General features: G+C 43.6%; 2 protein-coding genes across 8 annotated transcripts; one reads left to right on the top strand and one right to left on the bottom strand.

The window, feature by feature from the left end:
* The first annotated feature begins 13,752 nt into the window (after nucleotides 1–13,752).
* Nucleotides 13,753–104,902, top strand: ITGB4 (integrin subunit beta 4). 5 transcript variants are annotated; one of them, XM_073587937.1, is made up of 41 exons: nucleotides 13,753–14,194; nucleotides 45,106–45,183; nucleotides 55,323–55,405; nucleotides 56,120–56,221; nucleotides 58,000–58,204; nucleotides 60,814–60,910; nucleotides 61,800–61,971; nucleotides 62,358–62,621; nucleotides 66,080–66,169; nucleotides 74,106–74,228; nucleotides 74,318–74,485; nucleotides 74,662–74,738; nucleotides 74,903–75,114; nucleotides 75,579–75,682; nucleotides 75,811–75,909; nucleotides 76,264–76,393; nucleotides 76,811–76,933; nucleotides 80,057–80,163; nucleotides 80,360–80,393; nucleotides 80,816–81,001; nucleotides 81,110–81,213; nucleotides 82,480–82,538; nucleotides 82,778–82,801; nucleotides 86,539–86,687; nucleotides 86,770–86,949; nucleotides 87,362–87,510; nucleotides 87,625–87,832; nucleotides 87,921–88,072; nucleotides 88,609–88,789; nucleotides 89,335–89,472; nucleotides 90,945–91,127; nucleotides 91,264–91,395; nucleotides 91,653–91,844; nucleotides 93,547–93,705; nucleotides 95,782–95,898; nucleotides 95,991–96,140; nucleotides 96,298–96,486; nucleotides 98,148–98,303; nucleotides 98,390–98,554; nucleotides 101,374–101,490; nucleotides 102,505–104,902. In XM_073587937.1, the coding sequence occupies exons 1-41, from the start codon at nucleotides 14,179–14,181 to the stop codon at nucleotides 102,642–102,644; spliced, it is 5,514 nt and encodes a 1,837-aa protein (XP_073444038.1). In that variant the 5' UTR covers nucleotides 13,753–14,178; the 3' UTR covers nucleotides 102,645–104,902. The 5 variants fall into 5 exon arrangements, with proteins under 5 accessions (XP_073444038.1, XP_073444034.1, XP_073444037.1 ...); XM_073587933.1 differs by lacking the exon at nucleotides 91,653–91,844 and adding an exon at nucleotides 93,937–94,071 and having other exon boundaries at nucleotides 13,754–14,194; XM_073587934.1 differs by lacking the exons at nucleotides 13,753–14,194; nucleotides 91,653–91,844 and adding exons at nucleotides 15,314–15,334; nucleotides 93,937–94,071.
* Nucleotides 103,699–119,159, bottom strand: GALK1 (galactokinase 1). Of its 3 annotated transcripts, none has more exons than XM_073587940.1 (8): nucleotides 118,943–119,159; nucleotides 114,182–114,371; nucleotides 112,289–112,408; nucleotides 111,713–111,848; nucleotides 109,820–110,001; nucleotides 109,593–109,743; nucleotides 104,912–105,133; nucleotides 103,699–103,831 (listed from the first exon to the last, which is right to left on the bottom strand). In XM_073587940.1, the coding sequence occupies exons 1-7, from the start codon at nucleotides 119,084–119,086 to the stop codon at nucleotides 104,950–104,952; spliced, it is 1,107 nt and encodes a 368-aa protein (XP_073444041.1). In that variant the 5' UTR covers nucleotides 119,087–119,159; the 3' UTR covers nucleotides 103,699–103,831; nucleotides 104,912–104,949. The 3 variants fall into 3 exon arrangements, with proteins under 3 accessions (XP_073444041.1, XP_073444040.1, XP_073444042.1); XM_073587939.1 differs by having other exon boundaries at nucleotides 104,971–105,133; nucleotides 118,943–119,157; XM_073587941.1 differs by lacking the exon at nucleotides 118,943–119,159 and adding an exon at nucleotides 118,217–118,803 and having other exon boundaries at nucleotides 104,971–105,133.
* Between the last annotated feature and the right edge of the window lie 2,737 nt (nucleotides 119,160–121,896).

Here is a 121,896-nt window from a genome sequence, read left to right as displayed (position 1 = left end):
TCGATCTAGTGTAAATCTAGATAGGTCCACAAGGGTCTTCTCTGCCATTACCTTGATTGTATCAAGCCATTGCGTTGCTGGTCGTCCTCTTCACCTTGTTTCTTCTATTCTTCTGACCATGCTTTCTTCGTATGATATGTTCAAAATAGACAAGTCTTAGTTTGGTGATCCTTGCTTCGAATGACATGTCTGGCTTGATTTCTTCCAAAAATGATTTGTTTGTTCTTCTTGCCATGGTATTGATAGCATCCTTCTCCAGCACCAAATTTCAAAGGAGTTGATTCTACTTCTGTCTTGTTTCTTTATCATCCAGGTTTTGCATCTATATGTTACTGCAGAAAGGAAAAGACTATCTACGAGTTGTATCTTCACCACCAGTGAAATATTCCTCGATTTGAAGATCTTTCCAGTGACTTCCTTGTTGATTTGCTCATAGCTATTCTTATATTGACTTCCGTTGTCATTGCTGCATCTTGCGTGATCATTGATCTAAGTAGGTTGAAGTCATTTACAATTTCCAGTTCGTCACACTACATCTCAAATGTGTCTCAGCCATACCTGACAGTTGTCAATATCTTTGTCTTCTTTGTTTGAGTAGGAGTCCCATGTTTAAGCTTTCCATCTTGACACTCTGTAGTAAGTCCTTCATTCCATCTACGCTTATTACTATCAATGTTGTATTGTCTGCATATTTAAGACTGTTGATGATTTTTAATCAAGTCAAGCATTCCTGAAAATAGCTTCTGCATATGAATTGAACAGACATGGTGACAGGATGCAGCCTTGTCTGACGTCTCGCTCTACTTTAAACCATGCTGTGTTCTGTTTGGCCTGTTGCTTCTTGGTCGATGAGACTGATCAGATGGTTTGGTACACCCGTATCCTTCATGATATTACAAAGTTACTAGTGATCAATACAGTTGAAAGCATTGCTGCAGTCTATGAAGCAAAAATAGATCTTGTTGTATTCTTTGGCCTTTTCCACAATTGGTAACATCTCCCTTCTTCGGAATAGGAATAAACAACAATTTTGTCCATTCCTTGGGCCATTTACCACTTTTCCATATCTGTTGACACAGGCATATGATGACATCAACTGCTGCTTCAGAAGACTTTATTAGCTCTATTTGAAAATTGTCACATCGAGGTTCTTTGTTTTTTTTGACAGAAACTTTATCACAGCAATGACTTTGATGTTTAGTTTGCTATCATTTCCAGTCTACTTTTTTTCCCATATCACTGAATCGTTCTTATAGAGGTACTCATATGTTCTTTCCATCGTTCCTTGATCTGCTCTGGCTCAGTTAGTTTGTTCCCATTGGTTCTTTCAACATTCCCACTCTTGGTTGAAACTTAAGTTGTATCGCTTTGATCTTTTGGTATGCCTTCCTGGTCTTGCCTTTCACATGTTCGCTTTTTATCTCTGTATATATCTTTTGGTAATAAAGTCCTTTGCTTGAATAACTATCTTTAGTCTTTTACTGATGTTGTCTGCATCTTGCTTGTTATAGTGGTTTGAAAAAAACACTATATTGTAATCCGAACGCTGCTAACTTATTCTTATTATTCAGTTGATTTCCGCAATTAATGCGGCCCGAACCGCTACACGCACAGACTCCGTTGAGGTGTCGTTTCGAAGCCAGCGTCCACGAGTGGTGTGCTAAGTATTTTTCGTGTCGATCGGATTTGTAGTTTTTGCGCAATTTGCATTAGAAAATTTTTTTTCCCGTGTTTGGAATGCATTGTCTCAATGCTTTTCAATGGGGAAATATTGCCACAGACAAATCATGCCCTGAGGCGATTGAAATGGCAGTTAAGCTCATTGATATGCGCAGGCAGACCCAGTTACTATGCCAACGCCTACGAACGTCACATGACCTCTCCAGGACAGAGTTTCTGGCAGATAATATCAGCTCTTAAAGCGAAACCCACAGCACAAATGCAAATCTAGCTTCATCACATGACGCATGCCCCTGAGAGAGAATGTGCGCCAAAGTGGATTTAGAAGCCCAGTGAGCCAAACTAGCTCTTAAACGGCCGATGCGCCTAAGTGGTTCTTAAAGGGCCGGCGCACCAAAATGAGTATTAAAGGGCCGACGCACCAAATTGAAAGCTGAGTGACCCCAGGCTCCAAATCGGAGGCTGAGCCACCCCGCCCACCAAATCAGACCCAGAGTGGCCCCGCCCATCAAATCAGACCCAGAGTGGCCCCGCCCACCAAATCGGACCCAGAGGGGCCCCGCCCACCAGATCAAACCTAGAGGGGCCCCGCCCACCAAATCGGACCCAGAGGGGCCCCACCCACCAAATCGGACCCTGAGGGGCCATACCCACAAAATCGGACCCTGAGGGGCCCCGCCCACCAAATCGGACCCTGAGGGGCCCCGCCCACCAGATCGGACCCTGAGGGGCCCCTCCCACCAGATCGGACCCAGAGTGGCCCCGCCCACCAAATCGTACCCTGAGGGGCCCCACCCCCACAAAATCGGACCCTGAGGGGCCCCACCCCCCCAAATCGGACCCTGAGGGGCCCCACCCCCACAAAATCGGACCCTGAGGGGCCCCAACCACAAAATCAGACCCTGAGGGGCCCCGGCCACAAAATCGGACCCTGAGGGGCCCTACTCACAAAATCGGACCCTGAGGGGCCCGGCCACAAAATCAGACCCTGAGGGGCCCCACCCACAAAATCGGACCCTGAGGGGCCCCGCCAACCAAATCTGACTCTGAGGGGCCCTGCCCACCAATTCAAGCCCTGAGGAGCCCAGGCCACCAAATCAGATCCTGAGGGGCCCCACCCACCAAATCAGACCCGGGGGGCCCCACAGGCCAAAGTAACCCCTGAGATTCACCCACAGTTGAAACGGATCCTGATTTGAAAGTCTTGCAGGGGCAGCAGTCAAGTCTCTCTTAATGGGGCAGCCCGGGCAGCATTTCAAAGCACTATCTGTACTTCCTTCAGGAAATACACATCTAGTTACATTTTGCTTTTACCATTCTTTTTTCTTTGATGAACTTTAGGGTCTATTCTGTCAACCATGGCTGCGGTGGTCTCTTCTGCCTCTTGTCTTTCTGGCCTCTTCAGTAATAATAGTCTTTATATGTGTCCATAATTATGCAGGCTTTCTTTCATCTGTGTACAGTGATATCAATCTTTTGTGCAGAACGTTCCAAATAACTTCAGGTACATTGGTCAAATGAAAGTTGGAAATGACATGTCTAGTCCGTTCACTCTTGAATCTTTACTGTCAAAAGTTCATGACTAATTACACAGTCAGCTCCTGACCTTTTTGTGGTAATGATCGACGACCTCCATCTTTGGACCATGAAATATATACGGACCATGAATTACACCTGACTGGACCCTGCACGCCGCAGGTGCATAACTATTCTTCAATATGCAGGTTACAAGATAAGCACTTATATTAGCCTGGTTGCATGTAACATCTGTTTTTTTGTGCTAATCTGGATTACATGAGATTGGTAAAGGGGGATTTCAGGGGTTGATGATCTTGATCTCTCCATATAGGAGCCGAGCAGCTTTCCAGCAGAACCACTTTCAGATACAGGCCTCCAAAGCATGTTGGCCTGGACTTGACAGGTCCTTCTTTTTGCCTTACTGTTTCTGACCTAATTATATTAATAATCAGGTTGACTCTGATCTTTTCAATTCTTCTTGTCAACAGGGTATGTTGCTATACAGTCTGACACAGAGTGTTGATTGGACTGTCAGAAGTCCAACTAGAGAATTCCGGTTGCTGTTGCTTCACTGGGACAGTTTTGAACCATGAGGCCCAGTATGTGGCAGCTCTAATCCGGAGAGTATGGCACTGCCTCCTCCATTCAGTGTGGCGGGGAGGAATGCTCGGCTGTGACTCTAAGTAACAAATTGGTGACTCAAGGACTGTGAATAAGTGAACGATTCGGTGACTCATATTAGTCCCACCACTGAGAAATACAAACATCTCCTCTTTCCTGCTTAAAACAATAAATATAGGAATTAACATTGTATTGGTGATTATCAGGAAAGGAAGAAAAGCTGCAGTGCCTCCTGTTCCCACACACTTGTCCAATCCCTGCTCAAAGGTCACTCTGCCTGCTCCACACAATAACTTCAAGGCGCTCAATTATTATTCAAATAAGTATGTCACGTGGGGTTAAATACTGCACCCCCTCCCTCACAGAAGGCCTGTTCTAAGAGTGCAGCCGAATAGTTAACATTTTATAGTAAAGTTAAAGTTATTGTTCACCTGCTAAATATTATTGTAGGTCTGGAAATGTATATTTATTGGGGATTTTTTATATTGTAGAATGGAAATGTGGCATCACATAGATGCTAGTGCTGGATTTAAAGCTAAAGTGTACAACATTTATCTGTCATACCAATACAGGAGTTCAAAAACTAGTTTTTCAAGGCAAAACTACTCCATTCTTTGGAGGAGTTTTTATTTTCCTGAAGCGCTTCATGGAACAGTTTTCAAGAGTTATAAAAGAAGTTTTTTTTCCTAACAATTTTTTTGTTTCTTTTTTTTCTTTATTCATGGCTTAGCTTGGAACGGAGTTCATCAAGATGCTTTTCCGAAAGTGACACCACGCGGTTTCAAAACTTTCAGGAAAAAAAAGATAATATAAACCCCAAAGTGGATTTCCTATAGATATTAATAGGAAGGGTTTCCCAAGCATGTATAAAGAGGATTTTGGAACAGTTCAGTTTCAAAATACTCTGTGTGAACATAGCCTGACAACTTAATTTCAAGAGAATTTTGGAGAAGGTAAGGCTGAAATAGAAATTAGTTCAATAACTAATACTACTTAGAAAGTTCAAACATTGATATTGCCATATAATATTCATTATGACAATCCACACATATAACTGTATTGGAGCAATATACAATAGATCTGAGTTTTATTATTGATTTTCATTGGGCTTAAAAATATTTTTGTCTCTGGGTGTTTGTGCGTATAGATAGATACAGTGTATATAAAATGTATGCATACATTTGTTAAAATGCCAGGTTTTATCATGGAAACAAAATCAAACCAAGAAGAATGATATCAGAGGTTTTTCCACCTTTAATGTCTCCCGTAATCTGTACAATTACACTGAAATCTTTTTGGGTGAAAAAAAGAAAAACAGTTAAAATAATGGGATTGCATAAATATGCACACTCTTAAACTAATGCTTTGTTGAAATACCCTTTCGATTTATGACAGTAGTCTTCTTCTTGGTCTATCAGCATGGTACATCTAGAATTGGCAGTCTTTGTCCCTTCTCTTCCTTGCAGTAGTACTCAAAATCTTTCAAATTGCAAGGACATCTCCTTTGTACAGCGCCCTCTTCAGGTCAACCAAAATGTTTTCAATTTTATTCAGATCTGAACTCTGGCTACTCCATTCCAAAACTTTGATCTTCTTCTGGAGAAGCCATTGTTTTGTTGATTTGCAGGTATGCTTAGGGCTGTTGTCTTGCTGAAAGGTGAAATCCCTCTTTAGCTTCAGTTTTTTTAGCAGAGGCCTGAGGGTTTTGATGAAAAATTGACTGATATTTGGAACGATTCATAATTTCCTCCATCGGTTCATAATTTCCTCCATTTTGACTAAACCTCCAGTTCCAGCTGCTAAAAAACAGTACCAATCATAAAGCTTTACTGTGGGTATGGTATTCTTTTGGTGATGCGCAGAGTTGGCTTTGCTCCAAACATACCCTTTGGAATTATGGCCAAAAAGTTCAACCTTGGTTTCAGCAGACCATAATTCATTTTCCAACATGCTTTTGGCAGACTTGATGTAGGTTTTGCCAAAACATAGCCTTGAGTGTTTTTCTCTTTACACCTGTAATGATACTGTACGCTATGACATAAGGTTCCCTGAGTATTACACTGCAGATGAGATTTTTGCCTGTCAGTAGCTGCGACCCCCCCCTTCTGCCCCCACAGCTCACACACATTGCAGCTCTGTGCCTGCATCTGTAACAGGCCACCAGACACTTCCTGTGCCAACCTTCCCCCTCCCCAGCTAAGGAAGGTTAATTAGCAGTGGAAAGACTTTCCTTTGTCTGAAGAAACATGTGCCCCCGTCGATATATATGGGAGATAGTAAAATGGGCGTAGCTCGGACCCCGTTCGCGACACAGAAATGAAACAGACATATCTGCGACATGCTCTGATATGGCTTCACTATGGTGGTTCTAGCTAAGTTCTAGCCCCAACAGAACCAGAGAAATGGTGTTCTCCTATCCAGAGTGGAATAAACAGCTGGTGTTTGGTGTCATTGCAAAGCTAATTTCAATATAAGATGAATGATGGTTCTGCCGATACTCTGCTAGTTTCTCAAGCCCAGATATGGTGGTAATAAGCTTTCCGGACTCACATCTGCACTTTGAGCAGGAGGCGGACCATTACCAGCCAGCCCCTTTAGTGAGGTCACAAACCCTATGCTATAAGGTATTCCTTCCCTAAAATTCAGTCATTCAAGCTGGAGATTCCATGCCAAAAGGATCTCAGATGAGTGGAGATGTTTGGCTCCGCCTTCTCCCCACATGGTTAGCCTAAGACCATCTAAGCACATATACGTGTTAATTTCTGTTTTTAAACCCGTTTATTTTATATTTGCATTGTACATATCTAATGTCTCAACTTTGTAAAATCTTTTATCTCTGTAAACACTGCCCGTCTCGGGAATAAATTGTAATGTTTTTAGTCTGTCTTCATGCTCTAGAAACAAATTTACGTGCCTTTAAGATAATTACGCTACTGAATTGGGTTGGCTTCGAACCCCTCTATTAAGTTTATAAATTAATAAGAGAAATCTGGAGCTGGTGGCAATGAAGTGTGGTCTGGGTCCCAGGTACTGTTGACTGTGACAGAAAGGGATTTTATAAGCTAATTGGGTGGCTGCGGCCAGAGCATTTTAAAATTGCCTCACTGTAGCGTGCCGGGTGGCCAGACCTCATTGAAGCAGCCGGCCGGCGACCAATTATCCCAGGTGTAGTTCCCTGACTGACCTGAGGGTAAGGGGGGTGCCGGAGTGCTGCGAGTTCCAAAGTGGAACTGAAAAGTTTCGTGAAGTATTGTGGGCAGTGGTGGGACAACAAAAATAACCCCCCTGCGGTAAATTGTTAGGGCAAGACTAGCTTGCTGTTTTTTATCACATGTACCAGCGGTGGGATAACTAAGATAGCCCCCCCTGTGCCTGTGATAGCCGTGTGTTGGCAGTACGTCAAGTCCCTCCGTCCCTGACATACCAGTGTCAACGGCGGGATCGTGACAACACCACAGGTCAGACCTATGAAAAATATGGAAGACTGTCGTACTTTGCAGTACCAAAATGTTGAACCTTGATCCCTTCAGTCCATAATATATTTTCCAACATGCTTTTGGCAGATTTGATGTAGGTTTTGGCAAAATATAGCCAGACTTGAATGTGTTCCTTTGTAAGAAAAGGCTACCATCTTGCTATTCTACCCCACAGACCAGACATATGAAGAATATTGGAGATTTTTGTCACATGCAACCGATACTTGCCAGAAATTCATGCAGCATCTTTAATATTGCTGTAGGCATGTTGACCAGTTTTCTTGTCTTGAAAAGACAATTTTTGAGGTATGTACAGGACTAGGTAATGTCACCATTGTGCCAAATTTGAGCCATTTCTTGATGACCATCTTCAGTGTTTCATGGTATATCTAATGCCTTGGATATTTTGTACCCTTCTCCTGACTAAAAACTTTCAACAATGAGATCCCTTTGCTGTGTTGTAAGCAGTTTACGGACCATGGCTTCTGCAGTAAAATGCATCTAAGAAAATGTCAAGGAATCCTACTAGAACAGCTAAATCTTATATGAGGTTAATGTTTAAAATGAGTGTAAACATGATTGACTAATTGTGAACACAACCACCACCTGAATTATAAGAGGGTATTCACTGTTATGCAACCACATTATTTTAGTTTTGTTATCAAAGTGCAGGCATGAGGAAGTCTGCGTCTATGCCTGTGACAGATTGCTGATCTGTCACAGTGATCTGTGATGTGACAGATCAGCGATCTGTTATAGGACAGTTATGTCCCCCCTGGGACAACCTAATAAAGTTTAAAAAAAAAAAAAAGTGTAAACATAATTTTTAAAAAATCACTAAATAAATTAGAAAAAAAATAATCTATATTCCCAAATAAATTCATTTTTTGGAACTAAAAAACAAACAAACAATAAAAGTACACGTATTTGGTATCGCCACATCCGTAACGACCTGCCCTATAAAACTGTCCCATTAGTTAAACCCTTTAGCGAACCCATTAAAAATAAAAAACGAAGCAAAAAATAATGATTTATCATACCGCCGAACAAAAAGTGCAATAACGCGCGATCAAAAAGATGCATATAAATATCCATGGTACCGCTGAAAACGTCATCTTGTCCCGCAAAAAACGAGCTGCCATAAAGCGTCATCAGCGAAAAAATAAAAAAGTTATAGCTCGCAGAATAAAGCGATGCAAAAATAATTATTTTTTATATAAAATTGTTTTCATTGCATAAAAGCGCCAAAACATAAAAAAAGACATAAATGAGGTATCGCTGTAACCGTACCGACCCGAAGAATAAAACCGCTTTATCAATTTTACCGCATGCGGAATGGTGTAAACGCACCCCCCTAAAGAAATTCATGAAACGCAGGTTTTTGTTCATTCTGCGTCCCAAAAATCGGAATAAAAAGCGATCAAAAAATGTCACGTGCCCGAAAATGGTACCAATAAAAACGTCAACTCGTCCCGCAAAAAATAAGACCTCACATGACTCGGTGGGTCAAAATACGGAAAAATTATAGCTCTCAATATGTGGTGATGCAAAAACTATTTTTACAATAAAAAGCATCTTTTAGCGTGTGACAGCTGCCAAACATAAAAACCCGCCATAAATAGTAAATCAAACCCCCCGTTATCACCCCCTTAGTTAGGGAAAAATAATAAAATTAAAAGAAAATGTATTTATTTCCATTTTCCCATTAGGGTTAGGGTTAGCGCTAGGGTTAGGGCTGAGATTAGGGTTAGGGGTGTGTTGGTGTTAGGGTTGGAGTTAGAATTGGGGGTTTCCACTGTTTGGGCACATCAGGTGCTCTCCAAATGCAACATGGCGTCGGATCTCAATTCCGGCCAATTCTGCATTGAAAAAGTCAAATGGTGCTCCTTCCCTTCCAAGCTCTGCCATGCGCACAGACAGTGTTTTACCCCCACATATAGGGTATCAGCCTACTCAGGACAAATTGCAAAACAACTTTTGGGGTCCAATTTCTCCTGTTACCCTTAGGAAAATAAAAAATTGGGGGCAAAAATATCATTTTTGTGGAAAAAAAATGATTTTTTTATTTTCACGCCCGGGCGTTATAAACTTCTGTGAATCACTTGGGGGTTCAAAGTGCTCACCACACATCTAGATAAGTTCCTTAGGGGATCTAGTTTCCAAAATGGGGTCACTTGTGGGGGGTTTCCACTGTTTAGGTACATCAGGGGCTCTCCAAAAGCAACATGACACCCGCAGACCATTCCATCAAAGTCTGCATTCCAAAACGTCACTACTTCCCTTCTGAGCCCCGACGTGTGCCCATACAGTACTTTTCTCCCACATATGAGGTATCAGCGTACTCAGGACAAATTGGACAACAACTTTTGGGGTCCAATTTCTCCTGGTACATTTGGGAAAATAAAAAAATTGGTGACTAAAAGATCATGTTTGTGGAAAAAATACGATTTTTTTATTTTCACGCCCAGGCATTATAAACTTCTGTGAAGCCCTTGGGGGTTCAAAGTTCTCACCACACATCTTGATAAGTTCCTTGGGGGGTCTAGTTTCCAAAATGGTGTCATTTGTGGGGGGTTTCCACTGTTTTGGTGCATCAGGGGTTTTCCAATCGCGACATGGTGTCCGATCTCAATTCCAGCCAAAAACGTCAAATGGCGCTGCTTCCCTTCCGAGCTCTGCCATGCGCCCAAATAGTGGTTTACCCCCACATGTGGGGTATCAGCGTACTCAGGACAAATTGCACAATAACTTTTAGGGTCCTGTTACCCTTGGGAAAATAAAAATTGGGGGTGAAAAGATCATTTTTGTGGAAAAAATGATTTTTTAATTGTACCGCTGTACGATATAAACTTCTGTGAAGCCCTTGTGGGTTCAAAGTTCTTATCACATATCTAGATAAGTTCCTTGGGGGGGTCTAGTTTCCAAAATGGGGTCACTTGTGGGGGGTTTCCACTGTTTAGGTACATCAGGGGCTCTCCAAACGCGACATGGCGTCCGATCTGAATTCCAGCCAATTTTGCATTGAAAAAGTCAAACAGCGCTCCTTCCCTTCTGAGCTCTGCCATGCGCCGAAACAGTGGTCCCCCCCCCCCACATATCAGGTATCAGCGTACTCAGGACAAATTGCACAATAACTTTTGCAGTCCAATTTCTCCTGTTACCCTTGGTAAAATAAAAAAAATTGAACCTGAAGAATTTTTTGTGTGAAAAAAGTTAAATGTTCATTTTTTTTAAATATTCAAAAAATTCCTGTGACGCATCTAAAGGGTTAATAAACTTCTTGAATGTGGTTTTGAGCACCTTAAGGGGTGCAGTTTTTAGAATGGTGTCACTTTTGGGTATTTTCTATCATATAGACCCCGCAAAGTGGCTTCAAATGTGATGTGGTCCTAAAAATAAAATGGTGTTGCAAAAATGAGAAATCGCTGGTCAATTTTTAACCCTTATAACTTTCTAACAAAAAAAATTTTGGTTACAAAATTGTGCTGATGTAAAGTAAACATGTGGGAAATGTTACTTATCAAGTTTTTTGTGTGCTGTATCTCTGATTTAAGGGCATAAAAATTCAAAGTTGGAAATTGCAAAATTTTAAAAATTTTCGCCAAATTTCCATTTTTTTCACAAATAAACGCAAGTTATTTGAATGAAATTTTACCACTAACATGAAGTACACGAGAAAACAATGTCAGAATCACCGAGATCCATGGAAGCGTTTCAGAGTTACTACCTCATAAAGGGACAGTGGTCAGAATTGTAAAAATTGGCCCGGGAGTTAACGTGCAAACCACCCTTGGTAGTGAAGGGGTTAACGCTAAGTGCACATGTTGCAGAAAATTTCTGTTCAAAAACCTGACTCCCTTCCCAGAAACTGCACCTATTTTTCCGTGGTGGTTTTTGCGCTTTTTTTGCGTTTTTTTCCGCAGCTGTTTCAAAACACATGGAAAAAGCCAAAACCGCGGAAAAATCCGCAAAATTAATTAGCATGCTGCTTTTTATTTTACCGCGATGAGTTTTTTTCACGGTAAAAAATGCATCAATGTGCACAAAAAGTGCAAAATGCATAGAAATGACTGGGTAGCTTATTTTTAGCGGTTTTATAGTGAAAACCTCTAAAAAAACGCTGTGTGTGAACACAGCCTAACTGTTTCAAAACACAAGTCATAAGTAACAACGTTAACAATACAATAATTAAAGCAAAATGAGACGACCCTGCTCGTGAGAGCTTCCAATCTACAATGAGGTGGGGGAGATACAAAGTCCAGGTGTGTATTTACAAGGATGTATTTACAATGATGGTCCAGCCATCTTGAGGGAGTGAGGGATGGATGGAGATAGTGAATGGGCTACACATGCACACTTACACATAGAATGACTTTGATTAGTGAACGTTATAGGCCGCTCTGAACAAATGTGTTTTGAGGGAGCGCCTGAAACTATGCAAATTGTGGATAGTCCTGATGTCTTGGGGTAGAGCATTCCAGAGGATTGGGGCAGCACGGGAGAAGTCTTTGAGTCGGGAGTGGGAGGTACGGATTAGTGCAGAGGTTAGTCGAAAGTCGTTTGCAGAGCGCAGCGGTCGATTAGGCCGATGGACAGAAATGAGGGAGGAGATGTAGGGGGGTGCTGCACTGTGGAGAGCTTTGTGGGTGAGAACAAGTACTTTGAATTGGATCCTTGTGACTTTTGAAATAACAGTATAAAAGTATGCACCATTACGCTCCAGCTTAGAGCGGACATTAGTATGGTGAAACAATCATGCAACTCCTTAGTAAAACATGATGCACACTACCTGATCTCTGGTTGTTCATTTGTATTTCAAATATTATTATTATTATTTTTTTTTTTTTACACGTTACTGAATATGCTCAAATATCTAGAATTGTCATTTCATAATAAATCTATAAAAAAAATGTTTACTTTATTTGCTAATTCTAACTTTGAAATACATTTTGGATAGATGTTTCCTACATTAAAGGTTAAAAGGCCCACATCAGCGGGGCCACTGAGCTCAGTAATTGGCTGCAGTGGTGAGCTGTAGACGTGGTGGTACCACTGCATACAAAACACAAGGACTGGAACAGAAGCAAGCAGCTAAGGTGGGGCAAGGTGATTAATATTCGTTTTGCCGTGTCATCCTCGTTGAGATGCTGCAGCAGCTGGGTTTTGTAAGGGTGCCATTTGTGAGTAGCTAATATCTGCCGAAGGGATGTTTGACTGATGCCAGATCGGCACGCTGAATTTGCAGAATTTGCAGAATGGGCAAAACAAAAATTGGAACAGGACCCTCAGTTTACACAGAACATTATGTTCAGTGATGAGGCAAGCATTTTTGGGTGGGCCATTTATATAGATGCACCTAAATAAAATGGGAATGGAGACAGTTTTCTTGCGTAGGGTGTCTTGCATTGAAATCTGCTGCAATGACCCGGGTACTGCATTCACCAACCATCAACACAATTTCTATCCGCTCCTCACGTGTTAACCTCTGTGACATGTCAATGGCTGTAAATAAAGAGAAACTTGTAAATAACCTATGAAAAAATAAAGTTACATTAAAACCAAGCACGCCATTGTTTTTCTTGTGAAATTCTCACAAGTCTCATAAGTCTCATAAGTTTGATGTGTCACATGACCCTCTTCCCATTGGGAAAAATGAAGTTGCCGACTTCAAAATAGCCGCCATGGTCACCACCCATCTTGAAAAGTTTTCCTCCTTCCATGTACTAATGAGCCACAAACAGGAAGTTGATATCACCAAGCATTCCCATTTTATTTAGGTGTATCCATATACATGGCCCACCCTGTACAACACCAAAACTATACTTATCAAAATGCAAATGAGTAAACCAGGGGAACCTACTTATTAAATTCATGCTGCCCGAACCACGTGTAGCATGAATCAGAGCCTGACTGTTAGATTACAGCCAGGTATGTTTTACTCTGAAACGCAACAGCATCCATTGTGATCCCTGGCTGGATTGATTGACCGGGGTCAACATCGTAGCAGTTACGTCTTTCTCTAAAGTCACCGGACAGCTTTTAAATGTACATTTATTACTGCCCTGGCATTAAATAAGTGTGAAACTCATGATCATCAGTACAAAGTTATGCAAAATATAAAATGTAGCGCATATGTTTTATGACACATTGGTCATTGTGGTCAAATTCCAACAAAATTGCACTTTGTATTAGCTCAGAGTGGTTGTAGGGACCTAAAAGTGTCACTTTTACAGGTCTGCAAAAGCTATCATGTATCGCCCAGCATTCAGTGTCAAGATCAACTCGGCATAGCTGTTCTCTTGATCCAAATACTGCATTCTGGGCAGGGGGAGGATGGTTTCATTCACTGTTTTGCTTTTGTTCTCTCCATGCCCCCCCTTCATGCCTCCACCTCCCCACTAACAATCATTTTTTTTCAGTAACTGTGAACTGAAAGGCTGAGGGCTGAAATCTCTGTCACTTCCAGCATTATCCTACATGGGTGTGCAGAGAAAGTGAGAGGGATCAGATGAGGGGGAGTTCATGGTTAGGGGGAGGAATGATTGTTCCTGCATTGTACCTGCCCTCCAGGTGTGCTCACAAGTCTATGGAATGTCAGGGACAGCAGAGCAAGGTCTGAGTCACGCACAGGCGTCCATAAAACTCCTTTTTCTCTCCCTCTCTCTTGCACTCTCCACAAAAGGGGAGGGAAGGACCTGTCCCTCCTGCAGGAGACTGAACTCCAAATTTTCTCTCTGGACCTTGTTTTGAGTAGGATACCATCAACCGTGAAGGATTACAAAAGGGCAAAGCGGAGAGTTGGCATACCTTTAGTTCTCTTCTGCGCAGGATCACAGTCCCTGGCACATCAAATTCAACCTTTTGGGATTTAATTCTCTACCGGATGAAACTTGTTTCTGGTAAGTCAAATGAAAAAAAATATTTATTGAAACTTTTCATTTTTTTTCAGCCGTAGGATGTAATCTAACTTTATTACGTGTTAAAAATTAACTACTTCTAGGTGGTTGAGAACAAAGTGCTAGCCTCAAATCTATAGATAGGCAGTGCCGCAGGCATACAAAGTCTAGAACAATGCGCAAAAAATGCAGGAAATCTAACAACAAAGGTGTCAAGTTCAAAGAATACAGTCAGTCTGCCCAAGGCTGAATGATCAGGAAGAGTCTGTTATCTCAGATGTTAGGAAAATGAATATTTGCTCCAAAAATTGACTTGTTTTTCATCATTCTCAATTTGCTGTTCTAATATTACTTTTTTTCTCACTCTGATGAGTGACGCCCGTCACTTTTTAGTTTCTTGAAGTGAATGGGTTAACAGAATATATCACCATATTGCTGACTTGCACTGTTAGTGATGCAGCGCTTAGTTGTAAAGTTTACGGTCAGCTATTACACCACTGCAGTGAACACTTAAAGAAAGTTAGACTATATCTTCCATGAACTTATGACAGTGGCAGAGAGTAGGGAGAAAGCAGTCCATCATTATGAATGTTAGGTTCTCCTAATCCAAGACAGGGATGGATACTTTGTATGGACACATTGACTTACGTAGAATAGGTTCTTGCACCTTCTTCAGGACAGAACATACCAGACACCGCTCTATTTTACCTTTTCGCCACAAACCACAGATTTTCCACAAATAAAACTCCTGAGAACTTATCGGAAAAGTCTTCATGGCACTTTTCGTTTTAGCAAACATGGTAAAAACAATGTAAATAGTTGTGTGATGGGACAACTGAAGCACGGGGTGAGTTTTGTGAGATTTTTTCTCCTGTTGTTACTTGAAGCTATGAGGGTGTGATCAGGTACATGTCAGCAGAAAACATACCTGGAAGGGATTGCCTTTGAAAGGCGCGTCTGTAAAGCCTGTGGATTGGAGGGTTGGTTGGCTACACACTGCAATGTTCTGTACAATGGAGAGCAGATCCAGGTGTTTGCTTAGATTGAGGCACCGACCGCTATTAACATTAGTAATGGCTGGACTAAGTGCTTTTTTTTACAACATACTCCATTAATGGGAAAAGAGTGCTTGGCTACACTAAGGTCAGTTTGGAGCAAGCAGGATCCACAGCTACATATAGTCTTACAATCCATTTACACTGCAAGATTAGTGTGAACGAGCGTTGCCAGGAATGTTTGTTTCCGGTAATCTTGCAGTGTAAACAGGCCGCGGATCACCAGATGAACATTGATGTTGATAAGTAAATTGAAGGTGCATAGTCATTTACAATGTAAGATTACAACAAAAGGAAGCTAAAGGTGCGCTTATATTGAAATAACGTTATCGTGAGTGAGCGTTTATAGGAACACTCATGATCATCCTTGAGTGTAAACTGGCTGCCGATCCCCTGAGGGACAAGCTAGCCACTCATTCATTGGATGAAATGATCTTTTGTGTTGGGCAAAAGATCTTCGTTCTTGGCAGCACATCACCCTGTGGAAAGGCGACTCGTGCTGTCGAGAACAATGGCAGTCTGTTCTCGCTGTCTGATCTATCACAGATCTATTACTGATCGGTCAGTGCACATCGTTTCGGCAGTCTGCCTTTGTCAGCTGCCTTTTAAATGACTGCCGATGAGCAAACAAGTTACTGAACAATGGTCATTTAGTGCTCGTGTAAACAAACCTTTAGTCATATATGATAAGAGATTTAATAATACTTCATTATACCTGTAGACCTTCATATGTACATTCAATTTTACCGAGACAGTATATTAGTGGTGACAATCCAATGGAGAAAAAGAAGGTAGAATTTACTTGTTTACATATTAATCTATCTCACTGTTTTAAATGGAGATCCTCCTCCAATTGCCATTGTTACACTGATTCTGGAACAGATTTTTCTTTTTCTCCCATTCCCCTCCATTCCGAAGTTCCAAGTACCTTCCTCGTAAAAGAAGATGCAAATTTCTCCTGGGCGTACACCACAGAACTTCTCTGTGGCTGTTTGCTTTTTCTCTTTTGATATAGACAATCAATGTGCCCACAGAGGAGTTACGCGGTATACGCCCAGTTGGCTGAAGGGAATATTTGTATCTTTGTTTCTGGGGGAGCAGAACTTTGAAGAAGAAAAAGAAAACGGTTTCAGAATCAGTGTTGCAGCATCCTTTTGAGGAGGTACTCGGTTCAAATTAAAAAAATATAATGAAAGGCCCTCCTTAAGGGATCTTCTCTTTAGATGCTAAATCACTTTGCCCCCACAATAATAAGGAAATGTCTGAGAGGCGAGGCCTATAACAAGAGACCTGGGTATAGTCAGCAGTTACAACTGGTAGTATTTTCCATTATACCGGGTGCATTATTCTAGACAGTGACTAAATAATTCACCCCCCTGCAGGTACCACCATGAGAACTGGTTGTTTTGGCTGTAGTATTGATAAGTGTATACTTACTATTATAAACTGAGGTCACTCGCCAATCCAAGGGGTCAGCTGGTCAAATTAACAATGAAAGGTGTATAGAGCAGGGTCTGAATGAGCAATAAGTGAACAAAAACAATAATGTAAAGGAGGAAAACATAATTCTCTACATAGTTTTCATAGACACAGCTAAAAAAATCAAGGGTACATTTACACTGGACGATTAATGGGGATGAGCATTCGTAAGATAATTTCCAATAATGTGCCAGTGTAAACCAGCTGCCTATCGATAGTATTTTTCATTGGGTAAAATTATTTTTAAACTTGCCTAAAAATTATACTTCACAGCAGAACAATGTTAAGTGTAAACTGATGTGCTGCCTTGAATAATGCCTATCCACACAGAATAATCTATTACGGATTGTTCTGTGTGCATTGTAAGTGCGGTCAGCCTACCAAAACTGACTGCCGACAGGCAAACATACATGTAGCCAATGAGCAGTCATTTAACACCACGAGTCAGCCAGTATACACAAGCCCTAGGCAGCTCTGTAATGTTCTTAGGACCCTTCCAGGATGCCTGATAAAAATGAACAAGCAGAATGTGTTTTAACATTAGTAACATTAGCCACTTAGCTATAGTTCCTGATCAGATGGAAGTCTAGAAAACAAGAAGTAGCAAGGGTTTGCGTCATGGGCTTAAGCTGTAGAAGTAGCTTAGGTAGCATAGTTAAACCAATCTTATCAACTGAGAAATGCTAAAGTTTCAATTTGTGAGGCCAAGGTTTGGTCACAGGATGGGCCCAGAGGTAATAGAGTACAGAATTTAAATCAGATAACAGGCAGACAGGCCATCTAAGGTCAGGATGTTGGTTAGAGGCAACAAAAGTGGAACTGAAATGTTAGGAAGAAGAATGGTGAAGGGAAATGGGGTTGAAGGCTGGTCATATAGGTCATAAGTTAAATAGTTTAAAGATTAGTTATACACAACTGATATAATGAACATAGCCATTATCAATAATATCTTGTCCAAAACAGCTATGGTTAGAGCCATAGTTGTAGCAGTTGTGGACAGGATATGTTTTACCTATAAGCTGACAATACACACGAGAGAACCTGTCAGAAGAGAATTTGTCAGCAGATACTATGGGTTCATTTACACTGCACGATTATTGTGAAAGGCTGTTCTTAGGAATATTTGTTTCATGATAATCATGCAGTCTAAGGGTCCCGTTACATTTAGCGATGCACCAGCGATCCCGCCAACGATACGACCCAGTCAGGATCGCTGGTGCATCGCCGAATGGTCGCTAGTGAGCTGCCAAACAGGCAGATCTCACCAGCGATGCAGCGACGCGCAGCGGTCGTTACCTGTCAGACGCTGCGATTATGACGTCCTCCGCCCGCGTCCAAGCGTCGCTCATCGGCGCCAGCAGGAAGCCCAGCAGGAAGTCGCCGACGAGAAATGGCCCAGAACGTTCTTCCGCGATCAGCAATAGCCAGCGGGGGAGCCGGTCGGAGGTAAGTGTCACATGTAGCGCTATCGCTAGCAATATCGCTGCTGCGTCACAAAATCGGTGACCCTTTAGCGATATAGCTATGTGTGAAGCCCCCTTAACTCGGATGCTGATCACTCTACAAACAAGTAAAACAGTTGTTCATCAGCTGAAATGATCTTTTGATCTGCACTAAAGATTATGATTCTCGCCAGCACATCATCCTGTTTAAACAACTTTTAATGTGGTCACTGAGCCCATGAACTGACCGGGTTCCAGTCAAGTGGGCAGCGCTTTATCAGAGAACAGTCAAGTTGATGTGCCTGTAATCATGCCCATCAGGGAATAATTGATGTCATGAAGACTCAAAAGTATAATAGTATGCACTCTTCAGGTTTGGAGCCGTTTAGGGGGTCAAATCACTAAATGAAACGCCGCCCACAGCCCAATCAGAGGGGTGTGTGCGACTAGGTGAATCCAGGAAATCCGGAAGTTGATGTGACATCAGCGGATGTCAGCAGCGGCTCCAGTCAGTGTCATGTGATGCCGACTGAGCGAGCAGCGATAGCGCCGCTCACAGGCACATATGGCAGTAGAAGGTACTTACAAAAAATACTTAGTTAAAAGGTGTAACGTAATAGGGGAATTATGCAATGTAGTGAACCACTTCTTTAAAGGGAGGCTGTGAGCAGAATTGTGCACAGTAACCTACAGACAGTGTCAGGTCAGCGCCATTATACTGATTAAAATGATACAGTACATTGGTTGATGAAATCCGTCTTGTGGTTGTTGTTTAATCTTTATTTTCAGTTTTGACCTAATGATATGCTCGTGCTCGGGGGCGGCATGTGGGGGGGGGTCTTCATGTGGTGCTCTGATTAGTTATTCATACCGAAGTCTGCTGACAGGTCGCTAATCCCTCATTGGTGGCCACCGCGCTGCAGCATAATCGCATGTGTACTGTGTTTATAATTAATGTGGTTGAGGTTATCCTGATATAAAGAAAAAAATCCATTTGAAAAAGGCGCCTGCGCAGTAAGCTCTCCTTGTATGAAGTGATCCAATAGCTGCTAGTCCGCATGCACCAGTGGTGCCATCTTGCTGGAGATAAAAAATTCCTCCTTCAAGATGGCGCTGCTGGCACAACAGCTATCGGATCACTTCTATATACACCATTAGCTGCTACTGCGCACGTGTGGCGGGTGCCATTTTCAAATGGATTTTTTTTAATATCAGGATAGCCTCAACCATATTAATTATATACACAGTACATATGCGATTATGCTGCAGCACAGGCAGCGTCGGACTGGAGTACCTTGGGCCCACCAGAGAAAAATCATTCTTGGGGCCCACCATCATACCTCCCAACTTTTGAAGAAGGGAAAGAGGGACAAAGACTGTGGCGCGCTGCCGCAAATTTTAGGCCACACCCCAACCACACCCATTTTACAACTAGTCACACCCGTGTCCACACCCAAGATGCACCCATTTAGCACTGCTGATCACACTGACTGGTACTGAGGGCACAGTGCCTTGCATTATGGGCACAATGGCTGGCATTGTGGGCACACTGACTGGTACTGAGGAAAAGAAAAAGAGAAGAGAGAAAAAAACAGAGAGAAAGCACAGAGAGCGAAAGAACAGAGAGCAGAGAGAGAAAGAGGGGAAAGAAAGAACAGAGAGAGAAAGAAATAAAGAACAGAGAGGGAGAGAGAGAACAGAGAAAAAGAGGGGAAAGAATGAACAGAGAGAAAAAAAGATTAGAGAGAAAAAAACAGACAAAGAATAGAGGGGGGAAGAAAGAAACAGAGAGAAAAAGAAAGATTAGAGAGGGAAAAAAAGAACAGAGAGAGATAAAGATTAGAGAGGGAAAGAAAGAACAGAGAGAAAGGAAGAGGGGAAAGAAAGAAAACAGAGAGAGAGAGAGAAAGAAAGAACAGAGAGAGAAGAAAACAGAGAAGAAAGAAAGAGGGGAAAGAAAGAACCGAGAGTGAGAGAGAGAAAGAAAGAAAGAACAGAGAGAAAGAAAGATTAGAGAAAGAAAGAGCAGAGAGAGAGAAAGGAAGAACAGAACGCGAAAGAAAGAACAGAGCGAAAGAAAGAGAACAGAAAGAAAGAAAGAGAACAGAGAGAGAGGGAAAGAAAGAACAGAGAGAAAAATGAAAGATTAGAGAGGGAAAGAAAAACAAACAGAGAGAAAGAAAGAAACAGAAAAAAAGAAAAGAGAAAGATTCTATAAACATACTTATAGCAGCCCGGCTCACAATGTAATGCCCACCTGAGCCTCCTGGTGCAGGACATCATGATCAGCTCACATGGCCAGCATCACCGATTCCAAGGCGATCCCGCTGTCTGTGCTGTCAGAGGAGGACACGGTGATGGATCTAAAGCATTCCCTGAAGTGCCTCCATGGTTCCGTCACAATCTCCTCCCAAAATTACCTAATTTCCGGTGAGCTTCCAGCACGTCACTTCCGGTGGAACGTCAGGTGTGAGTTTTAAAGTGCTCCTCTCCGTATACCTCTTCCACACACGGCTCCGCTCCGTACACCTCTTACACACACGGCTCCACTCCGTACACCTCTTACACACACGGCTCCGCTCAGTACACCTCGTACACACATGGCTCCGCTCTGTACACCTCGTTCACGCACGGCTCCGCTCCATACATCTCGTACACACACGGCTCCACTCCACACACCTCATACACACACGGCTCCGCTACATCCACTCTGTAAATCCTTCCTGACCCCACACACAAACTCTCCTTCATCCAGCACCATGACAACCAGCACAGCAGAATCCTGCATACACTGAGGCCCCTGATCATGTGACTCCTGACTCCTCCCCTCCTGTGACCTCATCACAGGTCCTGTGCGCACAGAACAGCCTAGCGACGTCATTGCTGGGATTTATAGGATGATGTGGAAATGGCTGGCACAGTGCTTTCAGCTGGATGAGGGGAGTTTGCGCCTAGTCTAGGAGTTGTGCCCAGCCTGACATCTGCACACAGCACAGCCAGTCAGTTGTAGGCACTACTATATACATGCAGGGCAAGGACTAATGCTGGGGGCGGGGCCCACCGGAGGATGCTTCGGTGTCCCGGTGCCTCAGTCCGACCCTGAGCACAGGTGCCGCAGCTGGCGCCTGCCTGCAGAAGGGACTTTTTTTTTCATTATGTATATATAATATTCATGATGTAAACTAGGGGGCAGGTCACTGAGGCATCACATGAAGACCCCCCCACAGGCCACCCTGGAGCACGAGCATATCATTAACTCAAAACTGAAAATAACGATTAAGAAACAACCACAAGCCGGATTTCATCAACCAAGGTTTCATTTTAATTCGTATAACTTCGCTGACCTGATACTGTCTGTAGGTGACTGTGCACAATCCTACTGACAGGTTCCCTTTAATTATTTTGTGTAAGCTACATGGGAACTTAGAAGCAAGTTTTCAGCTTCCCTACAGCTCAATCACAGGGGCGACCCATTAAAATCTAAGGAAATGCCTGTGAATTTGAAGAATTAGCTGGTGCCTCAGGAGGAGAACGGATGCTCTTTGTAGACTCTCCCGATCTGATTGCTTAGTGAGTATACTGAACCAGGACCAGGTACTCCTGTCCATTAAGAGTATCCTGAGATGAAACTTAGATGAATACTACTACTGTTATTATTATAATATATTTTTTATTTATTTATTTTAAGCATAACATGAGTTCTTGTTATGCCTCCTAATTTATGTGTTCACCTGGACACTAAAAGCCCCCATATGCATTAGACTAAAGTTGGCCAAACCCGCTAATATCAACGGGATCAGGCGAAAGTCAAATATACATGTGAGCCTCCCTAATAATTTTGGAGGAGATAAGAGTCGGGCAGTTTGAATTTTAATGCCCGACCCTTTTGTTTTCCTGGAGAGTTGTCTGGGAGATACTTCTTTCTCTGCAACCCTCTTTGAAAACACGTTAGCATTCAGTAAGGCTGAACATTCATATGTGCGTGGGGGTCAGGAAAAAAGCTGCCAGCTGAACAATCTGCTAACCTCTATGGGGGTTTTAAAGGGGTTCTCCTGTGAATATATATTATCGCCTATGCACAGTATAGATAAGTGAGGGTTCGACTGCAGAGATCTGCACTAAATGACAGAACGGGGCACTTTTAACCCCTTTAGAATGGAGTTAGTGTGCATACCTGACCGCTGCTCCATTCAATCACTATTGGGCTGCTGAAGGCTGCACTCAGCTTTTTCTGGCAACCCCAGAGAAAATGAACAAAGCAGCAGTCGGGATGTGCACTGCTGCTCGATTCTAAGGCTATGTTCACACGATGTGTTTTTGCTGTGTTTATTTTAATGCAAATTTTAAGCTGCATTTTAGAGCACCAGCAAATACTATGAGATTTCCGAAATCTGATGCACACACATTGGGGTTTTTTCCTGTTTTTTTCAGCATTTTTTTTTCACCCATAGAAAGCAATGGGTAAGTGCAAAAACGAGGCAAAAATGCAAATATCAGGGTTTGATGCAGAAATCTCAGGAAGTTGCGTCATGTTTTTTTGGGGGGGGCTCTAAACTTTATCAGCACGCACAATAGGCAAATGTACCTGCTCTGGAAAAATGAAAGCAGAGCTCTGGTTTGCTGCTTGGGGCAATAAAGACTCTTTTACTATAGCATAGATTTTTTAAGTTTAGTTTTTTAAGTGGTTGTCAAGGCTTGACTTACTGATGGCCTATCTACAGGATAGGTCATCAATATAAGATCTATGTGAGTCCGATACCCGTCAGCTGAAAACCACTACAGCAATGGTCGTAACTAAGCGGTGAACAAGCGGAACACAGCAGCCTCCTATATTGCTCAGTGGTTGCTGCTGAATGCTGCTGTTTGTCTTCCATTCACTTCTGTTTTCATTTGAAGGCGATGTAATCAGCAGCATGGCCACCATGTGATGTACAGGACTGTTGTGTTCTGTCATGTGATAAAAGGTTTGTCCGGGACTTCAATATTGATGGCCTATCCTATATAGGAAATCAATGTCTGATCAGTAGGGGTGTGACATTCAGCACCCCCGCTGATCATCTGTTCCTGGGGTTGGCGGGAAACAGAACTGCTCTGTTGTGGAGCTGTACAGCACAGCCGGGCACTGCACATCCGCCTTCTATTCAAATCAATAACGAGTGGTTGTGCACTGTCCCTCCCAGCCACTATTCTATGGCTGTGCTGTGCATCTCCACAACTGAGCAGTTCCCGGCCAACGACACTGAGAACAGCTGATCATTTACATCGATCAGACATTGATGACCTATCCTAAGGATAGGCCATCAATGTTAAAGAGAATCTGTGACCTATTTTTTCAACTATCAGCTGCAGACACCGCCATCAGGGACTTATCTACAGCATTCTGTAATGCTGTAGATAAGCCCCCCATGTAACCTGAAAGAGAAGAAAAACGAGTTAGATTATACTCACCCAGGGGCGGTCCGGGTCCGGTTTTGGTCCGATAGGTATGGCGGTCCGGCGCCTCCCATCTTCTAGCGGTGACGTCCTCCTCTTTGCTTCCCGTCACGGCTCCAGCGCAGGCGCACTGCTCTGCCCTGTTGAAGGCAGAGCAGAGTTCTGCAGTGCACATGCGCCGGGAAAGGTCAGAGAGGTCCGGCACCTGTGCATTGCAGGACTCTGCCCTCAACAGGGCAGATAATGTACGCCTGCACAGGAGCCACGATGGGAAGCAAAGAAGAGGACGTCATTGTTAGAAGATGGAAGGCGCCGGACCGGACCGGACCGCGACGCCCATCGGACCAAAACCGGACCCGGACTGCCCCTGGGTGAGTATAATCTAACTCGTTTTCTCTTTCAGGTTACATCGGGGCTTATCTACAGCATTACAGAATGCTGTAGATAAGCCCCTGATGGCGGTGTCGGCAGCTGATAGTCGAAAAAATAGGTCACAGATTCCCTTTAAAGTCTCAGACAACCTTTTTGATTCCCACCAGAGCAGTTTTCAGCTGATCGGTGAAGATGCTTGGTGTTGGACCCCTCAATCTCATATTGATGACCTATCCTACGGAGAGGACCTCATTATGTCAGTCCTGGGCAACCAAAATTTAAGCTTACAATAAATCATAAACAAAGCCTAGCCTGAGTTTTACACCTACATATATACATAAATATATTATGTTTTACTTGCCAAAACATATTTAGTTTGATGAATGTTTTCATTGTGCAAGAGTAGCTCTCTGTCTCGACTCCCACACTTCTTCAGTCTGTACTAATAACAGAGCAGTAATCTGAACCTCAGCTTTCTTCCAGGGATGAGGTTATGAAATAAGGAGACATCATAAGGTCACAGCTGGACTACAAGGTCTGATACAGGGGCATAGAGTAATGGAGTATCAGATCTAACATCTAATATGCCAGGGGGTAGAAACTGACTCCAACTGTGCTCGTCATATAACAAAGCTTTAGTCACGTAGGGTTTTATGTAAGTGGGACAATACATCTCTCTCGGGTATCACACTCATCAATGACAAATGAATGTGCCTTACAAAGGTACAAAACTCTCACTGGCTACCTAAACACACATGTTTGCGGATTTCTCAGTTTGCAAAATAATAGCGAGAAATTAGTCATTCGGAGGTGTTTGGAGTGTGCATTTCATACATACATTGAACGCCCTACTGGTAGAGCTTTATGCTCATGGCAAATATTAAAGATATCCAATCACCTTAGATATCAGTCGGCCAAAAAGCTCACATGACCCTTCAATACACATTCACGCTCAGCTTGGCGGAACGTGTACGTAATTCAAATGAGAAGAGAGGAGTAAGCTGCTTCCAGTCATTTCTAATGGCAGCTCCTATTATCTTCAAGGACAAAAGGATCGGGCACTGTAATTCAATATGTCCAGTATTTCACTACCTGACATCATCTACAATCTATCTGCTACAAGTGAAAATATCCGCATTTGCCTCTATAAATATACGATGAATTGAACAGACAACATTTTCCTTGTAAATAAGGCTACTTTCACATTAGCTGTTTTTAGCGCTGCGCATCATGCGTTTTGCATGCGTTTGCCTTTTTAGGCGCATGCGTTTTAACCAGTTTCTAGCCATGTTAACTCTTACAACGCATGCGATTTTAAACGCAGGCGTGCGCATGACCAAGCGCACGCCAGCGACCCCATAGACTGTAATGTGTTATTATGTCGCATTCCGTGCACGTGTTTTTTTGACACAGGTTGGACCGACCAAAAATGCAACCGATTGCGTCCGGCACGCCTAAGCGCACACTACAAAAAGCTGCATGCGCACGAAAACGCATACAAACGCGTGCAGACGCTAGAACAGGCGCCCCATGTTAAACATAGGGGCGCATGGATGCGCTGCGCTAAAAAACGCTAATGTGAAACCAGCCTAACATGTTTCTTTACAGAATATGTTAGCACTGTTCATGCAGTTTCAGATGGTATAGGGACACAACCTGTTGGGAAGAGAATAAAGGAAATAATATCACTAAATCATAATTTATTCATAATTTTAAGAAAAAAATATCAGAGGAAAGAAAATTGTGAGTTTTAATACAGACTTTTCTCAAGAAAAAAAAAAGATAAACAAATGCTGTATTTTTATGGGCCATACAAATATTTACTATAATGCACATCAGAAGAGTGGATGTAGTGTTCTCCAAGCCTTTACACCATTGATGGATGCAAAAATTGGCAAGGTACAGTACATACAGTGGGGAAAATAAGTATTTGCTGCATTGCCAATTTTGCAAGTTTTCCCATCTACAGTACAAAGAATGGAGAGGTCGGTAATTTTTATCATAGGTACACTTCAACTGCAAGAGATAGAATCCCCCCCAAAAATCCAGCAAATCACATTGTATGATTTTTGCATAATTAATTTTCATTTTATGACATGAAATAAGTATTTGACACAATAGAAAAACTGAACTTAATATTTGGTACAGAAACCTTTGTTTGCAATTAGAGGTCAGACGTTTCCTGTAGTTCTTGAGCAAGTTTGCACACACCACAGCAGAGATTTTGGCCCACTCCTCCATACAGATCTTCTCCAGATCTTTCAGGTTTCAGGCTGTCACTGGGCAACATTGTATTTCAGCTCCCTTCAAAGATTTTTTATTGGGTTCAGGTGTGGAGACTGAATAGGCCACTCCAGGACTTTGAAATGCTTCTTTTGGAGACACTCCTTAGTTGCCCTGGCTGTGTTTCAGGTCATTGTCCTGCTGGAAACCCAACCATGACCCATATTCAATGCTCTTACTGAGGGAAGGAGGTTGTTGGGCAAAAACTCATAATACATGACCCCATCCATCCTCCCTTCAAAACGGTGAATTTGTCATGTTCCCATTGCAGAAAAGCACCCCCAAAGTGTGATGTTTACCCGTCTATGCTTCAAATTTGGGACAGTGTTCTTGGGGTTTCACTCATCCTTCTTCTTGCTCCAAACAGCGGCGAGTAGAGTTGATACCAAAAAGTTCTATTTTGGTCTCATCTGACCACATGATCTCCCTTGCCTCCTCTGGATCATCCAGATGGGCATTGTTGAACTTCAAACGGGCCTGGACCTGTGTTGGCGTGAGCAGGGGGACCTTGGTGCCCTAAAGAATTTTGATACATGACGGCAAAGTGTGTTACTAACAGTAATGTTTGGGACTGTGGTCCTAGCTCTCTTCAGGTCATTGACTTTATCCTTCAGTGTAGTTCTGAGCTGATTATAGACCTTTCTCAGAATTATCCTTACCCTTCGAGGTGAGATCTTGCAAGGAGCCCCAGACTAAGGCAGTCATCTTGTGTTTCTTCCGTTTTCTAATAATTGTGCCAACAGTTGTTGCCTTCTCACCATGCTGCTTGCTTGTCCTCTAGCCCATCCCAGCCTGCAGGTCTAAAATTTTGTCCCTAGTGTCCTTAGACAGGTCTTTAGCCTTGGCGGAGAGCTGGAGTGTTATTGATTGTGTGGACAGGTTTCTTTTTGATGAGTTCAAACAAGTGCAATTAATACAGGTAATGAGTGCAGAGTAGGAGGGCTTCTAAAGGCCCCGTCTCACATAGCGAGATCGCTAATGCGTCACCGATTTTGTGACGCAACAGCGATCTCGCCTGCGATCTCGCTACATGTGAGACGCAGCAACGACCGGCCCCCCTGCTGGATATCGCTGATCGTGCAGGAATGTCCTGGGCCATTTTTTCGGAGGAGCTGTCAAAACTGATTTGTCTGCAATCACTATGTGTGACTTTTCAATCCCCCAGGGCACGCACTGTGCGCTTAGGTAATTTGCAGGGTTCAGACCGAGGAATGAAGGGTAAGTATGAGTTATAAATACCCTGGTCAGTGGGCGTGGCCTTGCTCCAAACACTTGTATGGAGCAAGGCCACGCCCTCTGGTTGGACACGCCCACTGGCTGTCCATGTCACTGCTCTATGCAAGTGTGTGGAACAAGGCTTCGCCCACAGGTCATGGGTATGTATAACTCATAATTCCCATTTCTCGGTCTGAAACGGACAAATCCCCAAACCACACAGTGCGTGTGCTGGGGGGATTCACAAGTCTGGAGTCACAGAGAATGACTGCAGACTTATCAGTTTTCGCTGGACAACCCCTTTAACGTTGTGGCTCTGTAGCATTCCAGATGCTACTTATAATTTCAAGTACATTTTCTTAATTTATGTGCATTTAAAGGCTGACAGTTTTGGTTGGCCTTGACATATCAGGGAAGGGTTGGTAATGTTACCGGTTGAGCTAATTATCAGAATTTTCCAAATAATGAACAAAATGTAGGAAATTAGGCCACCACTTTCAGCCTCACTACTTACGGCGAGAATTAAAACATTGGAGTTCTGACTACCCTCTAGTAAGAACTTAAGCCCCCGTTACACACTGCGATATCGCTAGCAATATCGCTGTAAAGTCACCGATTTTGTGATGTTGCAGCGATATTGCTAGCGACATCGCTGTGTCTGATACTTACCTCCGACCGGCTCCCCTGGTGGTTATCGCTGATCGCGCGAGAAGCTCCTGGACCATTCCTCGTTGTCCACTTCCTGCGGCGCTTCCTGCTGTGACGATGAGCGACGCGTGGAGCCGGGCGGGAGGACGCAGGATCGCCGCGTCTGACAGGTAAGTAGCGATCCCCGTCCCCAGCGATGTCGCTGGTGAGATCTGCCTGAGTGGCAGCTCACTAGCGACCACCTAGCGATTCACCAGCGATCCTGACCGCGTCATATCGGTGGTCGGGATCGCTGGTGAGTCGCTAGGTGTAACGGTACCCTTACTGTTTGCCCAGCACGAAACATAATGTTCTCTGGACAGGGTAAAATCTGAGCAGATCCCAGCTATCTGCTTATCTTTGATTACATTAAACAAGTAGAACTGGTAAAACCACACAGTAATAGAGCCAGAGAAGCTCTTGAAACAGAATCCTTCACAGCATTGCCAGAAATTGCTTGGTAGACTCTACATAAAATTAAATGGATCATTTCAGAGGAAACACAAGAAATCTTAGATAACACAGTAAACTGCAGTGGTCAAAAGAAATATTATAATAACTTCCAATAAGTTTTAACTGAAGGAATCTCCTGACTTTGTACTTGAGCATATATGGCACTAAAAGGGATATTCTCATATTCTAAAATTACTATTAGCTTGAAAATAATCAAATTTGCAATTGTCGTGCATTTTCTCTCTGCTATAGCTCACCTGCAATAAGAACTTTTGTATTTGGTAATTTACAACTTGTTGGAGATCAGTGGTTACATTCCAGTCTGAGGAGTTAACTCCTGAAATCCCAGTCACCTCTATCCAGACCATTAATTTCTAGACATAAGTTAAAGAGAATCTGTCAACATCTTTTTGCTATGTAATCTGAGGACAGCATGAGGTAGGGGTTAAAACACTGAATTCTATGATGTCACATTTCAGACTGTGTGCTTACACTAAAGGGTTTATCACCTGGTGATTATCCTTGTCCGGTCTTCAGCAGTGCATACATGCTAGTCTGATTCAGCCCCCTCCTGTGATAAGCAGCTCAATGTTTATAGACAGTGTACATACAGAGCCTGGTGTGGGTGGGGTTACCTTTCTCAGCTCTGCAGCATTGCTAAATTAAAAAACTGTGATTGTGTCAGAACCGCTACACAAAGTAAACTATGTGATATGTTGTTGGATTCAGGATCTTTTTGTTTACATTATGCTGCTCTCAGCTGATGTAGCAAAAACCTGTTGGCAGATTCCCTTTAACTGCTCACTTCCCCCTTCTGGTTAAGTCCTAATACAAAATAAAATCATAAGAGTCTCCTGCAAAATCACAAGCCACCAGCCCCAACCTGTGGCTGCTTCCAGAGCAGTTCTAATCACTGCTCACTTTCCTGAGCTGTGTGCTATATTTTCTAAATACAAATGAATTCATAATAATGTAGACTTTAGAACAAGCAACTCACAGACTTGAATGTGTCATAGTAATATGATAAGCTCAGCAGAAGGACAATGCTACTGAACCAGATCTGTAATTCAAGGAGAAGTGCCTGCTCCCCCCCCATACCCACAACCCTACCAGCAATCACGTGAAAAGGCGAGAGAATGTAACGGTGGTGGGAGCTCATGGATTGCTTCCAGACCCCCAATGTTTAAATGTGTTTTATGTACTTGTATGTGGTAAAGCTAGAATACCCCCTGGGGCTGTAGTTAGCTTAGACAGGGTTAACTGAAGTGGCCAGCCCAGATGGGAGGTGGAACTGAGTGTTAAGGGCCTTTTACATTTAGCGATGCACCAGCGTTACGACCCGGTCAGGATCACTGGTGCATCGCTAAATGATTGCTAGTGAGCTTCCACACAGGAAGACCTCACAGCGATGCAGCAGCGACGCAGCGCACGATAATCACCATTCACACACAGCGATCCTGACGTCCTCCCGCCCGCGTCCACACGTCGCTCGTCGGCGCCAGCAGGAAGCCCAGCAGGAAGCTGACGACGTGAAATGGAGCCGGACATTCTCGCGCGATCAGCGATAACCAGCGGGGGAGCCGGTCGGAGGTAAGTGTCACACATAGCGATATCGCTATAACGTCACAAAATCAGTGACTTTTTAGCGATATTGCTAGTAATATCGCTATGTGTAAAACCCACTTTAGAAACAGAGGCAGGAAGTGACAGTCAGTGTGTGCGATGGCAGGAGTGCACATGCAGCAGGAAGGTGGGCTGCTAGGGACAATGTGAATTTAATATTTGGGACTGCAGATTGCCGTAAATACCCTTCATGTGTTTGCGTCTAATGGCCAAGTGCAGCCTCGAGATGGACATCGGGGGCCAGGGGTATACTCAGCTTACAAAGCTACAGGAAAATATGGACTCAGACCACATGGGGTGGAAGGTATTGCAATCCAGATATGCTGCTAGAGATGAAGAAGATCCCCAATGGCTAGGAAAGCCAGAGATAGGGATATGCAGGGGCGTAACTACCACGGTCACAGCAATCTCTACTGCGACAGGGCCCGGGGGGAGTCAGGGGCCCGGCAGGTCAGACGATATCTCCCAACCGCCCCGATTCTCGTGGGACAGTCCCGTTTTTGACCCCCCTCACCCGCGTCCCGCATGGGAGTCTATTTTTCCCACACTGCACTGAGCTGCTACGCCCCCCCATGCACCCCATCCTCACTCTCCCGCAGACAGCCACCGCAGCCCCCCGGAGCCTGCAATGATGTCACTAGGCTGTTCTCTTCTGTGAAACAGGACCTGTGATGAGGTCACAGGAGGGGAGGAGTTAGGGGTCACATGATCAGGGGCCTGGTGTATGCAGGACTCTGCTGTTCTCGTTGTCATGGTGCTGGATAAGGTGAAGTTTGTGTGTGGGGTCAGGAGGGGTTTACAGGGTGGATGTAGCAGTGCCGTGCAGGTACAATTTTGGATGGAGCGGAGCCACGTGTGTACGAGGTGTACGGAGTGGAGCCGCATGTGTACGAGGTGTACGGAGCGGAGCCGCGTGTGTACGAGGTGTACGGAGCGGAGCCGCGTGTGTACGAGGTGTACGGAGCGGAGCCGCGTGTGTACGGAGCGGAGCCGCGTGTGTACGAGGTGTACGGAGCAGAGCCGCGTGTGTACGAGGTGTACGGAGCAGGGCCGCGTGTGTACGGAGCAGAGCCGTGTGTGTACGAGGTGTACGGAGCGGAGCCGCGTGTGTACGAGGTGTACGAAGCGGAGCCGCGTGTGTACGAGGTGTACGGAGCGGAGCCGCGTGTGTACGAGGTGTATGGAGCGGAGCCACGTGTGTAAGTTGTGTACGGAGGGGAGCCGCGTGTGTATGAGGTGGACGGAGCGGAGATGTGCTTTTATTTTGGCATGGGGGGGCCCATTTGAAAGTTCGCATTGGGGCCCATAACTTTGTAGTTACGCCACTGGGGATATGACACCTATCCCGAAAACCAGAGCTAAAGTTGTACTTGTGGCAAAGATGACAACCCGCTGGGCCTTATCCTTTAAATCTGCTTGTAAATACTGTACAGACTGCCACTCTCTAGTAAAAGTTTGTTTTTTATTAACCACGTTTCTCCTGGATTGTTTGCTGCCCTGGTTCCAGAAGAGGGATTCCTGGAGTCAGAAGAGGCCTGCAGGCCAGAAGTAAGTGGGAAGCACCATATACACAGCAGCACACCAGGACTGAGACACGCCTTGTTTGTAGGATACCAGAGCGAGTGGGGACCAAAGCTCACCCACAACTACCTCGCTTGGGCATCTTACAAGAACTGTGTGCTTCTGAAGACATATTGAAAACAACCCTTTAAAGGGAAATTGTGATCTGATTCATGCCACCCAAACAACGAGCAACATGAAACAACCAGGTTGCCTAATTGCAGCGAAGTATATTATTCTCTAAAACACTCTTGTGTTTCAGAGAAAATTAAATTTACTGATCTGACTGGGGACCTTAGCCGAAAATGAGGCTTGTCCAGCGCTGCTCCGGGGCCGTCTCTTCCTAGTGCTGCTGCAGGTGATTCCACAGTTCTGTCCCTCATGTGAACTGTGATGGGGTCACTGGTGCCATACGTGAGGGGAGATGTGTTGCAAAGGTTTCTTTCCTGCGTGATGTAAAAGCCATAAGTGTTTTCTCCAGCATGATATATGTTGAGAACAATCCAGTCGCTATATGGGCATGGCTTTTATGGTGGGTAGGCGTTTCAGAGAATAATATACCCCGCTGCAATTGTGCACCCAGGCTTTGGTTCATGCTGCCTGTGATTTTGGGCAGCATGAATCCGAGAATAGGTTCCCTTTAATATAGATGAGTAACAGATTATTATGTACTAGATGGTGGTCCGATTCTAATGCATTGGGTATTCTAGAATATGGCCAGCGGAAGACCGACGTTCAAAAGATGGTCCAGGACGATCCACCATGATCGGCGATCTCACAGCGGGGGCCTGGTCGCTGCTGCGTGTCACACTGAGGCTAAGTACCCATGTTGCAGAAATGCTGCGGAAATTTCTATAGCATTTCCGCAGCTCTCGCCATGGGAAAAACGCATGCGTTTTCCCGCAGAAAACATGCGTTTTTCGCGTGCGGAATTCAAGCGCATTCCAAGCGTTTTGAAGCATCGCTTGGAATGTGGTTGACAGGTTGGTCCCACTTGTCCAGAATAGTGTTTGACAATTGTGATCAACTTTTTACTATTGGTGCTGCCTATGCAGCATCAATAGTAAAAGATAGAATGTAAAAAATAATAAAAAAAAAAAATTAAAAAAATTGTTATTCTCACCTTCCGACGGCCCCCGATCGCCTCTCCACGCTCCCAGCATATTCCGGTCCCAGTAATGCTTAGCGCGAAGGACCGGAGATGACGTCACTTTGCGAGAGCGCAACGTCATCAGCGGTTTTTCGCGCGAGGCATTACTGGGACCAGAAGATGCCGGGCGCGTAGTGAGAGGAGGGAAAGAGAGGGGCCGTTAGAAGGTGAGTATATCACTATTTTTTATTTTAATTCTATTTTTTACAGGTTAATGGTACCCAGGGTCTGGAGGAGAGTCTCCTCCCCTCCGGACCCTGGGTACAATCCGCACATTCAGCGCTGCGCTGGTCATCTCCCGGCTGCGTCGTCGCTGACCTCAGTGCGGCAGGAGATGACCCGCGGCAACCGCCGGGAGATCAGCGGCTAGCGCCGCAGATCTCCCGACGGTAGCGGTGGCGTGCGTCGTTTGAATTCCACGCCAATTCGCAGCTGGACTGCGCCTGTCGCTGATTGGCCACGCCCGGCCGGCCACGACCAATCAGCGATGTGGGATTTCTGTTACAACAGACAGACACAATTAGACGATTATATAGTAGATATGTCAATACCTACAGTATTTCTGGAAGGAGGTAAATAATAAATGTGTTGGTTTGCTGTTGTGAGAAACATGGAGCAATATTTTGGCCTCTTTTTTTACATCATCATGTACCCAGATGACACGTCTGAGATCAATCACCACATGAAGGAATCATAATAAGGACATGTCCAGATGCTGTGGTCAGTCTGCATATTGCTAAAACTCCATCTACATCAAAGGCAATTTGACACCCGATTTTCTTTCACAATCATGCAGTCATTGGCTTGCCATGGTAACCTTGTCAAGTGCATTCGAAGCATCATTTAGCTGTACCCTAAAAGTAAAAGTGCACTTAGAGTGCTGATTGACTATATACATTGGTCGATACAAACTACACCGTTGTCTCTATATAGCATGCTAGCTTACATATTGTCAGGAGCGCACCCCCTGTTTACATGAGATGACGTGTTGGGAATGAGCATTCTTTTGATCACTGGTCACAAATTTTTGGCCCAGGTAAATGCACTCTTACTTCACAGGTAAGGTACCATACCTGCTAAGTGTGCAGTCACATCTCTCCATAACCAAAAGATGAGATTGGCAGATTAGTGGCAAAACTGACCAGTTTTTAGCATCCAAGCTTCTATTAGCTGAAATCAATTAGGAGACTGGTCAGAGCACTGGCGCGGTGTCAGCCATGTGTGAACATATACCGTACAGGAAATACCCAATAAAATCACATAAGGTTTGTATTATTGCAAGATTAAAGAGAATCTGTCACCAGTTTTTGCTGACCCATCTGAGAGCAGAATAATGTAGGAACAGAGACCCTGATTACAGCAATGTATCACTTACTAGGCTGCTTGCTCCAGTTTTGATCAATAATTGTTTTATCTGCTGCAGATCTAGCTGAGCTCTGTATAATCCTACCCACACCACTGATTGACAACTTTTTGTGCACACTGTGCATAAGCAAAAAACTGCCACTCAGTGGTGGGGTGCGGGGTTTTACAGAGCTCATGAATATGGAGGACTACATGTCAGCAGATTTACTAGTACTCTAGTCCTAATCTTGTACTAATATATGATTGTGAGGTGTATATATACAGTGAGTACGGAAAGTATTCAGACCCCTTTACATTTTTCACTCTGTTTCATTTTTTGTTTCAAAAAAGTTCATTATTTTCTCATTACTGTACACTCTGCACCCCATCTTGACTGAAAAAAAGCAGAAATGTAGAAATTTTTGCAAATTTATTACAAAAGAAAAACTGAAATATCACATGGTCATAAGTATTCAGACCCTTTGCTCAGTATTGAGTAGAAGTACCCTTTTGAGCTAGTACAGCCATGAGTCTTCTTGGGAATGATGCAACAAGTTTTTCACACCTGGATTTGGGGATCCTCTGCCATTCTTCTTTGCAGATTCTCTCCAGGTCCCTGAGGTGCATGGTGAACGTTGGAGGACAGCCATTTTCAGGTCTCTCCAGAGATGCTCAATTGGGTTTAGGTCAGGGTTCTGGCTGCGCCAGTCAAGAATGGTCACAGAGTTGTTCTGAAGCCATTCCTTTGTTATTTTTGCTATGTGCTTAGGGTCAATGTCTAGTTGGAAGATGAACCTTTGGCCAAGTCTTGAGGTCCAGAGCACTCTGGAAGAGGTTTTCATCAGGATATCTCTGTACTTGGCCACATTCATGTTTCCTTAAATTGCAACCAGTCGTCCTGTCCCTGCAGCTGAAAAACACCCCCCTTGGATGATGCTGCCACCACCATGTTTCACTGTTGGGATTGTATTGGGCAGGTGATGAGCAGTGCCTGGTTTTCTTCACACATACCACGTAGAATTATCACCAAAATGTTCTATCTTCATTTAATCAGATCAGAGAATCTTATTTCTCATAGTCTGGGAGTCCTTCATGTGTTTGTTTTTTTTTAGCAAACTCTATGCGGGCTTTTATATGTCTGGCACTGAGGCTTCCATTGGGCCACTCTAACATAAAGGTCCGACTGGTGGAGGGCTGCAGTGATAGTTGACTTTGTGGAATTTTCTCCCATTTCCGTACTGCATCTGTGGAGCTCAGCCACAGTGATCTTGGGGTTGTTCTTTACCTCTCTGACCAAGACTCTTCTCCCATGATTGCTCAGATTGGCTGGACGACCAGGTCAGGGAAGACTTCTGATGGTCCTAAACTTCTTCCATTTAAGGATTATGGAAGCCACTGTGCTCTTAGGAACCTTGAGTACTGCAGAAATTCTTTTGTAACCTTGGCCAGATCTGTGCCTTGCCACAATTCTGTCTCTGAGCTCCTTGGTCAGTTCCTTTGACCTCATCATTCTCATTTGGTCTGTCATGCAGTGTGAGCTGTGAGCCCTTATATAGACAGGTGTGTGCCTTTACAAATCAAGTCCTATCAGTTTAATTAAACACAGCTGGACTCCAATGAAGTAGAACCATCTCAAGGAGAATCACAAGGAAATGGACAGCATGTGACTTAAATACGAGTGTCTGAGCAAAGGGTCTGAATACTTATGATCATGTGATATTTCAGTTTTAATTTTTTAATAAATTTGCAAAAATGTCTACATTTCTGGGGGGGTTTTCAATCAAGATGGGGTGCAGAGTGTACATTAATGAGAAAAAAATGAACTTTTTTGAATTTACCAAATGGCTGCACTGAAACAAAGAGTTAAAAATTTAAAGGGTTCTGAATACTTTCACTGCCCACTGTATGTGATGTGTAGTCATGATTAGTGAAAAAAACATGACTTTTCCAGTGGCAAATTTCCCATTAAAACTATATAGAAACAATGTTAGACTGCTGGTATGCACAAAATTTCAGACGTCGAGGCGGAAGCTAGTCCAGACAAGTAAGAAAATGTCAGTGAGTGCTCATATAGTCAAGTTTCTGCCCACTCTTTCTACATATATTACCTATATTATTTTAGTTGTTACAGTCAGGCCTTCCTTCTATCTAATTATCTACACAGGCATAGATACTAACAATACATATTAGATTCACATAAAGTTCTCAGTGTGAAATAACCACTTTTTTCTTGCATTGATATTCTCTTCCATTTTCCTATTGACACAAATAAAGAATACCAAAATTCACAAGTAGCAAATAACAGTGAGGGTAGGTGCTCACGGTCAGTAAATGCTGCGGGATGGAGGCTGCGAATTTCCACAGCATCCAACCCGCAGCGTCCAGATGTTACAGAATAGTGGATGGGATTTCAAGAAATCCCATGTCCACTATGTGTGCAGGACGCTCGTGGATCTCCTGCGGAGACGGACATGCGGCGCGTCTCTCCAGAACACAGCATGTCAAATTATCTTGTGGAGAAGTCTTCGCAAGATGAATTTACCCGTACAATGCATTGGACTCGGTGATTCCGCACGGTTCAATGAACACATACGGAATCACCTGCGTTCAAAAACCAGTAGCTCTTTGGACGCAGCGGACACGTGCTGCGTCCAAAGCCCTGCCAATTACTGACCGTGTGCACCTACCCTCAACCATTTGTAGCTAATATGACTTATTACAGCACTAGTAGGAACTATTTATGCAATAGAACAATTCATGTCACTTACATTTCCAGGTTAGAAGGGCTATTTAAAGCACCACTCCAGTGGTTTTCTTTTTATTCTATCGCTGGAATGGTGTCACTAATGTAATTTCTGTTATCGGTGCCGCTCAGGTCATCTTCTGCAGATTGTGACATACCGGATCACTCCAGTGTCACAACTCAATGTAAGTCTACAAGAGCCAGAACAAGGCCAGAATGAGGCTCTCATAGACTTACAATGAGAACTTATGACTGTTACCTCTGATTTCTGGTCAGTCAGTTGCGGTCACAAGATGGCAGCGCGGGACCGAAGTGGCGCTGGGAAGAGCTGAAGACAGCAGCTGATAAGTATAACACTAGGGTCAGGGAACTTTGATTAGTTGCACCACTCCAGTGTTGAAATTTAAAAAACACAAAACGCGAGTGGTGCTTTAATTCCTTTGCCACATTTGACGTGAGTTTACGTCATGGTCTGGAAGGGGTTCCCGCAAAATGTAAATTTACGTAATGGCAATCATGCGGACACAGGAGTTTTGCCCGCATTGTCACTGCAGGGAGCTCAGCGTAAGTTGTAGCCAAGCTCTGGCTGTCACTGACAGAAGAGGCACCCTTGACCATTTAGGCCTTTAAATGCCGAGATTGATAGTGACCACAGCATTTAGTAGACTGGGAGACGGAGGGGGGCTCAGTCTTCATTGAAATCGGCATCCCCGAAATGTCATCGCGAGATTGTTGCCATGGCAACACGAGGTCATCATGATGACCTCAAGGTCAGCCAGCTATGGTAAGCCTGTTAGACCATGCCAGAAGCTTGGTCTAAGAGGCTTCTGACAGTTCTGTACTGACAGGTATAATGTTGGTGCATTGCAATGCACTAAGGATCAGACTAATAAAAATTAAAATCTCATAGAGGGATGAAGTAAAAAAGTTTAAAACAAAAAAAAGTTAAAAAAAATGTAAAAATATAAACAAATACACATATTTGATATAGCCACATCGGGAACGATCTGAGCTATAAAACTGTCACACTATTAAACCCCTTTAGTGAACTCCGTAAAAAAAAATAAAGCATGTGGTAAAAAAAATGCTTATTCATCATACTGACAAAAAAGTGGAATAAAATGCAATCAAAAAGTTGCATGGAAATAAAAATGGTATAGCTGAAAATAACATTTTGTCCAACAAAAATCAAGCCACAGAACAGCTCAGTCAGCAGAGAAATCAAATTGTTATAGCTTTCAGAATATACTGATGCAAAACAATAAAATATATAGTTTTCATTATGTAACAGCGGCAAAACATAAAAAAGTGCTATAAATGTGGTGTCACTGGAGTCGTACTGACCCGAAGAATAAAGCTGCTTATCAATTTTACCATATGGTAGGTAAACGGCGTGAAAAAAACCCAAAACAATTCCTGAATTGCTGATTTTTGTTCATTTTGCCCTCCAAAAATTGGAATAGAAAACAATCATAAAATGTTGTGTCCAAAAATTTGTACCAATGGAAAAGTTAACTCTTCCCACAAAAAACGTGCCCTCACGATTCTGTCAGCAGAAATATAGAAAAATTATAGCTCTTAAAATATAGTGATACAAACATTTTATTTTACAAGCAGCCAAACATAAAAACCCAATATAAATCTATCTCTGTAATCGCACTGACTAATCACTTACACCACATGAGGAATGGCGTAAAAAATATTTAAAACTAATTCAATGCTTTTGATTTGTTTATTCTGCCTCTCAACGTTTTCCACTGTGCCTGAAAAGTATTTCCTGATTACATGTAGGGTGTTGAGGCACTCAGGAGAAATTACACAACAAACTGTCAGTTCCATTTATTCCTATTAGCCCTTATAAAACTTAAAAACTTGGGGCTAAAGCAACATTTTAGCGGTAAAAATGTAATTATTCTTTCTTCAACGCCCAATGCTATAAAATTCTGTGAGGCACATGTGGTGTCGGTGTAAGGGAGTGGAATGACACTATTCCCTTGCTCTTTCTCCTTTAATGTTCTTAATGTTTGTATAATAACCTGACATGTAGCAGTACCAGCATCATGTGTTATCACCCAAACCAATGGTATTGCCACACTGTTATATGTGATACCATTTGCTATAAATATGTTGTATTACTTTGTATAATGTTATGTTTTAGATAGGGAAAGCGTAGTGCACCTTTTGGACACTAGAGAGGGGGTGCTTTACTATATAGAGCTATTAGTAGGATAGGGTTAAGTGTAGGAGGGTCTACTGGGAGTTAAGGCTAAGTTAGAAGGAAGTAGGTTCAGATGGGGCCAGGGTGCCCGAAGTTTCTACATGGGCTATATGCTCAAGACGGCTCGGCGGCCACGCAACGTTAAGCAGTGACAGTCCAAGTTATCCACGGCTATTGGACATCAGTATAGTGGGCCAAAGCAGTAGAGATGATGTGGCGACTTGTAGCTTGGGCGGACGCACTTAGGACAGGAGTCGGACGAAGTGAGGTACAGAAGAATGCTGTAGCTTCACAGGGGGCAGTACAGACGGGTTGGATGCTTTTCCAGAGGAATCTAAACCAGGTGGCGGATGATTTCATGTCTGGGGGAAACAGGCAGAATGAATTGTGATCATAGCAAGGTTAGGCTGGGAAGCAGTCTAAGACGGTCCGGTCCACGTACGTGCCGTATAGAAGTGTCAGCAAAGTAGGGAAACCTGAGGAAGCAAGTAAAGACGGATGTGTTATCAGTGATGTGCCAACTGTTAAATATTGTGTGAAGTTGTCAGCAAAGAAACCGTTCAAATTACCATTGACCGTCTCAGTTAGGCCTGTTTCACACATCCGTTTTTTGTGTCCACCAAATGGATCCGTTTCCATTTTTTTCCGCAAACGGATCCGTTTTTTTTAAAAACGGATCTGTTTTTTGATGGATCCGCGGTAACCGCTAATGGAAGTCTATGGGACAAAAAAACGGATCCTCCAAAAAAATGGCGGATCCGTTTTTTGACGGAAACCGATCGATTTTGATGGATTTGAAAAAACGGAAGTGTGATCCAGGCCTTACTGGGAGTCACCTTGGAGAGGGGCCATTGCCGCTTGGGAAATGCCCAGGGGGACCCAAACCTGGAGACGCAGGTACGCAGAACAGTGGATTGCATTTGTCTGAGAGAGAGGGCATGGACACTGATGCTTTAGTGTCTCTGACCATGACTATAGTCCTGGTCGACCGTTACATCAACTTAATCACTGCACCTGTAGATGAATTCATGGGGGGTGTAATTTGTAAAATGGAGTCACTTATGTAGGGATTCTGCTGTTCTGGCACCTCAGGGGCTCTGCCAATGTGACATGGAACCCTCAAACCATTCCAGCAAAATCTGAACTCCAGTATGGAGCTTCTTCCCTTTTGGAGCTTTGCACTATGCCTCAAGATTAGTTTTGAATACATATGGAGTATTGGCATACTTAGGAGAAATTGCATAACAAATTTTACCATTCATTTTCTCCTATTTTTGCTTTTACAAATTAAAAATTTGGGGCCAAAGCAATATTTTAGTGGAAAAAATGGTAACTTTCCATTTACTCAGCCTAATGTTATACCATTGTGTGAATCGCATGAAGGTTAAAAATGCTCACTACAGAATATATTCTACTACTATGCTAGATGATTTCCACAAAGGGTGTAGTTTACAAAATAGGGTAATTTGTGGGGGTTTATGCTGATTTGGCATGTCAGGAAACCTTCAAATCTGACATGGCATTCACTATCTACGCCTGCCAAAATTGAGCTCCAGAATTCAGTTTGTGCTCCGTCCATTCTGAGCTCTTCCATGTGCCCAAATGTATTTTATTTTATTTTCATGGCTTAAAACTATAACATTTTGTGAAGCACCTGTGGGTTCAAGTTCCTTGAGGGGTGTAGTCTCCAAAATGGCGTCACCTGAGGAGGTTTTCCACTATTTAGACACATTAGGGCTCCTCAAACAAATGCACCATGGCATCTGCTATCTATTCCAGCTAATTTTGCAATCCAAAAGTCAGATGATGTTCCTTCCTTTCCAAGCCCTGCCATATGCCCAAATAGTAGTTTTCCAAAACATATGAGGTATTGGTGTACTCAGGATAAATTGCGCAACAAATTTTACACTCTGTTTTCTCCTGTTATCTTTGTGAAAATGAACAATTTGGGGCAAAATCAACATTTTTGTGGGAAAATATATTTTTTCATTTTCACGGCTCAACATTATATAATTCTGTGATGCACCTATGAGTTTAAGGTGTCCACCACACCTCTAGATAAGTTTCTTTAGGGGTGTAGTTTCCAAAATGGAGTCACTTTTGGGAGGTTTCCACTATTTAGGCACATCAGCGGCTCTGAAAACAAAACATTGTGTCCGATAGCTATTCAAGCTAAATTTGTACTCCAAAAGTCAAATGGTGCTTCTTTCCTTCTGAGCTCTGCCCTGCTCCCAATCAATAGTTTTCAACCGCATATTATCGGTGTACTCAGGAGAAATTGTACAACAAATTATATGTTCCATGTTTTCCTGTTACCATTTTCAAAATGAAAAATTTGGGCCAAAACCAACATTTTTGCAGGTAAAATGTATTTTTTCATTTTACTGACTGGACGTTATAAAATTTTGTGAAGCGCTTGTGGGATCAAGGTGCTCACCACACTTCTATATAAGTTCCGTGATTGGTGTAGTTTTCAAAATGGGGTCATTTGTGGGGGGTTTCCACTGTTTAGGCACATCAGGGACTCTTACAACATGACACAGCGTTAGCTATTGATTTTAGCTAATTTTGCTTTCAAAAAGTCAAATGGTGCTCCTTCCTATGCCATGTGCCCAAACAGTAGTTTTCCACCACATATGGGGTATTAGCGTACTCAGGAGAAATTGCACAACAAATATATGGTCCATTTTCTCATGTAGCCCTGAGAGAATGCAAAATTTGTAGCTAAACAAACATTTTTGTGGGAAAAAGTAACATTTTCATTTTTTTCTTTCCACATTGTTTTAATTCTTGTGAAGCACCTGAAGGTTTGATAAGCTTATTGAATGTGGCTTTGAGCACTTTGAGGGGTGCAATTTTTAAACTGTTGTCACTTTTGTGTATTTTCTTTCATATATGTACCTCTATGTCACTTCAAATGTGATGTGGTCCCCAAAAATTGGTTCTGTAAATTTTGTTGGAAAATTGATAAATTGCTGATAAACTTTTAACCCTTCTAAGTGTCTAACAAAAAATGATGTTTTAAAAATTATGATGATGTAAAGTAGACATGTGGTAAATGTACGGTATGTTTTCGTGATATATCTTTCTGATTTAAGGGCAGAAAAATACAAACTTTGAAAACTGCGATAGTCTCACCAAACATTACAATATTTTCACAAATAAATGCAAAAAAAGTTTACCTATATTTATCACTACCACATGAAATGACACAGGTCAGAATTGTAAAACTTTGCCTGGTCATGAAGGAGAACACCGGCTCAGGGGTGATGCGGTTACCATTTATGTGAAGCAGATTCAGTACTAGCCATCTCCTGACTTCAAATTTATCCACACAGCAGTTCATTAGACTTTCATAACATTTTATTTCTCCAAGCACTAGTGGAAATTTCCTAAAATATTGGATTAGACAGATGGGTGCATGTGATTTTATTCACAATAGCAACATTCTTCTGTCGTCAGATGATCATAAATCAGTATTGACTATGCTGGGACTAAACAAATAGACCTATAGCCATTAAAAGCAGAAATAATGCTAATACGTATGGCATCTGATGCGAGAGCATTGGATACGATATGCAAATGATCCTCGGCTCCTGTTCTGCTGCGAGCGGGAGCCGAGAGTCATGCGATTGTGCTCCAAGCCTCTCGCACAGCTGCGGAGGAGGCGGAGAAAGTAATTTCTTCATCTCCTCCATTGCCGGCGTCGACGTACATCACATATCACTCGGATGATATGCGAGTGATGTGTGCGCTGTCACTTGCACCCATAGGCTGATATGAGTGCGAGTGAGCAAGACTCGACTGAAAACGGCCGAGAAAATTAATGTTTATGGGAGCTGTCCCATAGATTAATACTGGTCCGAGTGCTGTGCGATGTCGCATAGCACTTGTCTGTATTCCTCGCAAGTGTGACCCCGGCCTAAGGGGCATCCTGGTTATTGATGGTTAGTTATTCTCCCTTTGAAGCTGAAGGGTATACTGCATAAATAATTCCATAATGATTTCAGTGGTTCCGAACTTTTCTTACCTTGAGAGTCACATTCAGTTCGGAAAAAGCTAGCAATTAGCCATTTGCCACATGTAGCTCCTGAGCTGCAGATTATGGACCCCTGGTGTTATATATAGAATAGAGGGAGAGTACGACAAAGATCAAACTGGGTCTCAATTGTGATGTCAGGCACTGCCGATAAGAATAGAAGAACCTAGTGTTTGTTTCCCCTTAACACCTTGTTTGAACCCTTGAAACAAGCTCGATCTTCTTGTTTGGTAATAATATGGTTCCTCTAAAGAAAGAAGTCTTAAGAGGCATATACACTGCAAGATAATCGTGAAAAACACTCGTTTTACAGTTATCTTGTTGTGTAAATAGGCTGCCTATCACCCAATGAACAAAAACTCTTGTTCATCAGCTGAACTGATCTTTGTGCAGAGCATCGTTTTCTTCAGTGAATCATCCTGTGTAAACAGGACTCACACAGCTAATAACTATGGTAGCCTATATACACTGAGCGATCTAGTATAGATCATTTCAGTGTGTATTGTTTACTTTGGTCTGCTTATGTAAAAAGGCATTCACAAGACCACCGATTGGTAAAAGTTTACCGATCGGTGATTGTATTATGCCACCAATTGGTCCATATAAACAGCAGACTGAAGGGGCCGCAGAGCTCCAATGAGTTCCACGTGTTTTACTTGATATTGCAGCACAATCCCACTACCTAGAATGGGAAACTATAAAACGTGGCACAGGCACTGCCCTGTGTCCGCTGTATTGTTTACCTGGCATAGCTACCTTTGGTAGTGCCTGGCATTTTAGCTACGAGTTGCTTTGAATTTTAATGCTCCACAATCTCCATCAATTTTGTAAGCCTCTTTTATTAGAACCTGTCATTAGATTCGTGCTGCCTGAATCATGGGCAGTATGAATCAGAGAATGGATGGATGATCGTGGGATAACAATGAGATTAACCATCTAGGTACCATTGTCGCTTTTGACAGCAGCATCTAGGTGATTAAAAGGCCACGATTGGTGATTAGACAATTCATGACCAAGGCAGGAGGCCCCGGGAGCCAACTCCAAGCTTCTCTGTGTCATGACTGAGAAGATCAGACCCGAAAGAACAGGTTAAAGCAGGCTGTACTGACAAACCAATCACAGCGATTGCCAAATCTAATGGGCCTCAAGCCGGCAAACTGTGTGCTCCAGTATCCAGAATCGCAATGAGTACTAGACTGTCATTTTTCGTGATTTTGTGTGGTGACAGTATATTGCAACCATGTACATGTACAGTGGGATGCAGTAAACCACCGCATCACCCCAATGTACATATACGCGATTTTGACTTAAGGGGTTAAAGGAGTTTTTCTGTTTCAACGTTTTGTGAGCGAGCCATAGGCTAACAGAGGTATAAAATAATAAACAAAGCTGTTACCGTCACCAGATCCATTTCTGCATCTCCGCCACTTCTCTGGTGATTGTTCATAGGCTAAAATGGTGACATCACATCTGCAGAACAAAACACAGCTGCAGCCAATCACTGAGGTCAGCGGCTCTGCTAATGTAGAGCGTGTGAGACTATGAGATCGGTGATTGGCTGCACTTGTGATATCATTACTATAGGCTATAAGCAATAGCCAGAGCAGCAATGGAGAGGCAGTGCTAGACCTGGAGAGGGTGAGTAACAGATCAATTTGTTATTTAATTATACCTCTGCTTGCCATTGGAAAAACAGACTTGATTTTTAGCAGTTGTTTCATGATATACAGTTTTTCCTTCTACTCATGCTATGCAATGCAATGTATATGTAATTTTTTTTTTTTAATATATGACCTAATCCTTCTTTGTGTCTGGCAGGTGGAGAGATGTTCTTCCCTCACATTCTGGGGGCTCTGCTGCTACTTCGGAGTATCTCCGTTGTTAACTGCAATAGAGGTACGTACATCCTCCGCTACACAGTACATACAGTGTATATAGATATGGTGCTGTGTAAAGGTTTATGTAGCTGTGTAGAAATTTCTGCAAATTAAAAATGCTTTCATAAATAGAGATGTTAATAGTTTATTTTTATAGATGTGCAAGTCGGTGGTGTATTTCACTTGTGCTGCTGATAATACTCAAGGCAGAGGTGAAATCTGAAAAAAAATTATTACAGGTTTTAAAAGTCAACGCGTTTCAAGGTTCTACATGACCTCTTCATCAGGACAAAGAAACAAAAAAAGATAGCGGTCAGGAAAGTTCGTCTTTTAAGCAGTCATTTTTTTTAAAAAACCCGCCAAGCCGGGCATATGACCGACTAGAGTTCAAACAGATAATCCGGAAGCATGCCGGTATTATGCTTATGTAACATATAATTCTTATAATACAGATTATTAGTACATTTATATATATTCTATTATATATTCTATTAAAACTATAAATAAATTCATTAAAACGTTAAGGAAAAAGATTAAGATGAAAGGTTCCTAGACAGCAGCATATTCATTACATAAGCAGCACAAGTCAAACACAGAGATATGTTCTTATCTGCATTCTTCACACAGGCAGCACAAGTTAAACACAGAGACACCTTCTTATCTTTTCCTGTCATCCAAACAGTCTCTAAGTTCTGCATCAGCTTCCCTTTCCCAGCAAGCTAAACTATATCCCTGGACAATCCGTGTCCCAACTGTTTCCTTGGACAATCCCTGTCTCTCTTCTAGACAATCTCGGTCTCACTCGTGCTCCAGGCCCACCAGCTTCCTGCTGTTTCCCTGGTCCGGCTGCGAGTTATAGAGTAACAGGCTCACCGACTCAGCTGCCTCCTAATCACAGCCGTTAGCTTCTGATCTTTCCTTGGAACAGTTCTGTATAAGCTGGTGACCACCTGCATGATTAGCTCGGAACCCCTTACTTGACATGTCAATTCTTTCTGCGGAAACCGCTGCGGGTTCCTATCTCCACCATTGTGGAGATGGTGAATCCGCAGGACCAAACCGCAAGCAAAACCGCAGATAATCCGCAGGTCTTTTGACCTGCGGTTTATCTGCGGTTTTTGCAAAATCCGTGCGGATTAATCCGCAGCGGATACCGCAGCGTCTGCACACACCCAAACAGCTTTATCCCCATTGCCTGTAATACTCTGCTCACACGTCCTGCCCTTGGGCAAGGTGGCCTGGCGTCTGTCTCTAATCAGGAAATGCCTTTCCTATACCTCCCTGCTCTGTGCTGCTCTGCTGTGTGACTCCTCCCATCTGCTTAACCCCTATGCTGACTGTATCTAACTAACACTCTTATCTATCATATTCTCTATCTCTAATGTGCCCCCTCTATTCTAATCCCCTTATGGTCATGCACTACTTCCTAATCTATCCCTAAGCTAAAGCACAATACATCACATTACAGGACAAATACATTATAGTGCACACAATAACAAAACATTAATAAAACATCGGGGTGCCGCATGTGAAACAGGTGACCAGCATCAAGGAGAGAGAAGGTACATGAGGGTCCCCGCCACCTCCTTACAACTATTCACATCCTCATAATTTATTAATATATTTTATACTCTTGTTCCCTTCATATATTCCATTCATATCCTCTTCTCTGGAAAGTTTGTTTTTTCTTAGCACCTATAATTCTTTCCCCTGGTGCAATCAATAAATTAGTGAGACAACACATGCAGCTCTTTTTTTGAACTGGCTTTTTTTTACCTTAGCCCGTTCTTCTTCCCTCTGCTTCCAGTGGGGTTCTTTCACATTTTCTTCACTCCTAAGCTTGCTTTTTGTTTCTTTACTTAGCACCTTATATTCCTTTCCCGGTACAATAAATCAATTAGTAACAAAACAAACTGAAGTTCTTATCTTGTTTTGACCCAGCCTTTTTCCTCAGCACATCCTTCTTCACTCTGCTTCCAGGGAGTATTGCTGTCTCCTCCGCACCCCATTCCTCCTGCATGTGTCACCATATACTCTGCTTGTACCATGTACACTTCATACACCAGGTACTTCATTTAGCCTCTTGATTAATTCAGAGCAAAACACCTCACATTTGCTTCACGGCTAACACCAATATATCCGTATATTTATTTTTCTTTTTTACCGGGTCATTCACCTCCTCCGATTCCTCTTCCTCCAGGTCTCCTTGATATCCACCTTCCACTCACTTTAGAAGTACCGTATATACCTGTATTCCTTCCTTTTTCCCCAACTCCTTATTTTTTAAATAATATAATTTTATACACGCCGAATGGGTGACAATAGACACAATTTCTGCGTTTCCACATTTTCCTTTCTTTTTATGTGTTCAACTAGATGGAGGCCCGATGCTATTGCATCGGGAGGGCAGTAATGTCAAGATGGGGGCAGACTTTGCAGCGTTGAGAATCTCTCCCCCCATGTGCTCACCCACCTATCCACTCTCTCTTTCCCCATGTGCTGACTTCTCCCGTCTGTGCTCTCTTCTTTGACCTGTCTACCCCATGTGCTATCCCCCTTGTCTAATGTCTCTCTCCTTCCTGTGCTGTGTTCTCCCCTTATGTGCTGTCCCGTTTGAACTGTCTCCACCCGGTGCTCTGTCTGCTGTCTCTCTTCCCCATCTGATGTCTTCTCCTCTCATGTCATCTCTTCTTTGACCTGTGTACCCCATGTGCTCTCCCCCTTGTCTGCTGTCTCTCTCTCCACCACTGTGTTGTTGTCTTCTTTGTTAATGTGTTAATTTACTGCGCCTGCGCAGAATTTGCGCAGGCGCATTAAATCAGACCGCCATCTTTGTACAGACAGATAGCGGTGGTCACATTAAAACTGCGCATGCGCTCCTCCTGTACAAACATGGCGGTGGTCAGTGAATCATTCAACTGATCCCGGTGGCTGCGTGTTTGCGACGGTGTTCCGCTGGTGGTACCGTGCAAGAGGCTGCATACGACGTATACAGTGTGTGTGGTGCGTATGCCATATAAGTGTGTGTTTGTGTGTGTGTATGGTGCGTATGGCATATACAATGTGTGTGTGGTGTGACGGTGTTCGGCTGGTGGTACCGCGCAAGAGGCTGGTACCACCAGCAGTTTCAATATTGAGACACCCATCACTTAGGTGTCCCAATATGGTGGTCGGTGAACTTCCGCCGCTTGGAATTGTGGGATCTGGACGGAACAGGAAGTGAAGACATTACAAGGAAAGTATATATTAGATGATGGCCCTAATTTTCTCATTACCTTGGTTGGGATCCACAAATCAGTAACCATGGAGTGGCAGACAGCTCTACTATTGGGTTTTCTATCAGAGAAATCCCTTTGTAAGATCCAGTTCGATCCCCCTTGGGGTTGGCTTTTCTCCTCAAACATTTGAACGCATTTTATATTATTAACATGAGCTTCCCAACCTTTCATTTTAATCTTTTTCCTTAATGTTTAAATGAATTTATTTATAGTTTTAATACAATAAATATAAAAATGTACTAATAATCTGTATTATAATAATTATATGTTACATAAGCATAACATCCACATGCTTCTGGTTAACTGCTTGAACTCTAGTCAGTCATGTGCCTGGTTTGGCGTTTTTCTCTTTTTTTTTTTTTTTGAGGTCTAAGGGGTAAGGTTTCTCCTTGTGGAGAGTAACATGCCAGCTCTGGCTTGTCAAGATAAGGAGGCTTATTCGCCGTGCAATGCTCCTCTGGGAAAATAATATGCAAATTGCCTCTTCAGAGAAAAAGAGGACTTGAACTCTATAGCGCCACCTGTTGGTAGTGGCGATCCTACAAGTCACAATCAACCCTTTAATGAGTCTTGTAATATGACTAAGGCTACTTTCACACATCCGTCTTTTTGAATCCGGCACGATGCGGCGAAAACTGTGAAAACCGGATCCGGTTTTGTCACATAGAAAGTAATGATCGCCGCATCGTGCCGGATGTACATGCGGCGGCACCGGTTATTTCCGGATACGGCAGAAATGCGCCGTCCGGCGTCTGCAAAAAGCGTTCCCTGCAACGTTTTTTTGCTGCGCCGGAACGGCTTTTTAAAGTGCGCATGCCTGGAGATTTAACCCCACAAGTGCCCGGCAAGCGCAAGTTCTCGTTCTCTCTCTCTCGTTCTCTCTCTCCTTCCTCCATACCTTTCTTTGCTTTCTTTGTCTGCCTCGCTCGTCCCCCGCTCTCTCCAGATGGCTCTCATCGCTGCGACTCCACTCTCTACAGCTGGCTCTCATCCCCCGGAGCTGCGGCTCCTTTAAATATTATCCAAGCCGCATCAGGCGACACATCCACATCCGGTGTCACTGCTACCTTACATTAAATGGGTTTCCTTTTGTCGTATATTATATTATATATAGTGAATTAGATATGGTCACTTATGCTGTTGAGGCTAATATGATATTATTGATATAGTGATTTGATATCAGTGGATCCTTCATCATCATGTATAGTTTGAGACTAGGGGAACTTTGGCCTATGTAGTGGACTCACATCCTCATTGTGGTGCACTATGTTTTGGGCCATCTGTGCAGGCGTGGGGTTTGTTGTGGGCACTGCACGTGACTGCGGCCCCTGGGCATTGCTGCGCATGCGTGTTTCCTCTGGCGGGCGTGTCATGTGGCTGCGTTCTACACACGGCGCTGCGCAAGCGCGATGCTGTGTGGTGGGCGAGTCACGTGATTATGCCTGGTCGGGTGAGCGACGCGTCCGCGGTGGCCTATGGAGGCGCGTCATGAGGCTGCGCCTTGTACACGACTCGGCTCCTGCTGATGATGGCGATACATGGAGGGGAGAGGGAAGTCTCCTATTACACAGATATGTGAGTGCGAATTAGCAAAAAAGAAATCTAAATTAAAGCAATATTTGGTGTGACTATATTTTGCTTTCAACACAGCATCAGTTCTTCTAGGTACAGTATCTAGTACACAGTTTTTGAAAAGAAAAAGAAAAAAAACTCAGGAAGAAGGTTATTCCAAATCTTAGAGAGCTAAGGAAACTAAGAAATGGGCAAAGCTGAGGACTATAGAAGTAGTGTTTAGCAAAGAAAACTTAGCGGCACAGATGAAAAAATTTCTTTTGAAAATGGAAGATGTTCAGCAGTAAGATCAGCTCAGAACTGGCAGCAACCAATGGGACCAAACTAAAACTATCTACTGGTAGTAGAAGTTTGCCCAGGGTTCTTCTCATGGAAGAATTGTGGCTATTGTAACGGGCTGGGTGGGTGGTGGAACCACTGTGCCAAAGCCAATGGAAGACCTGGAGGGGCGTGACTAGGAGCCTCACACAATCCGACCACACACAATCCGACCACAGACACGCAGCAGCTAACGACACAGCAGTCCTTGGAGAGACAAGGGAGGTGATCACTCCAGGACTGACCTTGGGTATTTAGCGGCTGACCCCTTAGGAACAGACAGCTGGAATGGCCCAGGGGAACGTCCAAGAGATGCAGGCAGGTAGAGAAGATGACAGGAACCGCAGGTGCAGGCAGGACAGTCTGCCATTGACGTGAGCACTAGAGTCAATCGTTCACCGCACTCTCTTAAGATAAGGTGATAAAAAGTATTTATTTCAGTCCAAAATATTAACAAAATGAGAAAGTAAATCTCACAAAATTGTAGGCATACAAAGTGATAGTACGCAGTGATAATGATTATTCACAGACGTTAGAGGGTAGGATCCGTAGTTGAACTAGCTGAGGGATCCAGAAAGGAAATGCTCTGTAAGGTGGCTTCCAAAAGTGGTGACCTGGGGATTTTGCATGAAAAGCGGCGCTCCCGTGCCTTGCTGTGTTGAGGTGAGCACTGGCGGGTGCAGTTGGCTCTGCTGCCATTGAGGTGAGCACTAGCGGGTGCAGCTGGCTCTGCTGCCGTTGAGGTGAGCACTGGCGGGTTCAGCTGGCTCTGCTGAGGTTGAGGTGAGCACTGGCGGGTGGAGCTGGCTCTGCTGCCGTTGAGGTGAGCACTGGTGGGTGCAGGTGACTGTGCTGCCATGGAGGTGAGCACTGGCAGGTACAGCTGGCTCTGTTGCCTTGGAGGTGAGCACTGGTGGGTGCAGCTGGCTCTGCTGCCATGGAGGTGAGCACTGGCAGGTGCAGCTGGCTCTGCTGCCATGGAGGTGAGCACTGGCTGAGATGCTAGTACAGGGACCTGAGAACTGACAAATGTGTTAGGAACAAACATTGCACAGGTACCTCCATGTTAAAGGAGGCGGTTTAAATAGTAAGAGACCTCCAGCTATTGGATGAGGACACTTTAGAGGAACGCGTGCGGTCCCATTAAGAAAGAGGAAGTGTGCGTGCGTGCGCTCTAAGCACAGTGCCTGGAGAACTTGTAGGAGTGTGTGCACCCCGGGCAGCAGCGGACCCGGAAGGGGCAGGGCGGGATCCTTGGCGGTGATTATGCTGATGTTTCTGCAGGGAGAGTGGGACTGCAGGCAGAGATGTGGGTGCTACAGCTATAAGTCATACCTCGCATGGAAACAAGACCAAGTGCCTCAACTATGTACAAAAACATAGAAACTGGGGTGCAGAAAAATGCCAGCAGGTGCTCTGAAATGATGAGTCAAAACGTGAAATATTTGGCTTTAACAGGGCTGGAGAGCGTTACAGTGATGAACAGTGAAACATGGTGGAGGTACCTTGCACATTTGGGGCTCCATGTCAGCAAATGGAATTATGGTTTGGTCAAGATTAATGATATGTTCAGAGCTGAGAAATACAGGCAGATACTTACTGAGGTGTCTGACTCCAAATTTATTCTACAGCAGGACATAGGCGCCAGACATAAAGTCAATGTCTTAAAAGGGGTGCTCCAGAAATAGAAACAAAAATAACTAAAAGAAATGTTATTATAAATATATTCCTAAATACAGTTATTTAGCAAATCACAATGGATTTGTCTAGAGAGGTAATAACCATAAAATTAACACGCCTGCCGCCTTGTTACACTGATAGAAACCTGTCGTACAATGTTAATAGGACAGGAGCCTGTGCGCATGTACAGTAGGAAGCTTTACTTCTGTGACCCGGGGGAACATATATTGTTACACAGAAGTATGAGTGGCCTCTTTTTACCTCAGCACCTCTGGTATCTCCAGTAATATTAGCGGAGCGTCAGAGCCCATCTTCCTACATATGAAAGAGGGCAGAGCTTCCTACTGCATATGGTTACTGGCATCTGTCCTAACAATATAGGACAGGTTTCTCTCAGTGAAATGAGACGGCGGCCATTTTGATTCTATAGTGATTACTTCCCTAGAGAAAACAATTGTGATTTGCAAATTAAATATATTTAAGAATTTATTTATGACACTTCCTTTAGTTATCTTTTTCTCTATTCCTGGAGAACCCCTTTAATATATTGGCTGTGTTTCTGGGGCCTATTTTGTACTTTTAAATAACTTTGGAGACAATCAGACACCCGCCTGATGGTATTATATGATTAATAAGTATCTCCCTGTAATTCTCAGCAATGAGGACATCATTAATCTTGACGAAACCCCCAACTCCATTTGCTGAAAAGCAACCTCGGTCTGTGCCTCTACATCTGGCTGTCCTCAGACTAGGTGGCAAAAACTGCTGACAGATTTCCTTTAACTGGAGTATTTTCCTTTATAATGTGACATCGTCCAATCTGAGGTAACGCCCAGTTGCCAATGTATTCATTTATTCCAAAGAGGAATGTCTATGATGGGAAAAGCCTTTCGGGGAGTTTGTAAGGATAAGATTACACATTTCCTTTATAGCAATTTCTTCTTGGGGAAACATTTTTAGAAGTTTTTGACATCAATCATTTCTATATATTTATCTGTTGATCCCGCGGCACTAGACAATCTGTGGTGGACTTTGGTATAAATATATGAGGCCCTGATGAGACTAAAGCTGCCTCTCAGTAGCAGTTTTCTATCACTGGCATAATTTGTAGCACACAGTCTTCAAGTGGATTGAAATGTTAAGTACAACAGGGCCTTCTAAATAGATGATGGGGATGGTGAAGCCTCTAGCCAGCTGCATTTATCTCTTTTGTTGGTTGCCCGGGGAGGCGGTCACACATCCTACAACTATGTGTATTACTTTAATGTTAGAGGGGTCTGAAGAAAGACTAGATTTGAATCAAACTATTAGGGATAATAGAAGACCCCAGTTCTGTGTGTATGTAAACTGAAAGAGGTAGCTATAAATGCTACTCTCTGATTCAGATGATGTCGTCTCAACATCACGAATGGTTAAAATTGCAAAAGTAAAAAGTAATTGTAAAACTATGTTTGCACTTTACCTCTTAACAAAAATCCCCTCTGTCTTCATTTCATTAATTACTGCTTGTTGCCTAGGTTACCAGCCACTGCTGCAGTGTATCAGAGGTGTGTCTCCACCAAAGATATTTATACTCTTTTTAAAGAAGATTTGGCATTTTCTAAGCAAAAATATATGTTAAATTGGGAAAATGAGGTGGCAAATTTTCATCAGAAAAATGGCGTAAAGCAGTTTAAAACTCCTATACAAGCTCATCGAATGCCAGATTATACGAATTCTTCTTTAAAACACTGACGAGGTGGTACTTCACTTAATCGTTGAATTGTGGAAAGAAGTTTTTGATTTGCTCAAATTAATCTATAAGTTGGAAGCTCCATCTTCACATCAATTAGCATTATTATCACTGGAATCAAACAATCTGCCAATCAATGATAAATCTGTTGCAATGCATTTCTTTCTAGTCACAAAAATATTAGTCAACTTGAAAAAAGCTCAACCCCCAATTATCTCAGATGCAATAGATAGTGTTTCGGCTAATAATGTTTTTGAATATGCATATACTATTAGAAATAACTCTATTACAAGTTATGATTGAAGATGGTCCCTTTGGAACACTCCATATCCTCTAAATACAAGAGACCTTATAAGAAAGAACATTGACATGTCATCCTGCAAATATTTTCCATAGAAATTGGTGATAAATATCTACTGTACTACCTTTTGTATTGTTAAAAAATGGGTCCATTAGGTTCAGTTGACGTATTATTTTAATTTTATCCTATGTCCCTCCATACCCTTCCCCATTACCCATTCCCTTCCCTGGTATTATTGTTCCTCCCCTATTTTCAGGTGTGTGGTGTATTGTATTGTTTTGTGAAAAATGTCCTTTGTGTGTATTATTTCCCCTCCTTAAAAATCTTAATAAATAGAAATTTGAAGAGTTGTATCTCCTAGGCAAGGAGCGCGCTTACAGGCTCTTTACTATAGAGCTAGCAAGAGCCTCTCTGAAGCTGCCCAGCTTCAATTCCATCATGCTCCTCTGGATGCTGCCTATGCTTGTAGCAACAGAGAGAACACAGTTTGAACTAGATGCACAACCATGACACTTGTCTGAACTGTCAATCATCAGGAACACAACGCCTGTCCTCCTCTCTAGTCTTATAAATATGCCCCTGCTATGTACTGTGAAATGGCCGTTTCTCACCATCCAGGAACATGGTCTGATCATACTACAGCTCCTAGGCAGGGGAGGAAGCAAAAGAGAGTGTACTGACATTACAGCAGGGGATCAGAGCTGATTTCTTCTTTTAGGTAAAACGTTTAAGAAAAGGCAGTGAAATGTTTTACCTCACAGAAAGAACCAGCTGAGATCCAATGCTGTCCTGCCTACATACTCTCTTTTGCTTCCTCCCCTGCCCAGGAGCTGTGGTATGATCAGACCATGTTCCTGTACGGTCAGACACAGCCATTATACAGTACACAGCAGGGGCACATTTATAAGATTATCTCAGCACAGGAACATTTCATTTAATAAATCCAATTGTGGAAATTATTATTATTCCAAGATCTATTAATTAAAATGTAAATAAAGTGAATTAATAATCAAAATGTACAACTCTTTTAATGTAAGCTTTTGCATGTTTGAGCAGACCTCCTGTGTCACTGTGCCTGACTACATTAATTCCATTTTTCATTCTGCTGCACAGCTAATTTTCAACACAATGTATAATGTATAAGTCTGTTATTTTGGATCCAATGTCAACCAATATTCTATCATTACCTTCCCACATGGGTAGTCATCAAGAGTTTCTGTATTTGTATGCAGCATGCATATATAGCATAGCCCTAATCTGTCTCTTTGCATTCACAGCCAATGTTTGTGTGGCCTCAAGAGCTAAAACCTGCACAGAATGTATTCGCGTGCATATGGATTGCTCATATTGCACAGATGAGGTAAGACTGAACTTGGAATTACACACTTTCATACAGTATTTCACATTTGTCTAACCGTTTATTATATTTTTTTTTGTCACTTTGGATATATATATTTTTCTAAGCAGAATTGTTTTGATCGTTTATGTACTGGAAGGGACATTTTTGTTCTATTAATATACTACCATTAATTTACACATTTGCTATATGTATTCATGTAATGAGACATTTTAGCAAAATTTAAAGCTTCAGTTTCAGCTATCTCTGCTACTCTCCACCCTTCATCAATAATCACAACATATAAATGGATCCACTCATTTTATGTTAAAGAGCAGTTCCACCCTAAATCAAAACTTCATGTATAAAACCCATGAGACTTCTTTGTTAACTTGTTAAAAAATCAATTATTAACCAGTATTTCTAAGATTCTACTGGGGAAAACTTCAAATCAACCAATATGATTTCAATTACAGCTCCCATAAGAGTTGTCATCCAGGTTTTCTAGATTCTTAAATGGAAAAAAAAAGCCTTTATTAATATATCTAATAACTAAATATGAAATTACAAAATAGGATGGATCATCCTTTATCAATTGTATAATTTTTCTACAGATAGTGAGGAGGAGAAGAATAACGATTTAGAATGGTGAAAATAAGTTGTGAAGAAAATACCAAAAATGCTCATTCCTGATATGGAGGCAAAGTTCTTTTTTACTATTTATTTATTTTTTCTTAGAATTTCCATAATATTCGCTGTGATTTGATGGATAATCTCAAGGAGTATGGATGCAGCAGTGCTGGAATTGTTTACATGAGAAGCGAGATCAAAACAATCATGGTAAGTTTTCTCTCCTACCTAGACTTTATTCACACTTCACCACTTTACATGCACCACTGATTTCAAAATACAGATGTAAAATGCTAACCGCATCTCCAGTGTGGCCTATTTCTTCCTCCTACCTTAAGTAGCAGTCCAGTGCTTTTTTTCTATTCATCCTGTCACTAGTCCCTTAACATATATAACTCAGCAAGTATTTATAGGTGTTCCATTCCATCTGAAAGTTAATGGATTCTTTTTGCTTAGTTAAGCCATGTGATCTTATAGAGACTAACATGCTTTTATGTTCACCATCTATATCACCAGAACTTGCTGTAAGATTAAATTGTATTGACTATACCACAAAAGTTTCCACAGGTGAAAGGAGGGGTTTGACAGAAACGTCTATCACAGTTACTGCTGATGAGTAAACAGCTCCTGGGACATTGTTCAGTCTCAGTATAATCGCAGAGAGGTGAACTGGAAAAGAAAAAAAAATGCTGGACTGCTTCTTTAAATATGGCATCTCATGCGCTATTTTTCAGTTTGCTGCTGTTATGATAGATGTGCCTTACACCTGCTGGGCCCTGGGTCCATAAATTTACGGACAGTCCTTAAAAACCCTGAACTTTTTTCTGCCGTCCGTAGCGTCCGGTGGAAAAAAAATCACAATTGGTGAAAATGTAAACATTATCCTGAAGTTTGTACTGCGCATGCGCTGCAGAGGATGTCATCCACAGTACAAGCAGCACAGTACAAACAGAAATCCCCTCCACAAACACACCTTTACAATTTTTTTATTGTACATTTGCTTCCTAAATGCAAAAGATCAACAACTTTCTATATAGTCTTCCTTTCAAAAATTTCTACCATTTTGCTGCTGTAGAGTATTTGTAAGTACTTTACCTAGCTGAGCGATCTTCAAAAATGTTACAAATCCATCAGAGCTCATGCTCTCACTTATAATTTCTCTGTTTGCCATCTTCCTTCCATTGGTCAGTGTTTGAGATAGCAGAAGAAGTGGAGATCTACTGTCAGCACAACAGAGAAAACAGTCTATAGAAAATGAAGAAAGTACAAGAGGAGGACTACAGTATTGGAGCTGTGTGCCCGCCAATACTTTCTTCATTTTCTATAGACTGTTTTCTCTGTTGTGCTGACAGTAGATCTCCATACATGAAACAAGTGAAGACTGTGGGATTAACACATAACGCTTATCCTGTCTATATTACAGACTTGTCTTAATAGAATGGACAACCACTTTAAGACGATCTAGTCAGTTTTCACTCTTCCCTGTACTGGTGAGGGGCCAGAACCCTCAAATGTTTGTCTACGGATGGGTATTTCTTGTTTTCTTTTTGAAGGAGAACATGGTTTGGTTGGCATGTTTGCTTTTAGAGAGCTAATTTGAATAATTTTTCTAAAGAACATTATTTAAAAAGAAAGACTCAGACACTTGTTCAGTTTATTAAATAAGATAGATCTAGTTGAGAGCTAGTACGCCTCTCAGCAGAATCTATAAATTCTATTAAATTCCTTTGACCTATAATGGGGTTCAACAAGTTTCTGTGTTTTGATGGCAAAAATAGTTCTGTAGATGAAGCTATCCTTGCCACCAAGAAGACTGGAACTCCAATGGAAGACAGGGACCATGTATTCCCATTTGTCCCAGCAGCCAAACAGCATATGTTGGTGCTCACATTTAAAAAAAAGCTAAAAACCTGCCACTTTCTCAGTTCACATTCAATCAGAACACTATTTTTCATATATGGTTTCTCAGTATGTGTATGTATTCACAGAAAGAAGAGATCGACAGAAGACAAATTAGGACACAAGTTTACCCTCAACAAATGTCCATGCGTCTACGTGCTGGCGAGGAACATACCTTTGAATATCGTGTGTTTGAACCCCTGGATACACCCGTAGACCTATACATCTTGATGGACTTCTCCTACTCAATGTCTGATGATTTGGAAAATCTTAAAAATATGGGGGATAAATTGGGTAAGAACATGGCTGTGATATTTTTTCATGGGACCATATCTACAATGTGTATGTATAACTAATGTGATGGGGACAAAAGTCAAACCTGTTGCATAAAGTTCATGGAAAAGTAAAGCTCTGTGACAAAGGGGAAAGTCTTAAAGCGACCATTCAACCTGTGACTGAAAAGTGATTGTACATTTATCATGTATTTTCACCCAACTAGTGCCCACCATTTGCCTCCTACTGCCAGCTATGCTGAGATTGGCATATCACATCTCCTGCTTCCAATATGTTTGTTACAGTGGAATGGTGACCGCAGTGGTAAATCTAGACTACGTCTCACTTCTCTGTCTTTCTTATCACACAATACAGGGAGGCAAGGTGTGGTGTAGATGCACCATCAAGCTCTCGTAGCACTGCAGTGGCTATCTTAGAAGCAGGAGGAACAGGGTTCCGATCTGAGCAGTGTAGGCAGCGGGAGGAAAACAGAGGGCACTTGTTAGGGTGACTCAGTCACTGCTAGCGCAAACGAAGCATCTGCGCTAGCAGTATAGCATAACGCAATCGCGTTATGCTATAGCGTTAACGCAGCCAGTCAACGCTATGCGTTGAACAGACTTCTTTAACACAGTGTGACCCTAGCCTAATTTTTATCGTAGGTACACTTCAACTGTGAGAGACAGAATCTAAAAATAAAAAAATACAGAAAATCACATTATATGATTTTTATATAATTAAGCTGCATTTTATTGCATGAAATAAGTATTTGATCACATACCAACCAGCAAGAATTCTGGCTCTCACAGACCTGTTAGTTTTTCTTTAAGAAGCCCTCCTACTCTGCACTCATTAACTGTATTAACTGCACCTGTTTGAACTTATTATCTGTGTAAAAGACACCTGTCCAGACACTCAATCAATCACATTCCAACCTCCCCACCATGGCCTAGAGCAAAGAGCAGTCTAAGGACACCAGGGACAAAATTGTAGACCTGCACAAGGCTGAGATGGCCTTCAGAACAATGGGCAAGCAGCATTGTGAGAAGGCAACAGCTGTTGGCACAATTATTAGAAAATGGAAGAAACACAAGAAGACTGTCAATCTTCCTCGTTCTGGGGTTCCATGCAAGCTCTCACTTCATGGGGTAAGGATGATTCTGAGAATGGGTAGGAATCAGCCCTGATTTTGAAGGGCCTGGTCAATGACCTGAAGAGAGCTGGGACCACAGTCTCAAACATTAGTTAGTAACACACTATGACATCATGGACTAACATCCTTCAGGGCACGCAAGGTCCCCCTGCTCACGCCAACACATGTTCAGACCTGTTTGAAGTTCATCAATGACCATCTGGATTATCAAGAGGAGGCATGGAAGGAGTATCAGCTCTACTCGCTGTATTTGGAGGAAGAAGGATAAGTACAACCCCAAGAACACTGTTCCAACCATGAAGCATGGTGGGGGAAACATCATACTTTGGGGGGTGCAAAGAAGACAGGTTGACTGCACCATATTGAAGGTAGGATGGATGGGGTCACGTATCGTGAGATTTTGGCCAACAATTTTCTTCCCTCTGTAAAATGGGTCGTGGCTGGGTCTTCCAGAAGGACAATGACTCGAAACACACCCAGGGCAAGTAATGAGTGGCGCCATAAGAAGTATTTCAAGGTCCTGGAGTGGCTTAGAGCACTCCCCCTTTACTATTTACACTCGCCTCACTTCTGGCTTCCTCCCCTGCCAGCAATAGGTTTACTATCCTGTGGTTTACTTACCTGGAATAGCTGTTGTGTTTCTGGAGAAGCCAAACTGTCCTTGGAGAAGTTGTTTGTGTTCCTTTTGATTCCTGTGGTTATCCTTGTGGTGTATTTCCCCTGTCTGTCCCTTCCCCTGTGTTGTCCTATTGTAGGAATAAAATTTGTCTCTTGCTGCCCAGCTCACTATCTAGGGCTAAGACCCACGGTCAGCCAGGGCTTAGGCACGTGACGGCTCATGGGGGGATGGACCCGTCTAGGGCGATAGGGAGCACAGGTGTCAGCAAAAGTGTTGATGGGTCACCATCTTCCTTCTCTCCCTACCGTCAGGCCTCCCCTTTATCAGTTCCCTCACCTCCTTCCTTTGCGTTGCTTGCCAGGCATCTCCCTGCCCTGGCGTGACATCAATGTTGCACAGTGACAGTCCCGAAACAAGATAGATCTGGAGAAGATCTGTATGAAGAAATGGGCCAAAATCTATGCTGCAGTGTGTGAAAACTTGGTCAAGAACTACAGAAAATGCCTAACCTCTGTAATTGCAAACAAAGGTTTCTGTACCAAATGTTTAGTCTTGTTTTTCTATTGATTCAAATACTTCATGTAATAAAATGCAAATTAATTATGTAAAAACCATAGAACTTGATTTTTTGGATTTTTTTTTTAGGATTTTGTCTCTTACAGTTGAAGTGTGCCTATGATAAAATTACAGACCTCTTCATTCTTTGTAGGTGGGAAACTAGCAAAATCAGCAGTGTATGACATTCTTATTTTCCCCACTCTTTATGTAAAATCTACTGAAGTGTTATCTTAAAGTAAAGGCAGCAGTAAATAAAAAAAAAAAGACTAATCTTATTTATTATGTTTGTTTGCTTAACAGCTAATGTGGTCAGCTCTCTCTCCACTGATTACACTATTGGCTTTGGGAAATTTGTGGATAAAGTGTCTGTTCCTCAGACAGACATGAGGCCAGAGAAGTGAGTATCAAAATGAGTTTGACCATGATGATCGGAATTCTAGAATGGTTTCCATAGAATGTCATTAGATTTATTTATGTATTTTTTTTTACTGGAGTATTTGTATTTCCTGCCCCTAATAGTGTGTGTTTTAGAGGTAAACTACTTCAATGGAATGGAGAAAAAGCAGACCTTTTTTTTCTAAATCCAGATAACCTCTTAAACTGTGGAATATCCTTCCATGAGTTAATGGTGGCAAGATGGTGCTGAGAGTTGTATTTATCTAGGGGGTATATGAGGATTGGTAGGGGTCCGACTGGCTGCATAGCTGAAACTCCCACGATGGGCCAACTTCGTCACAGTTGTGAAACAATATTGTGAGGCTATTGGCTCGCTGTGAGTAGGTTGGGTTTTGGACTGAAGACCAGCAGTTCCGTGTAGCCTCACCCTAAAAGTGTTCAGCTCCAGAGTGTCATTGAATTTTTCAGTGTCCACCAAGTTGACTAAAGACCCCTATACACATTGGATTAAAGTAAGCAACAGTAGATTTTGAAAGGAACTGCCACTCATCTAATATGTATAGGGATATCCTGATTTGTCCTTCACTGTTGATGTTGGGACATAAGAACATGCCTCGTGGCATCTTAATGTCAAACATTTCATTGTTTAGTTCTCCTTTTCTTCTCCTTATTAAAAACACATGAACGTTTGCCTGAACTGAGCGATCATGTGTCCAGGTGAGTCAGAAGAGCTGTCTGTCAGACAAATGAGCAATCCGTTAATAGCAATAGTGGTTTTAATATATTACGTAATGAACACATCAATTAATTTATTAACATAGGAGGTATATGTTTTGCTTTGTGAACAAATGACAAGTACAGTACATATATCTGCTCTGCTTTATTTTTAGACTGAAGCAGCCATGGCCTGACAGTACACCACCTTTCTCTTTTAAGAACGTCATCCGCCTGACAAACGACATTGATAAATTTAGAGATGAGCTCAAGAAAGAGAGAATCTCTGGAAATTTGGATGCACCTGAGGGTGGGTTTGATGCTATTCTCCAGAGCGCTGTGTGCACGGTGAGGAGTTTTTAGTTTTGTAACTGTAATCAATGTGTGCACTAATATACAGCTTTGGTATAACGAAAAGTGGAATTTTTGGGGCTCATTATATCACTGTGTGAAAATGATGGCGTTGTGTACTAGTGGTCATACTCTATAGTCAGTGCGTTAATCTGCACATGCCCCACTCTGTTCCTTACCATGTAACGAATACGCTGTGCCCATTCCACCCTCTCTATTTAGCAAGCGTGCCCACATATGATTAGAGGTGCATTGATGGGAAAACTGACATAAGAACAGTTATAACATTTGTGACGTTAACTATGCATGCCACAGCTCTCCATATGGCAGATTTTCTTATTTATCTATCTTATGCCCCATGTTTGTTTCTTTGTTTTACATAGAACCAAATTGGGTGGAGGCAAGGAAGCACCCACATCCTCGTGTTCTCCACTGAATCAGCATTTCACTATGAGGGTGATGGAGTGAATGTTCTTGATGGGATCCTGGCCAGAAATGATGAGCGTTGCCATTTAGACGAAGCTGGATATTACACATATGACACCTTTCAGGATTACCCATCTGTTCCCACTCTTGTGCGACTTCTGGCTAAGAATAACATCATTCCAATTTTTGCTGTCACCAACCACTCCTATAGCTACTATGATGTGAGTGATGCATGTAAATGGTGGAGGCTCTTGCTTTTGGGTCCAAATGCTATGCTACAATTCAAAACATTTGGCAAATGTGTTCTTCAATGGCAAAAGCATCTGAAAGACATTAGCTTAAACAATTCTTACCACTAGCCCAAAAGTTTTTACTAGTCTCTTTGCTTCCCCAGCAGCTTAAAGTGTATATGCCAATGGCTAATTTTTGATGATTGCTAGAATTAGGGTCCAAGGGAAGACTTACATTTTTTCAAGGAGCAACAGAGCATCTATCTCAGAGAGCTATGATCTCAGAAAATCTGAAGTTTCTCTTATACAAGGATTTGGCTTTGTTATTTTCATTGTGTCCCAATTATCTGTCACAGGGAGAGAGGTCAGAAGATTGCGGTGTCTGGTTACCCAAACTCCTGCACTGGTTAGAAATGCTTCACCATCATACTAAACAGTGCAGGTTTTCTTTCCTCTGGCATTGCTAGGGTTAATCAGTTCAGTTGATCTCCTGAGCTCTCCATCATGGATTGCCTCAGCTGCTCTGTGTTGGACACTTCCCTCTGGTATATATTCTTGCCACTGGCATTTGGGAATTGCCAGAGACAGTTCATTCTGCCTGGTTTGGAGTTGGCGTTTGGAGAGTTGTTCAGGTGATTTCTGCATGGAGTTTGTTCACATGTCCATCCTCATCCTCTCCTAATTGATTTTGCCTACCTTTCCCTCCCCTGTGTTCCACTCTGTTGTTTGGTGAATGTATTTTGCATGATTCCAGTTTTCATTTATCCCTGTTTGTCTTCCCTTGTCTGTCTGGTTAGTGTAATCCTATACACTTTGGCCTCACACCATCCTAGGTGGGGGGAGGGAACAGATAAGGGTAAGTCAGAAGCAGCATAGCAAGGCATGTGACCCCAGACTAGGATGCTCCCTAGTGTGAGGGATAGGGAAGGAGCCTCTTTCCCAAGAAATCCTGCAACAGTACCAAGACAATGTCAGCTGTTTTTACTGGGAAAAGTCACACTCATTTTAAAGGGGTTCTATTAGCAGGAGTTCCAGGAATTCACTATCTACTGTACAAACAAACTATTTATATGTGCATGTAGTTCTTTCAAAGACAATTCCAGAATACCTTTACATGGCCACTCTGTTCCTCCTTTATGATGAAATCTGCATTTAAATCAATATGCAAATTAGGCTGAAGTGCTTTTGTTTGTGGAAGCTCTTCCCTTTGTCAATCCAGCTCTATTCCCTGCCCAGCACCACCACTTGCTTGACTGACAGCTCCTTTGCTTGAAGTGACAGAACAAAGGAGCCGTTAATCAAGCAGGATTTGGCAGCACTGGGCACAAATAGAGCTGGAGTGACAAAGGGAAGAGTTTCCAGGAACTGAAAGAACTTCATCCTCATTTGCATATTGATTCAAATGCAGATTTCGTGATAAAGGAGGAATGCACTGGCTATGTATACATTGAGACCAGTTATTGGCTGCTGCCGCTACATGAAGTATGAAGGACCCGACAGGGAGGACCAGAGATGTGGCTTTGGGACAGCAGTGATTATTTATTAACACTCATTTGTTTTGTTTGTTTTTTTCTCATTTTTTTTTTTAATCAGATAAATTTTTATTAAATGATAACAAGTATATCATATGACATCAAGCAGTTGTTCACATATAATCATAAATTTTTAATAACAAAACTCCCCCCCTTCTCCCCCTATCCCCCCCCCTCCGAGACCCCTTCAGTGTCTTCCTCATTTCTATTCCGATACTCTTTCCCACCTCCATATATACTTGTTTATTATGAACATCATCTATATCATAATACATCCTCCCCACAAATCTAACTCCATTCTACCCATGGCTGCCATATCTTATGAAATACATTGAGTTTATTTCTCTTAGTATAAATACTTTTTTCCAATGAAATTATATGCTCCACTTGCGTAAGAAAGTCTCGTCTAGTCGGAGGCTCTTCTCTGATCCAGAACCGAGCGATCAACTTCCTTGCTATGAACAACAGTCTAGCAATCGCCAGTTTGACCATGGATACTGCTACTAATTCCTCTACATACCCTAATATACAGACCAAAGGGTCTCTGGGGACTGCACAACTATATATCAATTCAATCCGACTCAATATGACTGTCCAGTACGTAGACAATCTAGGGCAATGCCACAGCATGTGCAGCATGTCTGCCCGTTCCTGCGAACATCGTGGACACTCGGAATCGGACCTCAAACCCATCTTGAACAGTCTATCAGGAGTTCTGTAAGCTCTATGAATTACGTATAACTGAGACATCCTCCCAGGTTCGCTCATAGAAATCTTAGGCACATATTCTAAAATAGATTCCCATCTATCGTCATTTATCTCTCCCAATTCAACCTCCCATTTCACTCTAGACTTGATGGGATGTTTGACTAGAAAAGTGAACAATAAATCTCTATACACTTCTGAGATTGCCCCCCTTGTCACGCTGTTCTCCAAAATGGAGGCCAGCGTGATATCAAACTGGATCTCAATAAGTTTTCTCCGACATTGCGACCGATACGCATGCTGAATTCTTTTATAATGAAACAAATTTGAATGCGGTAACTGGAATTCTGTCTGCAGCTCCATAAATGACTTAAGTCTTCCCTGACCCATTAGCTGTCCCATCCTTCTGATTCCTGCCTCTCTCCAGGGCCCAAATCCTTCCATTTGCCCGAATTCTGGCAAATTTATATTATCCCATACAGGAGAGTATTTGGTAAGGCCCGTGACACCCCTTATCTGTTTAACTTTTTCCCATACCTTATGAATTAGGAGAACAGTAGGAAACCGAGAGCCTAATTTTAAAAACTGCCCCCCTTGTAAACTCTCTCCCAGAGGCCATTTTCCAAACAAATATCTCAAACTACTGGGTGATTGTCCCTGTCCCGTCTCCACCCCCCATCCTCCGATATACTGGCATTGTGCTGATAAAAAATATACCCAGGGGTTGGGAAGCGCCAAACCTCCTTCCTCCTTCGGCCTCTGCAAAGTTTGTTTTTTTCTCATTACTGTTGTATGCTACAAGTAAGTTTTAATATAATGTGGAAATCTTCTTTAAATTCAGTTTCTTTTTAATCAATTTTTTATTTACCTTTGGTAATAATTTTTAGTTACTAATGGACATTTCCATATGAAAAAATTGTTGCAGAAATGTCATCATCTGTTGTATGTATCTGAATGGAGTTGTTTGGTGACGTGCAATTCTTCAGACCCATTTAGGCTAATTGAACAGTTGCAGAAATGTCTTCAACAAATCTGCGGCATGTAAATATGTCCATAACATGATATCAAGTGATATACACATGTACGAAAAGCATTATAATAAGGGTTTATAGACTCAGTGTGTCTGTTCTACAGTCCATATATTAGTACAATATGTGCAAGGTGTTCGGTTGAGTATCATGCTCCAATGTGATTAACAATCTGTCTTTACAGAAACTAAGCAAATACTTTAAAGTGTCTGAAATTGGAGAACTGAAGGAGGACTCCTCTAACATTGTGCAACTTCTGGAGGAGGCTTTTAAGGTACTAGAATTTTTCGAGTACATTGCACATGTAATGGTGGACAACATAATTTTTTTGATATGATACTGCAAAATCCATGATAACAGTAAGAGGTTACTTCTGAGTAGTTTGAGAGACAATTATTTCTATAATCCTATGTACAGTCAATTACTTCTGCCACTGTTCAGTCCCGGGTTATATGATGCGCCGGCTGAGGATTGTAGCAAGCCGGCACCATTTGCATACGACGCTGTTAATTCAAAGTGAATGGAAACAACCGAGCTTATGCAAATAACATAACGTACTGGCCTTCAAGTTGGCCACTGTGACATCTGCATGATATTAGACAAATCCACCACGTACATTGTTAAAATCCAGATTCAGCCATTAGATCTGAAAACAGGCTCATAACTGTTTTGATAGTAACCATTAGCTTCACAAAAGATTTATGCCATAACAAGTGGAGGAGTTTCTAGCTAAAAATGTTTTTTATTGGATATACATACATAAAAAATATTTAGTAAACCAAAAAACATAAAGGATGACAACACCCAGAATGCTAGCTAAAAAGCACTGCATGTAATATTGTAAGGATGGTTACAATAAATATGAATGCACAATAGGGTGACCGGATCTCATATGGGGGGGAAAAAATGTCAGAATCTTGTTCGTCTGGACCCCACAAAAAACGATTCCCCTTTCCAGATATTGAGATAGCCAAAATTTGAGCTCGATCAAACGACGTTAACCCGTTCCGCTCGTCGCTCAAAGTTTGAAAAAATCCAAATTGAGGTATTTTAAGATTTAGGTATTTTGCATAGTCTGTTAGACTATAAAGAATGTGACAACAACATTGCAGAAATAGCCCTGACCAAATTTTCGAACCATTTGTAGTATTTGAATGCAGAGTTGGTGGGATTATCGTTTTTTGATCCCACCATTACAGACAATGAAAAGTTGTTAATGGCTAATAAATTGCTCAGTAGCACAGATGAACCATCAGAGCACGCTAACCAGGGCCGGCGTTATGGGCAGGCAGACCAGGCAGCTGCCTAGGGCCCCCGCTCCTCCAGGGGCCCCCAGCCAGCGGCACATCACACAGCCACTATGGGGCCCCTGTGAGGCAGGAGGGCCCGCCTGCCCCCAGCGCCGACTCCCGCCGCCGCACTGAAGGAGGCAGTGATGGGGGAGAGAGCGTCAGCTGACGCTACCTCTCCCATCATTCCCCGCTCTGCCTCTGACACAGCGGGGGCGCAATGACGTCATCGCGCTCTCACTGTGTGCAGGAGGAGACAGGAGCAGCCAGCAGCGCGGTCATGAGGAGAAGGTGAGGAGTGTTGTTTTTTTTTTTTTTTTTAAATCAGTGCGAGTACTAGACTGTGGGGCCACTTTGGGGGGACTATATACCATGCTGGGGGGGCGCTATATACCATGCTGGGGGGCTATATACCATGCTGGGAGGGCCATATACCATGCTCGGCTGTATCATACCATGCTGGGGGGCTATATACCATGCTGGGCTGTATTATACCATGCTGGGGAGGGGGGAGGTATATACCATGCTGGGCTGTATTACACCAGTCTGGGGGGGACTATATACCATGCTCGGCTGTATCATACCATGCTCGGCTGTATTATACCATGCTGGGGGGGGCTATATACCATACTGGGCTGTATTATACCAGGCTGGGGGGGCTATATACAATGCTGGGCTATATTATACCATGCTGGGCTGTATTATACCATTCTGGGGGGCTATATACCATGCAGGGCTGTATTATACCATTCTGGGGGGGGCTATATACCATGCAGGGCTGTATTATACCATGCTGGGCGGTATTATACCGTCCTGGGCTGTATTATACCATTTTGGGGGGGCTATATACCATGCTGGGCTGTATTATACCATTCTGTGGGGGGATATATACCATGCTAGGCTGTATTATACCATGCTGGCCTGTATTACACCATTCTGGGGGGTGCTATATACCGTGCTGGGCTGTATCATACCATGCTGGGGGGCTATATGCCATGCTGGGCTGTATTATACCGTGCTGGGCTGTATCATACCGTGCTGGGGGGCTATATACCATGCTGGCCTGTATTACACCATTCTGGGGGGTGCTATTTACCGTGCTGGGCTGTATCATACCATGCTGGGGGGCTATATGCCATGCCGGGCTGTATTATACCGTGCTGGGCTGTATCATACAGTGCTGAGGGGCTATATACCATGCTGGGCTGTATTATACCATTTTGGGGGGGCTATATACCTTGCTGGGCTGTATTATACCATGCTGGGCTGTATAATACCATTCTGGGGGGGCTATATACCATGCTGGGCTGTATTATACCATTTTGGGGGGGCTATATACCATGCAGGGCTGTATTATACCATACTGGGCTGTATTATTCCATTCTGGGGTGCTATATACCATGCTGGGCTGTATTATACCATTCTGGGGGGGGGCTATATACCATGCTGGGCTGTATTATACCATTCTGGGGGGGCTATATACCATGCTGGGCTGTATTATACCATTCTGGGGGGGCTATATACCACGCTGGGCTGTATTATACCATTCTGGGGGGGGGCTATATACCATGCTGGCCTGTATTACACCATTCTGGGGGGGGCTATATACAGTACCATGCTGGGCTGTATTATACCATACTGGGCTGCATTATTCCATTCTGGGGTGCTATATATCATGCTGGGCTGTATTATACCATGCTGGGGGGATATATACCATGCTGGGCTGTATTATACCATACTGGGCTGTATTATTATTTCATTCTGGGGTGCTATATACCATGCTGGGCTGTATTACACCATTCTGGGGGGGGGCTATATACAGTACCATGCTGGGCTGTATTATACCATACTGGGCTGTATTATTCCATTCTGGGGTGCTATATATCATGCTGGGCTGTATTATACCATGCTGGGGGGATATATACCATGCTGGTCTGTATTATACCATACTGGGCTGTATTATTCCATTCTGGGGTGCTATATACCATGCTGGGCTGTATTATACCATGCTGGGCTGTATTATACCATGCTGGGCTGTATTATACCATGCTGGGCGGGCTATATTATACAATGCTGGGCTGTATTATACAGCCCAGCATGGTATACAGCCTGTATACCATGGTGGGCTGTATACCATGGTGGGCTGGGCTGTATACTATGCGGTGTGTTATATACCATGTAGGGTACATTTTACACTATATTCTATAGGGGGAGGCTGTGTTAAATAATATGAAGGGCTACATTATATTCTATGGGGAGGTGGGCTGTATTATATTCTATGGGGGACGCTGTATTATAGTTATTATATGAGGAGGGCTACATTGTATTCTATGGAGGGGCTACATTATACTATATAAGGGGCTTCATTATATCCCATGAGGGGGTTGCCATATATTCTATGGAGGGGCTGCATTATACTATATGGGGGGTGGGACTGCATTATATACTATGGGGAGTTACATTATATTCTGTGGAGTGGCTGCATTATATTCTATGGGGGTTACATTATATTGTATGGCGGGGCTGCATTATACTCTGTGGGGTGGCTGCATTATACTATATGTGGGCTGCATTATGCTGTATCGAGGACTATGGGGAATACATTATATGAAGAACTATGGGGTGCATTATGCTATGGGAAGTGATTTGTACTACATGGGTGACTATGGCGGTGCATTATACTATATGGAGTGTATTATACGGAGGACTGAGCAGTGTATTTTAATATATGGAGGGCTATGAGGAGTGTAGTATACTATATGGAGGACTGAGCAGTGTATTTTAATATATGGAGAGCTATAAGGAGTGTATTATACTATATGGAGGACTTTGGGGCAGATTATATTATATGGAGGACTATGGGATGTAAACTGTAGATGTCCTGCTGATAACATGATACTGTATGGTGATCTGTTAGGGTGGTTTCACATTAACGTTGCAGGCCGCTAAGCCCCCCGCTCTCTGCCGCACCTCCTTCGGTAGCGCCGCCTACGGGCGCATAACGCTTTAGCACTGGGGACGCACACGGCCGCCGCTAAGCCCCGCCACCTGCCGCGCCTCCTCTGGTAGCTCCGCCTATGTGCGCATGACGCTGCATGTGTCCTGCATCCCCTATCTTTAGCACTGGGGACGCAGGCTGTGCGCAGGTATGTGTTTGGCGGTGCATGCGTCCTTTTGACGGTGCGCCGAGCGCACCAAATTGCAACAGGTTGCGTTTGGCGCTGGTCGGCGCACCATCAAAAGGACGCATGCACCGCCAAACGCATATCTGCGCACGGCCTGCGTCCCCAGTGCTAAAGATAGGGGACGCAGGACGCATGCAGCGTCATGCGCCCGTAGGCGGAGCTACCGGAGGATGCGCGGCAGGTGGCGGGGCTTAGCGGCGGCCGTGTGCAGGCCAATGCTGCGGCCTGAAACGCTAATGTGAAACCACCCTTAGGGTGTGTGCACACGTTGCGGATTAGTCTGCGGCTTTCTCTGCAGAGAATCCATATCTCTTGGCAGAAACTGCAGGGTAAAACACATGCATTTTTTCTGCGGATTCCTAGCATGTGTACAGCAGATTTGATGCAGGTTCTAGTGCGGTTTGGCAGTGTGAATGAGAGAGAGATTGATTTGTATGTCCCGGAACATACACTGCAGCTGCGGTCCCGCAAAAAAGACGTAACATGCTGCGGAAAATAAACCGCAGCAAATCGGCGCAGAATTTTCCGCAGCATGTGCACGGCGGATTTGGTTTTCCATAGGTTTACATTGTACTGTAAACTGCATGGAAACTGCGGCGTAACCGCAGCAAAAACCGCAACGTGTGCACACACCCTTAGTGATCGTTCTGTTCCCATCATTCTTTCTCAGAAGGTGGAAAGAGGTCGGGAAACAAGCATTGAACAACTTCAATTTTGACGATCATTTAGCGGCCCGAACTCAGTGCATGTAAATACAATCGAAATGTTTCTGTGTGATGTGCAATATGTTAGCATTTGGGGCCCCATTTTAAACTTTGCCTAGGGCCCCACTTTGCCTAAAACCGGCCCTGACGCTAACCTACATGAGTTGATAATTTTACATAGTTATCTAATCTATTCTAGAGCTTTTGTTAAAGTAGTTTTTGAAACGTCAGAATATAATGCTCGGCATTTGCTTACAACTTGCAGGACATATTGCTTTTGTTCTTCATCTTTTGTCAGAAGGTCGTTAAAGTCGGTTACTTCCTACCTCTTTTAATTTTTCTTTCCTAACTTTTGGATTTACAACCCTAGCGTGCTCTGATGGTTCATCTGTGCTACTGAGCAATTTATTAGCCATTAACAACTTTTCATTGTCTGTAATGGTGGGATCAAAAAACGATAATCCCACCAACTCTGCATTCAAATACCACAAATGGTTCGAAAATTTGGTCAGGGCTATTTCTGCAATGTTGTTGTCACATTCTTTATAGTCTAACAGACTATGCAAAATACCTAAATCTTAAAATACCTCAATTTGGATTTTTTCAAACTTTGAGCGACGAGCGGCACGGGTTAACGTCGTTTGATTGAGCTCAAATTTTGGCTATCTCAATATCTGGAAAGGGGAATCGTTTTGTGGGGTCCAGAAGGACAAAATTCCGACAAAGATTTTTTGCGGTCACCCTAATGCACAATGCCTCAAATAGTAGACATAGTTGTCAAAATGTATATTATACAGTTATGGCCGAAAGTGTTGGCACACTTGAAATTGTTCCAGAAAAGGAAGTGTTTCTCCTCAATTATTTTTTTCAATTACGCGTGTTTTATTTTACACGTGTTTATTTCCTTTGTGTGTATTGGAAAAACAGAAAAAAAAAGAGAAAAAAAAAGCAAATTGGACATCATTTTGCACCCAACCCTCAAAATGGGCTGGACAAAATTGTTGGCACCCTCAACTTAATATTTGGTTGCAATCTCTTTGGAATAAATAACTGCAATCAATCGCTTCCTATAACCATCAACAAGCTTCTTACATTGCTCAACAGGAATTTTGGGCCACTCTTCTTTTGCAAACTGCTTCAGGTCTCTCACATTTAAAGAATGCCTTCTCCCAACAGCAATTGTAACATCTCTCCATCTCTCCTCAGATGTTCAATAAGATTTAGATACGAACTTATTGCTGGCCACTTCAGAACTCTCTAGCGCTTTGTTTCCATCCATTTCTGGGGGCTTCTTGAAGTATGTTTGGGGTCATTGTCCTGCTGGAAGACCCATGACCTAGGATGCAAACCCAGTTTTCTGACACTGGATACGGCATTGTGACCCAAAATCCTTTTGTAATCTTCAGATTTCATGATACCTTGCACATAGTCAAGTCATCCAGTTGCACAGGCAGCAAAATAACCCCAATACGTCTTTGAACGTCCACCATATTTGACTACAGGTTACTGTGTTCTTTTCTTTGTATGCCTCATTCTGTTTTCAGTAAGCAGTAGAATGATGTGCTTTACCAAAAAGCTCTATCTTGATCTCATCTGTCCACGAGACACTTTCCAAGAAGGATTTTGGGGGTTTTGTGTGAAATCATGTCCAATTTGCCTTTTTTATCAGTTTTTTTGTGTTGTCCAAATACACACAAAGGAAATAAACATGTGTAACAAAACGTGTAATTGCAATAATTTTCTGGGAGACATACTTAATTTTCTGAAACAATTTCAAGGATGCCAAAACTTTCAGCCATGACTGTATATACAAACATACATGTTCCAATTCATAGGTGTATGGGAAAAGCGTGCCTGCCCATATTGTAATGAAATCTGCAAAGTTACTAGAACAACATAGTCCCCAATGCGCCTTTTGCATGTTTAGATACACTTTCTCAGGGGGTATTAGAAAAGAATTTGGTTTCTGCTCTCAGAAACAGTGAATTGGCAATAGGCTAAAAAACGTAATTATTCATTGATTTTTTTTTTGCCTTTGTGATATATTTTGGCTTTCAATGTATATACAGAATTAAACCACATCTGTCATGAAAAACATAGCAATATTAATAGCTACCATGTTTGAAAGATGGCAAAATTTGGCCTGGTCATTAATGGACTTTATAGAAGTTTTCTTTCTCAGTATGTTATGAGTAAGGGCCCAACGTACAGGACACCTATCAGTAAGCAAAATGAAGGGACAGAAGACACTCCAGACCTTGAATTGTGCTTAGCTCCACATGTATGGTAGAACCAATGTGCTTAGATGCAGCACTGCAACGCCTTCAGTCTGTTCCTCTGGATTAACCTTTTTTTTCAATATGATGTAATATAATTTATTAAAGGTAACCCTTTGCTATGAACATGCAGTCCATGGGCAGCAGGTTGTAAAGCAGGAGAAGCAGACAAAATTATTGTACAATTTAGTGAGAAAAGATTCTGTATAATGTCAAATGATTTAACACTAGAACTACTGAGGTAGTCATTTTGACTACTTCGCACTATGTATTTCTATTAGGTGTCACGAGTCCAGTAGTTCTAGTGTTAATTCAATTCCTCCTCAATCTGGGCCAATGTGAATTCTTAGTAGTGATTGACAACTTTTCTTACACACAGTGATTGCTGTCAAACACTAATTAGGACCGCCTACTTGACTCCTAAACCCTGAATGAGCAGGAATTAAAATGAACACAATTGCAAATCATTGAAATTATTTTCTTCTAATATTATATATCAATCTACTCAGCTCCTTCTGTTCTATAACATGCTGCCCGCAGAGAGAAATGCATGCTCAAAGCAACAAGTTCCCTTCAATTAGCTCTGGAGACAGGAAGTATTTGTTATGTGGTTCAATTACTGTTACATCACCATGAGTGGTTTCTGATCATTAACAAAATATAATATTAGGCAAACGAAACCTGATGATACATGTGATACAATTTTATGGGTTGAAGTTAAAATAATTCTGCTAACTGGTTACACTTTATTTGTAGCAAATCCGCTCGAGGATGGATATCAGAGATGATAACACGCCCCGCTCCATGAATATTTCAGTCTCATCCGATTCGGCCAAATTGACAGAGGCAGGGTCTTTTCAGGTGACCCGTGGTGAAGTGGTGAGTGTCACTAGAGCGGGTAATATTCTGTATTTATATAGGAAGAGGAAAATGTCAAAAAGGTTGACTTCCCATTTTTCTTTTTTTAGGGGACATTTAAAGTAAAAGTAAAGGCTCTAGAGCAAGTTGGTGTTCAGAAAGTTTGTGCGCTGCCACTTCAAGATCGGTCCGGCAATGTCTTGCTTAAACCATCCACCTTCACAAATGGACTGCAAATTGATGCGTCGGTCATGTGTGATGAGTGCCCTTGTGAATTGGTAAGTGCTATGGACCTACCACTCAAGACTTGAAAGTAGACATCACAAAGATGTCTCCTGTTATACCAAACATACTACTTACTGTTGTGTCATGATACTTTTTCCATTTTTTAAGATGGCGTTAAGATCCTAAGCTTCATTAATGTTCTTCCCTTTTTACTATCCTTCGTTTATAGCAAAAAGAAATTGATTCCCCAAAGTGCAACAGAAATGGCCACTTTTCTTGCGGACGTTGTGAATGTAAAGAACCCTGGTAGGTCCTGGGTAGTAGCCGCTATGTAGCTGAAGCTATATCTACGTCTGGTAGGAGCCACGTTATTACACAAATGCATGGTGGATAGTTTTGGCCATCTTGGAAGTATGTTGCATCTTATAATCTAGTATTTGGATCAATGGAAGTTTACCTTTTTTTTACAGGAGAGGAGAATTCTGTAACTGTTCATCGTTACAATCTATAGACAGCCAGTCATGTGTTGCTCCTAATAGCACAGAAATCTGCTCAGGAAGAGGAGAGTGTCTCTGTGGTGTTTGCCAGTGTTCTGGCGAGTCCCCGATCCACCAATACCAAGGAGAATTCTGCCAGTACAACAATTTCCAGTGCCCACGCACAGGTGGCTTCATGTGCAATGGTACGAGGACGCCATCATTTTCTACCTTGTAGCTAATTATATGGATTATGGAACATTGCATAAATTCTTGGCTGTCATTTCGTTTTTTGATTGCTATGTAACCTGTTCACTACTGCAGATACTGCCTTAGGGAACCTGATAGTTAACACATACTGACAACAATTACAGCACCAATTTTACAACTGGTAGGGAAAAAATAACCAGTTTCAGCCCCCAGTTATTTGTTTTAATCAGCCTATTTATGTAAATTTTCTGCATCTGATCGCTCTCATACATATATATATATATGTATCTATACAAATTTATATATATTTTTTGTAGGGGTTCACTCTCTTGGGTAGCTGCTTGGAACACGAAGCCACAGGGTTTTTATATTATAAACGGAATTTCCCCAAATGCTGTGCTCCTGAACAAAGAACATGAGACTACCACTTTAAATGACAAATAATGTCTTACACTTGCAGATAGAGGCAGCTGTTACATGGGAGCCTGCGCTTGTATAAGTGGATGGGAAGGGGTTGGATGTGAGTGCCCAACCAGCAATCAAACCTGCCTGGACAGATACGGGGTAAGTGCTATGCTTAGGTGTAGGAAACTGCAGAACATGTATTCTTGCTTTATGAAAAGGCAATATCTTTATGGAACACGTCTACACGATATCTGCTGGCGATGCTAAAGCGATTTCTTTCTCTACAGGGCTTGTGCAATGGCCGAGGGAGTTGTGTTTGTGGCCGTTGCCAGTGTGACACAGATCCCCAGTTTACAGATGTTCTCTGTGAATTTAGCACCTCCCTGGTATGTATGCTGCCAGTGTAAAGATCATGCTTTTACATTATATCCTTCTATTTCCATTCCTTATGTCATCTTACGCTGGCATGCTAAACATTACATTAGCAGGCTGACATTACACTAAAACTTTGAACCAAAAGTGACAAATCTGTTGCATTTTACAACTCCTACCAGCTCTGCCCGTTTATGGATCAAAACCATATTAATGACACAGGCACCAAATGGGTCCAAAAACACACCATGAATTTGGCAAATGTTGGACACAATACATGAAGCTATCAAAATGAAGGGATACATGGAGAACTTAGTTCTGTGTTTGAACTTTGTGATAAATGTTCTTTTCTTTATCTATCTATATAGCGTCTGTTGGGAGCCTGCGAAGATGTTAGAACATGTGTGCAATGCCAGGCATGGAACACTGGAGAGAAAAAGGGAGAAAAATGTGAAAACTGTGAAATCAAGATAAAGATGGTTGATGAACTCACAAAAGGTAGATCGCCAAAGTGACATTTTTCCATCCATTGTCTGACTGGGGTGCCAAGGTACCACCAGAAACATTTACTCTGGGGGCCCAATGTTCAGCTACCTACAAATATTACATTACCCTCATTCGCAAATTTACCTTTCTTGTATATAATAGTACACTGGGTAGCTGTTAAATGACTGATGAAATGTTGTCTGTGTCTGTACACAGTAAATCAAGTGTATTGTGCAACTACTGCTCATGTAGGTGAATAGGTGTCTCACTCCTGCAGAGTGGCCCACCAGGGAATTCCCCTGTTCTACTGGGGGCCAGTCTGAGCCTGTTTCCATTATGTCTACTATCTGTGACTGGCGTTGGAGCAGCAGGTCTTCTATGATGAGTAAACTATGGACACAATAACTGACTGGCATTTCTTCATACTAGCTGATGACAGAACCGAGAAATGCTCGTTCCGAGATGAAGAGGATGACTGCACCTATCATTACACTGTGGAAGGATTAAGCTCTGTGTTATCAAACTACACTGTTATGGTACAGAAAAAAAAAGGTGAGTCGCATATAGCAATATGCATTTGTGTCTTATTGTCAAGTCACATTGTTCTGTCCTCACTGAATGAAGCAGACTTTATTGTAGTTATACAGTTCAGCTAAACCGCTATACCGGGGTCCAATAAGGAGACTGTAGGTTGAGTCTGTTCTTTTATTGAACTTGATATATTGGCGCAGTGAAACTACAATACAATATACTGTACATACAATCAGTACAGGGGCATAGTAGAAATACATTATACATAACATACATAGTACACTGTGAATGAACATTGCACACTAATAGCTGACCAGGGCGCAGGACTGATTAAACTAGGCTAAATAAGACAGGAAGTAGCTACAGAAAGCATGCGTACATACCAGCAATGCAATCACAAGGGGAGAAGAGATATGAGATGCTTCCTGAATGCAGGCTGAAGGAAAATGGATGAACTGGAGGGAAACTACCACAATGCTTTGCAAAAGTTACCATAATGCACTGCAAAGCTACCATAATGCACTGCAAAGGGAGGGAAGAGATTCATTGAAAGTGAAAGAAAAGCACAATGAAGATAAGACTGTGATTATGACACTGGTCACTAGAGGGAGCCAAAACAAGGCAAACAAATACAGATTTCTCAATATTCTCACCAGTAAATCATTGCAAATATAAACAAACAGATAATCAAAGATTATGAATTAGATGTTGGAGACAGAACACACATCTTCAGCTGTTATAAATAAGGGAAACTGTGCTTCCCTGCAAATAAAAATCTCAGCTATTTAGCTAAGCAGTGGGAAAGACGTAGTAGTAGATGCAAAAAACGGGTATAACTTGATCAGCTCTTATTCAGGCTGTGCCTGCAGCAAATAAAAAAGACAACCCTTTGATGAGATTGTGCTTTTTTTGTTACTGAGGTAAGTTATGTCCTATCTCTAGTCTATGTCAGCACTATCTGATGGGTGATATATAACCACTGACATCTCAACTAATTTCTAAAAGCAAATAAAGTTTCCATTTTGGAGCAATTGCACCTTGTTTGTTCACACATTTCCAGTACTAATATGTCAACACTATTGGTCCTTCTTGATAAGTTATTGTTAACTCATCTGACTGTGAGTCCTCGCGGGCAGGGTCCTCTCTCCTCCTGTACCAGTCGGTGACTTGTATTGTTCATGATTATTGTACTTGTTTTTTATTATGTACACCCCTTTTCACATGTAAAGTGTCATGGAATAAATGGTGATATAATAATAATAATAAATAATAATTTGCCTACACTCCCTATCTAGTTCCAAGTGAATATAATTTTGGAATCTACATAAATAATTAAATGGTCATAGTTGTTTCAACAAACTTTGCATAAATCAATACCGTATATACTCGAATATAAGTCGAGATTTTCAGCCCAAAAAATTGGGCTGAAAGTCCCCCTCTCGTCTTATATTCGAGTCATATACACCGGGGGTCGGAGGGGGAGGGGGAGCGGGGGAGTCAGGTCATACTTACCCGTCCTGACGCTGTGTCTTGAGCCCCCAGCTTCTCCGCGCTCTCTCTTCCTGCCTTCAGTGGTCACGTGGTGCCGCTCATTAAAACTCATGAATATGCGCATATTCATGAGTTTTAATGAGCGGCACCACGTGACCGCTGAAGGCAGGAAGAGAGAGCGCGGAGAAGCTGGGGGCTCAAGACACAGCGTCAGGACGGGTAAGTATAGTGATACTCACCTGTCCTGCGTCCATGGCTGCTTGCTGCTGTCTGTGTCTGTCATCGGTCAGTGACTTCAGACAGCAGAGGGCGCGGTGACGTGGTTAGTGTGCGCCGCGCCCCCTGCAGTCTGAACGTCACTGACTGATGACGTGGCAGATAGCAGTGAGCAGCCATGGACGCAGGACAGGTGAGAATCTGACACCCAGCGACGGAGAGGTGAGTATGTCATTTTTTTATTTTTACATGTAGCAGCAGCATGGGGGCAGCATATGGGGGAATCATCTATGGAGCTTCTTATGGGGGCAGCATATGGGGGGCATAATCTAAGTAGCTTCTTATGGGGCACCATATGGGGGAATAATCTAAGGAGCTTCTTATGGGGGCAGCATATGGGGGGCATAATCTAAGGAGCTTCTTATGGGGGCAGCATATGGGGGCATAATCTAAGGAGCTTCTTATGGGGGCAGCATATGGGGGGCATAATCTAGGGAGCTTCTTATGGGGGCAGCATATGGGGGAATAATCTATGGAGCTTCTTCTGGGGACACCATATGGGGGAATAATCTATGGAGCATTTCCCACCCTAGACTTATACTCGAGTCAATAAGTTCTCCCAGTTTTTTGTGGCAAAATTAGGGGGGTCGACTTATACTCGGATCGACTTATACTCGAGTATATACGGTAATATAAGTGAATATATATGAAAATTTGTAATATACAGTATATTATAAGAGAAATCTGCCTCTTTCCTGACTTATGAGAGTCATTTCTTTTCCCCTTCCTCCACCCCTTCAACTCACACTCCACTCCTCAAAAAAAGCAAAAAAAAAAAACCAGTCTTAGGCCCCCTTCACATGTTTATGTTAGCAGTACATTGCAAAATATAGGAGAAGCTTTGCAATTTTTTTTTTCTTTTGTCATACCGGAAAAACACTGATGGCACACTGATACTATTTTTCCGGTGCTGGTTTTATACGGACAAGTGATGTGGGCCTTAGTCAAAGAAAGACAGACTTCCGGCACAGTGAGGTGCCAAGTTACATCTCCATTTATATGGGGAGAAGTGAGGAGCAGAGTGAGAAAACAAGCAGAGGAAGAAACAGGCAGATCATGCTGAGGTTAGTGAGTGGTTTAGCTTATCCCACAATCACACTGCTGTATAATCTCCGCCATATTGCTTCTATTTTTACTGTTACTACGTACTTGTATAGGAGACCTCATGGCAGCCAGTCTCCACATGCTAGCTCAGAGGCAATTGAAAACTAAAGATGGAGCCTGCAGACGGGCAAAATTGGTCACAAATAATGTTATATCTCATGTACACACATAACGCCTTATACTGAAAACTTACATGAAATGACAGGCACGCTTTGTTATCCCTGCTCCAGGCATCACCATACTTATTTCACTGATTCCTTTCTCTCTCCTCAGAGTGCCCTCCAGGCGCCTTTCTGTGGCTCATTCCCCTACTCATCTTCCTCATGTTGCTCCTTGGCCTCTTGTTGCTTCTCTGCTGGAAATATTGTGCCTGCTGTAAGGTAAGAATACGCCATGGACCATGGTAAAAACATTACGGGAACCTGTCACCTTGGAAAACGCATTGATTGATAGTCCTCCTCTGCACACTGTACCATATGCAGCGCTCAGAGTATACTGTATAGAAAATATATGTTAAAAGGCACTGGTGGGATGTTACTGTATTTGGGAAATGAACTTTGACTTCTTTTTTTACAGGCATGCCTGGCTTTATTGCCATGCTGTGGACGAGGTAATGGCCATCAAACTGAACTTGTAGTTTATTTTCTGTATGAAAAAGTACAGGATGCAGAGTATTTCCATTTTGGAAAAATATTTTAGACTCTTCATAAATGCTCAATTTTATATTCTAATTTGATATTGCTCTTACACATATAAGGTGTAACTATTATAAAATACATATACTAAAGGAAATATGGAAATACATATATACGAGAAGGCAAATAAAGTATACACTGTGTAGATATTCATGCAATAAATGTAGCATAAGTCTGTGTAGGTGCAGATGATTTAACACAGGTGTCTGCATAGTACAAGCACCATAGGAGGCACGATTTTTGGCGGTGAATTACTAACCCAGTTTTGATTAATAATTGTTGTTATACCAAACGGCAGCAGAGTAAATAGGTTTTAAGTGGGTTTTTTTTTCCATAGGTCGCACAGTGGGATTTAAGGAAGACCACTACATGCTGCGGCAAAGTCTGATGTCATCTGACTACTTGAACACTCCTCTAGTACGAAGCGGTAACCTCAAAGGTGGAGACACTGTAAGATGGAAGATCACAAACAATGTCCATCGTCCTGCTCCAGCACCAGGGGATTTAAATCCTAAAGAGCTAGGTATGAAAAAGAAACTGAATACTATGGCTAAAGAAAGTGTACCGATGTACTGTATATAGACTGTATTGGTACATGATTATTTGAAAATGATCTTTTCTCATTTTGTAGTCCCATATGGTGTCTCACTACGGTTGGCTCGTCTCTTCACTGAAAACCTGTCCAAGCCCCAGACACGGGAATGTGATCAACTGCGCAGAGAAGTAGAAGATACAGTAAGCTGGCATTGTTAATTGTTGTTACCAAAATAATAAACTATTCCCTATTCTTAGGAAGGAGGATAACTTGCTGATCACTTGTGGTCCGGCCACTGGGACTTTCAGCAATGCCCAGATTGGGGTTCTGGATTCGTGATCAGAACTCTCCAGCCCTGTCTTGAATGGAGCAGTGGTGCGTTCTATCTCCGCTCTTGTTCATTGTCTATTGGACTGCTGGAGAAATACAAAAAATGTACTCTACTTTCTCTGGCAGTCCTTTCTTTATACATTGAAAAAAGAGGAGGCCATCCAGGATGGGGCTGTAGAGGCCTGATTTTGGGATCACTGAAGGTCCCAGTAGTCAGACCAAGAGCTATCGGCAAGGTTTCTTAAGGGATAACCTGTTTATTTATTTTTGGAGGGTATCCCTTTACTGTTGCTCCTTAACTCTTTGCTGCTTTTTTTGTATTTTGGATAGGTAATAATGACATCTTCTCGGACACTAAGATCTTAAGGCCCCGTCTCACTAAGCGATCTCGGTAGCGAGATCGCTGCTGAGTCACAACTTTTGTGACGTAACAGCGATCTCACCAGCGAGATTGCTGTGTGTGACAGCGATCAGCGAGCGGCCCCCCTGCCGGTATCGCTGATCGCTCTGGGAAATCTCTGGACATTTCTTTGGTCGCTGGTCTCCCGCTGGCCAGCACGCATCGCTGTGTGTGACAGGCGGGAGACCAGCGATCAGGTGTAAAAAATAATTAAAAAAATATAGTTATTCTCACCTTCCGACGTCCCGTTCAGCCATCCTGCCTCTCTCCACGCTCCGGTCCCAGTGATCCGTTGCACAAATGACCGCGAGACTTTCTTATTCCTCGAGACCGTGACATCTCGCGGTCATTCGTGCAAAGGATCACTGGGACCGGAGCGTGGAGAGAGGCAGGATGGCTGAACGGGACGTCGGAAGGTGAGAATAACTATATTTTTTATTTTGATTCTATTTTTTACAGCGACGGCAAGCGATGCCGGGCGCTCGGCATCACTGTGCTGATCGCTGGTGAAGCTGTGTGACAGCTCACCAGCGATCACATAGCGACTTACTAGCGATCCTGACACCTTGATATCGGTGTCGGGATCGCTGGTAAGTCGCTTAGTGTGACGGGGCCTTTACCATATTTACTCACTGATTAAGACCACTAGAAACACTGGATACTCACTCACATTACACATTTTAAGGAGAGAGCACCAGATAATCAGGATATCTAATACTCATTTTTATCCCCCCAGCTGAACGAGGTTTATAAGGTGATTCCAGGCACTCACAAGGTGAAGCAGACAACATTCAGGTAATACTGTGTTCAACTGTAATACAGAATTGTCATCTGCCACAATATATTGCAAGATCTAAACTCAAGTTTTCTGTCATGGATTTTAAATGTGCTAACATCATAATATATTGTTGTATATTGGCCTCTTGTTTAATAGGGCCACCCCTTTAAGACAATTGTTGCAATTTTGAGAGGTGTCCTTTAGTGTATCACAAATGTTCAATTTTAAATTTATGTTTGTTTGTTTCTTCCTCCAGGTTGCAGTCCAATGCTGGCAAGAGGTACAAAATAAAACTTAAATTTTATTATGTTTTCAATGATTTCATCAGTCATTTACAACTAATGTCACTCATAAACCAGAAAATGGGTACAAAAAACATACATTTATGAAGCTGCATAAATATACTTGTAGATGCATGTCTTAAAGTAAAATGCAATAATTAAAAAATACAATTTCATTTACTATAAAATTTTAGTTTTGGGAATTCTTGTCCGCTGTTGCATGTTGTAACATTTTGATGACAAACTTATTATACGTCATATGTTTTAAGGGAAATTAACTGGTGACTTGTCCAATATACAGTATGACCAATGGTCATTCAATTTCCAGGACACCCATGATCTGTGCAAGGAAAGTCTTTTCCTGATTTATTCGGTTTCAGTGCCATGCTCCCTGGTGTGACTGTGCCTGGTACTGCAGCTCAGTAGGGTGACGATCGTTGAGAACTTAGGAGGAAGGGGTCACAAAACACCCACTGATTATATTTTATGTTAGGCATCAGGTTTCTGTGTCTGCTCTGCAGGAATCTAGAGCCTCACATTCTGCGGTCTCCTGCTGTCTTTCTACTGCAGAGGAGATTACTTTGCAGCAGACCGCTCCAGAGACTAAGTCCCTCTGTGCTCCTACTGGGCATGCTCACGAGATGATCTCCCATTGGAGATCGGGAGTCATGTGCCCAGGTCCTGTTCCAGATCTCATTTGGTCCATCTCAGAGATCTGGAAGGTCCCGCACGGCTATAAAAAGCGCGCATGGCCGTTCCGCCATGCCCTAGTATAGACTATACTTGCTATGTGTGAATGGTGACGGATGCATGATTCTGGTGACTGACTCATTTGAAACCCCTTCCCTCTGATATTACGCATGGTGATAGGGAATTAGTTTAGTAGTCAGCGCTAGTCAGTGGCAAGCCTTAAGCCACTGTGCTCCCGCACCGCTACGCTAGCGTCCGACATCGCGCTTGCCTTCCAGCCTTGTCGTCAAGCGGCAGTGTCCTACGCCGTGCTGCAGTTGCAGCCCCCTTTGCGCTCACAGTAGCGACGCCGCACACCCAGTAGGTCTAGAAGTACGCAGCTCCTCTGTCTTAGGGCCTGCTCCTTAGGGCCTGCTCCTGTGACCAGATACCATGTGTGCATTTTAACTGAACTCTGTGACACTAACAGGTTCAGTGTTCTTTGTGTTTTTGTGTTGTGGCGTCTCTGTGTGTGAACAGAGCCCGCTCTGCGCGCTACGGGTGAAGTTGAACCCGTGCGCATTATACCGCCATATTGCTCCTGCCATCACTCAGCAGCGGTTGTAACACCTACTGCACGGTGGACCCCGAGCGGCGAACGCACTTTATTATCATTTTTATTTAGTACGTTCCGCCGTTCCTAACATTATACTAGCGCCAGGGTCTGGCAAGTGATGGCAGATCAGCAGCAACTCCTTCAGTGCATTCGCCAGCTAGAGGGCCGGTTGGCTACTTTTGAGAGTGTCATCGCAGCGGCGAAGTCTTCGAAGGCTGCTGTACAGGCAATCGCCGAGGCGGTTTCCCGTATGTCCACGTCCTCGCACGCGCCGACAATTACCCGCCTCCGGTTGCCCGATAAATTTTCTAGCGATGGTTCCTCCTGTAGGGGCTTTGTCAGCCAGTGCTCTATCCAGCTGGAGTTACTGGCTGCGCGATTCCCTACGGAACGGGCCAAGGTGGGGTTTATTGTTTCCCTTCTGTCGGGCAAGGCGTTGGAGTGGGCTACGCCACTTTGGGAGCGTGGTGACCCAGAGGTTCGGACCGCTGCTCAGTTTTTAACGGCTATTAAGCAGGTCTTCTTGGGACCACGGGTCACGCACGACACCTCTCTACAGCTACTGGCTTTGACTCAGGGATCCCTCTCGGTTAGTCAGTATGCCGTTCGTTTTCGGACACTGGCTTCCGAGCTGGAGTGGTCTGACAAAGCCCTCATCCCTGTGTTTTAGAGAGGTTTAGCTGAGCATGTTAAGGATGCTCTTTCTACCAGAGAGGTTCCTGCAAATCTGGAGGAGCTGATTGCCATTGCTACCCGTATTGATCTCCGTTTTTCGTAGCGCGGGCTGGAGCGTGCTCAATCCAGACAGAGGGTTACTCCGGCTCCCAACCTCTTTGAACCTCTGGAACCACCCGAGCCAGAGATTCCACTCCCAGAGCCCATGGAGGTGTCTCGCGACGTTCTTGAGGCGCGTCCAGCGCAAAACTCCATTTGCGGTTACCATTGTCAACGTGCTGTTTCTCAGGACAACAGTGTCCCGCAATGGCCAAACTCTGTGCCGCCGGGCAAGACCTTTGTCTCTCCCCACCTTCGGCCGAAGGTCCTCGCGTGGGCACACGCGTCCAGGACGGGTGGTCACTGTGGCTACATGCAGACCACAAAACTCCTGGCGGGGTCGTATTGGTGGCCGCACAGGGCTCGGGACATTAAGAAATATATTCAGGCATGCGCCTCGTGTGCTCAGGTAAGTTTCCTTAAACAGAGAGTGGAGACGTCCGCCGACACACAGCAGCATTCCATTTCAACTTATGCTCCGGGCGGTTTTGCCGCGCCCGTGGTCTCCCAAGTGTCCCTTCTTAAACCTGGTGATCTTGCCGCCGCTGATACCTTCCACGTGTCCCGGTTTTCCGTGTCACCTACCGGGACACCAGACTTGCCTTCGGACGAGTCTGAGGCCTATGCCTCTGATGGGCACAGGGTGGTGGATTGGAAGGCTCAGAGAGGAGGGGGGGTAATGTTAGGCATCAGGTTTCTGTGTCTGCTCTGCAGGAATCTAGAGCCTCACATTCTGCGGTCTCCTGCTGTCTTTCTACTGCAGAGGAGATTACTTTGCAGCAGACCGCTCCAGAGACTAAGTCCCTCTGTGCTCCTACTGGGCATGCTCACGAGACGATCTCCCATTGGAGATCGGGAGTCATGTGCCAGGTCCTGTTCCAGATCTCATTGGTCCATCTTGGAGATCTGGAAGGTCCCGCATGGCTATAAAAAGCGTGCATGGCCGTTCCGCCATGCGCTAGTATAGACTATACTGCTATGTGTGAATGGTGACGGATGTATAACTCTGGTGACTGACTCATTTGAAACCCCTTCCCTCTGATATTACGCATGGTGATAGGGAATTAGTTTAGTAGTCAGTGCCAGTCAGTGGCAAGCCTTAAGCCACTGTGCTCACCGCACCACTACGCTAGCGTCCGACATCGCGCTTGCCTTCCAGCCTTGTCGTCGAGCGGCATTGTCCTATGCCGCGCTGCAGTTTCAGCCCCCTTGGCGCTCGCAGTAGCGACGCCGCACACACGGTTGGTCTAGAAGCACGCAGCTCCTCTGTCTTAGGACCTGCTCCTGTGACCAGATACCGTGTGTGCATTTTAACTGAACTCTGTGACACTAACAGGTTCAGTGTTCTTTGTATTTTTGTGTTGCGGCGTCTCTGTGTGTGAACAGAGCCCGCTCTGTGCACTACGGGTGAAGTTGAACCCGTGCGCATTATACCGCCATATTGCTCCTGCCATCACTCAGCAGCGGTTGTAACACCTACTGCACGGTGGACCCCGAGTGGCGAACGCACTTTATTATCATTTTTATTTAGTGCGTTCCGCCGTTCCTAACAATTTTAATGGTAAAACAAAAGGATAGGTAATCAATTTAGGATCCTGGAGACCCCCTTTAACATTAGGCCATTTTATTATTTGACCTACAAATGCAAATCTGACATCTCCATATCACACCTTGCAGACAGGACCATACAATCGCAGACACTGTATTAATGGCTCCAAGAGAAGCTGAACCTGAAATTGTAAAAGTCACAGAGAAGCACGTATCACAAGAGGCATTCCAGGACTTGAAGGTCACGCCAGGATATTACACAGTCACATCTGATAGAGGTAAGAACTAATGTCCTCTAGACGCTGAAACATCAAGTCTTCACATTTTCTGATCTTTGGCGCCCCTATGTGTCTGTTGTAGATGCTCACGGTCTGGTGGAATTCCAGCCCGGGGTGGAAATGGTGGATGTGCGAGTTCCTCTCTTCATCCGACCAGAAGATGATGATGAGAAGCAGCTACTTGTGGAAGCTGTAGAGGTTCCCTCAGGAATTGCCCGGTTGGGACGGAAAAATGTCAACATCACAATCATTAAAGAACAAGGTGGGATAAGAGAAAGTGGGGTAGATTTATTTAATTTGGACCGTATTTAGATACTTTTGTCAGCCTTTATGCCATGGCTTGCTTGGTTTACTTGGTTTTTCTGCACAAAAATATTGTCGCTCCCCATGTCTAGAGAGGCATCGAAAAGTGTCTAAAAGTATAATATAGCTGGCGCAAAGAAGATACAGCAGATTTTTATCTTTTTAGCAAATGGAGTCAGAATAGTGACATATTTAGGTTTGTAAAATTGCCCCAGTAAATGCAAACTGCCTGCACAATATTTTAATATTTAGGGCAACAAAAATCACTCTTTTCATGGTCCTGTATGTAATCTTTTTTTAAACTATTAGTTCACCTTTGAACACCAGTATATAGACTTGGAATTCATTAATATCTTCATCTTCTGTCATAGCTAAGAGTGTTGTGACCTTTGTGAAGCCAGCATACACCTACAGCCGCCAGGACCAATTTGCTCGCGTCCCACTTTCACGTGAAATTCTACAGAATGGCAAGTCTCAGGTGACCTATCGCACCCAGGACTTGACAGCTCGTGACGGCAAGGTAAATAGAAATCTGCGGGAGTACTGGATGATTAGCCTTCTTATAAGGATTAACTAGACGTTGGGTTTGATCTCTCTAATTCTTATTGTAATATTTTCCCATTTATTATTTTAGGATTATGCTTTCTCAGAAGGTGAAGTCACATTCCAAGGAGATGAAACTCAGTCACAAGTCATGGTTCCTCTACTTGATCGATCAGAGATGGACACTTTACTTGGAAACAGGCAGGTTAAACAATTCCTGTTGGAGCTGAGCAATCCAAAGTATGGTGCCAAGATTGGCAAGTACCCACAATGTACCATCACCATTGATGACACTGCAGGTGAGTTAATAACTACACATTGTAGGTACTGGTAAAACTTGTGTTATTGAACTTTGATATTAACCTACTTGTCCAATTCATTTATCAGATATTGTACCAAAAGTAATGACACAGCAGGCTCTCCAGTCTCCTCGTGGAAAGATAGGAGCTCCCGTTAATCTAAATGCTCAGGCTATTAGTGCTAGAAAAATCCGACTCAACTGGGTTCCCCCGCCTGGAGGAAGAGCTGCTGGGTATAAAGTAAGTGTCTTTTTGTTATCTTAAAGGCCAATCTTTGTGTTATCTAAAAAATGTCAGTTATTACTACTCACAGTTATGAATATAATGCTTGGCTACAGTAAGATATCTGAACATTAGGCAGATATAGGTTGGCATCTGTTTAGTAGACTTACCATCTAATTTCAGACTGCCCATCACTTGATGAACAAGCAATGTGCTTGTTCGTCGGGTAAAGTTATTTTTAAGCTTGCGTTAAAATCATCATTCTCAGTGCCAAATCAGCCTGTGTAAACATGTGATGTTGAGAACAATGACAGATTATGTACACAGAACAATCCTTTACTGATCGTTCTGTGCACATCCTAAGTGAGGGTGGCCTGTCTGAAGAGGCTATTAAAAGACCAAACATGTAGATGATGTGGTTGTTTAATGGCCTTAGGTCATCTTTTATAATTGTGCGCTGGATTATTCAACTATAATGGAAGGATGCAATTTATTTTTTATCAGAAGTTCTTATTGATTCTATCACCCTTAAATGCAAGTCATTATTGTTTAAGGTTCGTCACTGGATTCAAGGAGACTCAGAGTCTGATGCTACAGTGATAGACACCAAGGTGCCTTCTGCAGAGCTAGTCAACTTATATCCATACTGCGACTATGAAATGCGTGTTTGTGCCTATGATATGCAGGAAGAGGGCCCTTATACAGACATTGTGACATGTCAGACCCTTGAGGATGGTGAGTACGTTGATGTAGTTTATCCAAGGCTTCGTCCGGCAAACCCACAAACCCAAATTGTTGTCACCGTTTGATAATTGAGTTTCTATGCTGTTCAATTCCTAGATTTTTTTTAAACGCCATATAGAACTGGGCTTATGAATATAGATATAAAGATTCATCTAGTCATAGTGCAACACTGTTTTTATTATATTTTAGTATTTTACTTATTCTTAGGTATTATCTGCAATCACATCTGACCATGCCCTCATGGCTATAGCCTCACACAATTTCCAGTAGGTGGTGCAAAGACCCGATGACTAAAGGTCACAAACTAATTAGAAAATGATATTTAATAGCCTAGCCCAATCATACGATACAAATGAAGTGCATCTTATGAAGAACGTGTCATCCTTGACTATTGAACAGTATAGCATTTGCCTTAATTCTTTGGTCTACAATGAAACCGAGAACAGATGGTACAAAAAGTGTCAGAGTGACAACTGATGACATTTCACTCAGGTCTACACATTATGTGCTACCTTGTCTTTTCTTATTTTCTGTAGTTCCAAGTGAACCAGGTCGTCTTGCCTTTAATGTTATTTCAAGCACAGTGACCCAAGTAAGCTGGGCCGAGCCTGCTGAGACCAATGGCAACATCACTGCTTACGAAGTTAACTATGGCATGGTGAACGAGGATAACCGTAAGTAGGACACCATCTATTCTCCAACATGTCTAGTTCTTCTACTTTAATGAAGCTCTACCAGGAAATTTGTCCTTCAGTCAATACCAGATTTTAGCGAGCTTCCATGTTAATGAAGGTGGAAATGACAGCTACATCTATTTAAAGGGAACCCGTCATCACGTTTTTACATATGGAAGTAGAGGTGGCTATATACTGTGTGCTTGTCCCCCAATGCAAATGTTTTCTTTTATTATAGATATCTAATGCGCTGTGCATGAGAAATCTAACATAGAAGCTATAAGCAAATTCGTCTGGAAGTGCATTGAGGGCATGGGAATATACGTGGAAGAAGTAGCTCAAGAGCTGGGCATGCCTCCAGTGCACTTCCAGCCTGATTTGCATATGGCTTCAATGCTATATTTCCCTTAATTTGATATCTATAAAAAAAAGTATAATTTGTATTTAGGGACAAGCACATATACAGTCACAGCACTACTTTCATTTGTAAAAATATTTTACTAATTTTAATCACAGTCTTCTGCCCAAATAATTTTGAGTGAACTTGGGAGAGAAAAAGTATTTTGCATTAACTCACCCCATCCATGATTGGAATTTTCAGCATATAAAGCTGGAGACAGATAACAGTATCAACCACAAGATGGTTACAGCTCACTTCTTCCTTCTCCCTGCGCAGTACACAGAGCGTGTCTAGAACATTCTCTCATAGAAGTCATTGAACTTCTTCATACTAAAGATTTTGAGGTCGGTGTGGCTGCTGTAAAGAATAGCCCTCAACTTCAGGTAACAGAGGAGCACAGCAGATAAGACAAGATGGCTGCCCCTGTAATCATGTACGCAAAAAAAAAGAGAAAGCAGAAAATCAGAAAAACTGACTATAAGACGCATGTTTTGCTATGGACTAAATTAGTAAAAAAAAAATCTGGGCAATATTTTATGTATGATTTCATGTATAGTGCCTTGATCTGTGTATTTTAAATAAATAAATCTTTCATTTTAAGGATGAAAAATCATACCTGATATATAGATATTGTATATTATTATTAGACTTATTAAATGTATCAACACTGTATAATACTTGAACAGTGCAAAATTAGACTAGACAGTCTTAAAATAAGCCAGATTTATCATGCTGCTTGATAAATTTGATGAATCTTTAGACTGTATTTTCTAAACTTACACCACTTTTTAGATGACTTCTTTTTTCAAATTTCCGGAAAAAAATCGGCACATTACATCACTTCTTCACGTCCCCCCAAAAAATGCCTATATTCAGAAAAGTCATTCCCCTTTCTCAGACAAAAAACATAATAAACATGGTGCAAGCGATAAGACTGTTTTTGATGGAAATTGTGCCTGAATTCTGGGGCATTTAACTTGATAAATTTCCTCCAATGTATGATATAATTGTGTAATATGGAAGCCTTATGTAAGCTGTAAATTAATTAAAATTTTTTTGATCTTTCTGGTAGAACCCATTACTTCTATGAAGAAGGTTTTAATTAATGACCCAAAGAAACGAATGATTCTCATTGAGAATTTGAGGGAGTCTCAGCCATACCGGTATACTGTTAAAGCTCGTAATGGAGCAGGCTGGGGCCCAGAGAGAGATGCCACCATGAACTTGGCCACCCAGCCTGCCCGCCCAATGTCCAGTAAGTAATAAAGTGTCCTCCTAAACTTATGTTACTTAAATGACTCTCTGTAACTTGATTAGAAATCTAGGTTGACGCCATCAGGAGACTAGTTCTTCTGGTCTGTAAATCATCCTTATCTGTTGGTTCCTTGCAGTCCCAATTATCCCGGATGTCCCCATTATTGATGCAGAAGGTGGAGAAGAATATGATAGCTATCTGATGTACAGTACAGATGTCCTTCGATCTCCAGTAGGAAGCAAAAGACCTAGTGTGTCAGATGAATCAGGTAAGGAATAAGATCTTCATATTCTCATTCATGATACCATTCATAGAGGGAAGGGTAGATTCCTAAGACCATCTGATGATGTCTCCACGCATTTCGAAGTCAGACAATCAGTATGGACCCACTGGATAATCTACAAGCTTAGTCTGTTGGCTGTTAGCACCAACCACACTGTCCCATAAACTGTAAACCCCCACTCCCATTCAACCCTTATTCCTTAGTATGTACCCCCCCATCTAAGTCACCCCTGTCCCTTGAAGGAAAGCACTGGAAATTCATCCCACTCCTGGGATCGGAAATGGATCTGCGCCGTGTCACATGGAAACTTCCTGTAGAAGTCATCCCACGTCTGTCAGTCAGCAGTGCAATTTCCACAGACACTGAAAGTCAGGATCAGATGGACCATTCCAGTTCTCTGAAGAGGATGGGAACCATGCGGGCAACTGCAGAAGGTGACAACCAGATGGTGGGGGGGTCCACTACTGTATGTTTTCCTCCCTCCCTTCAACCCCCCACCAGTGTAAAGTGCTAACAGCCTTCAGTTGCATGACTCTCTTCACTCTTATGCTTGTTCATTCGGTGTGGTGGAGCAGTCAGTGGATAGAGGGGCTATTCATTAAACTCTTGTAAAATACTTTTCTAATCATTGTCCTACACATATCATTTTCATCAGTCTGGATTGTAGTGCATAAAAGAATACAATAAGCAGTTGTGTTAAAAAAAATGAAAAGTTGAAAAAATAATGTAGTGTTCAGGCCAATCTGACTACTGGCCACAAATGGGACACATTTTAAGTAAAATGTGTTAAGACATTGCTGTTTCATTCATTCATATTTTTTTAAGTAGACTTAAAAGGGATTGTCCAGTGAAAACAAATGATCACTTGCCCATAGGATAGGTGGGGGTCCGACCACTAGGACCAGCACTGATCACCATATAGGCAAACATTAATCCTCATTACAAAATAGCAGCCGGCTAACCTATTTTACATTCATTCACTATGCGGCTGTCAGAAAAAAAGCAAGTGCGGCACTTGGCAGCCCCATAAGAAATCGGTGGAGCACCATAGCTCTTGCTTGTGCACTGCTGTTCCAAACAGGGAAAAACAGCCCATTCTGCCGATTGATGCAAGTCCCGGCAGTCAGAGCCTCCCCTATGCACAAGTTGTCATGTGTCTCACGGATAGGTGATAACTTGTTTTCATTGGACAACCGCTTTAAATACAAAACAAGAACCAATATGAATATGAGCCACAAGAGGGCAGAGTGCACCATAATATCCACACCAATGAAAATGTCATGATTTATGCTTATATATGTTGTTGCTTTCAAATGGTGAAAACTATCGCAAGACACATTTTATTAAACTTTAACGTGTACAGCTCTTGAAAAGGATCTTTAGGTAACGCCTAAGTATAAAAGTCAAAGTGAACAAACCTTAATAATTACCATCAAGTAGTATCTTGATCTGGTGTGCTAAGTGTGATGTGGAAATATTTCCATATTCACTATAACTTCTCCAAAAGACTATCTTATAATATAATGACAGGTTTTCAGTTTAACCATATTTTAAGCACATTGGCCAACTTCTTTGACTAGACCATCCAGTAGAAGACCACTTGTCTCACCATCATACAACCCATATTAGCTACAGATATCTCCCCAATTAGGTTTTCGCACTGCAGGAACAGGGTCACTCTAGTCTATGTACTGTGTCTGGTACTGAAACTCAGCCCCACAAAAATGAATGTGCCCAACATGTCATATCAAACCCAGCCTAAAGATTTCTGGAAGGAAGAAAACAAAAGATTATATTTCATAGTCACATAGTAACACCCAACCAAATTGGCAACTTAAGAATTGCCCTCATTAACAGTGCCCCCATTACATTTACATTCGGAGTGCTTCCCATCAACCAATATACCCAGTATTAATGGTCCCAACATGCTCAACAGTAAAGTATTTCAAATCCTCGGTATGCCTCATGTAAAATCCCTGAAGGCATTGCCAAAAACAGTTTCCTTTTCAGTAGTAGCAACCTGAGAGCCCCCTTATTTCGGAAGACTAGGAAAGTATTGTTTAATATGAGATTTTGCCTAAAGATTAGAAACCATTCTGTGTGATGAGATTTCTAATGTATTGAACTTGTTTGTAGAACAACTGCTCAATGGGCGCATGGACTTTTCATTCCCTGGTTCAGGGAACAGTCTAACCCGGACAGTAACAAGCTACCAGCAGCTCAGCCCCCACGTTCAGCAGGATTCCTACAGGTTTGGCAGTACGAGCTCCCAGCACACAACCATCACAGGACATAGTAAGTATTGGTTTCTTGCTGGTACATAACAAAAGGGCCTAAGTGATTTACTATCCCCTCATGTGGTCAGGGTGGACAAAAGCCCATTACTACTACTATGTTGATAGTAATCTTGCATTACACGTTCTGAGACGTTTTTACGATTACGGCGTTTATTCTCTCATGCAATGTTTTGGCCCACTATTTCTTTCTCACAATCTCCTGCTGTCTCTTTTCCCTATCCTTGTGGAGGGGTCCTGCGTCCCATGCAGGAATACCCTGAAAGACGCCTCGCTGGGGCAAAGGTGAAGGGTTACCATGGCAGCTGCACCATCCGGGACACAATAACTATGGCTGACAGTCCTAGAAGGATGCACGCGGTGATAGGTACCATGGAAACATGTCACTCATGCTATTTGGTCATTGCTTTCCATGGATGCTTCATCCCATCCTCAGTTTCAAATTCCGATCCAATGAGACGCAAATAACTGGAAATGATTGTGCTGGATATTGGCGTAATCCAAAGTATCAGGAACAATAAGGCCACATGCACACATTGGGTGAGTTTTTTACCTCAGTATCTGTAAGCCAAAACCAGGAGTGGGGGATAAATCCAGAAGTGGTGACGAGTTTCTATTCTACTTTTCCTCTGATTGTTCCACTCCTGGTTTTGGCTTACAGATACTGAGGTAAAAAACTCACCAAGGACTGAACGTGTGAATGAGGCCTTAAAGGATTATACCAGATGCTGGCAATTTTCATTAATGGCTGATGACGTACTGAGGATTGCTAAATGCCACACAATCTATTTCCCCACGTAATGATCGCCATGCATGAATTGCTTTCCCACACCTCATAACAGACTGGTCGGAGTTTCATATTTGAAGAGCATTTGCCCCAAAATGAATAAAATCCAGGTGTCAAGAATTTTCAAGAATATGACTGGACTCGTAGAGAAAACTATGTGTAAGAGAAGGGTCAGTGGACTTGGGGGGGACCCATGGCAAACATGTCCTACACTGATCGATACAACTGCCCTCGACTAGTCCTATCACTGCCCAACTAGCTTTATCTTTCCCAATTTGCTGGATAATGAAAAAAGATTTTCCTTTCAGGATTTTAGAGCTCTGTTCACATTTCTGATCAGACACTCTTCTTGTCTGTTCAGTTAGGGAATAAATGGAGTAAGTGATCCATTGCATCAGTTATGCAATTGGAGGCTGAGTGGCCCTTTGATTTTTATGGGGTCTTGTTTGGCATCTAGTTTTTAGAACTGGGAAAAGTCTTGCATGCAGAATTTTTTCTTCCATTCTTAAAAAAAAGTAACCTATTTGTACCCTATAATAATCAATGGGATGCCTCTACATGTATTTGTATATATATAGCAAGTTATTCCTAAAACGGAAAAGACGGCGTGTCTGAACAGAAATGGGAATATGCAAATAAAACCGAAATGGGAACAGAGCCTTAGAAATCTCTACAAATTATCAGGCAGCTTTCCCTGAATCAGATATAACTAAAATGGGTCGACTAGATTTTAGAACTGGACAAAAGAGGCCAGCTCATGGACATACAGTATGTTCACTGTGGATTTTATCCATATTGGGGAATGCACATTTTTTTAAAAAAAAACACGCAACATGCCTGTCTGGTTATGAATGGGTTAACCTGCCTGCTTATCCTTAACCTTCCAATCATGCATGGCTGACGCCCCTTATTTCATCACCAGAGACCCGATTTATTGTCGGTCTCTGGGCTTGGAGGGGTTAACTCCATGTTGCTGTTAACCATTCATCTTCAAAGCTGGATCCTGCCATGCATGATGATCTAGTGTATGCTCTGCATAAGACGCGGATATTTAAGGTTTGCAGCCCACTGGTTGAAATCAGCAATATTGAAGCTTGGACGTGCAGCTGGATAGGTAATCACAGGTTTTGGAAGGTGTCAAAAAAATCTGGGTAAGTATGTGTTGCTGTGCTTATGCGTTACACTTCTCCTCGGCATGTGGACAAGTGGTCTTCGAGATGGGTCTATGTGACTGTCCTAGCTATCAGTATCATTACTAGTTCTCCACAACACTGACTGGCATCTTTATAGGTACATCAGGACAAAGCAGATTGGGGCTGCCTCCACTTATGATGGGCACTGGAAGAGGACGAACTCACTCAGAAGATGTGCGTGATGCCCTATCCAGCTTAGATGTGGCCATACAAGGTGAGTGTGGGGGAGCATTTCCAAGATAAATAATAATTTTGCATCCTTGGCTCTTCCAGGCAAAGTAACAAATTTGCTTGATGCCCAATTAGAGTCACGTCTCTCACCCGGTATCCCAGACACTCCAACCCGCTTAGTGTTCTCAGCATTGGGACCGACATCCTTAAAGGTCAGCTGGCAGGAGCCGCAATGTGAACGTGAGGTCCTAGGATACAAGGTGCACTATCAGCTACTCCATGGAGGTAGGCTGTACTTAAAATGTTTTCTATAGATAATGGCATACCATTGCTAGACATGAGGAGGGATAAAATATGAGTATATGCTTTATACTGTCACTAAACTAATGCTGAGAACTATACAGGTTGTAGCATATGTATGACAACTTCATTCCTCTTCCAGGAGACTCACGAACAATCGACATCCCAAATCCTCGAGAAAACTCTGTGGTGGTGGAAGATTTACTCCCCAATCACTCATATATGTTCAGGGTTAAAGCACAGAGTGAAGAAGGATGGGGTCCAGAACGGGAAGGTGTCATCACAATTGAGTCTCAAGTTGACCCTCAGAGTCCTCTCAGTCCAGTACCAGGTACAGAGTGATTTTTCTAGACATTATTATTATTTATTTATATAGCACCATTGATTCCATGGTGCTGTACAGGAGAAGGGGTTACATACAAATTACTGATATCACTTACAGTAAACAAACTAATAATCACAGACTATAGAGGGAGAGAGGACCCTGCCCTTTCGGGCTTACATTCTACAGGATGGTGGGGAAGGAGACAGTAGGTTGAGGGGTTGCAGTAGCTCCAGTAGTGGTGAGGAGGCAGCGGGGATCATTGCAGGCTGTAAGCTTTCCTGAAGAGATGGGTTTTCAGGTTCCGTCTGAAGGATCCGATTGTGGTTGATAGTCGGATGTGTTAGGGCAAAGAATTCCAGAGGATGTGGGCTATTCGGGAGAAGTCTTGGAGGCGGTTGGGTGAGGAGCGAATAAGTGTGGAGGAGAGGAGGTGGTCTTGAGAGGACCGGAGATTACATGAGGGAAGGTATCGGGAGATTAGTTCAGAGATATATGGAGGAGACAGGTTATAGATGGCCTTGTAGGTCAGTATTAGTAATTTGAATTGTATACGCTGAGGGAATGGGAGCTAGTGAAGAGATTTGCAGAGGAGAGGAATTAGTCGGGCTGCAGAGTTAAGGATGGACTGGAGAGGTGCGTGGGTGTTAGCAGGGAGGTCACAGAAAAGGATGTTGCAATAGTCGAGGCGGGAGATGAGGGCATGCACAAGCATTTTAGTAGAATGAGGGTGGAGGAAGGGACAGATTCTGGAAATATTTTTGAGCTGGAGGCGACAGGAGGTGGAGAGAGCTTGGATGTGCGGTTGAAGGACAGGGCAGAGTCAAGGGTTACTCCGAGGCAGCGGACCTCCGGTACGGGGGAAAGCGTGATGTCAATTGTTATACATAAGTCAGGTAAGGAAGCTGTCAAGACGATAAAACATATTTCATATTAAGTAATGAAAGGTGAAAAATAAGTTGACAGTTGTTCATTTAACTCTACTAAGTCGAACTGGATCTTTATGGAACAGACTGTGGTAGAGCGGCTCACTCGGCTTGACAGAGATAGGAATGGGACACTTTCTCTTTAAGACTGTGCTTGGTTTATTAAAAACAGCATAAACCAAGCTGGGAGAATAAACACGGCCCTCTGAGCAAAACATCAAAGAAAACAAAAATGCTGTACACAGTCCATACTTTTGCGGGGAGCTGCACGCTCTGCAGTACCACAGGTTTAGTCTTTCCTCCTCAGGACACAAACTATTGGAGAATCCTCTCTCCAGCCCAGCTGAACAAAGCCTGCCTCTGTAGCTCATCCATTTAAGCCGCAGACCATGTGACTCCTCCCTCATGTGACTGATCACATGACTGTGACATCACACAAGTCCTGTTAGCACATGGCGGTGCCGGATCTGCAGGTGCAGTTAAGGTGGACACCCTCCCACCCACTCTGTGGATGTCCACATAAAAAAAACAGACCAGTGTGCTCGAGGAAAATACTCTGGCTTTTACATCACTGATGCCATTAAGGATAGTAACACATATCTCCCCTCCAGTACTTTATCAGTGACTTTGTTACAAGCCCTAACAGAGGTATCTGTGAATCATAAAGCAATTTTCATAGAATTTTTAACATGTAATCATCACAAAATTAGATGTCTATATTGATTATTTCTCTCTTCTTTGCAGGTTCTCCTTTCACTTTGAGCACCCCAAGCGCACCTGGACCCCTTGTGTTCACTGCCCTGACACCAGACTCTCTACAACTCAGCTGGGTAAGGCCAAGAAAACCCAATGGGACCATCCTGGGTTACATGGTAACCTGTGAAATGTTGCACGGTGGAGGTAAGACACTCAAATCAGCAGATTGGATAAGAAAATACAATTGACATGGGTAAATTAGGATATTTATGTGAATATATTAATCTCAGGTGAGCCAAGGAATATATATGTGGAAGGTGATATGCACGAGACAACACTGACTGTGCCCTTCCTGAGTGAGAACCTTCCTTACAAGTTCAAGGTCCAGGCCAAAACCACACAAGGATTTGGGCCAGAGAGAGAAGGGATAATTACCATTGAATCACAGGATGGCGGTAAGTGGGGGATTATGATGAGCACTATACGGCAATACTTCCAAAATTATAACTTTACCTGTTCTGAAACTATGTACAGCCCAGACATACGTGGGTCTTAGCTTAAAAACAGGTGCCACATTGCAATCACCATGTCAATTTGGAGAGTGTTCATGTTACTTGCTATACCACAGAAGGTTTGGTGGCACCAATAGGCATCTCTGCCCCCTGCATTTGATAGCTAAATAAAAACAGGCAGTATCCATTATTTCAACATATGACATTGCAGCGGATCAGGAGGTAAGTTATAATATAGTCTAAATTGCACAAACATATTGTGCTTTTTAACAGGGGAGCTAAATTATATATATTATTATATATGGCCCTTAAAAGCACATTGATGGGTAAATAATGCCTAGGCTACTTGTCCCTACTGCTTACATGTGGCCTTACCCTAGCAACAGTACCATCAGAAGCTTGCAATACGGATCCACCAACAGTATGAGATTCAATGGCTAGCACACGATAGGTACGGGGGTATGGTGCTAGTGAAGGAGGCTCATGAGTCCCACATAAATGTCTATTAGAATCACTGCACACATACACTTAAGGAGTATTTGCTTATTAGTGAAATTTATTGAAAGCAAGTGCTCTTATAGTGATTGCGACAGAATGACGTTTCGGTCATTCAAGACCTTGATCACATAAGTCGCCTTGAACAATGTAGTGGTTCATGAAGGATGTCGTCCTTATGATCAAAAATAGGGACAGCGAGTATGCCCGTAGTAGTTCTGAACTAAGGGCTGTCCTGAATTAGGTAATGGTCACTTATGCCTTTAGGTTAGCCAGGGTCAGAGCGGTCACTCTATGTGGGGTGGTGGCGAGACGGTGGAGTGCGTTAACACTCAGTTGCTACAACTGAGTGTTAACGCACTCCACCGTCTCGCCACCACCCCACATAGAGCGACCGCTCTGACCCTGGCTAACCTAAAGGCATAAGTGACCATTACCTAATTCAGGACAGCCCTTAGTTCGGATCCACCAACAGGACATACCTACATTGTCTTATAATACATTGGCACTTTTTACTGCACCTTAAAGCAGATTTCACAATACAAACTATGTCAATTATTTAATAGATCTTAGACCTGATGAATCAGGTGTACTTAATTTGAAAATGCATTTGAGCTAGACTATACTATTGTGCAGAAAAACATTTCTACAGTAAGCATTTAATTCCATGACCTGCTGCTGGACTGATAAAATGCTCACTTTAAATTTGAGGCATGTATCGCAATTCTGACATGAATTTTCAAAGTTAGTACACCAGTTATATCAGGTTAAGCACATTTATTTATTATATGTATTGTGAAATAGGGTCTCCTTTAAAGGGAATCTGTCACCATGTTTTTGCCACTTAAACTTAGAGCAGCATAATGAAAGGACTGAGACCCTTATTCCAGTATTTCTCACTTACGTGGCTGATTGCTGAATTTATCAGCAGGATATTATCACTAGAAGTAGTAAACCTGCTGCCAGATAGTTTAACATATATATGAGCTATGTATAACCTTGCGCCTATTTCTGTGTACACTGTGCATTGGCAGAAAACTGCCAATCAGTGGTGTGGCCAGAGTTTTATAGCTCAACCTTCAGAAAACTGGAAGATATGCATAAAAAGTACCAGCACAAAGTCAAGAAAATTTCATGTATATAAACTCAGAGATACATATCAAAAAATACGGAGAAAAAATGAGTTTACCATATACAATGAAAAATAAGTATACACATGATCCACAAGACTGATGGCCACAGACTATGAGCAGAACATAATAGCAGGACAGAGCAAAAAATAATCTATGTCAAACCAATGGTGATAGAAAGAGTTAATGTAAACATCAGGTGGCTCATATAGCCAACCATGCAGTGCAATGGTATGCTGAGCAAGTGCTCCAAAATCATAAACATTACCATGGTATCGACAATGAATATATATGTATACATATGCAAAGACCGCTACATGACTAAGTAAAGAGCTCCCTGAGGAAGCAACGAAATATCAAGCGAAACGTGCGTCGGGGAATGTGGTCACTGCACGGGCAGTCACTATGGGTAATTAACGTCTTCATTCTTTACTTGTCATGTAGCGGTCTTTGCATATGTATACATATATATTCATTGTTGATACCATGGTGATGTTTATGATTTCGGGACACTTGTTCAGCATACCATTGCACTGCATGGCTGGCTATATGAGCCACCTGATACTGAGTGAATCAGCTGCCTGATGTTTACATTAACTCTTTCTCTCACCATTGGTTTGACATAGGTTATTTTTTGCTCTGTCCTGCTATTATGTTCTGCGGCCATCAGTCTTGTGGATCATGTGTATACATACTAATTGATATGATATATTTTAATGTACATTTTATTATTTATGTAATTGAACTTTTGCATTAATAAATACTTATTTTTCATTGTATATGGTAAACATTTTTTCTCCGTATTTTTTGGAAGATATGCAGCAGATAAAACAGTGATTTCATCTAAATAATAGCAAGCAACCCAGTAAGTGACAAATCACAAGAATCAGTGTTTGCCCCTATAATAAGCTGCTCTCATATGGGGTAGTAATAACCTGGTGACTTATTCCCTTTAAGCCTGATGTAGTTACCTTGTGTACTGTCAGGCAGACGGCTATTGTACGGCACAGCAGTTATAATATTGTGAGACATTCCACCACACTCCTTTATTGTGCACATAGATTATCAGAAATACACACGTCTGATGTAGTCTTTATTTTTATAGTTACATTCATCTGTGACCTATGTTACTTGTAGGAAATTTCTCCCAGTTTGGGACACAGCAGATGACACGCCGTGAAGTCTTTAACCTGCCAACAGAATACAGTCAGACCAATATTACTCACTCGACAATGTCAGAGCCGTTCTTCACAGGTAATTAAAACATTAGGGTTTTTTTTTTTTTACACATCTGTTCTTGTGGCAGTTAAGTGGTGGGTGACTGATTCATTACAACCACGTTCTCAAGAGTAATCACCGAACCATCCGGCAGTCTGGTGGATCAACCTGGGTTTAATAGACATCAGAACAACTCTTCCTTAAACACAAACTATAGACTTTTATTAAGGAAGACCCTAAACTTAAAGGAACCAGACAACCCCTTTATTTATTTTCCTCATTTATATAGCGCCAGTACTTCCACAGCGCTTTACAAACCCTATTGTCCCTGTCCCCGATGGGGCTCACAATCTAAATTCCCTATCAGTATGTCTTTGGAATGTGGGAGGAAACCGGAGTACCCGGAGGAAACCCACGCAAACACGGGGAGAACATACAAACTCCTTGCAGATGTTGTCCTTGGTGGGATTTGAACCCAGGACCCCAGCGCTGCAAGGCTGCAGTGCTAACCACTGAGCCACCCGTGCTCCTTAATCACCTATCCACAGTTTAGGTTATAGCACTTCAATTGGTGGGGACACCTTTATGCCCATGCTCAACCGATTCCATGTGGGGGCTGCCGGAAACAGCAGAGTGCAGAACTCGGACAGATCCCTTAAAGAATGAATGGAGTGGTAGTCGAGAATGGAAACTGCTGCTGTAACCAAATTGGGATAAGTGCCCCATTCTGGTGATCGTTGGGGGTCCCAGAAATCTAAAAAGTAATCCCTTGTCCTGTGCATAGATGACAACCCCTTCAAGTGAATTGAAACAGTTGTGTAGCTACGACCTTGTCCCATTAGGAACAGTGTGCATATCTCCAAAGTCTGTAAACATCAATCTGTCATATGCCTTTTTTTTTTCTTTTTAAACCTCTAATAGGGATATTTCTTTTTCCTTTTGTGCACGGATAAAGTTAGTGGACTTTTTTACAACTGTACAAAATCTTTGTTTTTGTGTGTTTTTATTACTTAAGGCTGACATGGTCTTTTCTTGTTTTTCTGTTAACAGATGGCATGTCTGTTACTTCACACCGGATGGAAAGCTCCGGCACAGTTACTCAGCAAATCACCAAAGAGTACGTGACACGAACAATGGCTTCCGGAGGATCGCTCAGCAGGCAGGCGGAGCGCCAGTTCTACAATGCCTAATATTCACGACTGCCCTGGACTATGTAACCTCCTAGGTGCCTCAGTGACACATTCCCATCCCGGTGCTGCAGGAGACTCATTTGCGCTTCACATAGTCTCTTGCAAACAAGACCGTACAGCGAAGGACGGGGATATGACCGCAATATTGACGTAGGTGCTACACAAGGTACCAAATGGGAGAATTCTTCACTGTCCGCAGCAAGCTTTTCAATGTAATGCTCAATGGTTGCAATGCTTTGAGGGAAGAGATAGCGCTGACAGTACTATCCCAGCATCCTCCATTTCACTGCATGCTTTAAATCAAACTTTATTTAAACTTTTGATGCTTTGTAAATAACGTTTAAAAAAAAAAAATATATATATATATATGTCAGAAAGGGATATACACTTAAGGATATTGAGGAGGGATCTTGCTGAAATTGTAATTGCGACATAAGGGTTTTGTGTTGGTGTCTGGTACTTGGTGTTGATATAGACAATTAAAGGGAATTTGTCAGCAGGTTTTTGCGTTATAATCTGTGAGTACTATGATGTAGGAGCCAAGACCGTGATTAAAATCATGTGTCACTTACTGGGTTGTGGTTTGCGGTTTCAATACAATCAGTGTTAGATCACTACAGGGCAACTGGCCCCGTGCATTCTAGTCCAACCAATGGACCTAACAACTGGGCTCTACTATATCTGCTGCAGAGAAAACTGTTGCAGCCAGTGAACTAAGTGATACATTGCTGGAATCAGGGTCTCAGTCCCTACATCATGGTGCGGTCAGATTACATTGCAAAAACCTGCTGACCGATTCCCTTTAAGGAAATATATATTATAAGCGAACAGAAGCTATTCCAGAAATCCAGGCGCTGTTTGGTAACTACAGCTTTACTGAAGAGTCCTGACATTTCTGGTGACTACAATAAGAAGCATTAGTCAGTGAAACCAAAGAGATTCCTGATTTACACGAATTTATCAAAACTAGTAGAGTAATACCTGATAGGAGGCTGCTAGTGGCAAATCCCAACCTAACTGCATTAATGGAAGAAAAGATAACCAACAAATCAAATTTGAGATAGACACCTGATCACTTTATTTCCCAAATGGCAAATCATATTTACAATGGAAGGTTAATGTGACAAGACCCCAGATCCCGCCGATGGCTTGGTGTTGTAAAATGATGGCGATCCTCGAAATTTCTCCTACAGAAAAATAGATGTTACAATGTCATGTACAGTAGGCGTTTTCACAACTTTGAGAGGATGTACCCGAAAACATCAGTTACTTCTGGTCATGTCTGCACAAAGGCAATGGTACAGTATATAGACGTCATAAGACATTACTTCTATACCATCGCATTCTCCTATGGAAGTATGACTGTGGTGGAAATAATACGGTTTACCTTGGTTTTGTGCAGACAAGCTGTCAAGGTCCCAACCCTTTAGCGCAGAGATACCACGTTTGGTATTTAATTGAAGGTAATATGTCAATTGCTAAAGCAAAGTACTGTAAGCACTGCAAATCTACCGGATGTGAGAGAGAATGGAAGCAATGCACGGCACATAGGAATGGCTATTAGGCCGGGGTCACAAAAGCGAATATTCTCTCATGCCTGAAAATCGGGCCTATATGCCAATGACCCTCGGATCAAACTCTGTCACAGTTTTATCCGAGTGTCACCTTAGTGTGATCTGATTCTTTCATATGAGAGAATCGCAGCACAGGTGTGTGGAAGATGGAGAATAAAATTTCTCCAGTGACTGTGCGAGGACATCGAGTGCAGTCCGATTTTTCACTCGCACCCATAGACTTGAACGGGCGAGTGCCAGAAGATCAGCAGATGCACTCACAGCATGCTGCCATTGTTTTCTCATGCGAAATCGGAAGGCGAAAAAAAAATTAAACAAATTGCAGATCTGCACTGCTCCATGGTATAACATTGGTCCGAGTGCTATCTGAATTTTTATCGGATTGTACTCATCAGATTTGTTTGCACTTGTGGGAGTGAACCCGTAGACTAGTGAGCAGGTGACAGAGGGCTGTAACTTACACACAAAACCAACATTGCTCAATAAAAAGGACAATGCTTACAATTGGATGATGCACTTTCATAATAATGCAAATTATCTGTAAGAATGTTTAGGGCCACTGGTGTACATATTTTATATATATTGAGACAGTTGTCCACAGTTAGTGCACGCCGCCTGTTTACAAACTGTTGCCATCTTTAAAGCAGGTGTAACTTTTGTAATAATAAAAGCATTTTCATACAATTCTCTTACCGATTCCTGCATTGTTACTTAACCCTTGGGAAGTAGGCCTATACGTCTTTGTCAGTCACCTTAATTTGTTGTTTGGTCCTTTCGGCGACAGAAGTCTCCAATAAGGTCACTGTACAACCTCCAAAGCCTCCACCTGTCATGCGGCTGCCGTAAACACCCGGAATTTCTACCGCTACTGAAACCAACTCATCTAGTTCTGGACAACTGACCTCATAATCATCCCTGCAAATACGGGAAAAAAAAAAAAAGTCCTTAAGTGACTTGAGAGACCCAACAGCCACATCAGGGTTAAGGACTCATCGGAAGCTAAACAGAAGACAAGAAGTAGTGGTAAAAATCACATTATCATGGCTGGTGTACCAATACAAAATAAAAAAATACAGCGCCACTTTCCATATTGACCACGTGGTGGTAGGACTTGATAAATACTTGCAGTTTTGGAAACATTTGACATCTCTAAGAGTGCTTCACATTGCACTTTTGTCCATGTTTATTGGTCTCATTGGAGCTTACATACACATCCAGCGCAAAACGGGATTCGGACATATGAGACGACAGAGTGAAAGTGCACCGTCTTCAGGCGTATATGCTTAATTGAGTCAGACACCTGTCCCATCTCCAGTATGCGTATATATGCCCAGAAAAGATGCACGGTAGAGCGCACGTTCACTGTCTCCACCATTAAAGTCTATGGCTCGTTTTGCGTGTGTGTGTTGTATATTTGGATGCATGCTCCGAAGGACCAATGAACGTGGACAAAAGCGCAATGTGAAAGCATCCTAATTGATACGTCAGTCAAGTTATACAGCTGTGTAGGATCAATTTACATAGGGCTAGTATTAGGACAAAATAGCTTGGGGACATTAAAAACAAGAACATTTTGTTCTGATACATCCCTCAATATAACCAGGATCTGGGCCTTAACCTGCCAGGTGTGTTAGGCTAGTTTCATACTAGCATATGGCCGAGGTGCGGAGGGCTGCGGACTTACTCTGTGAAGCTCCGCCCCCTGCCGCGCCTCTGTCGGCATGTGGCCTGCGTACTCTATCTTTAGCATTGGGTACGCAGGCCGTGCCGATGAATGCAGATGCCTCCGCATGCGTCGTTTTGACGGTGCGGCAGCCTGTACCAAACTCAGCATTTTGGTGCGCTTGCCGCTCTGTCAAGACACATGCAGAGCCATCTGCATTCATCGGCACGGTCTGCGTACCCAATGCTAAAGATAGAGTACGCAGGCCGCATGCCGACAGAGGCGGTGCGGCAGGGGGCGGAGCTTCACGGAGGAAGTCCGCAGCCCCTTGCACCTCGGCCATAAAACTAGCCTTACACAGAAGACATCTGGCTGTGCCAGAAGTGACTGACAATCAATAGTATTATGAGTAGCAGTAGTGTTGCATTATACTGAGCAGAGGACTCAGTGCTGGACCCTGGGAGGGTAAATAAAGTACAATTCGTTTTTGTTTTCTTTAACCAACTGCAGCTATGAGACAGATTTTTCCAAATTTACAAAACCACTTTAAGTGTCTAATTTTAACTTTGCACAGGATCCATCTAGAGCAGTGGTCCCCAACCTTTTTTGCACCAGGGACCGGTTTCAAGCAAGACCATTCTTCCATGGCCCGGCAGGGCGGGGATGGAGGTGTGGCAGGGGTGGGGCTTTGGTCATAAGGGGGCGGGGCTATGGACACGGTTGTAGTGTAGCAGTGCATACTTATAATTAAATAACATTTATAATGTGACTCAACTCACCATAGGTTTTGAATAAGTGCTCCATCACCCCCTTCTCCCCATCATTGCCTTCACCCCATCACTCCCTTCTCCCCATCATTGCCTTGACCCCATCACTCCCTTCTCCCCATCATTGCCTTCACCCCATCACTCCCTTCTCCCCATCATTGCCTTCACCCCATCACTGCCATCTCTCCATCATTGCCTTCACCCCCTTCTCCCCATCATTGCCTTCACCCCCTTCTCCCCATCATTGCCTTCACCCCATCACTCCCTTCTCCCCATCATTGCCTTCACCCCATCACTGCCATCTCTCCATCATTGCCTTCACCCCATCACTCCCTTCTCCCCATCATTGCCTTCACCCCATCACTGCCATCTCTCCATCATTGCCTTCACCCCATCACTCCCTTCTCCCCATCATTGCCTTCACCCCATCACTGCCATCTCTCCATCATTGCCTTCACCCCATCACTCCCTTCTCCCCATCATTGCCTTCACCCCATCACTCCCTTCTCCCCATCATTGCCTTCACCCCATCACTCCCCTCTCCCCATCACTCCCTTCTCCCCATCATTGCCTTCACCCCATCACTCCCTTCTCCCCATCATTGCCTTCACCCCATCACTCCCTTCTCCCCATCATTGCCTTCACCCCATCACTCCCTTCTCCCCATCATTGCCTTCACCCCATCACTCCCCTCTCCCCATCATTGCCTTCACCCCATCACTGCTGTCTCCCCATCATTGCCTTCACCCCATCACTCCCCTATCCCCATCATTGCCTTCACCCCATCATTGCCTTCACCCCATCACTCCCCTCTCCCCATCATTGCCTTCACCCCATCACTGCTGTCTCCCCATCATTGCCTTCACCCCATCACTCCCTTCTCCCCATCATTGCCTTCACCCCATCACTGCTGTCTCCCCATCATTGCCTTCACCCCATCACTGCTGTCTCCCCATCATTGCCTTCACCCCATCACTGCTGTCTCCCCATCATTGCCTTCACCCCATCACTCCCCTCTCCCCATCATTGCCTTCACCCCATCACTCCCCTCTCCCCATCACTGCCTTCTCCCCATCACTGCCTTCACCCCATCATTGCCTTCACCCCATCATTGCCTTCACCCCATCACTGCTGTCTCCCCATCACTGCTGTCTCCCCATCACTCCCCTCTCCCCATCATTGCCTTCACCCCATCACTGCCATCTCTTCATCATTGCCTTCACCCCATCACTGCTGTCTCCCCATCATTGCCTTCACCCCATCACTGCCATCTCTTCATCATTGCCTTCACCCCATCACTGCTGTGTCCCCATCACTGCCTTCTCCCCATCACTCCCCTCTCCCCATCATTGCCTTCACCCCATCACTGCCTTCACCCCATCACTGCCATCTCTTCATCATTGCCTTCACCCCATCACTGCTGTCTCCCCATCATTGCCTTCACCCCATCACTGCTGTCTCCCCATCATTGCCTTCACCCCATCACTGCTGTCTCCCCATCACTCCCCTCTCCCCATCACTCCCCTCATGGCCTTCTCCTCATGTCCCCATCTCCTCCAGGGCCAGGCTACACAAACACAGACCAACGCACACACACACACACACACACACAGACATACATACACACACATTATACATACACACACACAGACACATTATACATACACACACACAGACACATTATACATACACACACACAGACACATTATACATACACACACAGACACCACCTCTCTCCTCTCACCTGCCCGCCGCCCGCGCTTCCTCGCTCTGACACAGCAGCGGCGCGCTCCTCTCTGTGTCAATCAGACAGGAAGCGCGGGCGGCGGGCAGGAAGCTGGACGGGTCCTTGCAGCTCCGCTCCTGCTATTCCCTCTTGCAGGCAGCGGAGCTGCTTGGATCGCTCCCTGGCCGCCGCTAAGAACTGCTGCGTGCCGCCCCAGTCCCCGCTACGCCACTGACCGCCCCTGGCTCCCCTTGTGTCCGCGGACCGGCAAGGGCACTACAGCGGCCCGGTGCTGGGCCGCGGACCGGCGGTTGGGGACCCCTGATCTAGAGTTTTCAGTACATCAAGATATTAGGGTACTTACCATATAATCTCTTTCTCATAGCCTTCACTGGATGCCACAAGTAGTATGCACTATATCCTTCCACCTACTGTAAAAGCTGACCCTACAATGTATCTTAGAAAAGAAGCCGACTCTCCCCCAACAAGGTACACCTAGGCAGCCGACATCTGACTATTCAGTTAGTGCAAAAACAGGAGGATGAGAAAAGTCACCACCACTTAAAACACCCATCATCTGGCGCTTCTCCAGATGGAATAGATTGCTAAGAGGAAAAAAGTGGAGAGGTTACTTCCTAAACTAACCTATTCAAGGTAAAGACAGGTCTGAGACTCAAGTCGGTCTTCAATGTGACACTAAGCCAAGCTGAAGAGCTGGGTGTCGGCTGCCCAGGTGTAGCCTGTTGAGGAGCAGTCAGCTTTTTTTCTAACATGTAATGTTAGCGTCAGCCACCACGTAGCAGCATATAACCAAGAGTGATGAGCGAACGTGCGCAGATAATAGAGTATCTTCGGTGTGCTCGAATAATATGTTTGAGTCTCTGCGGCTGCATGTTTTGTGGCTGTTAGACAGCTGCAACACATGCAAGGATTGCCTAACAAACCGGTAATCCCCACGTGTTGATACTGTCTAAGTCGCAGAGTCATGCAGCCGCAGAGACTCAAACATATTCGAGCACGCCAAAGATGCTCAGATAATACGTTATACGAGCAACGACTCCTGTGTCTTCCAATGAAGAGTCTCAGAATTACTAGTATATGGCTTTTTAATGGCACTTAGGGTAGAGTTCAATACTCCAAAATTGTGCTGCAACAATAACAAGTATGGAATTGCAATAATAAATTCATAGCTAAACATTCACCTTCATTGCGTCTTACCTCAACGAGTTGTGACTCGCCACCATTAATTTACCGAACAATTGGTAATCACCGTTCTCTAAAGCTTCGGCCGCCTTAGTTGTGCGCTCTATTTCGGTGATGACATGGCGAGCTCGCCTGAAGCAGACCTCACTAAGACTGTCCTTGTTGGCTAAAACAATACATTATAGGATATAAACATCAACAGGGTGAGTTTTCTTTCCTCGGCTCTCCATCAACCCACTTACCTTTCAGATCTTCCATGGTGGCATCCCTCAAACTTTCTTTTCCAAGAGCCTTTGCCGCCTCCTCGCACTGCTTCCTGCGTGTAGGGTACTCGCTGCCTGTTAGTTCGTGGCGTACATTAGAGTTTGTGATGAGAACAGACAACTTGGGATCTGTCAGAGGAAGCAGTTTTACTTCCAAAGACCTGAAAAATAGAGGGACAGTAAAGGCCCCGTCACAAAAAGATGCACCAGCGATCCCGACAACGATACGACCTTGTCGTGATCGCTGGTGCATCGCTACATGATCGCTGGTGAGCTGCCAAACAGGCAGCTTCACCAGCGATCAGCACCAGCGAAGACGCTGGTATCTAAGGTAAATATTGAGTTACTAAGCGGCGCGCGTCACTTTTTTTTACCTGATGTGTACATTAGAAACCTGTGTGCTTGCGCCGGGAGCTGCAGGTACACATCGGGTAACTAAGTGACGCGCGCCGCTTAGTAACCCTATATTTACCTTAGAGACCAGCTCCCAGTGCCTGCTTAGAGCGCTGGGAGCCTCGCTGATCTCTCGCTGCCACATGCAGCGATGCGCGCTGGCCAGCGGGAGAGCAACGATGAAAAAATGGCCCAGGCCGATCGAGCGCGATCAGCGATACCCGGCAGGGGGGCCGGTCGCTGTGGCGTCACAAAATCAGCGATCTCGCTAGTGAGATCGCTGTGTGTGACGGGGCCTTTAGGGATTTTTTTTAATTGAAGGATACTAAGTATACAAAAAAATAACAAGAAAGAATTATAACTGCACAGATCTAACATCACAGTCACAACAAAGGAAGTAAAGTGTAGTCACACTGAAGTATAATAGTACATAGTATAATAGCCATTTACAGTGTAAGATTACAACAAAAGGGATTTAGATTTACTCTGCACGATTATAGGGTCATATCACCGTACAGGAACATACAATGATATGCGGTACAATGCACAAGTCCCAAGCAATCAGTGTTAATGTTTGTATACTGTAGTGAAGGCATCAATAGAAATTGATGGCAGCCATGTACTGTTAAGGCCCCGTCTCACAATTGCTAGCGAGATCGCTGATGCGTCACCAATTTGTGATGCAACAGCGATCTCGCCACATGTGACACGCAGCGGCGACCGGCCCCCCTGCTGGATATCGCTGATCGTGCTCGAATGTCCTTGACCATTTTTTCATCGTCAGCATCCTGCTGGCCAGCGCGCATCGCTGTGTTTGACGCCGATGAGCGACCTCGTTACGCAGAACTCAGGGATGCAGGCTGGAATCGTTCAGAATAGCTGCTGTGTGACAACGCACCAGCGATCCTTACCAGGTCGTATCGTTGTCAGGATCGCTGGAGCGTCGTTGAAGAGATCTGCCTGTTTGGCAGCTTACTAGCGACCATGTAGCGACGCACCAGCGATCCTTACCAGGTCGTATTGTCGGGATCGCTGGTGCGTCGCTATGTGAAATGGGACCCTTAGGCTGGGGAACCGTGCAGCCCCAACCTAACAGTAACCAGGGCCACTGATAAAGAGGTAGAGGTTTTCCTTATACTCTTGCCTTTATGTTCTCATCTGCATTGATTGCTCTACTGAGATACTTTGCAAACACCAACAAAATTGCCAGAGAAAGGTAGCACAGAACGCTCTGCATTTTTGTCTGGCAAAATAATGGCCGCCCTGACAAAAATCTGACAGATCTCATTATAGTCAATAGGATTTTCTGTCATACATGGATTCAAGCAATGCCTTTATTTTTGTTTTTCTAATTTTGATAAGACAAATTGAAACAACATAGCAGATGTGGTAATATTCTGACAATGAACATACATAAAGAACAACACATTACAGTTTGAAACTAGCATAATAGAGGTTTGTATAAAGCCAGGAACTAACCTGCAGTCAATGAGCAGAGCGTGGCCATCTTCTCCCATGACAGATATAAACTGGTCCATGATCCCACAAGGCACGCCAGGAAACGTATGTTCAGCTTTCTGACAGGCCAGCGCCTTCTGAACAAGATCGCCATCATCTGAGCACACAACACAAACCAGGAACGATTGGGGTAGAAAAATGTAAGACTAAAAAGTGTGAAAGGCATCCATGTGACATGACCCTAATGCCAAAGAGACAGTCAGATCCTACAGTAATCTTTACACTCGGGCTACACTGCGAAATGTGCCGTGTGACAGCAATTCTCTGACAAGGTATATATTGACTTGTTACCCTTTCTACTTAGTAACCCCAATTATGTGCTACTAATTTAAGGACAATTTTGGTATTTATTACACAAATATTGCATTTCTGTGGGCTTCAGGTTCTGCAATGAGTGTGACAAACACCGGAACGGACGCTCACATACAGTTCTTATGGCGGTATAGTGGAAACATACGTCACGTTGCAAGTTTCTCACACAGTGGAGGCTGCAACATGTGAATGCAGCCTTTATGTACACAACATGGATGTTCTAACCTTGGCACAGCTGTTGCAAGAAGGAATAGGAAGCAACTTCTAGAGACGCAGAGCTGGACAGACCTCCGCCCAACGGGACACTGCTGGCAATCACTGCATTAAATCCAGGAATGGGGCCAGCTGAGAAAACAAAGAGAAATCTCATCGACATACCTGTAGTAAATGTATTCTGGCACAGAAGTAGTCAGAAATAGTGTCATAGAGAAAAAAAAATAAACCCATTAAGACATCTCCAGAGAGGCGACATGTCACCCGCACATTGAACATATGGGATTGATTGTGGCTGGGAAAGAGCAAAAATATTTTTAACAGGAAAGTAAGCAAGCTGACATTTCCATCTCCATTCAAGTAGGGACCTTCTGCTATTAACAGGTAATTACAGCTGGGAAGAAGACACCAAGGCTAAGATTTGTTTATGCAGAGGCAGGGAAGTCCGTTTCTAAATCAATGAGTTTCCTCTTATCAAAGAATTGTTCTGAGACACTTTGGAACCACTGGTCGGTGATGAATATTGAGGTCTGCATAGATCTGATATTTAAGGGAGATATATTTTCAGCATCATGGCAAGGGGACAAACAAAGCATTCACTCACATCTCTGTAAGGTCATTCTAACCCCTCCAACTTAATAATGGTCCATTGGATGCTACTATCCAGGCCATGTTTTGTCTCTATATAAAGGTAAAATCGTGATATTAGAAACATGACGACAATATCTACCGACTGGGACCTCCGGGGGGGGGGGGGGATATCCTGTAAGCTGGGGTTATAAAAAAAAATTCTAACAGACCAAGCACATCCCACAACCAGCCCCCACATGAGATCACCAAGGAGAGGGTTACGTGGGTGTAATTCTGATCTAATAAAAAGAAATTTGGTTTGGTCATTAGTCCGTCCTGAAAAGGTATAGCTTGTGGTGAGTTCTGTCCGTTCTCCTAAGGAGTACTTCCCTCCACTAAGCTCTGACATACAGGTTTAGGACTTTTATTTCGTTATTCCTTTTCACTACATGTAATTATACACACAGTATTGTCTTGTTCCCGTTTTGTATCATCTCTGTATATTTTTTTTTTTAAAGCACTGCCTACCTTTTTGGAATCAGCATCTAAATTGTAATAATTCTGTCCGTGTTGTTCTGTAAACCCCACCCCTGAAGTTATACGCCACCTGTAACGGGCGTCCAATTGGCCTCTATAAACGATTGTTGGTGGACGTACCAGGGTGTGTATATATGTATATTTATTGGAGGCAGCGGAGTTGCGCTCCCCTGACAAACTGGTGACTGCGGTGGGATCTGTGTGATCTCTCCAGTGTCATCTGCGACAAAGTGGTTTCAGTGGTGGAATCTGCTCGACCATCCCGGCTGTTATCCTTCACAACTGGTGGCAGCGGTGGGATCTCCACGGCCGCCTCAGTTGTAATCCTTGACATACAGTATATCCAAAAATGGTGTAATGCATTCTATTTCATCAGTTACGGCAGCCAATAACTTCAATACAGGCGAGTCACCGTGATGATCCTGCAGAAGATCCAGCTTTCTAGATCCCCCAACAAACCACTGAAGTTGCTGTGGTCAGCCAGACTTTAGCATACAAGTACCACTATCATGGTCTGGGGTCCACGTTGGTCACCTGAGGCAGCCGGACCAAGGTAATGGGATTCTTTTTGCGCATCTCTGTTGGCAGCCTTTCGTATGAATGGCCATCCAATAATACATGCATCGCCCAAATCTGCTACATGAAGCAGCTTGTTAGCAGCCATCTGACTGATTCCGAGGCAACAAGTCTCCCCCATTATTGGAAATGGCAGAAAACAGAGGCAAAACGGAAGATCGTTTCCTTGTCTTTTGGTTTCAATCACACTGTCGCAGTAATTCTGACCTCTATCTGGCTTACCTCGGTAGTGCTGAATAACCCCTTTGACATAGTTAACCCATTTTGGAACTCCAGGAGTTAGAGGTCGATCCTCACTTGGAGCCTCAAATATCACTTTGTGCGGCTCATCAGCGCCCTCTGCTGTAGTAACAATGCAAATCTTTCCATCATCCCGGGGGCTCCCAACTATGACTGTTCTGAGAGGTAGGGCCTGTGTAGAAGCACAGTGATCAGCACGTATCATGTCCTGTCCAGTTACACCCACCGTATAATAATCCCCTTTCACCACTACTGTCCACCTACACTCCAATGATTACCTCCAGAATCCTTGTGTTGTCACATGACTCCCCGCCACCCAATCATTACGAGTTACAGAAATGCCAGCACTTTAAAGCCGATCTGTCATTAGATATTGTAGGGGCCCCATAACATGTATAGTGGATGGATAGGGCACTACTAGGCACAGAAAAACAACGGGCCAGTGTTAAGTCAGTGACGCGGTCTCTTCATGTCCAGGATCAGTGAGGGTCTGGCAGGAATAACCCTTTAAGAACCAGCCTATTTTGGGCTATCATGGCAGAATTGTCCATATTCTTTTTACCACGACATTATGGGAATAATAACTGGTAGAATTCTGACTTCTGGCACAACCACCAAAGCGGATCACCCATGGAGATGGACGTGCGGCACGTCTTTCCAGACCGCAGCATGGCAATTTCTCTTATGGAGGCGCTTGTCTCCGCAAGAAAAATTACATCAATAGAAATCTATTGGACGTGGCGAATCCGCATGATTCAGTGACTATGCTAGTTCTGGATCGTGGGCACCCGGCCTTAGGATTACCATCAAAATAATGGTTCTGGAGTTACTGTGTCTTAAAGAGGTTGTCTGGCGAAGTCACGTCATCATCCATCCACAGGAGCGGTGCGGACTGCTGCGCTCAGAGTCGGCCACTTCTATCCTCATTACAGGGTCTGCGGTGAACACGCTCGATCATTGCTCCATTCATTCTCTATGGGGCTGCAGAGCACCAAGTTTCTGGGTTTCTCCTCCCCCCCCCCCCCCAACAGCCCCATAGAGAATGAAGGCGAGGCGGTGGGCATCCAACCTGCTGCTCCATTTGTCCCTGGGATAAGGTTCCCCGGCCTGCAGACCGGTGCTGTCCTGTGGATAGGAGATCATTTCTTCTTACTGGACAGCCCCTTTAAGAAAACTCAGGCCACAGTAATGATTGCTGCAGTCATGGCCGCTATGCATTATTACATGGGTGGACTAGCACAGACTCCACCAGGGCCGGACTGGGACCAAAAAGCAGCCCTGGCACGAAAAAAATTCACCAGCCCACATACAATGAATGTCCTCACTGCACACACACACACACACACACACACACACACACACACACACACACACACACACTACAGATACTGCGCACACTACAGATACCGCACACACACTACAGCTACAGCACACACACACACACACACACACACACACACACTACAGCGCACACACACTACAGCTACCGCGCACACACGCACACACACTACAGATACCGCGCGCGCGCACACTACAGATACCGCGCGCGCGCACACTACAGATACCGCGCGCGCGCACACTACAGATACCGCGCGCGCACTACAGATACCGCACGCGCGCACACTACAGATACCGCACGCGCGCACACTACAGATACCGCACGCGCGCACACTACAGATACCGCACGCGCGCACACTACAGATACCGCACACACGCGCACACTACAGATACCGCACACACGCGCACACTACAGATACCGCACACACGCGCACACTACAGATACCGCACACACGCGCACACTACAGATACCGCACACACACACACACACTACAGATACCGCACACACACACACACACACACACACACTACAGATACCGCACACACACACACACACTACAGCTACCGCACACACACACACTACAGCTACCGCACACACACACACTACAGCTACCGCACACACGCACACACACTACAGCTACCGCACACACACACACTACAGCTACCGCACACACACACACTACAGATACCGCACACACACACACTACAGATACCGCACACACACACACTACAGATACCGCACACACACACACTACAGATACCGCACACACACACACTACAGATACCGCACACACACACACTACAGATACCGCACACACACACACTACAGATACCGCACACACACACACTACAGATACCGCACACCCGCACACACTACAGATACCGCACACCCGCACACACACACACACTACAGATACCGCACACACACACACACACTACAGATACCGCACACACACACACACACACTACAGATACCGCGCACACACACACACACACACACACACTACAGATACCGCACACGCACACACACACACACCAGATACCGCACACGCACACACACACACCAGATACCGCACACGCACACACACACACCAGATACCGCACACGCACACACACACACCAGATACCGCACACGCACACACACACACCAGATACCGCACACGCACACACACTACAGATACCGCACACACACACACACTACAGATACCGCACACACACACACACTACAGATACCGCACACACACACACTACAGATACCGCACACACACACACTACAGATACCGCACACACACACTACAGATACCGCACACACACACACACACACTACAGATACCGCACACACACACACACACACTACAGATACCGCACACACACACACACTACAGATACCGCACACACACACTACAGATACCGCACACACACACACACACTACAGATACCGCACACACACACACACACACTACAGATACCGCACACACACACACACACACTACAGATACCACACACACACACACACACACACACACACACACACACTACAGATACCGCACACACACACACTACAGATACCGCACACACACTACAGATACCGCACACACACTACAGATACCGCACACACACACACACTACAGATACCACACACACACACTACAGATACCGCACACACACACACACTACAGATACCACACACACTACAGATACCGCACACACTACAGATACCGCACACACACACACACTACAGATACCGCACACACACACACTACAGCTACCGCACACACACACACTACAGCTACAGCGCACACACACACTACAGCTACAGCGCACACACACACTACAGATACCCCACACACACTACAGATACCGCACACACACACACACACTACAGATACCACACACACACACTACAGATACCGCACACACACTACAGATACCGCACACACACTACAGATACCGCACACACACTACAGATACCGCACACACACTACAGATACCGCACACACACTACAGATACCACACACACACACTACAGATACCGCGCACACACACACACTACAGATACCGCGCACACACACACACTACAGATACCACGCACACACACACACTACAGATACCGCACACACACTACAGATACTGCGCACACACACACACTACAGATACCGCACACACACACACACACTACAGATACCGCACACACACACACACACACTACAGATACCGCACACACACACACACACTACAGATACCGCACACACACACACACACTACAGATACCGCACACACACACACACACACTACAGATACCGCACACACACACTACAGATACCGCACACACACACACTACAGATACCGCACACACACACACTACAGATACTGCGCGCACACACACACACTACAGATACCGCGCACACACACACACTACAGATACCACACACACACTACAGATACCGCACACACACACACACTACAGATACCGCACACACACTACAGATACCGCACACACACACACACTACAGATACCGCACACACACTACAGATACCGCACACACACACACACTACAGATACCGCACACACACTACAGATACCGCACACACACTACAGATACCGCACACACACACACACCGCACAGACAAGCATTACACACTTACATACTACAGATACCACACACAAGTATTACTTACACACACTCTCTCTTCTGTGGTGCAGAGGTGGCTGATGTCCATATGCAGCTCCTCAGGTTCTAGTGCTCACAGCAGCTCTGTCCCCTCACCTCCCCCGATGCAGATCAGAGCAGAAGACGATGTCACCTTGCTGGCTTGAGCTGCTTCCCTAGCTCTCCCTGGAAGCACAGCACTCACAGGCAGGTACTACCTTTAATCCTGCGTGCTGCTGGCTCTCTCCACTGTTCTCTGATGCTGGTACTTTCCAGCATCAGACAGAGAGGCAGGAGTCCTGTGCGTGCTGCTGCGGCGGCCTTTTCAAACTTCTGACAAGGTCCAGTGTGCGGCGCGAGCTCTCCCGCTTGCCTGCACTGAGGAGGGCAGCAGCGGCGCACAGTCACGGACGTGGGGCACGCTCACGCACTGACGCCGGCAGATGCGGCCCTTGTCAGCGCATGCGATGAGAGGGAGCGCGCACACAGAGCCTAGTCAAAGGTTTTAAAGGGCCGGCGGCCCATTTCCTAGTTCAGAGCCACCGGCCCACCGGGAATCTGCCCGGTTCGGTATATTACCAATCCGGGCCTGGACTCCACACGTATTGCCGGTGCCGTACTTTGTGTCAGGACTTGCCGCTGCTCCGTTGCTGATAACGCTGCGCCCCCCTATAGGGCTGCGGGATAGGAGGCAGCAGTCATGTGACAGCGCACTGGTCACATGACCCAGCACTCACGGTGCCGGAGCTCTCACCATAGGCAGCACGAAGCCTCCGTTATAGTCCGTGTGCTCCCCGATCAGATTCACCCTGCCGGGGGCAAACACCGCGACCTGTGGCTCATTCCCTCCGAAGGTCTCCGCGTACACCCGCCGGGCTTCATCCTCAGGAGCGGCCATTGTTACACAGCGCACATCCGGGTGTCCGCTGACCACTCCCACTTGTAGCACGTGACCTGCAGCAGACGCTGTGCGGCGGCCAAGTTGTGCTCGTGTCCAGGAGCCTGTGGCAGTTTCTTACCGAGCATACTCATAGCTGACTACTGGGCACATGGGGGGACAGTGGCTACTGACACAACCCTGACTAGGGCTGGATTGTTCACAGGGCTAAAAACATGGTTAGGAGTTTCCCGCGCTTAAAGGGATTGTCCACTACTTGGAAAACTCCTCAAGTACTATATTCTGCCATGTAATATCAGAGCAGCCTGTGCATACCTAACTGGCGCCAGGGCTTGAGTGACATTATGTCAAGTGATCCCTGAAGCTGACCAGGTAATGCTTCACTCTCACTTCCTTTAGACAAAATTGACTCCCAGAAGAACTGCTGCGGACTTTCTCGTGTCAGTGAGGTGTGAAGGAAGGAAGAGTGACGCAGTCCCTGATTGGCTGCAGAGCTGGTGTGATAGGAGACCCTGCATTGCTGGCCGCCCCAGAGTGGGTATGGGCTGCCATTTAAGGCTGGTTTCACATTAGCGCTTTTTAAGCGCACGCACGGCCGGGGGTAGCTCCGCCCCTGAGCCGCCTCTCTGCCCGGCGTGCCCGCCCCTTGCTTGTAGCGCCGCCTCCTAGCGCACAGCGGCGCCTGCGATCGGCGCACCCTATCTTTAGCATAGGGTGCGCAGATCGTGCGCAGGCCGTGCGCTAGTTGCGCTTTGACCTGCGCTGCGCACTTTTGACGGTGCGCCGTGCGCGCCAAAATCCGAAAAGTTTGATTTTGGCGCGCACGGCGCACCGTCAAAAGTGCGCAGCGCAGGTCAAAGCGCACAATCTGCGCACCCTATGCTAAAGATAGGGTGCGCCAATCGCAGGCGCCGCTGTGCGCTAGGAGGCGGCGCTACAAGCAAGGGGCGGGCACGCCGGGCAGAGAGCCGGCTCGGGGGCGGAGCTACCCCCGGCCGTGCGTGCGCTTAAAAAGCGCTAATGTGAAACCAGCCTTACTCGGGGGAATGGAGAAGGTGTTGTCCGAGTAATGGACATAGCCCTACAGGACCGATATCAGTAAATAAATGACACCACACACTTTAATAATGGAAGAAAAGTGGCCGTGAGTTTATTTTGGGTTAATAAATAACCAAACCGTTAAATAAATAATTCCATAATATTATCCAATATTACCATACCAGAGAAACAATCCGCCCCTTAACGGGCGATTTTCCCACAATAAAACATCACGACAGATAATCTGAAAATTAGGGAGGGGGAATCTTCTTTCTTCAGGAAAATGTCTGAGGTAAAAACTGCCATGCAGGGCTTTTTATAAACACAGAAAAACCGCCAAATTTCTCCAGCCAATCCTGGCCCGTTAAAACGTCGCCAAGGAAACCAGTCAGAAACCAGATATGCCCTTCTCCACAAGCCATACTGAGGGCGCCCAGCCCACTTTTAACCCATTTTTTTTTAAATTAAAATTAAAACAAATAAATATTACGGCCCGTATGGTCATGGGACCCTCCCTTTATGTATTCCTTTATTGCGGGGGGGGGGGCTGACATGGCCCTACAGGACCGATATCAGTAAATAAAATGACACCACACAATTTAATAATGGAAGAAAAGTGGCCGTGAGTTTATTTTGGGTTAATAATAAATAAATAACCAAACCGTTAAAAGAATTCCATAAAATTATCCAATATTACCATACCAGAGAAACAATCCGCCCCTTAACGGGCGATTTTCCCAAAAGCCAGTGCTCACTGAGACATGCCCCCCCAAAACCACACAGCCACTTCTCTACCATAGAATGCAAATCCAAATTAAAAATGTCCAGTCCAATGCCGGACAAATGAACCAAGTCCTGTCTATATAAGCCCGAAATAAAACCCTCAAGCTCTGTGTGCCGAAAAGAAAAAGCATTAATCAATGGTAAAAATTTTTGAATGCCCCTGTTAACCCTTACACGTATCTTGTTCATGAAATATGAACCATTCTTCTTCCATAAAAGTCTGGGTATGATCTCCGAGAAAACGAAGTCCGTATTAGGAAAGGATTGTTTCAAAACCGAAACATCCAATCTCAATAATGCGAGCAGGTTCAAAGTCTTCATTTTCCCTAGATCATTACCACCAATATGAAATATAACTAAATCAAGACATGGAAAAAACCTAGAACATTTCTTAAACTCTAAAACAAAACTTGACCACTTCATTCCTCGAATGCTGTGCCAATAAATCTTAACTGAAGTAGGGCTGAATGATAAGTTCTCGGAATAATAGCGAAGCTTAGCCCTCTTCTGGGCCCAAAACACAAAGGAATGGCCGATGATCCAAACAACCAAAGGGCCTAAAATTAAATAAAGTGTTAGTAGTCATATAACGCATGATGAATGTATAATTGAAATCTTTTTGAATCCCATCTACCCAAACTTTTTATTCTTGAATCTGAAAGGCCAGCCCTGGCCGCTTCCGTAGCGGCCCCAATCTAAATGAGTGGGAGGTAATTCTTAAGTTCTCTTTTCCCAAAAAGCGTAGACATTTCTTTAACAAAAAATTAAATTGGAAAATGGTAGCAGGGGAAAGATCCGAATGTAAAAATAAAGGACCTTGCACTTTAGGACGGATTTCAACCCATTTTTTTAAATTACTGACAGGGCATAGGACCGAGTCAGGGAAAATATCAATCTTCAATCTAGCCCCCCCTTCCCAATTGATCTGTTTTTGATTTTCTTATAAACAAAACTATATACAGCTCGTGATGCTCAACATCAGAAATCAT

This window comes from Dendrobates tinctorius, unplaced genomic scaffold (assembly GCF_039654945.1).
Source record: "Dendrobates tinctorius isolate UK_male_01 unplaced genomic scaffold, ASM3965494v1 ptg000103l, whole genome shotgun sequence".
Lineage (NCBI taxonomy): Eukaryota > Metazoa > Chordata > Amphibia > Anura > Dendrobatidae > Dendrobates > Dendrobates tinctorius.
Note: the sequence above shows the minus strand (reverse complement) of the source record. Positions and strands in the feature narration are given on the sequence as shown.

Bases quoted from the DNA above. Each gene is read 5' to 3' on its own strand.
- ITGB4 (XM_073587937.1), top strand. The intron at 74,486-74,661 runs GTAAGTGCTATG...CTTCGTTTATAG, and splicing joins ATGAGTGCCCTTGTGAATTG to CAAAAAGAAATTGATTCCCC. The intron at 75,683-75,810 runs GTAAGTGCTATG...CTTTCTCTACAG, and splicing joins CCTGCCTGGACAGATACGGG to GGCTTGTGCAATGGCCGAGG.
- GALK1 (XM_073587939.1), bottom strand. From the start codon at position 119,086: ATGGCCGCTCCTGAGGATGAAGCCCGGCGGGTGTACGCGGAGACCTTC. The intron at 112,409-114,181 runs GTAAGCCAGATA...TTGTTTTCTCAG, and splicing joins GGTTATTCAGCACTACCGAG to CTGGCCCCATTCCTGGATTT. The intron at 109,744-109,819 runs GTAAGTGGGTTG...GTATTGTTTTAG, and splicing joins CACCATGGAAGATCTGAAAG to CCAACAAGGACAGTCTTAGT.